This window comes from Nannobrachium achirus (genome assembly GCF_963921795.1).
Source record: "Nannobrachium achirus genome assembly, chromosome: 1".
NCBI classification, from domain to species: Eukaryota; Metazoa; Chordata; class Actinopteri; order Myctophiformes; family Myctophidae; genus Nannobrachium; species Nannobrachium achirus.
In genome coordinates, this window is record NC_137810.1 from 29154565 (window position 1) to 29298743 (window position 144179).

The 144179-nt window shown below is 44.0% G+C and overlaps 2 protein-coding genes across 4 annotated transcripts; both read left to right on the forward strand.

The window, feature by feature from the left end:
- Positions 1 to 764: 764 nt before the first annotated feature.
- lhx9 (LIM homeobox 9) lies at positions 765 to 11242 on the forward strand (the record flags this gene model as incomplete). Of its 2 annotated transcripts, none has more annotated exons than XM_080722352.1 (5): positions 765 to 1245; positions 2640 to 2842; positions 3773 to 4134; positions 7664 to 7863; positions 11186 to 11242. In XM_080722352.1, the coding sequence occupies exons 1-5, from the start codon at positions 1066 to 1068 to the stop codon at positions 11240 to 11242; spliced, it is 1002 nt and encodes a 333-aa protein (XP_080578478.1). In that variant the 5' UTR covers positions 765 to 1065. The 2 variants fall into 2 exon arrangements, with proteins under 2 accessions (XP_080578478.1, XP_080578477.1); XM_080722351.1 differs by lacking the exon at positions 11186 to 11242 and adding an exon at positions 8563 to 8817.
- A 7587-nt stretch (positions 11243 to 18829) lies between these two features.
- nek7 (NIMA-related kinase 7) lies at positions 18830 to 112562 on the forward strand. 2 transcript variants are annotated; one of them, XM_080725976.1, is made up of 10 exons: positions 18830 to 19159; positions 50807 to 50895; positions 63654 to 63794; positions 64945 to 65007; positions 72513 to 72623; positions 78710 to 78818; positions 82019 to 82126; positions 89325 to 89419; positions 108506 to 108619; positions 112431 to 112562. In XM_080725976.1, exons 2-10 carry the CDS (start codon positions 50836 to 50838, stop codon positions 112539 to 112541), a joined length of 912 nt encoding a protein of 303 aa, XP_080582102.1. In that variant the 5' UTR covers positions 18830 to 19159; positions 50807 to 50835; the 3' UTR covers positions 112542 to 112562. The 2 variants fall into 2 exon arrangements, with proteins under 2 accessions (XP_080582102.1, XP_080582103.1); XM_080725977.1 differs by lacking the exon at positions 50807 to 50895.
- Positions 112563 to 144179: the final 31617 nt, after the last annotated feature.

The window sequence follows — 144179 nt, forward strand, 5'->3', positions numbered from 1 at the left end:
ACACACACACACACACACACACACACACACACACACACACACACACACACACACGCAATGACATATTTTAGGCAACCAAAAATAACTAATTTACAAAAACACTTTAAACCAGCCATTTAATTTAAAGTGCAGTAATTTTAATAATATATTTTGTATAATGCAGACTCATGGTCACACTTCAGACTGCCATCAAAATTAATGCTATAATTGCACAAACAAGAATGATACAAATAATTATTTTTGTCACCACATATAGTAGTAGACCTATTATACACATGGGCCTAGTTTGCCATTAACGGAATTAAATCGAATGTTAAAAGTTTTAAGGCAGGTTAAATAATACATATAGGCCTATATGCTTGTCTCCATATTCAAACATTAACTCGTGGCTACTCTCATCAGTTTATGCTAAATATGACTCTACAGCACCACAAACCTCTTGACTATAAATGGAGAATAGTAATGAAAATGTCAATACCAAAAAGTACTCGTCCATGCTCTCGCAGCCAGCACCGGGGGTTTGAGGGAAGAGTGACAGCTCTTTGTTGGTGAATAGGAATCAGTAGCAATGGAGAGAGAGGGAGGAACTCCTCCTACCAAATTATTCAGACTGGGCAGGCTTTTGCTCTCTTCACAAATAGGACACGGCTCTCAAATCCAGGCAGTCCCAACCTGACCTTCAAGCACACGGAACCCCTAACGGGAGATCGAGGGACTTGTCGAAAGAAATCACAAAAACAAAAACTTCTGCCATTTTTGGCATACATTATTTGCGAGTATTATAAATCCACCATCACAACGTCGACCATCGCATCATTTGGACTATACTTTTTCTTTTTCCTTTTTTTCCTTTTTTTTTTTGAGTGGGGGAGAGACATTTATGGAAAGACGGAAAGCTGTTCCTTTCACTAGCCCTGTCCCACCCTGATTCTTCAATCGAGTTGTAGTTTCTTTCTTTTTCCAGTTTTGCACTCTTTGACGGGGAGGAGAGCTGAGCTGAGTGTCTGGCTGTGTGTCCTCCAGAGCCAGTTGGATGCGCTGACAGACCGAGGCGCAGCGCTGTATATGGAAGTTGTGGGCTGCAAGGCAGAGGCAGGCAGTTGCACGTTGCGTCCAGGACCGGGAGCCATGCTTTTCCACGGGATCTCCGGGGATCACATCCAAGGGATCATGGAGGAGATGGAGAGGAGATCGAAAACGGACTCTCGCCTGGCGAAGGGTATGCAGCTAAACGGGAGAGAATCGGTAAGAGCGTGGTCGACTTTTGTGTGCTTTTTTATACATAAACTGACAAATGTCACTGTTTACGCACTGCTTAAACACTGCTAATACATGCTTACAAGTTACAGCTATAGGCTACCAAAAGTTGTTTCGGGTAAGTAGCCTATAACGACTAGAGCAGACACAATTATAGCCTATTACTTCAGTTAAATAGTCCGTCAATGTTAGACAAGTATTTTAAACTGAAATATAACTTATATAAGTAGACCTATGTAGTTCTATTTGGACTTGGACATGCCTCCATTTCTTTCAATTTAAAAGGCAGTTCGTTTTTTCTATAGGCCTACTGAATGACAAACCAAATACCAAACCAAAATTAAGAAGGAATGACATAGCACATACACATTTTGAAACAGCTCATGACCCCATACATAATCCATATCTATATTTTTATTTTGCTGTGGCACACGGCCTATATTTTTTCACACCACAACACGTTAGAATGGTTGCCTCAAACCAAACCATAGTAGGCCTAGTAATTGTAATTATTATAATAGTTATAAGTGTTATGTTATTATTATTATTCATCACTATTATTATTGTATACTATTATTAGGCTATTACAAAGTTGTTATTTTGTTTGTATTGCAGCCATCTTAATGGTAGACCTAATTAGCTATCGGCCACCGAGTTCAAATCTTGGTTACAACGGAACGACGGTTTTCCAGATCACAATTTAGCATCATTTATAATTCATACTCCTAAACACCCTATTAATATATACACTACAGGCCGGATTGTTCTTTAAAGGTCTCTGTGTTGTTACTTTACTTCTGCCAGGAAGGTTTGTGTAGCCTATATATGCAGTCTACCTCGATAGTGTGCGTTTAAAAAATAGGCCTTTATTAAAAGGAGAACTGTTAGGAGTAAAATGTCCTTTAAGTTAATGTAAACCGATTGTCACATATTATTATTATTAAGTGAGATTGTCAGCGGTTTCAGCAGTTCCATAGGCTAATACACTGTTTCCAAACAGTGGGTCGGGACCCATGTGGGTCGTGACGTGGACACGTTTTTATGTGTCCCTTCTTTCTTTTTTTTAATTGTTTTTAATTATTATTGTTCAAACCATTTTCAAAAAACATTACCAAAAAAGCAACATTATTCATGATTTAAAAAAATAGCAATGATAATTATTAATGAATAAATAAACTGAAAATCTAAGAAATTCCATGAATTAGAAAAGATATGTTTAAAAACATAGTTTAAAAACAAAAATAGATCTGCTATTTTCACTATGGATCCCGGGCAAACGTTTCATTTTTCTTTTGGGTCTCGAGCTAAAAAGTTTGGGAACCACTAGGCTAATAAGCCCGCTTGTTTTTCTCTTCTCACATGCACTTCCCATTCCCATGCAGACCATGCCTTCTATGAGCCCGGAGAAGCCTGCTCTGTGTGCCGGCTGCGGGGGGAAGATCTCTGACAGATACTACCTCCTGGCCGTGGACAAACAGTGGCACCTGCGGTGCCTCAAATGCTGTGAATGTAAACTGGCGTTGGAGTCGGAGCTGACGTGTTTTGCCAAGGATGGCAGTATCTACTGCAAGGAGGACTACTACAGGTAAGAAAAAACAAGGTTATTACTATGTATTTCTGTGCGCTTTTAATATGGTGTGTCTATAATATGATAATATGACACGCCATAACACACACACACACACACACACACACACACACACACACACACACACACACACACACACACACACACACACACACACACACACACACACACACACACACACAGTTATTGAGAGGCTGATCATTTACATCAGTTTTAAGCTATAATGGACACACCTTTTGGGTTATGGAGTGCGCAGTGGTTCCCAAACTTTTCAGGTCGTGTCCAAAAAGAGAAATTCATTAATTCATTACAGACGTTTGCCCAGGCCAGTACCCAAACTGGTGAAAACAGTAGATCTACAAGCTCACACAACGCTTCCCGTAGGGCATTATTTTCACCACTACACTACACACAATTTGTTTTTTAATGCATAGCATTTCTTGTGTTTGTTTGTGTGACAATGGACACACACACACACACACACATATATATATATATATATATATATATATAAAATTCATATATATTTATGTATTTATTTATATATGTATTTAATTGGGGATTGGACAATCTTTTTAAATATTAAATGCACAATGCACGTGACCCACAATGGGTCCCGATTCACTATTTGGGAAACAGTGGTATAGAGTTGACCTACTGCTGAGAATGATGTTCTTATTACAACGCATACCTGTACAGTATGAATGATAAACAAAGTAGGCCTACTCCTGTCTGGAACCCTGCGTGTGAAAATATGCCCATATTGTAGCCTAGCTGCATTGGCTCAGCGGGTAGGCTATGCTATGCTGCGTAAAGCCAAACAATTTATGTTGATCGGTTGATCCTAATTATAATTCATGTTAAAACTCGTTTGTGTTGCACCTCAGTCTCTGTGCGGTTTCTTGACGAGTTGTGTCCTTGTTCCAGAAGGTTCTCGGTGCAGAGGTGCGCGCGCTGTCACCTCGGGATATCGGCCTCGGAGATGGTGATGCGCGCGCGGGACTCGGTGTACCACCTGAGCTGCTTCACGTGCACCACGTGCAACAAGACGCTGACCACGGGCGACCACTTCGGCATGAAGGACAGCCTGGTGTACTGCCGGGTGCACTTCGAGACGCTGGTGCAGGGAGACTACCACAACCACCCGCAGCTCAACTACGCGGAGCTGGCGGCCAAGGGCCAAGGCCTCACCCTGCCCTACTTCAACGGCACCGGCACGGCGCAGAAGGGCCGGCCGCGCAAGAGGAAGAGCCCGGCCATGGGGATAGATATAGCCAGCTATAACTCAGGTGAGACACCCTGAGGCCCACGATGGACTGATCCACGACCTGCTGTGTTGTGCACTTGTGTGTTGTCGTGTTGTGTTGTGTTGTGTTGTGTTGTGTTGTGTTGTGTTGTGTTGTGTATTTAGTGCCATCGGGGCTGTTCCTGCTAACCAAAGCACTGCATTTTCATACATATGAAATCAAAGCATTAAAAAATATAGGCCTATATATAGGCCTAGCAAGCCTAATAATAATAATAATGATGATGATGATGATGATGATGATGATGATGATGATTATATAATAATAAAAGTAATTAGACTATAGACTAATAGTAATAATAATTATAGCCCAATAACAACAACAATAATAATACATTAATAGTAATAGATAGTAGTAGCATAATAATTATTATTATTCCCCAGTGTGTTCTTTGTGACCTTTTACTAACAGGCTATTGTCATAGCCAACCAGTCGATCCTCGCTGTCTAGAACATTCGTTAAATAAAGGTGTTGTCGGTGCATGATTTGAGACCCTATACACGTGTATGGAATAGAGTAATTACTATCTATCTTCTATGCAAAACAGCAGTGTAGTAATATTGCCCCAGGCTAATTGATCTGTTAGCTTTTCCGCATATTTTTCCCCCTGCATGAAATTAACACAATTTCTTTCCACTGAACAGTAGCCTAGGCTAGCATATGCTGTCTTGGTGATCGAAATTTGACCCCATTGTCAATCAGCTCATCGACTTTTGTAATTAAGATTAATATAGGTCAAAAAAGGTATGCGGAGTGGACGACCTATGTGCACGTGCAGGGGGTACCGGTAATGTGGGATAATTAAGTAAAACCGCCGCCTCCAAGCGTCTAAGTAAAGCGCTTTCACTTGCCTCCATTTACCTAAATTGGTTGTCATACATTAAGCTACTGGTCATTTTAGGTCTAAAATACGGCATTCAAAGGCTGAATGATATAAACCGGCCCGCCGCCTGCAGCGTCACTTTTGTGTTCGCTTTTCTAGAATTAGTGTGCGGTCGAGAAAGTTTGCCATTGTGTGCCAGGTTTCCCCTGTTCTTCATGAATGGAGAGGAATAAGGATAAGCTGCGTGTTAATTGTTCTCCGTTAATTGAAGGTGACGTTGGAATCCCTGGCTTCCAACCAGTGAATAATACGCATGAAGGTCAGCACAGTTCTCAGCAACAGAGGCGAACGCAATGGGGCCTGCTGCTATAGGCCATGGGCTAGTTCTCAGAAGAGGATGAAAACGCTGTACAAAACCGTTTTTAAATCATTTGTTCTTAAAGAGCCATCGTGGCATGCGTAGGCCTAGCCTAGATTTGTTATTGTGAAAAATAGTTTGTAAATGCTAAAAACGCCTACACTCCTATTTTGAAGGGGGAGGGGGGGGGGGGGGGGGGGTTCTACATTGATTTCACGCAATAGAATATATAGATAACTCTTTAGCTAAGCCTAAACAATCCGATGTAGCCTATATGTCGATGCATTTTGTAAAATATTTTTATTATCAATCATGAACTATTAACTAGGCCTATAGCTTTTCCAAATTATATGTATTCTAACATCAAGATAGTTGAAAAAAAAAAATAATCATAACAGTTTAAATTAATAACTGTTTCACCTTCATGTATTCCTCCAATTGGCTTTGTTCCATAAAGCACCCCTTAATTATATATTTCCAAAACACATGATCTTGACACTATGACACATGCTTTGAATTGTCCAGTATGATTTAAGTGAATATGCTGTTTAATGGTGTTGTATAAGACACAGATAGAATAACGTTGTAATGGATTCCTGCTAAAACGCATGCAGAGTAGGATATGAATGTTTATCTCTTTTCACTAGGCCCAGCTATAGGGTTGTTATTTTAAAACCACCCAGTACAATCTGTGGATCTGGAGACCCCTAGTGGGCGATCTGAATGAGACATAATCTAGCAATGCCTGTGACAAGTGTGACTAATAAAACACCAGTTAGATTAGATTACTTTAATATAAAGGTGTCAGTGGCAAGGTCATTTTCTATACAAAATATATATAATCCATACACAACCAAAACCAACGGAAACCAAGGGACAACGCCTAACTCAATACATGAGCTGAAAATCAAATGTTTTTCTTTTTCTGTAGTCTAAATTTACCATCCACCTGTTGCACTTATAATATGATATTATGGTGACTCATGAAATCTCCAACTCTCAGAATATAAGCTTCTTCATTTTAGTTAACCTTTTTAGTTTCACTGTAATATTTTAATTGTAAAATCTGCCATGGGGGGGACTAAAACTAGGGACTGAAGATGACAACGATATGCATTGTTAGATTCTAGTATTATTTATTACAATTATGCATATAATATGCATATTTACTAGTTTTCTTTTGCATCTGGAATAAATAGAAGAAAATAATTAATTTGTAAGCATTTTTATTAAAACAAAACATTAACCTGCTCATAAATAATAACAATAATAATAATAATAAGCAATAACAGAACAGAACAGGATCTTATAATTAATGGTGTTTTGAATGAGAATTAAGGATTAATATTCATTTATTGATAACTATAATTCAAAATAGTTTTTAACTATCAAGCCATGGCTAAATTGATATACTAGTCTTGTGGAGATTACACTTTGATTTGTTTTCTAGCATCCGCTTTCTGTCTTTTGGAGAAGATACAGATCTTGTTGATTAAGCACACTAAGTACAATACTAGAAATAATTTTTAGCAGCCTATGAAGATTAGTCTTTCAAATGAGACAATGCTATGTATTTTGCATGTTTGTTGTGAAATGCATTTTTGTGTAGCGTTTCAGCATTTTTCAGTGTTTAACATAATTATTCAGAGCAGCACCATTCAATGCCCCATATGCAAGCCGTTAAACAATTGGTATACAATATAATAATATAGGATCTGAGTCATATTCAGTGTACAAAATGTAACAAACAGAAAAAACATTGAAATATTAATGCATCATTTTTGGTTCATTAACAGAAAGTAGGCTATGTATAAAACAAACACGGTTACAGCATCAAATGCATTGTATGAGTGTAGCTTTTTTAATGTTGGCATTTTTCCAATTTCTCAACACAAGATCTGTATTGGCCATTGATTGTGCAATACTGGTAATATAATAGCAACATTTTATAAAATATAATTATTAACCACAATACAATACTATCTATAACTGATCATTTTCAGGGTAGAGAATCAGGTCTAAATCTACCCTCCTCCTTATAACTTAATGGGCTTAAATCTGTTTCTCTATACAAAGTCCTTAGCATTAATTTAACTTTGAGAGTAAAATGTAACTTCGAGAGTAAACTGGACCTACCGGTATATGAATATCATTTTTCATGCTCATAAGTTTTTAACTACACAGTAAGATCCTCAGTGTTTATCCATTTGTAATTCCGAGTTAAAATGACACCAAATATTTGACTGTATAATTGTGTATTTTGCTGTGTTCGTCGGATCATGATCATGCTGTAAACCACCCATGGGGTGCTCTGCCCTCTGCCCTCTCAGGCTGCAATGAGAACGATGGCGACCACTTGGACCGCGAGCAGGCCTACGCTCCATCACAGAAGACCAAGCGCATGCGCACCTCCTTCAAACACCATCAGCTGCGGACCATGAAGTCTTACTTTGCCATCAACCACAACCCCGACGCCAAGGACCTAAAACAACTGGCCCAGAAAACGGGCCTCACCAAGAGAGTCCTACAGGTAAGCAAGAGCTTCATTTCTATAGACTTGATGGTCACGCACCCATATCTGTGTCCCTCCACCCCGCCCCCATCTTCTCACCCGACTCTTATACTCCCCATTCTCAAGTCATCCTTTTTATTTTTGCTTTGTTTTTGGTTTGCTCGGTTGGTCCATTTAGTCATTAGTTTTATAATATCCAGGGTTATTTGTATTTGAACTTTTGAGGAGTTTTTATATTTTGTGTGTGCTAGAGGTTTTGGGAAAGACAGGAGAAAATTAGTTTTTCTTTTCTTTTTTTCTGTATACTGGAGCGTAGACAATTTAGTTTAAATTGCAGTTTATTGTTGATATTATGGGATGGTTTAACGAACAGAGTGCACAATTAATGTAAGTGGGGGAAAAACATATTATTCATATTCATATTCCAACCAATTAAAATCCTCAAAAGGGTAGGATTATTGTTTTAATTGACTATTGAACTACGCTTGTGTAGTGTTCAGGAGCTAAATGGTCCATCGTGATCTGCCCCTTTAGCCCAAAATAATGTGTGAAAATATAGCGGTTTGCATACAGAGCAACTTGATATAATGATAAATGTGATAACTTGATACATAAACCACTGCATTTTCATAGTGAGGAATGATTTGATACTTTCTTTTAAAAAAATTAATCCTACTTAAACACAAAAGTAAAAGCCACACTGGGATTGGTTTGCAGGTTTGGTTCCAAAATGCAAGAGCCAAATTCAGAAGGAACGTTTTGCGACAGGAGAATGGAGGTGTTGATAAGGCTGACGGCACCTCACTCCCTGCACCCTCATCCGACAGTGGGGCCCTGACCCCCCCCTCCAGCGCGGCCACACTAACAGACCTGACAAACCCCTCTATCACTGTAGTGACCTCCGTCACCTCTAGTTTGGACAGCCATGATTCGGGGAGCCCTTCGCAAACTACCTTGACAAACCTTTTCTAACAAGCTATCTCTAGGAGAGACTCATTTTTGTTTGGAATTTTCTTTTGTTTTGTTTATTTTGTGTTTTTTTTTTTTTTTTTTTTTTTTTTTCATTTTTGTTTCTCAATTTGCATTTTATTTTTTTAACTGACACCTTTAAAGCAACTGGAGACAGCTCCTTGGAACAGATTGTCGTACTGCACACATACAAGAACAGCAAGAACACCAACTGCAGCGACCACATTAAAACACAAGGAAATTATGTGTAGCATTTGCAACCGCTTGGCAGAAATGTCTGTAGTTGACTTACAGTATGCAGAGATTGATTTTTTTAGAAAAATTGTAATGGTCAATTGGAGAAAGCTCCAAAACTTGAATCTTATCTGGAAAAGTAGGCTATTTTATTTCATTTGTCTTTATTTGTACATTTCATTTGACTTATAGCACAATTCAAGCCCTGCCTAATTTATGATAATTGGTATACTTTTAAATAATATGAATATTTTGGCCTCATAAATATGTGTATGTATGCACTATGTTCGCACTATCCAATTTAAAGCTAATTGTTTTTATTTCCCTTTTTTGAATAATTTGGAAAATCAACTTGTAGAATGTGCTGTCAAGGTTAACTTGAGAAACAGGCTTTAATCATTTCAGAATGTTTCGGTCTTTAAGACTGAGTTGGATGCATTGGACATTTGAAACATCTCACACACAGCTACAGTACATGTAAAACCCATAAAACCTGCATTTTTAAAAGAGCCCAAACCATTACAACTCATGCCAGGTAGCTGCTGAATCCACAACATAATCTTTTCTGTTCTTAATTCTCACCTCAACTGTGATTACGAGGAACGAGCGAATCCCTCAATCTGTACAGTGGTAACTGTTAACATGTAATGCAGTCACAATTATATTAGAAAATTGTTTGACTATTAGAAATCACCAAGAAAAGATTGGAAAGCAGTTTATGGGCACTGTTGTAATCGATTGTTTTGGCGATAGGGCACCTTTATTAATTTGTCGTCCTCATAGATAAATAATAGTCAAATGGATTAAAAAATACAAGAATTATTGAACATGTCTCTACAGACGTACAGTTAATTCAATTGCACGGTGACAATATACTGCCCTGTGAAAAGTGCATTATTGTTATTATCATGTTGCTCAGGGTAACGATGTGATTTTAAAAGGGAAAGGGAGCGAGGGTGAGAAATGAAGTGGTTGTGACGTTGCAGACTAGATTTGTAGAGCTGACATGAACATTCAAATGACCTCAGATAGGTGGAGCTGTGAGCGGCAGCCAGTGGGAAATCATTATCCGTTTTACTCCTTTTTGGCCATATTTATATACTTTCTTTACGGACATTTGCCACTGAACAGACCAAAACATGTTTCTTCTGGCTGAGAGATAGAGAGGGGAAAGGGACAGAGAGAGAAAATCTTCAATGGGGGTTGATACATTTCATTGTAAGTGTCACAAGTTGTTCTATTGTAGAACAAAGCGGTTCTCTAGATCTACTCGATAAAGTAGATGCCTAACTCAGTTCTACTATGTGCCTTATGCTATAACTTGGAAGAAAGTTTGTGAAATTCAGGATCTCTGTGTTCTTTGTTAACTGATTCACATCCTTTTGACGCCTCACTAGTTTTGTACTGTTTTGCATCTTCTTTCTGAAGATCTTTTTATGGTGTATCCTGTTAAAAGGGGGCAGCGATGTCATAGAAAGCATTTTGTGCACTCTTTCAGATATAGTTGGGTAATCCAAGAATCTTATATATTGATCTTCGTGTTAATAGTTCAGTACAGTAAGTGTTCTATCAAGATTGTCCATGTTTCCCTGTTTCTTGATAAAGATGGTGTACAGAAACTATTTCCCCTTAAATATTTATGGACCAAACGGTTGTTATATATCTTATTAAATTTGTGTGAATAAAAATACTTTGCTTTAAATGCGTTTTATTTTTCATTACACTTGCCATTTTTTGTGTTATTTTCTCTTAAATACTTTTTTTTATCACATCAACAAACAAGAAAGCATTCAGTTTTTGATGACGAATTAAGCGTTGTTCCCCATTTTTGCTTCCATTTTTTATTTCTATTTCCCTATTTTATGATGTTTAGTTTTTTTACGTAATGCCCCATTAGATTTGCATCTGAACCCTGCAGTCAAAAATATGAAATTGCTTTTTAATGCATGAACATGGCTTTAAATTGAAATCAAATGAATGCTGCAAAGCATACATTGATATATTTATATTTCTATATACATATATTTATTATGCATAATATATTGGTAGATCTTAAGTGAAGTAAGATTAAATTGCAGACCCCATAAAGCCAGGTTGCTCTGTAGTTAATATATTGTTACTCTATTATTTCTTTCAGGGAGAACAAATCTTGGGGCATTACAGCCATACATCCCGACGTTTGAAAATTCCCTAAAGTATTAACAGAGGGGGAACTTTGATCGGAATTCCTCACCATTGAAGACAAAGACAATATTAGGATCAGATGATAGTGTATTGAGAAAAAAATACATGCAAAACATGATACAACACAATACAACCAATGAATTCTTTTGTTTGTCCTGAAATGTTTGAATCAATCCATCAAAGGAGGACAACCCAATGCGTGATGTTTCTGAAAAAATAATGATGAAGAAAAAGAGCTTTGACATTGCTCTCTGTGTTGGAATGGCCCATCCCCACAGTGAAAATAAAGTTGAATTGTAACATAGCTGTAAAAACCAGAGAACTCTCCCAGCAGGGGAGAGGATGTGATTAAAAGCCAGCAGGCATTCAACATGACAACACAGTGATACAGCCTGACTAGCATGGATGCACACGCACACACACACACACACACACACACACACACACACACACACACACACACACACACACACACACACACACACACACACACACACACACACACACACACACACACACTAATGTACAGACACACAAGCATGCACATGCACGTCACACACACACTCACGCACACACGCGCTCACAAGCACGCACACGCACGCACACACTATATATGCAACCTTTATTCCTTCACATAATTACAATGCCCAAACTATCCACATTCCCCCAAACCCCCCCCCCCCCCCCCCCCCCAAACACACACACTGTACACAAACATAAATCTCCTCCTCTCTCTCTTTGCCCCCTCTCCCCAATACAGAATCAGCTTGCTATATAAAACTTTTCTTTTGTCACAAGTGTCATTCCATAAACACATCGCCTCCTTAAAACTCGGCAGCAGAATGCCCATCATATCTGAGTGCATTGTAGAGGACTGGAAGAACTGGAGTTTTGCCATCTGGCTGTACCGAGGGGACGGAAACAACAAAACAACAGAACAACAGAACAGATAGAAGAAGATATTGTCATTTTGCATGCGCCTCATCGTCCTGTTAACATTTTCCTTGAGATGTATATTATTTCCTTTGATGCACTGTATGATTCATTGTCGGCAGAAAAATGAAGCGTATGAAAACCATGTTCTTGATGCCCATAATAGTACCTCATGGTGGGAAGAATCAAATGTCATTGCGAGGACATGGTGAGGAACGCTTCAAGCTTATTTGTTCTTTTTCTTGACATTCAGCTATCTGCTGGTGATACAGACAGTGAGGTTATTGGTGTTCTTAGTTGGAGACTGTGTATATTCTTGGAAGTGTTGCTTCCAGTGCATGCTGTAACATTGCTAACCATATGGATAGTACGCCTAAGAATGCTGTGGATGACAAAAGTTCACGGTGATACATCTGGTATTCTTGCTATAAGTGGATTCTACCTTGTTGTCATCTGAACTGGAAGGGAAGGCGATTTTGAGCGATTGCACACATGTGCACGCATTATTATTTCTTTTGTTAAATAAAAAGGAAGAAAACAACATTGAATTAGCCCATTTAACTGAAAAAAATGGTCTGCCATTTCTATCTGCACCACATTTCACAATATGGAATGATATAAATTAAGTAAAACAATGAACATGATGAGATTGCTGTAGTTGGATGTTGGGTGTGTACTGTAAGCATGAATGCAGCATATCTATATACCGGTATACCATGTCAATAAAAGGTGGTGGGGTGTGGGAGAGAGACTGAGAAAGAGAGTGTAAGAGAGAGAGAGAGAGAGTGCGGAGTCACACAAGGACCGACCAAGCAAACAGCCTGGTGTTGAATTCCAACAATGTGGGAAACAGCAAACACTTCAGTCAGTGGAAACCTCAGCCACCGGGGTGCCTCCTCTACGCTGTAACAGCCGGGGCCCATGTTCCATGGTCCTCTCCTCTACGCTGTGGCAGCCGGGGCCCATGTTCCATGGTCCTGACGGCTGGATGGTGGGCGGGTTGACACCACAGAGTTACAGGAAGCAGGGCTGGAGCAGAAACACAAACAAACGCAGCCAGCCCCTTCTCCATTTTAGATCTGGAGGATGAAAATTCTGGACAACATCACTGCCCTGTGTTGACAAGAATTTGAAGGGATTGCAGCCGGTGGCTGGAACGCATCTTATCGTAAACATTTTTTTTATTTTTTATGGGTGTATGCTGTTGGTTTGTGTTTCTGTGTGTGGATGGGATGGGGGTATATGTGTTTGTTAGTGTGCGTGGGCATGTGCGTGTGCGTGTACGTGTGAAAGAAAGAAAGAAAGAAAGAAAGAAAGAAAGAAAGAAAGAAAGAGAGACATAATGCATGTGGGGAAAGAAATGTGTTTATGCAAGTGTGTTTGCACCGTGTGATGATGAACCACCTCATTACCACCAAGGTTGCATCAGCCACCTCCAAACAACCTGTTCCCCTGCTTCATTTAAGACATCTCAGGATATAGAGAGAAAGAGAGAGAGAGAGAGAGAGAGAGAGAGAGAGAGAGAGAGAGAGAGAGAGAGAGAGAGAAACAAAGTGTCATTTGTGACTGCTGATTGTGTAGACTCACTTAACAGCCTTTGTTCTGTTAACTTACAATCATCTCATGAGTGCCAAGATGAAATGAAACCCTGCTGATATCATAGTCACTTGTACCTAATTTACAACCCCAGAAACCAGGCAGCAATACAAATGCATAGCAGGCAATGAGAACGCTGTCTGCATATGCAGGAACCTCAGGTAAGAAGGGTAAACTCTGGCTGACTTTAGTGTCTAATTCCTCGTCTTTCACATAATCCCCCTCTTTGGCATGGGCAATGTCTGTGCAGTAACTGCAAATGATAAGAACTGGATGATTGCTTTGCTTTTATGTCACTCGTGAACTTCTTGAACACTCTCTTTCACTCTCTCCCTCTATCTTAATCTCTCTCTCTGTCTCATGCACAGACACTCAGTCACGGCCGCACGCAAGCTTGCACACAAGCATTGATGCTAACTTAGATATACAGTATATAGGATAAATGTTTCGCAAAGATTCAAGGTTTATTTATCCTCTAACAATCTCAGCAGTGAACATACTCAAGACAGCCAAATATCATGCAAACACGCAGCCCTCTGATGAGTGCATTTTAGGGGCTCAAACTTAACTACTGCCTAATTTATGTTCCATCCTATACTGGTGTTGTGTACCAGAAATAGCCAATCTACAAGCTCACAATGCGTCTCATTCATGAAAGGTTGTGAGCTTGTAGCTCGGCTATTTTAGTTCTGCGACACTGTCATAATACAAAATATAGATCAGGTTTAAAGACAGCTTGTTCTACTGAAAGGTCAAAGCTCAAATTATCTCACAGATTCCTACCCCTAACTAGCAAAAACATCATACTGTATAGGCTGGTGGTGGGGTGGTCACAAGTGGCTGTTAATCACTCTGACATCACACGTGAATGCTTTCACATGTGCCCTGCACATGTATTGTAACACTGCTCTGACAACTGTTGCAATGAAATCAACAGTGTGATCATGTCTCCCATTATACATGTCTTTGTAAATGTGCAACAGATTCTAGATATTGATGCGAGTCAGGAAGCGAAACACGGGCCAAGAATTTTAGGACACTATGAAGCCAAGCTGTATTTATTTGTAAACACGTGCGTGCGTTCTTAAATTTGAATGCAAGACAGAAAATATCCTTGCACACTATTACAACAGACAGACAGACACACACACACACAAAAATGCACAGACATACAGACACACACTCGCACGTGCACACACACACACACACACACACACACACACACACACACACACACACACACACACACACACACACACACACACACACAAATGCACAGACATACAGACACACACTCGCGCGCAGGTGACAGGGCGACAGGGTCAAAACAAAGTATGGGATGATCACTGAGGTGTAGGCCAAACCTGCAGTTTACATGTTGCCCTCACAGTGTCAATTCTATTGTCATCGTATGTGCATGTGTGTGTGTGTGTGTGACTGTGTGTGTTATTATGCCAGTTCCACCTCAGTGCCTTCTTCTCATTGCTAGGCATCTATTCAACCTTTCCTCACACACTGGCTGCTCACACGCACGCACGCACGCACGCACACACACACACACACACACACACACACACACACACACACACACACACACACACACACACACACACACACACACACACACACACACACACAAGGATATGTCAGAAGGGTGACGGTCTCGATGAGACACAACTCAACCCAGTGCCCATTACACACACACACACACACACACACACACACACACACACACACACACACACACACACACACACATACACACGTACACACAATCACATTGTATAGAATGATCTTGGCAGTAATGATATGCCTGGTATGTCCTTCACATTATCACAGACTATCTCTCCTGTGCCTCAATTACACAGTATTCTATCCACAACATAAATCCTTTATTTCTCCTTTGTGTTGTTATTCACTATATACACACAGGTTCACATCTAAACAACCTTGAAAATGCGGTGATCAAGGATGATAATTATGGTTTCCAATCATACTTTGAAGTCGGGAAAAGAAATCCATATTAATTCGAAAAATGAATGTGTGCGAAGACATAAAAGATGCTCCAAGTTTGTCTGGATGTAGCAGCAGATAACATTTAATACATATTTCTGTCCATAATCCATTTCTATTTCTCTGATAGCTCCATTCTGTGAAGTGCGTAAACAGGAGAGGCGTCTGCATTGATACGGTATGCTCTCAGTGTATGACAGGTCATCTTTGTACTACTGGAGTGTAACCTCTGTTCTTGCTAAACCTTCAGGATGCACACAGCTCCTCTCCACTCCATCTGCTTGCCTCTGTGAAGTCTGCTCCCGATCACAGGGGCTTTGACTGCAGCTTCTGTCTCTAACACATTGCAGTCATACACAGTCAAAATCATGAGCGTTCATTTAACTCTGGGAGTGTGCAAATGGACCCAGACGGGTCCATTTGCACACTCCCATAGTTTAAATTAACACTCAGGATTTTACAGCACCCCTAACCCCTGAGCCAGATCGACACCACAGAAGCAAAAGTGTGTGTGTGTGTGTGTGTGTGTGTGTGTGTGTGTGTGTGTGTGTGTGTGTGTGTGTGTGTGTGTGTGTGTGTGTGTGTGTGTGTGTTGGGAGGGGGGAGGGGGGGTACATGAGTGAAAACATCAAGATCTTTCTTTTAAGGTGTTTAATGTGTGTTTTCACCCCCTCGGGTGTAATATTGCATATTTAGATATGAAAAGCCCAGGTAGAGTTTAAACTGAAATGCGCACACTGAAGAAAATAACCCATCACATCAGGCTAAACACTATGGGGGGGAAGAGTGTGAACTAACAATGCTACTGTTTCAGCCTACAGTATACTATAGTATAACATGTGTAGAGTCTGGCTGTCATACTGTATCACTCGCAGTTATAGAGCTTTTTTAATTGTTAATATTGTTGTAAATATCTCATATTGTTTTTATCTCTTGAATGGCTAAACTAGCATGACAATGATTTCAATTGAATGCCTTTCGTGGCTATAGTATTGAAAAGCCATGAAAAAGCCATGGCAATATTATTATAAATGCATGCAAATGTCTTTGTAATTCACTTGTGAGTCTTTCCACTGATATTCACTGTAGAGAGCTAATGGATGATATGTCTTTCTCTTTCAAATATATTGGTGGTGGTGTTGCATGCCTATAGCTGGTAAGCTGTCCATATAGTACATGTAGAGATAAGCTTCTTCCTTCCTCTTGTCTTGGTAGAGGAACCCTTTCCAGCCTAGTCGCCAGACACACCTGAAAGTTTCCAAGGGAACAAAGTAAAATAGAAACCAATTTTTCTTTCATGCTGAAAAAAAGCCTCCAATCAAAAGGAAATCCTCACAGTTAAATAAACAAAATCAGCAAAAGAGAGAGAAAAAAGTTTGCCATTGGTTTAAAGCACCACATCAGTGCAGAGAGCCACTTTTAGAACAATAGAAATTCAACACGATTATTAAACAGTCTTCTACCAAACAGGCATGGAGGCATGCGTGTTGAACTAGAGGATCTCTTGGTGCGGCTCCTCTCGCACACAGATGCATTACTTTTCATCCATCCATCTAATTATTCCCTCAGAAACCTGAAATTTGAAGATACAAAAGACCGTCCCTATCTGTCACTGAGCACCATTGATCTTATTGAAAGAAACTGTGGGTGTAGAGGGAACCCAATATAACTCACGCCATTAAATTCCACACAGCATTATTCACATACAGAATTGACAGATTTCCCTGAGACGTTTCTTTTAATCTTCAACTGTTGTTGAAGAAAAAGGGAGAGAAAAAAACCACACTCCAGGCATCTCTGCCTTTTCCATATTTGCAGTGAGGTTAACAAAAAAAAGGCTATTGAAGTAGGGAGAAAAAAATACTCCCCCACCTAACTTGTTGATTATTAACAATGGGGATGGGGAGACAGATGTGTGTTGCCCGTGGATCAGCAGTGTTTGAATTGTCAGGCTGAAATCAACCATGAAGCTTTTATCAAAGCAGAGTAAGCTGATCAGTTCTGCTTGCTCTCATTGTCCATGCAAGTTGATCTGCAATAGATCTCTCAATAAATCTCACAATAGCTCTCAAGAAGGAAAGTCTTACGAAATTGCCAATTATGTACTGTGTGTGTTATGTGACGCCAGTGTATTGTGCATGCATGATTGAGAATAAAATATTATGTCTGCAACTACTGTATGTGGATTAGTGTGCGTCTCCCTTTCTGTCTCTCTGTCACACTGTATGTGGATTAGTGTGCGTCTCCCTCCCTCATTGCTGCCTGTCATCAAAAGCAGTTTATCATTCAAAATGTATGTTTTACTTGTTGATTCAACCAGACCCTATACTTAACCACAACCAACCACAATCCTAACCTCAAAATCCCTTTCCCTAAAAACTAACCCCTAACCGCTAAATGCCTGATCCTATAATCCAACCTGAATCTTGTCCTTATCATAAACCTATTTCTAATCATCTTTCTTTACAGAATCAATCAATCAATCAACCAATCAACCAATCAATCAATGAATCAATCAATCAATCAATCAACCAATCAATCAATCAATCAATCAATCAATCAATCAATCAATCAAATAAATACCCATGGGCACCAGAATAATGCCCCCATGAGTTTGATTCGTTTCTGATTTTACTATACTTCTACTTGTCCTCACAAAGATATAGTAAAACAACACACACACACACACACACACACACACACACACACACACACACACACACACACACACACACACACACACACACAACACACACACACAGTAAGTGGATACAATGTGAATGTGTCCAACTGCAGCTCTTAAAGTAACACTCATTATATGATTGTGTAATAAAGTACATTTGATCATACTAGTTCATCATGATAATTACAACTAAGTTTACAACTAATACATTGGGGAAGATGACCAGTGCGCTCCCCCCCTTCCTCCCTCTTGATTCTTGAATCCCGCGGTATTTGACAGCTCCCCTCCACTCTTTGACATTTGCCCCTCCTCTCTCCGCTCTGCTCCGGGAATGCTGGGTTGTTTACATTACTGGCACACGGGTCAGGAATGGTGAGGGGCCGAGTGGAGTGAGACTCTCTGCTGAACACGTAGCTACAACTCACCTCCACTCTTCCACACAGACAGAGCAGATCCTCTCTCCCCAAAACTTGTAGTTGCTCGAGGCAACAGTGCCACGCAAGAGAGGCCCCTGAGAGAGAGGGAGAGTCTGCATCGGCGCGACCTTGGAAAGAAAAAGGGAAAGTCAAAGCAAAGACAACCGCCATCGTCATCTCCAGCAGCGGCAGCAGCAGCAGCAGCGGCGGCGGCACCGCAGAGTGAAGAACCACCGTCTCAACGTGAAGAAGGAATAGCTGTTTAGCAACACAGACCCACTTCCTGGTAAGACACGAACCAGCGTTAGCTTTTAATACGGTGAAGTTTTGGTTTAGTGTGAAAATATAGTAAGAGCACACTGGTGGCGTGTTATTATTACGCCTGCCTGTCCCCTTGGTGTTTGACCCGGGGCTTTAAGACGTGTAGAAAGTATAACAACACTAAACTAAAAGTGTACGCGTAGGTTTTCCCTGGCGCCTGGTTGAAAACAAAGTTTCTGCCAAGTTGGCGAGCTAGCTTAGCATGGGTTAGCCTGCCGGGCTAATTTTAAGCTAACTTTTAGCGCTACAGCCAATTTGGCAAAGTTGGTGTCTGTCAGTGTGGAACTTTAATAAGGCAAAAATAATACACAACTACCTTTGCGGCTTTGGTGGTGTTGGTGTAAACCACACACGTTGCCTATAGTGTTAGTAAAGTTGGTGATGCCAAACTTAGACAGAGCATGTGACAGCATGTGATGATGATATTGTTAATACCAATGCAGTGCATGTGTTACTACGCCAGTGCTGCGTCGTTAGCGTTTATTTTATACAGTGACACGAATTGTCTCAGACAAAAATGACGTATTTTGAATTAAAAAAATGTGTCGAGCTCGTTTTTTTGATTTTGTCAAGTGACACTGGTGCAATTAAGTACAGGAGATTTGCCTTTTCACTGCTATGATCACAGTCACCACTAGTGGTGGTGGAAAAAGTATTCAAATGTTTTAGGCTGCTTTGAGTATGTCCCACTGCAATGTAGAAATACCCTCTTACAACTTTGCCTACAAGTAAAAGTCCGTTATTCAATATGTACGTAGTAAAAGCACAACACTATTGGCACCAAATATACGTAATAGTGCCAAAAGTAGAAAGTACTCATTTGTGCAGAATGTCCAATTTCACAAGTTTTCAAAAGTATAAAATGTAAAAAAATAAAAAAATAAATTAAACTAAAACTTTTGAAAATAGCAGATCTACAAGCTCACATTGCTACGCATTGTGAGCTTGTAGATCGTCTATTTTCAAATTGCCAAAATGTATATAGGGCTGAAGTTGTTAATGTATGTTTTGTAATAATAATAAAAATGTAGTACAAAGTAACTAAAGTTTTCAAATAATTGTAGTGGAGTAAAAGTATAATATTTGCCTCTGAGATGTAGTGGAGTTGAAGTAAAAGTACTGAAAATTGGAAATACTCATGTAAAGTACAAATACCTCAGACTTGTGCAGTACTTCAGTAAATGTAGTTACTTTACACCACTTGCAATGAAGTACAAGGCATTTGCCTTTCCACTGCTATACATAATAGCAGTCACCACATTATGATGTTTAAACTTTCTGAACATTGCCGTTAAAACTACAAACTATTTGTTTTATGTCATGCCTACCTGTCACCTGTTTGTGTCAAAGTTTCTCATTGGAAGTTTAGGGTGATCACTGATCAGACCACCTCCACAGCAGATGTGCAGGTTATTTTGTATCAACATACTCTGCCACATATAGATGGATAAAATCACGTTTTATTCATTAAAATAAGTTCCGGATTGCAGCTTTTAAAATGTTCTGTTTTCTTTTCTGAAGTTAGTCTCGTGCGTGCAGAATGTGCATGCCTGTTTGTGTTGTTTTGAGTTGTCTGTGTCATTTTCAGTGCTCATACTGCCCACCACCAATTTAGAAATTTACACCAACTGTTTCTGTTTCCCAACAAGGGTTTGTGTCTGGCAAACAAAACGTCCCTCTGTTGCTTGCTGTGCTGATGATTCATTACAAGGCCTAAGTTTTTGTTTTGTTTTTAAGAGTTTAACTACAGTAGTTTCTGTTCTCATTTTAACATGGAAATGTTGAAATACTAGAAGAAATGGGCTTAGCTTAGTTTTATTGGCCATTCAATAACCGGGAAATGTATTCTTACTCTGGCAATCTCTATTACCTGGAGAAAATTAAGTCTTGAATGACATGCTGATTCAAATGTTTAATGTTATTACTAGTGTATTACTAATTGGAAGCCTAGGGTTTGCTCTTATTATAAAGATAACTAATGTTTGTTCTGATGAAAGAAAAGAACTATAAAATATCTCATCAGGGAAATGGGTGTTTCTGTGGGAAAACAACCGTGACACTGTTGAGACTTTATTGCACAGTTATGATGGCTCATCATTGAGAGGTAATAGAACAACACCTGTCCTAGTCATAGTCATGGTTGGGTCATGGACACAAGAGAAAACAGTGATATTATACCATGTTGCAGTTGCTGTTGCACATCACAGCCAAATAGTGCAAAGAGTGGAAGCTGACGTACCTTGTTGTTGACTTCATTATTACTCATTTCTTTGTTGCCACATTTGATGAACGTCAAAGACAACAGGCCTCACTCTGCCAGATAATGTCATCAGGTGATTGAGATGAACACCGGCTGGCTCTGTGAAGTTGCCTATCAATGAACGTGTCATAAACCTGATCAGCAGCAAACTACTGCCAAATGTGTACTGTACACCAAATATTATATAAAAGTGTCGATCTCTGATGTGATGAGGAAGCTCTCTGCGCCATGCCAATGTGCCATGCTTTTATTTTGAGCAGGTTAGCTGTGGAATGTCTCATTACATTTTATATTTTGCCTTGTTGCATTGTTATATGAAATCAGGATTGGTACGTAGGTTAGATAATCATGGCAATGTTCCTACTCCTTAATTATCCTGCTTCAAGTAGTTAGTGTGGTTGCTATAGACAACCAGATTATTGTTCTTGTCCAGCCTTTTTTCTGTACACTTTTATTTCACCAGAGTAAACCTTTTTTCTGTTAACCTTCCTGTAACACCAAAGGTCCATTGAGTTAGTGAATGTTTTCTGTAACCCCAAAACCCCAGAAGTCCATTGAGTTAACTTGACTTTTTCCTGTCCCAATATAATGTCCAAACAGACCGGATTGGTCATGCTTCACGTGACATCACCTATGACGACTCGTGACTCGCGTCAGTGCAACCTCACTTTCCCAGAATTGGACCTTTGTAGTTTTACTTGATACTGGAGTAAAATAACTACCAACTAAATACTGGAGGGACCCTAGAGGCTGCAAATCTGTTTCACAGAAAAAGGAAGATTTTTGGAGCTGTGTGAAGCACAGGCTCCCTATACGTGGCTGTGTGGGTCTGTGTGTGTGTCTGTCTGTCTGTCTGTGTGTATGTAGCCTGAACTTCCTAAACTTCGGCACGCCACTAGTCCCACAGTTTTGCCACCACACACTCGCGCCATATGTCAAATTGACCGCCCTACTCGGGAATCGTGGGCTATTACTTTTCTAAGAGAAAGGTTCTATAGTTTAATTGATATTAATTTATTAGTGAATTAATTTTCCCCATTGACTTATAATGGGAATCGCAAAAACTCACATTCAATTATTTGTCTCTCGCAAACCATAGGGGCTAGAGTTTCAAGACTTGGAGAGGAGGTTCATAATGATTTCAAGGATTAAATAAAAAATAATTGTGTCATTTGGCCGCATGGTGGCGCCATAACACCCCACTTTACGTTTTGGCCTGTAACTCTTGAACCGTAGGTCGGAAAATTAAAAATATTTTTTCCCTGGATTCCTTGGGTCATGACGCATCTCCCCATATTGGCCACGCCCATTTGCGCCATGATAGATTTTCCGCCATCTTGAATTTTCTCCAAAACACACTTTTTGCTCCTTTTCCTACATATTTTCTTCAAATGTCACAAAAATCGGTACACATGATCCACACACACACACACACACACACACACACACACACACACACACACACACACAGCTCCACTTCACACGGGTGTGATTTTATATTTCAACTACAACTACAGTATATCCATCATGCACTAGTATTAATGCTAGCATTGTACTACAACTATATATTGAACGACTGTTCTAACTTACAATCATGTCAGTCACCGGTATGGAGAGGTTCTGCTGCACCTCTGTTGTGCAAGTTGTGATTTAGCACAGTGGAATTTACCAAATCACTCCATACTGAGAGAGTTTCCTGTTTTAGCCCCGGAGGACGCAACTACACTGGATTAAAGATTAGATGAGACATTTGTCATCCGACCACTTTAATAGTCATCTTGCCCTGGGGTTTTTATGTGGAACAAAAAAAATGTTGACATTTCTCTCCCTCTCCCTCTCACATAGCCTATATTTGATGGATGATGCTTCCTGAGGCAATTTTTGAGCTACATTAAACTGTCTTTTGCACAAGGTCAAAGATCTTTGCCCAGTATTCTGCAGAATGATGCAGGCAAAAATATAGTGTAGACCCTCAACCTAGGCATAGTTATTTTTCATTGTTAATAGTATGCTGGACAAAAATGTAGAATTAGGTATATGCTACGCTTTGCTTTCCAGGATTCGATCTGAGGGAGTTTACAATAAGGTCTTTCGTTTTCATTTGGCAGTGAGAGTGGGTAGTCTTCAGCAGCCTTTACAGTCTAAACAGCCAGGCTGTCAATATTTTTTCATATCCATCTCTGTTTTATCTCATGAAGGGTCACTGATGTTCTAAGGATTCAAATATCCTTGGAGGATGCCTTGCGGCTCACCATGTCACGTGAAAAAGGCTCAATTTCACTCAGGCATTGATCTCTTTTCTCATTGGGCTCTGTCGTGCTCTGAGGGGAAACAGACTACAAAGACATGCAAACGAAAAAATTACTGACCTGTGACCCCTTTTCAAGTGTATGAAGCGCTTTCACTGCCCTGAGGTCAGCCTAAGCCACGACCACACAATATCAGCTGTTTGCTTCACTCTGAAGACTGCTGGGGAGAGGAAAAGGATGTATTATTAGATTATTTACTTATTTTGCTACATTTTTCACTGTTGTGGTCTTGATCTACAGGTACCTTTTTGTGGTCAATTTTATCAGACCACACTGCTCTTATTGTCTGTAATGATTTTTTGCCCTGGTATGTTTAAGTGAAAGGTAGGTGAGAAAACACAAATTTGACACAAATAAGAAACCTTTAAGCTTGAATAATAATGAATGTAATGGACAACATGATGTAGTAGGGCATATTAAGATTGTTTACAGAGGAAACGAGAGCTACTTGTTAGGAGACTAAACTGCTTTTTAAGTCCTTTTTAAAATAGCAAATATTAATGGTTGACTGAGGTTAAGCTCATAACCTCCAATAAGAGAACATTTAATTTTGATGTTGTGAAATACTCATATTCATGTGTGGTATTTCAAGTGCATGGCGCCACTACAGATTAAAGCTCACATTAATACCTACTGTAGGAAAGGTGTTGGGTCTACTATCTAGGACTAGCCTTATATTCTACTGATAGCAGTTATATTACACTGTCTGGTGGTTGAGTGGGCCCTGCACATTAGACTGCATTTCACAAGTTTAGTCAATAGTCTAGATAAAGGGCACGTCGTTAATGCTGTTCTGTGCTTTTGATATTACCGCCTGTGTTGGCAGTTTGGCTGTTGGAAGCTATTTGTGGGCTCGGTCCATTTGCTACACTCTACTATGCCTATAGTATCTAGCTTTTCCCATAGGCCACTGTATGTTATAGGAAAGACTCGGTATACATTACACAGGCCTTACCATCTAAATATCACTGCCAAAGCCAAGTTGGCACATTATGAACTGTGCTGGAAGGATCGCTGCTTTTTATCGGAGATCCCATGGTCCCCTCTCCCAACATCTCTTTTGATTATCTGAATACAAAACTGCAAATCCCCAGAGGATAAGAATTCACTTTCATTGAATAATTACAAGATGCTATATGCCACTGTAAACACCACATCAGTGACAGCGACAGTATGTATTTGTCATGAGATGAGACAAAAGCAGAGTGAATTTGCACTCGGGAACTGTGAATTAGGGGGGGGGGGGCGGCATCTCGTAGCTTGCTGACTGCTATGGGCGTTTGTTCCAACTTCACCACAAATGAGTCTTAATGTTTCACACGGGATTTGCAGCCAAAGAGAGTGGATCTGTGTGAGAGCATCTTGTTTTGAAAGACTCTCTGTCTGAACATTTAACCCACTCCCCTGACGTCCCTTACCCCCCTCACTTTCTTCCTCTCGCTCTCTCCTTCTTTTCCCTTTAATTCTTTCTAACTTGTTCAGATTTTGAGAGACACAAGACCCCCCCGCACACACCTCCCCATGTTTGTGCCCTGAGTCACAGCAGTCTCCTTTGGTCTCTTGGTTTGCCTTGGGGCTTTGAGGCTGTGGTCAAGGCCTGGGGGCCTGAAGAAAGGATGAGGAAGCCATGAGAGGTTTCCCTCATCTCTGCTGCCCAGCGTGCCTCCGAGACCCCTGGCACCCCCCCCCCCCCCCCCCCCATCGCTGCCCCCTCCATGCCACCCAGCCCTCCTGTCCTATCACTGTTCTCTTGTTCCTCCATCACTGTCTCCAGTGAGTCCATCGGATCCCTCTATTTAATTTAAATCAATCTTTTGTCTTCCCTCCTTTCAATACCCAACCTTGCATGTCCTTTGTCGCTCTGTCTAGTCCAGTCCAGTGCAGTCCAGCCCCCCCCCCCCCCCCTCCCACATCTTTCGTCTTCTGTCCTCGGGAGGGGGGGGGGCAGTGGAGGATCCCCTACTGAGCCTCCTCCTCCTCATAACCCACCCTGGCCCACTGTCAATGGGAGGCAGGCAGCCCCGGCTCCCTCGGAGCAGCAGGAAGCAGCAACAGCAGGGGTAGGCCTGTATGGCGCTGCCGGCTGGCTCCGTCAGAAGTCCTGCCAAGCTGGGGCCAAGAGACCTTTGCCAATGTGGTGCGGTAGTGGGGCACTGAATAAAAATATTTTACAGATGTCTGAAGGCAGGCAGTGGGAGCCAGCAGCATATTTAGGCCTGGAGACTGTCTTTAAGTGTGTGTGTGTGTGTGTGTGTGTGTGTGTGTGTGTGTGTGTGTGTGTGTGTGTGTGTGTGTGTGTGTGTGTGTGTGTGTGTGTGTGTGTGTGTGTGTGTGTGTGTGTGTGTGTGTGTGTGTGTGTGTGTGTGTGTGTGTGTGTGTGTCTTTTTTACAGGAGTGTTTGGGGTGAGGAAGGAGTAGGTTTTTTTACACAATGAAAAGAAGCACGGTTTAATTCAGCAGTGGTGAGGAGTCTAGGCATTTATGAGTGCTGGTGGAGGGAGCTGGGCCGGCCTACGCTGGGGTCACCTATACTGCCAGAGGAGTGGTGATAGGTAGGGATGAGGGAGGGGGTGCAGGGGTATGGGTGCTACTGCATGAGCACTGGGCGATGCATACAGCCAGCTCTGGCTTGACAGTTAACAGCGAATACTTAACATTGCATCACGCTGCGGAGGGTCTGCTGTAAACAGCAGTCAACAAGCGGCACAGCCAGCAAACGCCTGGTTGTCGTCGGGGCCTTAGTTGTGAGGCCCTCCTAGAAAACAATGCGCGAGCAGGCAGCACATATTGAAGTTCTGGTTTCAGAAGAACGCAGATGGCATGAGCTTGTGGTGTCGCGGACGGTGTGCAAGAAAGAGAAAACACCAGGATTCCCTGATGAAAGCGTCTCCCGTTCACTTTGAACAGCGAGTCTGTCACAGTTGGTGTGTGCTGCGTGGCTCCGGGTCAAACTGTGGTACGCAACTCCTGGATTTTTGTGCTTTTAAAGTTTTTCATGTTCAGATCGTCTGAGGAAAAAAAAAGAGCGAGGAAGGGGAAAACAAGTCTCATTAATATTAATATTCTAATGTAGGGAGGCAAGAAAGGCCTCTCTGGTTTAGCTCCCTCCCTCCCCTGTTGTGGAGCTAATCATTCTATCCATCTCTCTGACTCACTCCCTCTGACTGTCTTTCTCTGCCTGCAGATTAAGCAACTGGTACTTGAATTTACAGAGAGCTTTTGCGGTAGCTAAGCTATACCTACATTTAAATTCATGTACGGTCAGTGTTTTGGATAAGATTGCTGCCAGCAGATGGCACATCATTTGTAACCTTTGTTTTGCAGCGCAGTCCAAACTGTTAATTGTATCCCTTGCACACACAGTGGTGTTTAAGTTTGGTCGCATTTTTATAGCAGTGACTAAAACGGATCAAATTAATGGAGTTTGGATTTTTGTGCACCCTACTGCTTGTCCAAAGGTGTGACATGATTTCTTTACTTTCTTTCTTTATTTATTTGGACAGGACAGTACCAGTTAATGGACACATTGACATTGCCATGTTGCATAATAAATACAAACATACAAAATTTCAGTGTAAACCAGCCGGAGTTAGCTTAGAGCTAAATTTCATCCGTTGTCCTCACATAAAACAAGAAACAAAACAAGACTAGCAATAACAAGAACAGAACGGTACAGGGCGAACAAAACACAACAAGAATAAGGTGCTTGGCGCAACAGAGTGCCTAGTGTGACAAAGTGCTTAGTGCCAGAAGTAAGCTAAAAACCATATAGGAGAAACTAGCCTGGCAGAGTAATTCGTACCGGCATTAAAAAGTTCTTATTACCAAGGGTGACTTGTCTAGAGGAAAAATTAGCTTGTCAAAGTTAACGGCTAAGTTGACGGCTAAGATCAGATTGGGCACCTAGGCTGCTGATGTAGCCTGACAGCGTGTCGCCGGTTCGACTCCCGATCCCGACGACCTTTCCTGCGTGTCACTCCCCTTCTCCTTCTCCCCATTTCCTGTCAGACTATTGTAATCTATCAATAAAGGCAAAAAGCCCCCCAAAAAAGTATTTATAAAAGCCAAAAGCCAAGCCAGCTCTACCAGAGAGAATATCTGAAAACATCATGTTTCTTTTTGAATATCTTTTTTGCCTTAGAAAGTAGTGGGCATCTGATTTGCTCCCCATCCAAAATCCTTGTATATATGCTGTGGGAAAAAATCGCCAAGAAAGGTAATTAGCTAATCATTTGGGAGTTGACGGTGGTATGCTTTTGTTAATGGCACGTACTCCGGCCTCATCATGGAGGAGAGAAGTATCAAGAAACTACTACACCATTTAAAACGTACTTCTCTGCTGCCCCAGGAGTCACTTGCTAATTGTCGACTCATAGAAGATAATGTTTAATTTATTCCCCCTCGGTCTAACATAAAGGGCATAAAATGCTAACCTGTGTTCTACGAGTAAATAGGATTAGCATAATTTGAAGTTCGTTCGATAGTGCAAATTTGTTTTGGCGACTTGGGGAAATTCTATAAGTCAACGCTGAATTAATTAAGCCGAGGTTAAGTGTCTCTTCAAACATGACACAGCCAGCCCCTTTGACCGTCAGCTCATACGGCCCAGTGTTTTCTTTAGATGGGTAACTGTTTCAGTAGGTTTTCAAGCATCAAACGAAAACCTATGGCATTAATGGTGCTTCCTGCTGCCTTTAATTACGCTGCTGGATTGCTCCTCATCTACAAAACACCCGCTGCTCTCTGTACTATAAAACATTTAAAAAGAATAGGCTCTTTTTTCAGTAGCACTGACTCTGTGCCTCTGGGGAGGGGTATACAGTAGATGAGAGAAGACAGATGAAGCTTATGCTGTGCGGGGTGAGTAGAGGAGTGATAGAAGAGTGAGAGGTAAGATAGAAGAGTGAGAGAGGAGAGAAGAACAAATGTGATGAGATATGAAGAGAAAGGGCAGGAGGAGACATTTGGACTGTACTGAACAGATCACTGTACTGAACAGATCACTATGGACTACTGAACAGATCACTATGGCAGGGGTTTTCAAAGTGGGTGACGGGGCACCCTGGGGTGCCGTGACAGCAGTCCAGGGGTGCCGCGAGATAATTTGATAATAGTTGGAATTTATTTGGACACTTATATTATATATTTAGTATCATGTTAAACTTCAAATACAATGTTATTTTCAGTCAGTTCTAACCAAAATGTCTATTATCTCAACGTTTTCCTTGCAACATAATCGCTAAAATATGCTATAAATATGAGGTGCTGGGAGTGAAAATTATGAATATAATGTAGGGGTGCCTCGGATGAAAGATACATTTCTAGGGGTGCCTTGAGGCCCAAAGGTTTGGGAACCCCTGCAGTATGGACTACTGATATGGACTACTGAACAGATCACTATGGACTACTGAACAGATCACTGTACTGAACATATCACTTTATTTATTTAGACCGTACAACACCGATCACTTTATTTATTTAGAACGTACAACACCGATCACTTTGGCCCTGGTTATGGCAACATGCAGCAGAGCAGTAGATGTGAATTGTGTGCCGTGGTGTGTTAACCTGTTTTTCTTTTTTTATCCCGGTCAATGAAGTATCGGGTTAATTAAATGGTTAACTAGAAGGTTGTGAGGTGTGAGGTCAATTGTGTTTCGTCAGTTGTCCTTTTTTCCACTGTATCGCCCGAGGGTGCGTCCTCTCACCTCTTTTATTTGGCCTCCTGTACACTAACGAGTGCCAGAACCAATATGAGAGGCATCATATTATCAAGTTCGCTGGCAATTCTGTCATCTTGTCTCTTCTCAACAGTCATGTCCTTGATCGTGGCCCTGTAGTGATGGAATAAGTATGAAAAGTGTCCTTGGATATCAATACCCAAAACTAAGGAGATGGTAATAGATATAAGGAAGAATCCCTCCTGTGGCGATTAATGACTAGGCTTTGGAGGTTGTACGGCAGTACAAATAACATGACACTGTAATCGACCACACACTGACCTTCAAGCCTCACGTTCAGCTCAGTTCAGTTCAACTTTATTGTCTGATTGTCTTATAATACAATGGATCTTCTTATCTGTCTCTGTCTGCATACAATACAGGATAACATTACATATTAATTATACAATAACAATGTATGTCAGCTGTTCAGTAACCTGACTGCCCATGGAAAGAAACTTTACTAAAGATGATTATCTGAGGGCATTATTTAGGGCATACATTGTTAAATATGTGCACAATATGCCTGGGGAGGGGTGTGCTCTAAAAGGGACTAAAAACATTTACTTAAATTGTGAGGTTCATGCTGACCTGGGAACGTCTACATTCTAGTGTTGTCACGATACTGGATTTTCAACTTCGATACGATATTTTGAAAAATTTCGATACTCGATACCATTTTCGATACCACGCAACCACAGAGAATTTAGTGCAAATTTTTTTTTTTTATTTAAAGAAAAATACACAAATAGAAAAATGAACTATCAACTGTCTGGAAGAAATAACTACACTTTCTTTCACAGTAATATTTTTCTTTCACAGTAACAGTGAGTGCATGGCATGCATTGCACTTGTAAAGTAAATATTGAGGTAGTGTGCATATTCAAAAGCCTCAGATTGTCACACTGTAAAGGCACTTTTTTACTGCCCTTGGAAAATAAAAAAGTGCAAAAATAAAGCTACTCAGAGCTTTCAGGACCTGCATTTTCAACAAACAAAAACAGTGCAAAAAATACTGTAACACTCAAGAGCTTCCAGCTTCCATAGGTCAGTGGTGCATGAAAAGAAGGGACTGCCCATAAGACTGTCTAGGATTTCTGTTTTTATTTCATTGTAGAGGGCAGGGATTTCTGTGTCCATGAAATAATTACGTGAGGGAAGGGAATATCTGTGATTTAACTGTTTGAGAAGCTGTCGGAATCCAGGTTTCTCAACAGTATAAATAGGGACCTGATCCATGCAAATGTAGGTTGCTACAGCTCTGTCCAGCCTCTTGGCTTCACGTGAGTTGTCATCATACTTGGTCTGTTGTTCTATGGCATCTGTTATTTTAGGCTGTGACTGTGTTGGTCTGGCTGCAGCATGTTGAGCTTCAGTCTGCTCAGCTTCTCTCTGGTGCTAAAAGAGAGAGAATATATTTTTTAGTCTTTTTATAAACATTTTTTCTCTTTGAATTAGGCCTTTAAAATTACTATTATCTTATCAATTAATCGAGAAATTGAGAAATAAACCAAAGTATACATAAAAGTAAAGTAGTGAAGCACAACAGCATTATTTTCTGACCATAGTCATTTTAGTATTAAAGTATTAAAGCATTAAAAAGTCCTCAAATTGTCACTTTAAACAAAACTTTGTTGGTTTGTTTACTGTTGAGACCCCTGGGGGTCCCAACCCACAGGTTGATAACCACTTGGCTCTGGTACGGACCTAACGCTGTAACCATGTCAACGGCATCAGCTTGGTTTCTAATCACATATTAACCCATGCATCCGGTCTAAAGCCCGCCTACTCAAAGTAGTTCCACTCCCTCCCAAACACATGCAAACTAAGAATCTTTTCCGTATCCTCTCCAGACCGGATATGCATAATGCAACAGCTATTGTTGGTTAGCTTAAAGCAATAGCTATTGCTAACAGGACAACAATGCACTCGTCAACAGGTTTACTGGGCTCGCGGGCCGAGTTTAATGCCAAGTTATACTGTTACCAACCTCGGATGTCTGTCCTTGACTCCTTGAGATGCTTCGCCAGGTGTTGGCTCCTTTGCACGGAACGTTTCTGTAGCATCTCCTGCAGATTGGCTTGGAGCTGTCCTTTGCCCTTCCGTGATCATCCGATTCAAAACCAAAGTATTTCCACACTTCACTCCTGGCGTTTTGTTTTTCGACCAACGTGGGTCGTTGTGGTTGTTGCGCAGATGCCATCTTGTGCTTTTAGCAGCGAGTAGTAGCGACGATACGAAGCAGTATGTCCCGCGGCGGCAACATTACACGTGAAAAAGTGCAGTGTGTACTAGTAGAGGGGAGGGGCCGAGGGGCTGCCTGCTGCCTGCAGCACGTTGTGTGTGTGAGTGTGTGTGTAGTACTGGGCTGGCGCATGTGTGTCTGTCTGCTCCTCTGAAGTCAACCAACGAGAGCCGTACCGAACTGTAAAACGTAATATCGATACTACCGGTACTACGGAAAAGCCGTATTGTACCGAATGGATTTTTTTAGTATCGATATTTATCGATATACCGATATTTTTGACAACACTACTACATTCAGAACAGTACAGTGCTCTTACTCCTGGAATGAACAAGACCTTGAAACTAGATACTGTGTTTATCCCTGATGTTTTTGTATTTTATATTTCTGTTCCATGTGTCCTGTTTATATTTAAAGACCCTGCAAAGGAAATTCAATGATGCATTTTAAAATGCCATGGCTGAAAACCTATAACAATTCTGGGAATTATGTTTTGCTGAATTGTGGAGTTAGACCGCGAGTTATGAATTTTGGGATGGCTGGCTGAAATCATCACGTATTTGATAATGCACAGCACTGGTGTCATACTGTAACTATACTCTGATCATAACGTAGTGCTGTCATCACAGCTCAGCCCCTAATAATACCTCTGGATGAGGGGCGAGAAAAGGAGGGGTGAGGATCGGGATGGGGTGGATGAGAATGGGACGAAGAGGCAGAGAGAAGGGAGGGCATGACCGCGTGGGCCTCCAAGTGAGGTAGGGGTATGGCAGATTAGTCGAAGGAGGAGGAGTTGTCATGTGAGAAGGAGGAGTTGACTTTGGTTACCATGGCAATTGATCAAGGTGTTACCTGAGGAGTGAACCAGGAATAGAGAATGGAGCAATGAGAGTAGAGTGAGGGGAAAGCATGGTGAAACTTAAAAATGAGCTTATTGTCGTCCTCCTGAACATACGTTGCGCTAACTCCATTAATTAACTCCCGATCTTTCTTTCTGAATTCACTCCAAAACTATATCCATGTCCATATAATAGGTTTTAGCCGTATATATTTTTTGGTGCTGGCTCACGCCATTGTAAGAAAATTGCAGAGTGGAGTGTGGTGTTTTGGATTTGTTTTTGGTGGAGGGCAGAACAGTGGAGCTGTATGGATGTCATGGTGAAGCGGGCAGAACAGTGGAGCTGTATGGATGTCATGGTGAAGCGGGGTTGACGTTGCTCCTGAGCTGAAAAGGGAAATCCCTCTAGGCATGGTGGGGAGAGGAGAGGACAGGAGGTAAGGAAGTGGAGGGGTGTGGTGAAGAGGGCAAGACTGGCGAGATGTGCAAAATCCCTTTGGGGCAGTGTTGCCTCCGATTGTCGGCTACGCATGCACACACGCACACACACTGTAGGACTGCCAGGAAACGCACTCATGTAAAGAAGGATGAGCGCCTGAGGATAAAAAATAAGTACACTGCTTGACCGCTACTCCTATGTGTGTGAGAGTCTGTGTGTTTCAAAGAAGAAGGTCGCACAGCTCATAGTCACGATGCAATAACTTCTTGAATTATTTAAGGCACCAACGTTCTTCTGACAAAGTATGTCGTCCTGTGTGTGTGTGTGTGTGTGTGTGTGTGTGTGTGTGTGTGTGTGTGTGTGTGTGTGTGTGTGTGTGTGTGCGTGTGCGTGCGCAGTGAGCGGTGCTTTTTATTAGTTCATTCCATTAAGCGTCCCGCAATGCTTGGCCAATTGCAAGCTTTGCAAGGCCAGATCAAGGAGCGGTTAGCACCACTCAAAAACACAGATTGATATAAGAGGACAAACCAATACCTGACAACTAGAAAGGGGTGCATCACAGCGCTTATCTCCACTAGGGCTGTCTTCGACACAGGATTTATGAAGTCGATTCGAGTCGCGGGGGTTAATCCGACGCGTCGACGAATCGTTTTATAGTCTACTTTGTGTAAAAAAAAAAGAAGAAAAAGTGTTGCTTTAAACGTCAACATAATAGAATAATACATTAAGAGATGAATTGAATACACAGTGTTTTCGGTGATATCGGTGCGCGAGCACAAATGTTATCTGCATAATTGTGTACAACCATAGAGTTATAACACACCGTTAAAACAAATAAAACATCTCCGCTGTTTCAACTCTGCCCCGTCTCTCTGCACTGTCTGCAGCGTGCAGTAGAGATGAGACATTCGCGAACGATTCCGCTCTCTTGAACGGCTCTTTTAAATGAACGATGGGATCCAGTCCGCAGTCGCGGGACACAGAGCACTGACAGAGTAATGAGTCGGTGTCGAGAACGGATTCATTTCAGAAACGGATCATAAATAGCTGGAGGCACAGCTCCCAGCTAGAGCCCTCAGTGTGGACATGTCATGGACGCAAACACAGCGAAACACAATCATTCATCATGGATTACAACACTGGAACAATTCAGAAGCACTTTAATTAGAAAATGTAACTTGTAGCCTACACTTGTGTATGTTAATTTGACTTTAGAAGATTGTTTACTACTTCGTGGACGCGCGTTTGTGCTGTGGCAGGTTATTTAATATGGGATTTTGACAGCGTGCTTCCTCCTCTTGAATGTTTTAACGAAGCGGCGGTTCTGAACCGTTCTGGCCGTTCCGTCTCACTTTCAACCCGACGCTGGTGCGAGACAGACAATAAATAACTGTTCGCCAATTGCTACTTCTCATTGGAAGTACATGACACCACACCATTCCAGCAGTGCACCGCAGTACTGGCAGTAGTAGGCTATAACTGGTGATATAAAAAAATATATATTTTCGCTTCGACTCAAACAATTGGCGTCGATTCCCGGGGCTTAAAACGACGCGTCGATTCGTCGATTTTTAGAAGACACCCCTAATCTCCACTAGGATGGGTGTTTGTCATGCCATCAGGACCAGAGTAAGCTGTTTGAGGAAACTATTATTATTATATTATAATAACAACATACAGTTTAACATATCGCACACATTTGTGTTGTTGTGACCCCCTTTGTGAGTCCTCCTTAGATTGCTTTTGCAGTTACACTCTAAAGAGGACTCTAAACATGTGATTTTAATTTCGAATTTTGTAAGAAATAGGCCCCTACCACTAAATGTGGAAGGCAATTACGGGTAAATGGAAAGATCCCTTTCCTGCAACAAACGGTGACATTTATAAGCATTTTGGCATCTTCTATGGGTATCCGTGAAATAACTTTTGTCTCCACAAAGTTTTTAGGGCCCTCAATAATACGTGGTTGATTGGATGATACATTCATGAGTTCTATGTTCTATGTAAAAAGAGAGAGCCAATTTGATTGCAATTTGTAAATGTATATTTAACCTATAATATTTGTACATATCTGCCAATAGGATAAAAAAAAGTTGAAGAGCTTATCTCCTCTAGGCCGGATGGCAGAAGGACGCGGGTGGTTTTTAAATGGCTATGGGCGTAAAAAAAAAAACCTGAAGCCTGCAACAGTGTGGTTGGGGCACAGTTGCAGCATGAAGGAGCACAGCTCGGAGTTGGTCAACAAACGAAGATGAACAGAAAATCTAAAGCAGGAGATTAGCAAAGCAATGCATGTCAGATAATGTCAGACCTACATGTGTTCATAATCATATGAATGAACACATTTATTTATCAGCTAAATACAGAGGAGAACGTAATTACGTTATTACTGACAGGTAGGCTCTATGCAAATATTTTGAATAGCCTACTGTCAAGCAATAAGCCATGTCTAGCCCACCGTGTCGCTGTCCGTGGTGCTGTAATGGCTCTCTCTCTTTCTCTCTCCTCCTCTCTCTGATTCTGTGTTTCTATTTGTAATATTTTGGGGTCCCAATAGAAATATTGTAGGATGCGGGCTAGACTGTAATATTGTCGGATTTTGCAGGACTAAACTGTACTTGCACGGGTCGCACGTGCACAACCCACGTACCCGCGCGCTACCCACGTAACGGTGTACACTGACAGGCTTACAGAAGAGAGAAATGTGTACACACGATAACACACGTGCATCACACCGTGGACCCACAGTGAATGTGCCGTCCCCTCTGAGCTAATCTAAAAGCATGTAGCCTGTTTGTTTACTTATTGACACAAAGGAGCGATGCAGGGGCATCCCTGATTGCTGACAAATTGCTGACAATCCAGCGCTTTTATGTGCTGCGCTTCAGAAAGCAGCTTATACTTTATTAGAAGTATCTGTAAGTTGAGAAACGATCCAGCTGCACCACGGAGAGGAAGATAAACTATTTCTCCCTGTCTGTGAGGGACGGGAGTCTGTGACTCACACTGTGTGAATGAGAAGAGGCCGGGCCTGACCGGCTGTGTGTGTGTGTGGCTACAGATCCCATGGCCTGGAGGACCGGACCGTAACCCTGACTACAGCAAAAACTTGGATGTAGAGTTGAACAGAAGTGTGAAGGAAAAGGCTAATAAACAGCTTGAATTTGGTCAAAATCTAAATTGGGCTTCTTGAATAATGCTAATGGTCAATGAATGACATGTGAGAGTTGGGATCAGTTGCTGAAGCGAGTCAATAGACCAGTAAGACGCCTAAGGGCGAAAAGCGACCTCGCCCTTGAGCCATGTCTTGGCCATCTGGCCAGTGTGGCAGAGTCACAGTGATGACACAGTGATGTGGACATTAGGGATCTCCATATATGGGCATAAAAGGAATTTGTTCCCCTGGCATCACAGGGATCTCCATATATATGTAGGCATAAAAGCCACAGTCACAGTGATGTGGACACCAGGGATCTCCATATATGGGCATAAAAGGGACAGAGGCACAGTGATGTGGACATTAGGGATCTCCATATATGGGCATAAAAGGAATTTGTTCCCCTGGCATCACAGGGATCTCCATATATATGTAGGCATAAAAGGCACAGAGTCACAGTGATGTGGACATCAGGGATCTCCATATATAGGCATAAAAAGGAATGTGGTTCCCCTGGCATCGCAGGGATCTCCATATATGGCAATAAAAGGGATTTGGTTCCCCTGACATCACAGTGCTGTCAGAGATATGGGATTTTCATGTTCGATTTCGATATCGATAAGTTGTGATCAAAGAGGCCGACAACCGATATCATGAACCGATATGCATTTTAAGTAAAAAGAGAAAAAAATGTATCCCCCAATTTGAAATAGTGGTTAATTAATTTATATATTTTTCCCATCCTAAATGTCTAGACTAGAGGCTCACATCTAGTCGCCACATACTAGAATAGCGTTAAAAACGTATTCCGCAGCAGGAAATCGTTGAAAATCAGTAACCAAGATGCAAAAAATAAAAAAATAATAAAAATAATATATCAACATTTTTTTCAACTTTTTTTTCCGATAACGATATTTTGCGATATTAACACTTATGTTGCTATGATTTTTTCTCTTCATGTAATTGCGCAATTGTGTAAAAAGTGCACGCCCATGCCTAGATGATGCACCACGTGTGTGCAGGCTGTTCACAGCTTTCAAACAAAAGAATCCGCTTGGAAATCCGTTCAGGCATTCATGATTTATCAGCCATTATGTTTTCTTCAGATGTAAACAAACATGGCTGCCATGTTTGAAAGAATGGGTTGGTATGGGGGTTAAACATGCAATTTCGCGATCGCGATCATGCCTAATACATTTCTGGAGGTCCAAAAAAAAAAAATGATAGATTTTTTTTTTTTCAAAAACGGCCCAAACTCGGGAAACTCGGGGTTGGCACAGCGGTAGTACCTTTTCAAACTCGGGAAACTCGGGGTTGGCACCAGATGTGTTAATAAATGTTATGAATATCGACTTCGATTATCGCCGGTTTCGATAATCGGTCGAACCCTAGTGCAGGTGTTGTGCCCTGAAATAAAGTAGGTGATCTACAAGCTCACAATGCATTGCAGCGTGATACGTTGTGAGGTTGTACATCTGCTACTTTTATCAGGCATAACAGCACGCATGCACGCACGCACGCACGCACACACATACACACACAAGCACTACATTTGACCTCAGATTGTCTACAGTGTCTCTGGATATGGTTAGGTCTGTGCGTATGTGTGCGCGCGGTGCGTGTGTGTCAGGCAGCAGGGCCCACCACAGAAGCCACAGCAGACTGAGACAGAACCAGCGCCAGACCCAAGCTTGATTTCTGTGGAGCCATTTTCCCATGGGCCCACCATGAGTGTGTGCTCATGTTTTTACAGTATATATCCACAGGCTTATTTATACATCATCTTGCATCCATATCAGTTTGTGCGCATGAGTCTGCTTGTTTCTGCATCTATTACATTATATCCCGGGCTGCCTTTTGGTCACATTCTTTCTCTCCCCCTCCACCCCCCCAAAGGATCTCTTGAGTGACAGGGTTGTGGTAAAAGGTGCTTTTCAGGTCACGGCCATGTACGTTTCCATTACTAGCCGTGGAGCTGGTAAAGGGTTGTGGTCCTCTGCCCAGGCCTGGTGAACCCCAGACATCAGCCCTCAGCTCCACACGTTAGCACTCAGCTATGTAACGAGACATGCCTGGGAACTGCTCCTCTCACATTACTAATGATTTGGACATCTTGCTCTTGTCATTTCCTCTTAGACAAACTCCGATGCTGATGCAGGGTAGCTGCTTCAAACTATCCAGGGAGGGAAGGAGAGAGAGAGAGAGAGAAGTGGGGGCTCATACTGTATACTGTATGAGAGAGACCATCGTTTTTTGCGGAGGGGAAAATAAGCTGCACGTGCCAGATGTTCTTTTTTGTTTTTGTTTTTTTGCAGTAGTAGCAGTCTCCTAGATTCATCATGCTCTTATAGAAAATGAAAATATCAAATAACAGTGCTTATCCTCTCCACACATCATGGTTAAGGAGATGTGGTTGAACTACTGTCATTGCTTTCCCAGGGCCCATTGATAGCCTGTAACAGATTTGGTTCAAACTGGAATAAACACATGTTGCTTTTCCATTGCAAACTCCGTCAGTCCACCTAATATAACTGCCATTTCATTTAATTCCATAATGTTGAACTACTTGGTTCACGCATGTGCAGTACACAGAAAAGAACATAAAGTAGGTCAGAAATTACATTAACTCATTTGCTGCTATGGCCGAAAATCCCGAAAAAATCCCGTTGTACCGCCCTGCCATGCCCGTAGAACCCGGAAATTTCCTGTTTTTGAACAAAATAAATAAAAAAAATTACCCCAAAAAATGTAGTCGGCATGATAGCAATCGCGAAATTGCATGTTTAACCCCCATAGCAACCCCATCTTTCAAACATGGCAGCCATCTTTGTTTACATTTTAGGAAAACATAATGGCTGCTATCTCATGAATGCCTGAACGGATTTCCATTCGGATTTCTTTGTTTGAAAGCTGTGAGCAATGTGGACACACGTGGTGCATTATCTAGGCATGGGTGTGCATGATCCGTGCACTATGAATTACATGGAAGTCTATGGAGACAGGGGCATATGAGAGTACGAAGGTATTGTTAAATGGCAGCAAATGAGTTAATAATGATTTTAACATTGTTGAGTCTTGGAACTAGCTTCAATGGATGACTATGTCCACTCACTGTATCTCTTTTAATGACATGATGAAATGTTATGATGTTAAATATCATCCTCATTAACCCTTTAAGTGCCTATCCCGAACATGTTCGGGATATTCGGGATCAAAAACAATTTTTTATTTGCTATTTTACTTGCCCCGAGCTGCTTGGAGCAACGTGGGTGGTCCCGGCTCGCCCAGCGCTCACCAACGAGAGACGCTAGATGCTCCGACGATTTATTCCATTGAAAATGGTTTAAAATAAAGTTTAGACCCCCCCCAATGTTCACCCAATGTTCATTGTAGGCGGCGCGACGTATTCCAGGGTGCCTATCCCGAACATGTCCGGGATATTTAATAAAATTAATTATTTTATCGGAGGCCTCAATGAAGCCCCGGTCTAGACGTCCATCCTTGGCCGGGACTTAGACTCGGCCATCCACGGGCCGTATTCGCGCTAACGGCCAAATCGCGCCGCCCACTCCAATAATAAATCACATCTTTAGACAGGATTTTCTCCGGATTGTGTCCCCAGACCCAAAGAGAACGTTTTTTGCGGCTGAAATAGCTTTAGATCGGGCTTCTAAAGGGGTTAGCATTTTGGCTACGTGTCAGCTAGCTGCCTCCTCTCGACACCCATAGCCATTGACTGGAGTGAAAACACAAGGCAGTTGGAGGAGGGTCGACAAAAGCTATAAAGAAGGTCTATGGAGATTTTTCTGGCACTCTAGCACCCCTTGTGGCCGGATGGCACTGTATGAGTTAATGATTAACCACTTTGGATTACCGTATTACCATTATACTTCTCAACCCTAATGTGTGTACAATGTGGGGATGTTAATTGCCTATTGGAACCGAGGGTATTCGTCTGATGCATTTGCCATAGTAACAAATCAGCAGTCTTAGTTTCATTCACTGTATTATTTAGTTGGCTTAGTTACAAGTTTTAAGACGGATAGTAATCACCAGCAAATGTCATGTGTGCTAAGAATTTGAAAAACGTTAGATCGAGAGCTGGGAAATTTAGAGACATTCAAGAAAGACAATTGTTGATCAGAATGCAAAAAAAAGGCGCCTCTCCAGCTCTGTACAAAAACATAGGCAACTTAGCCCCAGCTCCTTGGTACAGAATGTCACATTTGATATCCTGCTGCCAGAGGTGATGAAGCTAATTTGGTGGTCAGTCGGTGACATGGCTAACGACAAAACCCTCATTGGTCCTGGAGCAGTGAAGGCTGTGCTGTGTCGTGGCATTGTGGTGGACCATGAATCCAGACATAGGGCATTAATATACCCCAAAGCCCTAGGCTGTCTTTTGCTGCGGTGTGCTAGTCTGTGCAGACACTTTGTAGTTAAAACGGTTGCAGCTATTTGACCTGCTTTGGGTGAGCTCTACCTGATGGTAACCTTGAGTCACCTCAAATTTGGCGGGTTCACATGTTGCCCTTATTATGTGTTTATTTTGTCTTTTATCACGGCATAGTGTGTGTCTGTGTGACATTGTTGAGGGCTGTGCCACCAGAACAGCAAGACACTTGTGGGTCTTTCTTCACTGTGTTGTGGTCAAGGTGGGGATGCCGCCAAACTGCCATACCGTCGGTAACAAAATACATACTGGTGTGACTGGGCCTTTATAGTTTCAGAAGGTTCATGTTTGTGCATGCTGTGATTTGTGCTGAACTCACTCACTCACTATTTTTTGAATATTACACATTCAGTTTATATTATAACTGAGATGTGACAGTGGCTGGGAATGTAGCCCTGGGCCACAAGAAGGCTAAGGCCCAGACCACCAGGGTCCCTGTCCTTAAATGCCCAGGGGCTTCTCTCCTTCATACAACATGCTGACCCACACACAAGATGCCCGGCTTCCAACTGAGAACACTGCGGGACTCTGCAGAGCTGCAGCTCTCGTTTCCACATACTTTTCCTTCACATGATGCTGTCTGGCTATTCACAGTCAGCGATTTTGTCAATACCCCCTTGTTTATTTTCAGTGATTGACAGTGTGTGTTGGTGTGTTTCTTTGTGTGTGTGTGTGAGTGAGGAGGGCAATGAGAAAAACACACGTGCCTTTCTTTTTCTTTTGTCAGCTGGCATTATATCTGCCCCTCACTCCTCTTTTATCATTGAAATTGGAGTTTACCTTTTACAAGCCCGAATGTAACGTTTTTCTATCTTGGTTTTGTTTTTCAAGTGATTATTAGCATCCTCTCGGGCCAGCCGCCTATGGCTCGATGAAACGAGCACATCAAACGGCCGTGTGCCCGTGCGCTAGCGAAGCGGCGCTGCCACGCTGGCTCGCTGCCTTCTGCTGTAAGGCACCTGCTAGAGTGACAGGTCTGCAACAAAGGACACACACCACCCACCCGGCACAAGAGAGCCATCAGTGCTGGTGGAGTGGGAAGGACAATGGAGCAAAGAGGTGACCAGGGCCTTTACCCGCACGCCAGCTCGCCTTGACAACAACAAGAGAGCACACAAGGCGGGGAAGAGGAGATTGTCTGACACCTGCATGTGCTTGAGTTGTCTTGGTCAATGGCAGACATTTGTACTCTAAATAAAAGCTGGAAATTGGAAAGGAAACTTAGAGTAGAACACACACACACGCACGCACACACACGCGCGCACACACTCACACACACATACACCCACACACACAGTACAGAGATGAAAACAGAGGGCAGTTCATCGTTGTTAATGGGATGGCTGGTTCATTTAGGGTCTGATGATAGAGTGCAGATCTACATTGCACTAGCTATTGGAGATGTAATGTACACAGACACCGACACAGACACACACACACACACACACACACAGGCTAGTATATGTGGACAGTGGAAGGGGAATAAATCAACTTAGGCCTCACATGCAGCCTGGGCCATTTGTGCTGTGCTATTTACTTCTGCAGTGAAATAATCATTAGCCTATAAAATGTGAAAGTGAAAAATGTAAAGACAACCTATAAATAGTCGGAGAGCAGGAATATGGATCACTGGCCTCGCCGAGTCCCTGAAGACCTTGGTGCTTTGCTTTGTCTTAATTCTCTTCTCATCTCCCATGCTCTTTCTTGTTGGGAGAGTTTAGTGAAGGCATAATACACACAGCACACACACACGCATACACCACACACAGCTCGGAAATTGCGTTCGAAAGTGGGTCTAAAAACGGTCTGATTTATTTTATTAGAGTCATTATATTTATGTTGCGATGAGAACAGTAACAACTTTAAAATGTTAGTTTCTCAAAATCCCTCATGCTGTTTTGTCTGCCTGATTTCTTTTCTGCGTTTCTGCCTTTATTAATAGATTTGTAAGTTAAGATAGACGGGAAACGGGGAGAGAGACTGGGAGCGAGACGCAGTAAAGGTCGTCGGGAACGGGACTCGAACCAGTGTCACGCTGTCTGGCTACTTAAGAGCCACTAGCGTAGCGGTTGGGGAAAATAATTTGTATTTTTCTAAGGTGTATTAACACCGGACAGATCAATAAAAAAAGTTCATAGCTTGAATCATGGGTTAGCTGTTGATTATATGGACAAGCAGCTGGCATGTGAGCACGCGCTCTGAACAGCCCATCAGCGCACACTGCTGTGGTTGAATTGACATTATGCAGCTCAATGTTTACAGTCCATCGCACATTTTACACACAAAGTCAACAATTAATTTAGGCCGGTAGATCATTTATTTCCCAGCCCTTACATACAGAAACACACGTAGACTAGTGGAATTGCACAGATTTCCTTTTTGATCATTTATATTTATATGTAATGCTCATGCTTTTTGTTTCTGAAAAAGATATTTTATGTTTGACTCTCAAACTCAAGCTTTTTGCATTGTCCTGTCCTCTCATTTGAAAGAGGAAATCCTCATTAAAGCTGATCAGGTACATCGGTGCCATTGACAACACGCATTCTGAATTCGGCCTAGTCATTAGTCCAGGCCATGTATTGTTAGTTGTAGAATAATGAGTCGTGTTTGAAGTCGATGTTGTTTGGTTTCACCCTCTCTGATTGGCCAGAAAGTGTGGTAATCCCACTCTGAGCTGATTAAAATAAGTCTGCAGTAGATTAAGCCAGCGTAAAAAAAAGTCTGAAGAAGTGTGACTTCTTCAACTTCTTCTCCATCATCTTCTCCCAGTAATTTTTTTTCTAGGTTGTGAGACAATAAAGTTTCCTCTTCACATTTCCTATTCCATCTAACTCTTAGACCCTCTCTGACTCAAAGACCTCAAAGAGTGTGTCGTGCGCCAGCCTCTCTGAGGTGTAATTGGTCCTCTTCCGTTCTCTCTTTTTTTTTCTCTCTCATTCTCGGCTCACGGTCCAACGAACACACACACACACACACACACACACACACACACACACACACACACACACACACACACACACACACACACACACACACACACACACACACACACACACACACTCACACACTCACAAGCTGACACATTCGGCCTAATGATTTTGAATAGTGATTAAAATGACTCAGAGAGTGCGCCCGCTTCTGTGGTATCCGGACCCCTCCATCATTAGCGCCCTCTCTCTCTCTCTCGCCGTCTGACTAGGCCTGGGGTGGGCTTTCATGAGCGCAGACTCAAAGCTTTTTCTGCAGTTCTTGTAATCATGGACAGCGCCTCTTCTAGGACTTTGTCGCCGTTTCTCGTCTTCCGGGCGGCTCTAAGGTGCCTTTGATTCCCTCACATCCCCACACTAAGGCCATATCGTGTCACATTTTTTTCCGCTCTCCCTTACAAAAACCCAGTCCTGCGCCACTCTTCTTTTCAACTCCTCTACCCCTTTCTCTCTGTTCTTTCGTTTCCAGGCCTGCCTGCGCTTGAGGAAGCGCAGGCTCATCAGCCTCGCGTTCATATTTATTGTCCTTGGCTTTACAGCTGATTTAGCAGGTCCCATCTTTTGCGACTACTTAACTCCTGCAGCACCCTTCCCCTTTGCTTCTCCATTCATCTCCCGTTTCACTCCCCCCCCCACACACCCCAGTTTGCCTTGATCCAGATTTTTTTTTTAATCTTCTCCTGCCCCCTTTGTTTTTCTTCTTCTCCTGTTTTAAATGAATAATGCAGGGAGGGAGGAAGCGTGGATGAAAGAGGAGCTAAAGCCAGTTGCCGACCTCCGTGGCGCACAGCTCCGTTCTGTTTCTCTCACAGGACCAGTACGTCAGGCTAACGAGCTTCACTTTGCACCTTGCTCTCTCTATCTCTCGCTCGGTTCTGCCCAGGTTTGCCTCAGCCTCTTATCTGCCCCATTTTGCCACACATCATTCTAGGTATGCTACATTGCTACTGTTCCCCCGTACCCATTGGACTTCAGTCTGTCCCCACATTGTTGTCTACTCAGCCCCTGTGCTGAGTTGCTCCACTTTGCAAGGCAGTTCTCCACCATGGTTCTCTTCTAATCTTCTCATGCCCGGCATAGTTTCTGCTCTACTTTATAGCAGCTCTTCTTTCTTGTGTTGACTCCTCTTAAGCCTAGTTTACACTTTGCTGTATGATCTATGATGGTGTTGCTTGCCAAAAAATAACAGATTTTCAAGCTACCAACGCGATGCATCCTTTTTGCGCTTTTCACTTGAAAAAGTTAACTGTCTAGCAAAGGTAAAGGGAGGTCTATGGTTTGTTTTGAACTGGACATGGATACATTTGGACATAAACAGATGTGTTCTTGAAGTGGTAAGGCAAAGACATATTTTGCTACCATTCCTTTCGCTTGCCATGTCTTCTGTGTATAATGTAATTAGCTAACTTTGTGACTTGGCCTGCTGTGTGATTGCTGGGCTGGTGCCCCAGATCAGATGGAACGCAGTCATAGACAGAAAGCCTTGTGTATTTAAATTGAGTGGTGGTTGGTCTAGCCAAATGTTGTTTATTTTTACTTTAATCAACAGGAAAGAAGTCATCAATATGTCAAAGAGATAAGATTCTTACAGCCCTACTAACTATTATCCAAATCCTTATTTTTTTTCCAAATTATCTCCTATAAATAAGTCCTTCATAGGACCAGCTACAGGCTAGGCTTAGTTACTGAGTGCCCATGTACAGTATATACATCATGTCTTACTTTCTATTGAATCTCTGTCTACAGCCCTCTGAAAACCAGGCTGCTAGCTTGCACCCAATCCCTTGAGCTGTGTGGCTGGCCAGCAGTGTATTTCTAGCTCTCTCTGGTCAAAACTGTGAACTGGCCTTTGCCATCCACGCATCTATGAATAGTCAGGGATTTGGCTTTTAGCTGCTGCTGCTGCCCCACTGCCACCAGTGGCCAAGCCAGTCAGCTCAGCCAAGTAGGCAGCCAAGCAGCTGCCTCCTTCACACGACAGAAAGGAAGGCATCCCGGCTGGCATCTGGAGTTTGTGCCTGCTGAACGTTGCGGAAGGAAAAAATGTATCCGTGTGACGCGAATAGGGGAAGCCACAGTGAGAGTTCTGGAACAGGAAAATGAGAGTCAAATAACAGAAAACAATGCCAGAAAGAGAGGAGAGGATAGCAGGGAGGAAAGAAGGAGATATGGAAGTGAGTGACTTATTAACAAGTGCCAGGAAGACCACCCAACAAAAGATTTGACACTTGACAATAAGATATATTTTTAAGCCCAGCCATATTTGTTTGGCCGAAAAGTTTTTTCGGGCATGGTGGCACAGTCGGTAACGCTGTTGCCTCACAGCTAGAAGGTCCTGGGTTCGATTCCCGCTGGGGACGCTGTGGGTGCTGGGGGCGTGTTCTCTCCTCCGCGTCATCAGTGGGGGGCGCCTGATGGAGGGGAAAGGAACTGGTTGGAATAATGTGTTCCTTCCACGCGCTACATCCGGCCAGGGAAACTCCCCCCTCTCAGGTGAAAAGAAGGGGCTTAGACTACACATGCATGGAAGGAAGCATGAGGCAGTCCGTTGCTCTCCCCAGGTTGGCAGAGGGAGTGTAGCACCCAGGATTACATTAGAGTGAAAAATGGGTTGCAAAATCGTGGGATAAAAATTATAAGTATCTAAAGAAATGTGTCTTTTCACTGTTAGGAAATATGACATTTGTACTTTACCTATGTATTAGAACTTGGTGTGAGATAGTGTGCTATAAGAGTATGCAGTCTTTACCCTGCGCGCCTCGTTTACTCCTCCTGATTGAGTTAGCTTCGTTAATTGTCCTGAGTTCCCCTGGTGCCATGTTGATGTAATGTGGCAGTCTTAATTGATCTCGTTAACATGGGGTGTGGGAGGTGGCAGAACGACAGGGAGCCCAGATGCCCCCTGGGTATTTTGACACGCAGGCAGTCAGAGACATAGCGGGTCAGCGAGAGGAGTTAAGGATGCCAGCCCCAATCTAACAACGCAGGAGGCTGAAGTGTAAAGAATCAGAAAATCTAAATGTCACCATAGCCAGCCAGCCTCTGGCTCCAGACCTGTGAAATGGGCCCCATTTACACCTGGCCTTAAATTCCCCTACAGATGTGTCCAGAGTTTGTCTTAACAGAGATCTGAGCCTTAGATATTGGTCTACCTACCTACACAAGGTTATGGATCAGAATTTACTCAGCAAGGAGTCTTTTTATACAAGTCAAATGGTATATTTTAAAGATTTGAGACAGAACTCAACTCTAGAAGTGCAGTTAACGTTTCTGTCCAGCTTGTACTGTATCTGAATCAGCTCTGACATCACGCTGACATCACGCTCTGACATCACTGTAATGTCAGGGGAACCACACTAATAGAATCTCTTTTATGCCCGTATATGGAGATCCCTGATGTCATCAATATTAAGCCCATATCTGTGAATGCCATATACATGTCAGTCTAACCAGTGTGGCTGGTTCTACAGACAGGGATCTCCCTATATGGGCATAAAAGGAATTGTATGTATGATGTCAGACGTCATAGACATCATGGGACTTTCACATAACAAGTCTCAAACTTTTGCAAACGGATAGATTTTTGCCTATGTTCTTAGCTACTTCCCCTGCCGTTACTGTACTTGCACAACGTACAGTTGTATGAAACAACTTATTTTTTTGTAGAACTGCCGATCCAACCAATATTCCCATATCTCCATATACATGGATCTCCATATATGGGTATCAGGGATCTCCATATATGGGTAACTGATCCGATATATATTAATAAAGGATAAAATAAAATAAAAGTCCATATATGGGCATTCCCAGATGATGCCCTGTTAGGGGAACCACACTAACAGAATCCATATATGGTCAAGACAGATGGGCGAGGTCACGTTTCGCCCTTAGGCCTCTTATTTGTGAATAAAGTTTCTCCATTGACTTTAATTAAAAATTCTACTTTTCCCAAATATGGAGATGACTGACATCATAGATGTCTGACATCATAGACCACATGAGACTGGCACAGTATGTCCATATATGGGCATTCTGAGATATGGGAATTCCAAGATATGGGCTTAATGATGGATCTCCATATACAGTATAAAAGGGACAAGGAATAGGGACAAGGACTGGCAGATACAGAGATATTTATAGTGTGACTCGCCTCAAGGCAACCACACTTGCAATTTCCAATTGCATCTTTCTAGTTTGTAATGTGTTTTCCTAAATACCTCCCTTCTCAATTGTACAGACTGCAGTACTGTCCTTGAAATGAAGGACATACTGTAAACACATAATGTCTAAAAACGTTATTTTAAATCTTAAATGACAACAGGTATGTCATTTCCAAAAGGCAGTGAAAACCACAGATTATTTTTCCATGGGAGGTTATTTAAGTTGAAAGGTGAGATTAATCCAGGATGGGAAATTTAACAAATGTTTTCATTTAAAAGAAAATAATTGGAAATTCTCTAGGCTATTTTTCTGCCTCCAGTGTTGGGTACTTTTAAATCCTCCTAATTTGTTCGCCCCTTTATATTATGAAAGCCTGCAAACTTATTTAAAACAAGCTCTTAAATGTAGATCTCAGGAAATAACATTCCCAATATAGTCTACGCAATCCCTGGAGAGGGTATTATTCAAACAGTTATTTTAATGATCTTCAAAGCCTTGCACGCGGGCCAGCTAGAAAAGCCAAACAAATCTAAAATAAACATGAATGAAGCAGCAAAAATGCTCCGGCACAAACATGCATGCACAAATGCACATACACACATGCACCTACACATGCAAATAAACTATCCAACCCTTCTCAATGCACACACACACGCGCACAGAGCCATGCAGATATCTCTGTTTAATTAGCATTATTAACCTTTAGTGAATCGGTCTGATGACATCAGCAGGGAGACAGCTCCTGGATACCATGCCTCTCTGCATTGTGGCGGGGGGATTTTTAATTGGCAAGGGAGACGCTCTCACTCAGTCTGTTCCATCAGAGGCGACAGAGACAAGACAGACAATAACACACGGATGACAGACAGACGGATACACAGACCGACTGCAGTCACTCTGCTGAAACACATGCAAATGACCCACCGTGAAGTGTTTTGCTTCCCCGCTCCAAAGGGAGCGGGGAAGTTTTGTGTGCGTGCGTGCCCGTCCGTGCGCGCCCCACACATGGATGCCATCCATGCATGTATTCATGTGAGTGAGACAGATTATTGCTTGACGAGGCATTACAGATAGTGACAGAATCATTAGAATTCCAATCCCGGGTTTTCCGATCCTGCAGACCAGCCATATAGTCTGGCCCCGGTCCTTTCTTCCCCCCACACCCCCCCCCCCCTCCTCCTGAGGTGTGAACACGAGCTTCTAGTCTGTATTTTTTCCCTTCCTGACTCTGTCAACAGCATCTGCTCATTATAGCTTTCCTGCATTAAGCTGTTTCCATTTCCTCCACTGGCCTATACAGTTGTGTGTGTGCGTGTGTGTGTTTGCACACTTGCAGCCACATCTGTGTGTGTCTGCCTCATTCTGTATGTTGAATATATATGCATCCTCTCCCGTCCACACCTTACATGTTTTTTTTTACCGATGACACATGGCTATTGTTATGCATGCACTGCAGCCTGACTAAATTATGAGTAGGAAAAAGGTGTTGAGTGTTCAGCTTGTAGAAGGTTCCTCCTATGCATTCTATACCAACCACGCATACACTGGTTTGGAAGTGGATTCCTGTAAACAGGAACACGTTTATCCAAAACTGAAACCTTGAGGTAATTTCAAATGCTAATAAATTGTTTGCATCTTTCTTCTTTTTTCCAATATTTTTGGAGCTGTGTGGAACACAAGCTCCCTATACGTGGCCGTGTGTGTGTCCGTCCGTGTCTGTCTGTCTGTCTGTCTGTCTGTCTGTCTGTCTGTCTGTATGTAGCCTCAAAGTTTGGCACGCTACTCCTCCCACAGTTTTTGCACCACACACTCGCGCCATATGTCAAATCGACCGGCTTACTCGGGAATCGTGTGCTAGTAACTTGCTAAGAGAAAGGTTCTATAGTTTAATTGATATTAATTTATTAGTGAATTAATTTTCCCCATTGACTTATAATGGGAATTGCAAAAACTCACATTCAAGTATTTTTCTCTCGTAAACCATAGGAGCTACAGTTTCAAACCTCGGAGAGGAGGTTCATAATGATTTTAAGAATGAATCCAAAAATAATTACATCACTCGGCCTCATGGTGGCGCTATAACGGCCCACTTTGCGTTTTGCCCCGTAACTCTTGAACCGTAGGATTCCTGGATTCCTTGGGTCAAGACGCATCTCCCCATATAGGCCACGCCCATTTGCGCCAGGATAGATTTTCCGCCATCTTGAATTTTCTCCAAAACACACTTTTTGCACCTTTTCCTACATATTTTCTTCAAATGTCACAAAAATCGGTACACATGATCCTGGGTGACCAGAGAGGTGCTACACACACACACACACACACACACACACACACACACACACACACACACACACACACACACACACACAGCTCCACTTCGAACAGAGGTTCGATTTTTTATGATGCATTCAGGTAACATTTGACATTACAGCTCTGCCTGCTTTAAGCGGGATGAATTGTAAATCCAAGCAAATCCCTGTTGGAATATCTTATGCACATAGCTTTTCTCTAGGCTACATGCCAGAACATGCAAATATACAATGCTATGGCATACCCCCTTTCTCCACACTCTTGCCCTCCTTGCCTCATAACCTATATTTCGTTAAAAAAAAAGACAACTTAAGAGCCTGTATAACCAGTTGCTCCCCTGAAAGGATTCCTGGAAGGATTCCAAGGAAATATAAAGAGCAGTATTATCGCTGCTCATTCAGTTTACCATCGCTGTCTGCTGATAACTGTACCACAGTGCAACTTGAGAGGAACAAGGAAAAAGACTATCAAATCCTCCGTCACGATAAGGGATCTGGTTACAGTGATACTGGACACCGGCCAACCAGTGACTGCCACAAGAGCCAGTTCATTTTCCTAGCTGCTCCACGCAAACTGTTGTAAGGGAATTGGAATTTGTGCCTTTTTGTGACACTAGTGTGGGCTATATTCAGAGACTTCGAGTGTTTATAAAACTTCAACTGAAGGCTGACCAGAGGTTTTCTCTGTGTGTGTGCGCGCGTGTGTGTGTGTGCGCGTTCCTCAGGGGTGTGAAGGATCCAGTCCCCTAACACCATGGATATGGATGCACAACCGCAAGGACAACAAGCAGCGGTACCAGTTTTTCAACCCCAGGTATTACAGCACTGAACACATTCATTAATACCCACACAGATGCCTAACTAAGAGGCCCCCCAGACGAGATGCGATTTTGCATCAGATCAGAACTCGGAGCCGGGGGTTGATCGGTGTTCATTTAAAAAAAATAATATCTGAGACCATTACAAATGAGCCAGATATCCTGGATGACCACCCCTAGCGATCTCGTGCCAGAGTTGAGTGGGGAAAAAGTTTTATTTTATTTTTTTCTGGCAGTTGATTGAATAAAGAAACAAGGCTCCAGCCTCGGTTCTCAAACTATGTGTCCCGACCCAACGTGGGGTCGCGGAAGGTGCCATGGGCTCGCACATTGACGACCATACTACTGTGTATAACGTCTATTTGCCCTTCAACTATAAAATATATATTGTTTTTTATGAGACACGCATTGTAATTAGGCTATGCTCCCAAATCCATTTTATTACCTTCTGTTTGCATATGCAATGAGTCCTGCAGTGCTGCCAATCTGTTGAAGGTGAAAATCATGGAGGTTTTTTAGCGAGGTGAAACACCATCAAAAGCCACCTCGAAGATGCAGGTTGGAACTCACTTATATGGAGCTCAAATTAATCATCATTACATCATTGTGCGAAACTAGGTCAGATAAATAATAAACGCATCAGTTCCAGGTGGTGGTCCGCTCTCAAAAGTGGCCAAGCTTCTCATCATTGAGAATGCTTGCAGGTGTGCATGTTCAATATAGGAAATTGCCCATTACATCAAAGTGAGCCTTTCTCCGCACTCAATAGGCCAAGTTCATTGCCAAGCTCACAATGCACTGTGCCATGGCTGCGTCTACAGAGAACAGATCTGTTATTTTGGGAACATAACCATGCTGCGCATTTTGATGACCAAATAATCCTGTGTGCACTGTAATATTACGTGGGAATGATATACCTTTTTGAACAATAGCCTAAATTGCGTGGTGTTAATGAGTTGTGGTCATACAACACCAAACAAAACAAGAAAAAAGACCGCACGTAGTAAAAAAGAAAAAAAAATCCCAAGGAATGTATGTCTCTCTGACTTTGAGTATGATGACATTATATGAATAATAATGTGGCATATAGCATCAACCAGCATTTTAACGGCAACCAGCCAGACATTAAACAGACATGAGCTTAATCAGCTAATAGCAATTATGAATGTCCAAACGCGTTGTGGGCATGCAGTCGCAGAAAAAAAAAAAGTTTAACCTCTCACTTTTTTTTTACTGTCCCACCACCTCATCCAAGCATATAGAATAGGGACAGGCCTAGGCTCCTCAATATCATTTAGTCCTCTTTGAGGACCAATGAACAAACTGACAGCACGAGAGGCGCAATGATGTGCCCGCAGCCCGCGCGTAAAAGTAAAAAAAAAAAAAAAAGGAATACAATGGAATGTCTCTAACTTTGAGTATTACATTATCTATCTATAAATGCGAGAAGTCTCTGCGTGTCTGTCTGTCTGTCTGTCTGCGTGTATGTAATCCGCGTATCTCGAGAACCGTTCATCCCACCGGCTTCAGATTCGGCACGCGCGTTCTCCGCCGCGGCGCGGAGTGCAGTGCCCGGCCTCGACCCGACCCGACGCGCGTTTTTTCCGAAACGGCGCGAAACGTTCGGAATCTCCTTATGCGGAGCTGATTGTTGATTGTTGACATCAGGCTGTTCCGGAGGAAATCGGCGCAAGCGCTGACTCATTGTGACATCAGCTGATTGTTGATTGTTGACATCAGGCTGTTACGGAGGAAATCGGCGCAAGCGCTGACTCATTGTGACATCATTTCATAAAAGGCTCTGACATCGCGTACGCAACATGAGTCAACACAAAATGCCATGGTTATGTATCTCCATATATGGGCATATGGGCAGATCTCCATATGGGCTACAAATATGGGCATATGGGCACTGCTGACTCATATGGGCATAAAGGGGACACAGATATATGGGCATAAATGGACGTATCGGCACAAGGGCTGACTCATACAGAGATCTCCATATATGGGCATATGGGCAGATCTCCATATGGGCTACATATATGGGCATATGGGCAGGGCATATGGGCAATCTGACATCACTTCTGCTGACTCACGGCGCAAAACGTTCGGAGGCTGTTCCGGAGGAAATCGACCCGACGCGCGTTTTTTCCGAAACGGCGCAAAACGTTCGGAATCTCCTTATGCGGAGCTGATTGTTGACATCAGGCTGTTCCGGAGGAAATCGGCGCAAGCGCTGACTCATTGTGACATCATTTCATAAAAGGCTCTGACATCGCGTACGCAACATGAGTCAACACAAAATGCCATGGTTATGTATCTCCATATATGGGCATATGGGCAGATCTCCATATGGGCTACACAGATATATGGGCATAAATGGACGTATCGGCACAAGGGCTGACTCATACAGAGATCTCCATATATGGGCATATGGGCAGATCTCCATATGGGCTACATATATGGGCATATGGGCAGGGCATATGGGCAATCTGACATCACTTCTGCTGACTCAAAGACAAACAGTTAAACAGATGGTCTACATATATGGGCATATGGGCATTCTGACATCACTTCTGCCGACTCAAAGACAAACAGGCAAACAGATGGTCGCTGACTCATTGTGACATAAAATGGACGCAATTTCCGTATATGGGCATAAAGGGGACACAGATACAGAGATCTCCATATATGGGCATATGGGCAGATCTCCATATATGGGCAAGAACCGTTCGTCCCACGGGCACGCGCGTTCTCCATATATGGGCATAAAATGAATGCCCCCATATATGGGCATAAAATGGATTGCAGACAGACAGATACAGATATCTCCATATATTATGGACATAAATGGACAGAGGCAAACAGATGGTCAAAGATCTCCATATATGGGCATAAAATGGACGCAGACAGACAGATACAGATATCTCCATATATGGGCATAAATGGACACAGGCAAACAGATGTTCAAAACGGGTCCTATGACAACAGGTATAATGAGGTTTGCATTAAAGGGGGAACCGGCACTGTGTCTGCAACACAGTTGGAGGCACAGACAGATACTCCATATATGGGCATAAAATGGACGCAGATAGACAGATATCTCCATATATGGGCATAAAATGGACCCAGAACTATAACTGCAGTGATCTCCATATATGGACATAAAATGGACAGCGACATACAGACAGACAGATACAGATAACTCCATATATGGGCATAAATGGACACAGGCAGACAGATGGTCAAAACGGGTCCTATGAAAACAGGTATAATGGGGTTTGCATTAAAGGGCGGGGCATTCATTCCCTATTTACATTGTTCCGAGTTGGCCAGGTCGCCGACTAGACGCTGGGCCGCCCAAAGGGCGGCCCAGCTTCTAGTATGAATAATGTGGCATAGTAGCATCAACCACCATTTTAACCAGCAACCAGCCAGACATTACACAGACATGAGCATAGGCTACTATGTCTATATAGCAAGATATGAAGAGCAGAAGAGAACTTCAATTCCGATGTGACTCTGCGTTGGGCGTGCAGTCGGAGAAAAGATGATTTGACAGCCAACTCCAAGATGATAGCCCAATCAATTATCTTTTATAAATATAAAAAATATATATTATATATCCCCATGTGTTGTCGTGGGGAAAGGCTTTCGTGAGGTGATAGAATAGGCCTACACTGCATGCCTTGTCGCCAAATGACTGCGCAGAAGAAAAAAATCAAACCTCGGTTCGAAGTGGAGCGGTGAATCTGAGCAGCTATACCCTGTGTGTGTGTGTGTGTGAGTCGCTTTGTATTAAAAGCGTCTGCTAAATGCCTAAACTGTAAACTGTAAACTGTGCCTGTGAGTGAGTGGTGAGTGTGCCTGGCCTGCACAAAACAGCGCCCCTCCTTTAACTAGTGTGTTGTGTGTGGCCACTCAAGGTATTGCCAGGCTACGGACACGGCCAGCCAGCCAGCCAGCCACCCAGCCACCCAGCCACCCACATACCCACGGACATACCTGTCTATTGGGAGCGCTTTCACCGCTCCAAAAAGGAAAAAAAAGAACGCTATAGGCTATAACGTTTTTGAACAAGTGATTACAACATTTTAGGGAGAAAGTAGGCTAAAGTAAAAAGTAAGTAGGCTAATAATAATAATAAAAGTGTAGGCTATTCTATTGTGAGGTGACAGAATAGCCTACACTCTGCGCAGCATAAAAAAAAAGGGAGGAGGATCTGGCTTCATATAATCTGAAGCAATCCTGTGTGCTCATTCAGACGACAATAATTGTAAAGGATTCCTACCCGATGACCGAGAATATCAAGCTTTTTTGATATTCTCGGGAGAGCCCCCGACGAGTCCCGAGATCATAAAAAGCTAATTAACATAATCCGATCGTGTCGGGGTACCGTTCAAACCCAAGACCGAGTCCGGGGCCGACCGAACGATTTTCCCGGGGGATCATCCCGACAATCGGCCCCGGGGAATCGGCCCCGGGCTCGGCCCAGTGTGCACGGGCCTTAAAGCCCCCTGCCCTCTTGCAATGAAAGCTGTGAACCAATGGCAATGTTCCACATTTGAAAAATTTGGGATCATGAACTGGTGTTGATTTGTTTTTAATATAAAATGATGTTCTATACGTTTCCCTACTCTTGACCTAGTATATTCGCATGATACGTACAGCAGAGATGTAGCTGCAATAGGAAGGGATGCTTTAAATCCTGTGACCTGTAAACACGTCAGCATTTCATGAAACTGGGACTTGGACTCTGAAACAAAGGAACTACAATCTGCCACCTTGTACATTATACGTAATATCCTGTATTGCCCAGTTTTGTCTGCTATTAGACGCCTTTTGCGAGTATTAAGTACTGTATCCATAACAGCTGAATGATTATCCTTTTATCCAGCATGGATTGTATGTGGGAATGGATCTGCACGCACGCAGACCCTTTCCCCTTGAGCGGTGGTCAGCCGCTACTCCAGAGTGACTTTGTCCGTGGGTGGCTATGTTAGTCCATAGCATGAGCTGCTGCCATACCGCTGGTGACCACCAGTAGGGCCTGCACACACACACATGAACACGTGCAACCCTGAAATGTACTGCTACACACACACACACGGCCACACACATACACCACTGCTCTTTTCAAACTTGGGTTTGATTTTTATGATATCTCTCATTTTCCTTGCTGCGTCGTTTATACCTGCCATCACCTCTACAGGTTGCAAGTTCAGGCAGATCACCAACCTTCATTTCAGTTACTAACCCCTCTACTGCGGTCAAAAAATTGCCATCCGGGCCACAGTAACTCATATATAGCTGAGAGAGAGATGAAGCAGGGACCCTCAGATTCTACTGAAAATAGCCGATCTACAAGCTCACAGCTGCGAGGCGTTGTGACATTGTAGATCTGCTATTTTTGGCTTAAGTTCTCAGAATATGGACATAGGGCTGGGTACGGTAACCGCCGTACCGCGGCCTACCGCGGTGTCAGTTTCCTTACCGTGGTAAGAAAATAAAAATACGTTTTTAGTTGATTTTTTTATCCCCCCCAAAAAACATATAGGCTGTACAGAGCATGCGAGCGGAGTGGGGCTATTTTTTATTGGGAACGAGCGAAGACTAAAACCGAAAATGAAACTAGCGCTAGACGCTAGTTTCTGTCAACTGACAGATGGGATTGTTGACTTAGAAAATCTTGAGTACTTTTTCGACCACGTCGCTGACTCCAATTTCAGGAGTGTGTGTGCCCCGTCGGCGGTCAACCTTTTTTGTCAAGTCTGGTTACTAAAACTTGTCTACTATATGTTTCTATCACCACTCAATCAGTACACGATCACTACCCGTCTCATCTAGTTTGTTCACAAACAGCGTGCAGTGTCTGAGAAGCCCCAGTAGCCTACGTTACTATAGTAACCTGACACTGCACAGATCTACAAGCTCAGAACGCGTGCGGACGCAACGTGTTGTGAGCTTGTAGATCTGCTACTTTCGAAGCCAGACCCGCTGCTGTGCTGTACGGGAAAGTGTATAACTCTGGCTTATAGGACTGTGGAGCAGCAAATTTTGGGCGGATGATAGGAATATTTTGGCTTATCGCAAACCCTAATTAATAGATACAGGGGTGTGGTAATTACCACAATACCGTCGGTAATGGGAAGACGATAACAACGATAACAAAATGACGATACCGCTCCAGGCCTATATGGACACTAGGGTTCAAGTGGTTAATATAAAAAAGGATAAAAAAAGTTTCTATTACACAAGGATTTGAAGGACCCCCTGTAGTAACTCTGAGGACCCCATAGAGGTCCCGGACCCCCTGTTGAAGACCCCTGATTTAGATACTTAAGTATCAAGGGGTGTTGAATTTATAATTAATGCTGTCCCTATCTTCTCCTTCAGATCACTCTGTACTAACCATTCAACTGGACTTTTCCCATGTGTGTTCATGTAATGTGAATTGTGTATATATATCCATTATGCATTATTAGTTATTGTGTATGGTCAAGTTATGCTGAACCTTTAGCAGGGAGAAGCATGTAGCATTGTAGCCCGAGTGTGCGACTGGCAGCAGAGAGTGAATGCAAAATTTGTATTCATTTCTTTTCCTATTGATCCAAGCTCTGGAGGCTTGCATTGCCTGACCTCCCAGTGTGCCCCCGTTGGTTCGATACAATCCAGGTCGTTCTGTGCAAAATCTGGTCACCGTTGGATTTTAATTCCAGCCGCCAACATCAGGCCCATCGATTTCCTTCCACAAGGATGTTTCTTTCCTTCCATAAAGTATTGAATGGACTTTTAACAAAGAGGATCATCCATACGCCCCAGGAGTGTGTGTGGAAAACATTTTTTTTCTTCTTTTTTTAGAGAGGGAGATGGAGAGACTCTAAAAATAGGCCTGTGTTTTCAATTGTTGTTTTTCTCGTCTATGCAAGGGCACTGCAATATTAACATTGGAATTGCCAAGGGGGTTAATTTACTCTAAGATTTGTAATTGTGAAATTAAAGATAATTGGGCTGCACACAAAGGAAAGTCGGATAAAGGCTTTAATGATTAATTTGAGTTTTTAGCAGCATACACATACTCCCCCACACACACTGTATTTTCCACACTCCGTATTTCCCAATGATTTCCCAACAATTGATGATGCGCTGTTGCTATAGTTTAATAGCATAGTGTTTTTCAATCTGTTTTTGTCTTTACTACAATTTTCATCACAATTCTCTTCTTCGTTCATCCATTTCATCGTTGTTCTTCAGTGAGGCACAGGCCTGTACTTTTTTGCGTGCACGGATATTGGCAGTAAAATGAACTTGGTATGCTACACCACGTTTGTTGCACTTTCATAAAGCACGTCTGAACTGATTTCATATTTAGTGGAAGATGGGGAGAGAGCGCTGGTAAGAGTATGCAGATAGCTGTCTAACCAGCAAGCCAGATGGGTGTCTTTCAACAAGTCCTGAATATGTTTCACACTTTCTCCCAGGGTTCAGTCTATTCTGCAGCAAAGAGAGTGAGGGAATGGGGGGAAAATAATCCAACACCACTTTCTTTCCTGGGGAGAAAAAAAAAGAAATTTGAATTGTATATGTGATGAAGGATATTCAGTATCACTTGCGATATATCTTATAGCTTGGTCCCGGAAGTATGATGCATATGCATTAGGTAAACGCGATGAGCTGGTAAGATGTGCATTTTTTATGTTGCATTTGCTCTTTGAGTGAGTGGGATGGTGGTAAGAAGCCCCCTCAGATCAGATTTTTGAGCGTCACTGCAGATTTTGACAGACGGGATCCATCTGTGAGCGCAGAGACAAGGTGGTGGTGAGGTTGTGCAGCAGATTGAAGGGTGCTTTATATGTAGTTGTGTACCAGTGTTGCACACCTGAAATAGCAGATCTATAAGCTGCTCACATGCTGTGAGCTTGTAGATTGCCTATTTTCAGTGTGTGCGACACCGGTGCGCAACTATAGTGGGTATAACGGGGCTTTGAGAAGCAGGAGAAGCACCTTTGGGGTGAAGGCTGGCTGGCTGGCTGGTGATGAATATTGTATGGTGCTGAGCTGGGGGGGATAGTGAGGGTGGGAGAGGGCCCCTCTCCCTGGTTCATATGTCCCCTCCTCTCTCTAGAGGTGTGTGTGTGTGTGTGTGTGTGTGTGTGTGTGTGTGTGTGTGTGTGTGTGTGTGTGTGTGTGTGTGTGTGTGTGTGTGTGTGTGTGTGTGTGTGTGTGTGTGTGTGTGTGTGTGTGTGTGTGTGTGTGTGTGTGTGTGTGTGTGTGTGTGAGAGAGAGAGACGGCACCTCTCTCTGCCGCCGCTGGCCTTTCTCTGGCAGCCGCTGGCACTGCTGGGCTGTCATATCACACCTCCTCCCCTCTTCTGCTTGTCTTCCTCTCTTTTTCTTTCTCTCTCTCTCTCTCTGTCTCTCTTTCTCTCTGTCTCTCTCTCTCTCTGTGTCTCCTGCGTTCCCTCCTTCCTCTCTCCATGTGTCTGTCAGTGGTGTTTGGCGATGGTGTCATTATTGGCCAGCCCATATCACACTTCCTCCGATGTGCTGTCTGTCTGACTGCCCTCCCTCTTCCCTCCCCCTACCCTCCCCCCTTTCGCTCTCTCCCACTGCCAGTGAGTTGCCCATGGCGATTGTGCGTCACCTTTATACCAAGACACGCTGTCCCTCACAGTCGTTACCCACAATGCCTTGCCTGGCTGCCACTTAATCTCCATCCCCTGCAGCTCGTCCCATCACCAACCGGAATGATGTGAACAAAAAAGAAATAAAATACTGTAGCCATAGCTGGATACTTGGATAGTCATAACGTACCACAGGATACAGCCTACAAATTCAATTATGGAAAGGTAAATGAAACCTACAGTACATCATAACACTTTTACACCTTGGAGGAGGGAGGTGCTGACTGCTTTCTCCACGCCTTTTTGTGGTATAGACTGTTTACAGCTGCCCTCAATGTTCCAGCCTTTGTGTTTGTCACCGTTGCCCTGGGAATCTACAGTACATGCACACCGTAAAATCCTGGGTATCAAAAAATGCCCACGTGATTTCTTTGTCCATTATTATCAGCTCAGGTTGTTTTCAGTGCCTCCTTAACAACAATAGACTGTTTAAACATCTCAGCCTATTTAGAGTAGTTATGTTGTTATGTAGTTGTAGGATAGGCCTTCGGTATCTATTGCTTTGACATGTCATATCACCCCTCATTGTTGTTACACACGTTTGATAATCACAGACTGAATGCTGCTTTCATGGTGGAACTTGACAGGAAGCTGACCACTGTGAACGTCCTGTGTGAAGGTCATGATACACTCATACAACAAGGTTGTGACATACAGTGAAAGAATGGAGAACTAGACGGAGCAGAAGGAGAAATAGATGGATGAGTGGACATGAAGCGGAACACAGCTGTGGTTTCTAGTTATGACATTTTACCGGAAATCTAGAACGTCTTGCCATAATTCAGTGTCGCAGGAGAGTAGACACACACACAGTCCCATTGTGTCCAAAATTGTGTGATAGCCGGTGTAGAGACAGAAAGCCAAGTATCTCTGAAAAAACTGTTGGAGAAGGCCTTTTCCTTATATGCTATGGGCTTTTACACGTCATGGCAAAACTATGATTTATATATTTTGCATGTTTTAAATCTTCCCTGTTCTACTTGGTGACACAGTAAAATGTATCCATTTGCAACTGTTGAGAGTATACAAAATGTAACCAAATGGACCCATACACGCCCAGAATTAACTTAGTGTTCAGAAATACCGGTGTAGAGACATGAGTGAATACATCTTAGCCAGGCACCTTTTGTGCCATGTTCCACCATGTTCCACCCACTGTATCGGACCATTTAATCTGAATGGTGAACCAGGCCACACAGTCACACTCTTAAGGGCACAGAATAGTCACCTCTCCTCCCAGTTTGTTTCAGCCAATGACCTCTTCGTCATTCAGGGTCACTCCTCTGTGACTTCCCCTCCCGTGTGTGTCTCTGACCCTATTTGTGTGTGTGTGTGTCTGGGGTGGGCCCTCACGTTTCAGCTGGAAGCTCCCGACTGTGTGACAGCCGTGCACGGTGAATGAGACTGCCTGTCAGTCAGCCGCGGCCCTCCTGCCCTTTGAAGGCCAGGCCAGGGGGTGAAGAGGTGCCGCAAATGGCCTGTGAAGTTTACATACACTGCCCACTGCTAAACAGATTAGCTCTAATGAAGTGTCTAATGCCGGGTGCCCGCCGGCTGACATAATCCTGCCTGGCAGCCCGGCCCCGCGGCTGCCAAAAAAGTCGCCCCCCCTCCGGCCCCTCTCAACCGCCCTCGCACGGCCCCTGCCGCCACCCAGGGCGACTCCACGCAGGGAGGTGCCCGCCGTTAATCACGCCGGACAGTGTGCGATCTGACATGCAAATGTAGGTCATTGCATATGTAAATGTGTGATTACGGGGCCGGCATGCCAGGACACATTAGCGAGACCGCGCTCTCAGCAGGCGGTTGTCACAGCGCTTTAGAGGCTCATGCTAACATTTGTCAAGCTACCATGCAGCGAGTGAAAGCAATGCCCCCTCTTCCTCCTCATGCCTCTCTCTTTCCTTTCTCACTCTGTCTCTCTGCTATTCTAAACATTATTGTGACTCTTGCATCCTAAACAAACATGTTAGTGACCAGTTGACCACAAAGAAACAAAACAAATCAATTCTCAATATTGCACACCTTTAGTTTCAATCACCAACGCCTGTGTAGATTTCCACAAAACTCAATTCCCATGATGAATTTGCCAGCTAAATCCTTCATTCTTATTATTTCTTATTAATATTGTTGTTATGTTATTGTTGTTATTATTGTTATCATGATGCCGTGCATGTGTGCAGTGGAAGCCATTACTAGTGCAGTACAGTGGGAGTTGTGGAGCGTTGCTGTGATGCTGAACAATGGGAAGTGGAACAGTATGTCATGCTCGCTGTCAGAGCTGATGATGACGGCCGCATCATGCTGGAAAAAAAAGATGCACACACCTCCGCCGTGTTAATTGGACGGGGCATCTCGTTGGCTCGCGCCTCTCCTCCTGGCTGTCAACTTAAAAAAACAAAAACAATGAAATGCTTAAATTGGTTGGCCCCATGCTCTGCACACCAACCCCCATCCCCACAGCCCTCCAACACACAGGCCTGCTCTGAGTCCCGCTTCCCTTTACTGTGTGTGTGTGTGTGTGTGTGTGTGTGTGTGTGTGTGTGTGTGTGTGTGTGTGTGTGTGTGTGTGTGTGTGTGTGTGTGTGTGTGTGTGTGTGTGTGTGTGTGTGTGTGTGTGTGTGTGTGTGTGTGTGTGTGTGTGTGTGTGTGTGTGTGCACCACACATTTGTATGTACTGCATGCGAATGCCTTTACCTACATGCTACACGATGCAGTCTTTATATTAGTGCTGTCAGTATATCAGCATGTTAGATGTGCCAGTGTTGGCAATGTGGTGTGTAACAAACAACATTTTATGGCAATTAGTGATGATTTCACAGCTGACCACAGATGTTGGTTAAAGCAGATGGCGTTTCGTGTTTCCTTCTCTAGAGGTGTAGGTGTACAGGACATTTTAGTGGGTGCATTATACTAAGAACTATACAGTATATAGATTTCTATTCCCTTTTCGAACAAACTTTTTCACTGAGGTTTTTGTTGTAGTGGTGCAGTGGTCCGGTTCCCTCTGTGCACCAGCTGGGGGAAATCCTCCGTCTCTGTCCTTATTGTTTGTGTGTTTTCACGCTGACTCTGTCAAACGGTGTAACACAAAGTGAAACGGCTGGATTTGATATCATCTCCCTTTCCCCCTCCTCCTGTTCCTCTTGTTTCCCTCCATCCTGAGTTGTTTGTCCACAAGCCGCTCCCTTGGCCGTGTCGGGCAGCCGCGCTGGTGTGACATGTGGCATTCTGATATCTGTCACCTTCTGCTTGCCCCCCTGCCACCATGCCAACGCCCACCGAAAGTTTACACTACAAAGAAGGCTAGAAAGGTCATGTGGCCCCGCGTGTTATGTTTTTTTATTCATTAATTTTTTCACACGTCCAAGGGGCTTGTTACGGTTTTGCTTGTCATTTATTTGTTTATTTCCTCTTTCAACCGTGCTGGATGCTGCTCATTGCAGACAGAGGAAAATGGAGGGGAGAACCAGAGGCAAGTGAGAGCCTGTCGCCAGGCTGTCACTGATGGGTCTTGGCAGACAAAGGAAAGAGGACAATTTATGCTGGAGTATAATGAACCTAATGACCCAACTGAGATGAATTGGCTCCATTACAAGAAAGAATACCTTGTTAGATCAGACTGCAAGTTTGACTTATTCTGTTATGAAGTTGTACTCGTACCTTGCTTGTTAATGTTTTGCATCATTGAGTGTTCATAGTTAAATTTGCGATTCCCCCAGGTGTCTTTCCTTGACCCATTCCTTTTTTTCCATTGTTGTACCTCGCTGGAAACCTTTCATAGCCTTCAATTAAACTTTATTTGTCACATTGCAAGTTTACAGTTGTAAAAAGGCAGTTTTTTAACAAGCTAATGCTATCAATTTCATTTAGATGAATAATAATTAGAATGGAGGGGGGGAAACATGTCAGCTAAATGTCAAGTCACTAAAAAGTGCATAGTGCAACATCTCTCCACGCCTTTCATCACTCATCCTTTCTTCCTTCCTGAGCTAATGCAGCAAAGACATGACTTACTTTTTTATTGTCCCTTCCTGTAACATATACTTTGTGTATGTGTCTCATTTCAGAAGCCACTGCAGCCAGACATGGGCCACAACTCCCTGGCTAACTTCCAGATTGAGAAGAAGATCGGTCGTGGACAGTTCAGTGAAGTGTACCGGGCCAGATACCTGCTAGACAACACATCAGTGGCCCTCAAGAAAGTCCAGGTGAGATAAAGCTGAAATGAAGACACAGAATCGCCTCCAGTGCCCATGCTGTCGACAAAGAGTTTAGTTTTAGTTTTATGTTCAATATAGAAGAATTATAATTTTAACTGAAATGAATGCACATTTGCACAGAATTCTGTTATGTCTTCCACTCCTAAATCAATAGCCTATAGTAAACTAAACTACCCCCCCCCCCCCCCCCCCCCACACACACACACACACACACACACACACACACACACACACACACACGTGCGCGCACGCACATACTCCCACCCACCCGCACGCACATACACACACCCTCTAGCTTCCAGCTGGCAAAGAGAGGCATGCAGGAATGTTGCAGTGCACTGCTGTAGGCTGGTTAGCATTCCACACACACCAGAACCCCCCCCCCTCCCCCCCATCACACTGATACACTCTAATATGCACATATGCTAAAATTCAACAGTAACACAACCATAAACACACATACTGTACACAGGCACCAGCGCACAGTCACGTATTCTGTTTGGTTGTGCTCTACCGTGTCACTGTCATTGGCTGCTGCTTCGTTACTGTTAACGGTCCATCTGATGGAGAGCAGCCAGTGCCAACTACAACCCCCCCCACCACCACACACACACACACACACACACTCTCCACAAAACACACACACACACACACCACACACACACACACACACACACACACACACACACACACACACACACACACACACACACACACACATACACATACTGTATGTACTTGTAATGTGTGATAGATCCAGCTGCTATATGCTACAGTATGTCATATGCTCAATCCTTCTGTCTATATTCAGGACACACACACACACACACACCACAAGGAGTGTGTAGCACTCAGTAAAACATCACCCAGTGACTGTGACGCCACACTCGTACAGTGCATAGCAGTCTCAAAAGCCATGTTCTCTCTTTTCTCCCCATGTTTAGTGTTTTTGTTTCTCTTCTCCATCTCCATCCCTTGAATTTGCCATAACAGCTCTCTCTCTGTGTCTCCCCGTTTGTCTTTCCGTCTCTCTCTCATATCTCTCTCTCTCTCTCTCTCTCTCTCTCTCTCTCTCTCTCTCTCTCTCTCTCTCTCTCTCTCTCTCTCACACTCTCTCTTCCTTTTGATCTCTTGATAGATATTCGACTTGATGGATGCCAAAGCTCGGCAAGATTGCATCAAAGAGATAGATCTCCTTAAGGTAAAGGACCAGGGGAGTGGAGACGGCATCATGCGCTGTGCTCTGTTCTCTTAAGGTGCCTCAGCTGAGACCTTCCACCACAGGAAAACAATTGATCTGCGCCAGACGGATCTGATCTGTGTGTGTGTGTTCAGTGTGTACGGATTGTCTCCTCGTGTGTGTGTGTGTGTGTGTGTGTGTGTGTGTGTGTGTGTGTGTGTGTGTGTGTGTGTGTGTGTGTGTGTGTGTGTGTGTGTGTGTGTGTGTGTGTGTGTGTGTGTGTGTGTGTGTGTGTGTGTGTGTGTGTGTGTGTGTGTGTGTGTGTGTGTGTGTGTGTGTGTGTGTGTGTGTGCGTGCGCGCGCTTGTGTGTGCGTGTGTGTACACGTGCAAGAGTGAGTGTACCTTTGTGTTTTTATGTGTTTGAGCATCTGTGCATTTGCGTTTGTGTACCTGCTTGTGTGTGCGCGCGCACGTGTGTGTGTGTGTGTGCAACATCACTAGCTCCAGTGTGTCGTACCTCCAGGCTCACATTGACTCTTTTTTTAATGCTCAAACTATTGTTATTTTTCATCTCTCTATAATGTTTCAAAGGGGGGCCAACAGTGCATCAGCATGAAAATTTAGTAGTCTCCCTCATGTGCCTTTTGATGTTCTATCTCGCTCTTTCCCTCCCTTCTGTTTTTCCACCCTTCTTCTTTTCTGTGTCTTTTTTTTCCCCTGTTTCTTTTTTTTTTTTTGTTTCTAAATGAAGCGTTTTGGTTTATCAAACCACGTGCGACGTGAGTCATTTGTGCGGCTCTCAAACGCTAATGAACAAACTAATGACAGCCTCAATTATTCCTGCTGTCTGCAAGATCCCACACCAGTGTCACACTGCCATGTTTGAGTGTGTGCATGTGTATATACTGTATATATACAGTATATGCATGTGCACATACTCCTGGTTCACATACCTGTATCCTTGCTGTCGGCAGATCTTTTATATTTTTCATAAATCAATGAATTTGGAATTTTATGCTTCGGCTTAGGGCAGTGTCCCGCAAAAGTAGTGAAAATAGCTGATTGACAAGTTTGTAGATCAGCTATTTTCGATGAAAAATATAAATACAAAATAAATAAAAACTATTTGGGGAAATGTTAAAAACAATCCACACGCCCAAAATAGGCCATCAGGTTGGCCAAGTCTAACATTGAGTTTAATAAATAACCCCCCCCTCTCCCCCCAAAAAAAAATAAAATAAAAATAATACACACTCTATGAAACCTTGAATTCACAGAGATTTCTTTTTGTTTTTGCATTCCTACGCCAATAATTTGATAAGGTTGCCAGATTTCGGTAGGAGACTCCTACTGAAGAGACTCAAATTATTGGCTTCGGAAAGCTACAAAACCAAAATAAATCTCCATGAATTCAAGGCTTACATTAGGGTGTGTAATTGATAGAAAATAAGAGCTTGTAACTGCATTGGAACACAGTTTTTTTCCCCATTTCCTGAGAAGGAAACGGTTTTGGACACACTGTAAGAGTTTTCCACCCGACAGTGACAATACTTGTATCTATGTATCATTTATACACACCTTCCCTGTGTATGTGAGCTGGAGGCGTTTTGCACACATACTGTATAGATCTCGTTTTCTCTCAAGTTCTCTTTCACCACTACACCACAACCAATTAGTTGTTGCTACTATGACACTTCATTGAAACTCCTACGGCTGATGGGGGGAGGCGAGGTGGGTTGCAGGAATACACCCTGCATGTGAAGAGCTATACTATAACAACACAGGGACCAACAACAGCGTTGATTCATGTGAATCTGGGATTTCACGCGGCCAGTCAATGGCGGCAGTCATCCATGACATATATGACATCTTTCTCCATATTTGGGCAAGGTTCCACCCGATCCGACCGCCATTCACTTCCTTAAAGACAGCTTCACTCTGAAAGGATGCCTTTTTGTTTGCCACGTTCTGAGTGGCAAATACAATGATCATTGTGTGACAGCATACGCAAAGAGCTGTTGGCAGGACTCTTACCAACGGTCAGAAGTTAGGTGCCACCTGAAGGCTCACTCACTCGTTATCTTACTGTCACTTAATGACATGAACCCTAGGGTTTCTATTTTGGGCCTGTCATAATGGGCGAACATTCTCAAAAAAATAACAGTTCTAGAAGATCGGCTATTTTCAGCAAAGGGATTTGGCGTAGAGGGAAAAAAGGATGGGGCCGAGCACCGAACCCTGGGAGACCCCAGTCAACGAGGTATAAGTGGTTAAAACCATGTCATGTATGTGGCTTTCTGTTGCACGCTCTCCCTCACTCCCTCCCACTCCTTCCCTCATACCACCTTTCACTTTTCCGTGTGTCTCGTTCCTACTGCTCCCTCCTCTGCCTGTTCTTATCTCCCCCTGTTGCCATGTCATTCCATCGGCGCGCTCTCTCTGTCTCCCTCCCTCTTGCCCTGTCTCCCCCAGAGCATTTTGTGCCTCCCTTTTTGTCTTTTAAGCAATGTCTTCTGGCTGAATGCTAGCGAAATGTTGGTGGTTATTCGGCGGTCCCGCCCCGCCTCGGCCAGCCTTAAAAAACAAAGGGCTGAGTGTGAAAGAGACAGTCCCTCTGCCTCATCCCCCACTAGACAGGCCAACAGGAGACACAGCCAAATCAGAATAATGAGAGGCACGCTGGCATGGCCCGACTGGCATGACACATATACGCAGGCACGCACTCACACTCGCGCGCTCACACACACACACTCGCGCTCTCACACACACACACACACACACACACACACACACACACACACACACACACACACACACACACACACACACACACACACACACACACACACACACACACACACACACAGCCCAGCCCTTCAACAGTCTGCCTATTTGTTTATTTGTCTGTCTGTCTACGTCTCAGACTCAGTCTGCCCATTCGTCTGTGCTCGACTGTTCTGGCACGATGATTTCTTAGCGAGAGAAGCCCACTTCTTCCATTCCATCCCTTTTTGTGTGAATCCACAATGAGAGAAATGCTGGCACAGAAATAGCCTATTTATTCTGTGCTAATCTGAAGCATGCAAAATCTTTGGAATCCCCTAACTGTTCATCCCCTCTTACCGTTTGTGATCGCTATCAGGCCAGCCTTGTACTCCGGAAGCTAATGATTCCCTCTAATCACTGTTGAGATGCTCTGTGTGTGTGTGTGTGTGTGTGGGTGTGGGTGTGTGTGGGTGGGTGGGCACGCACATGCACTATGCACGCACATGCGCCTGGGCTCTGCTTGAGATTAGATTACACCAGTGGTTTTCTGACAAGATAGAGAACTGGCACAACCCAACCTCATTTAACCAGACTGGCATCTCTCTCTCTCTCTCTCTCTCTCACTCACTCACTCACACACACACACACACACACACACACACACACACACACACACACACACACACACACACACACACACACACACACACACACACACACACACACACACACACACACACACACACACACACACACACACACACACACCATTTAAAATAAAATTAAGATTGATAAAAAAGGTGAAGTTCACGCTAAAGCTTGACCAAAGTTTCCTACGGCCGCATTTTTCCTTGCACAAAATGAGGCCGTACTTTAATCTTGATCATATGCACACAGTTCAGTCGCACATGTATCATGCATTAATTTGGCACCACTTTATTTAAATTTAACGAAATAAAGCTGTCTTGCGGTCTCTGCCGGCCAAAGGCGTGGCCGAGACTGCTTTGTCCGTGTGTCTGTCCATGTGTCCATCTGTGAACCGCTAATCTCCGCCACCGATCGCTGTGAAACTGAACGCACACACTCCCTGGATGCCAGAGCAGAACCTCTGCCCCAGATGTTACACATCGGCCTGCTATAGCGCCACCAGGAGGCCGATTTTAGCAAAACAAATATTTTGCTATTACTCCTACAGATTTTGTTCAAACATCATGCAAATCTGTACACATTCACTCATGTGATCAAGACACCTTCACTCACATTCCCACTAGGCCAAGGAAGAAATGCCACCCTAAACTTTTTAAATCTGCCTCATGTTGGCACTATAAAAGGCTGATTTGCGTTTTTCTTTTTTTACCTATAACTGGACCGATCGGCGTGAAACTTTGCATGCACACTACCTAGTGACACCATCTCCTTGGCTCCTCGTTCTGTCCTGCACTTTTTGCAAGCAGATATGGACAGCGTTTTGTTGAAGCAGCACAAAAATGTATCAAGGCGCCCACCTCAAAATTCTCTATGCAGGAAAAACCTTGAATGAGGCTGGGCAATAGTGACAATAACTTCTAGGAGTGTAGTCATGATAGCTGCAGGGCTTTATCCTGTAAAATATGATGTAATAATTACGTATATTAACATTGCTGTAAATGCTATGAAATTGTGAGAGTGTAGCTGTGGTTATACTTCCATTTACAACTTTAGTGATGGGAACTCGTCTGTGTCTGCATTTGGATGTCCACTACTGACTCTTCAGTGTGACGTACTTGTTTAGATCTGTCACTGTTATGTTTCCACAATAGACACAAAAAGAAATGTTATCCAGTAATCGAAATACAACCAAAACTGTGATTAGATTTTCTCGTTTTCTATGAAAAAAACAACAACCAAGGCATTCTTGAATTCACCTCACACCGGTGTGTCTAATACGTATAATGTTACGTTACGTTTAATGTACACTAAACATATAGCACACAGTAGGGATGGGACGATATGAAAATTTCATATCACGATTATTGTGACAAAAGAAATCGCGATTTACGATATTATCACGATAATCAAAATCCATTATCCTGGGGCGGAACATTTGCCAAAAAATAGCAGATCTACAAGCTCACAGCACGTTGCAACGCGACTGTATCAAGTACGTTTATTATAAGTACTTTTACCAATTATAGAGGGTTTAAATGCCCGGCAAATAAAAGGTAAATCATTCCCAGTGCATGATGGAGGCTAATATGACGATAAATGAAATCTCCACGATAGTGTTTTTTATCACGATAAACGATAATATCGCTTATCGTCCCATCCCCAGCACACAGGTTGGAAGAAATCCTGTGCATGAATCATAGCAATGATTGAAGGTATTAATGAAATGGACTGTGACACACGGACACGATATGCTGCCATTCTGCAGCCATCATTTGCGTGCGACATCTTGCGTGACTGTGAACGTCACCCATACTTCCCCCTGGATTGCGGGCCTGGGTTCTAGCGCTGGAAAAAGGGGGCAGAAAAAAAGAGAGGGGGGGGGGGGGGAAGACTTGTCATTCTGGCTCTGCTCCCTCGTGCGATGCCACACAGAACTGCCACCCTGAGCCAAAAATACATCTGGCACGAGAGGCGCGCGCGGGGGGGGTACAGAAGGAGTGGAGAGTGTACTGTAGCGCGCACTATACCACACACTCCTCTCCTCTCAGCATCATCCAGAGCATGAACATTTCTTTAATCATAGCAGAGAATGAGGAAGAGGCGTGTCGCAATGCATGCTCGACCCCCCCCAACACACACACACAAAACACGTCTGTTCGCATAATGACCCCCCCTCACCCCCACTCCACGCCATGCCGCACATCTCCATCTCTCCATCTCTATCCTTTGCTGGTATCTCTCTCTCTCTCTCTCTCTCTCTCTCTCTCTCTCTCTCTCACGCTCTCGCTCCAGCTCACTTTCCCTCTCTCTATCTCTTGCCTTTTGCTCTCTTTTTTTCAATCTGTTGTCATTCTCCGCTTCTCCGTCACGTCACCCCCCCCCTTCATTCTCCTCTCACTTCTTTCCATGTCTGTGTCACTGTGTCACTGTGTTTGTTCCCTTGTACCCCCCCCCAACATCTCGTCCTCCTGCTCCAGATGGATTGAGGCTTTTTGTTTACTTCATGGAATGCGGTTCCTGCCTTATTGACCAACCAACAGGAAGAAATCTCACCCAGAGATGAGCCCGGGACGCTTGTTTTTCCTCCTGCCAGCCGTGTCAGCCTGTCAGATGTGTGTGTGTGTGTGTGTATGTGTGTGTGTGTGTTTGTACATGTGCTCATGTGTCAGACATGGGCTGTTGTCATCACAGACGGAGAGGCTGTTGTGACATGTCGCCTGGCTTTGTCACAGTCGTGGACAAAACCGTCTCATTAGGGACCTTGCTTTTACTATCAAACATGGGATGTGGCTATTTTGCTTTGTTGGGTTGTGTTTTGTTTTAATTGGCGTAGCCGGTGAAAATAAATCAGTGTAAAATGTCGGCTGGTGCCTTCGAACAACCAAGTACGTGACATAAATTCGGGGCTGCTGGAATCCAATTCTGATATGAGGTGCTTTAATGGACCTGTGCAGAAGTTGTCATTATTTGGAAAATGTCACGGTGAAGCTTTGTGTGAATAAGCAGGGGTGACGCCACGCAGGTAAACATTGGACAGGTGCACAAACGGATTTAACCTTCGAGAACAAGATGGAATTCTGGTCAAATGATAACATAACTATTTTAATAATACTTTTAGTTAACCTTCACTCGCTGAACGTTTGAAAAGAATCTCTAGGGACATACAGTACATGGGTTTGTTCCAAAGCACACTGATGTGACATAGGCTTATGCTATTTCCACCGCTGAACTAAATGAGGCTGTCTAAATGCCAAGCCCAGGCTACGTCTCTGGTGTGCCATTACACACGCACGCACGCACGCACGCGCGCGTACACACTAGGGATGGGACGATATGAAACTTTCAAATCACGATTATTGTGACAAAAGAAATCGCGATTTACGATATTATCACGATAATCAAAATCCATTATCCTGGGGAGGAACATTTGCCAAAAAATAGCAGATCTACAAGCTCACAACGCGTCACAACGTGACACGTTGTGAGCTTGTAGATCGGCAAAAACATTTGATAGAGTGAAAAAAATACTCTATCGAGTATGTACATTATAAGTACCTTTTACCAATTATAGAGTGCTACCGGATATGCAGCTCGGCAAATAAAAGGTGAATTGATCCCAGTGCATGACGGAGAACGATATCACGATAAATTAAATCTCCACGATACGATTATTGAGTGTTTTTTTATCACGATAAACGATATATTGTGTATCGTCTCATCCCTAACACACACACGCACACACACACACACACACACACACACACACACACACACACACACACACACACACACACACACACACACACAGAGCAGTAGTACATTATAGTGTACCAAGACGTCCTATACAGCCTCTCCAGTTTCTTTGAGGGTTCATAATGTCTTCTAGCTGTGGCATTGTTGACCCTGGCTGTAAATTTTGGAGGGTTATTCTTTGAGCCTTAAGGGTCCACCTTTTACACTTGGGGTTAAACTAACACTCCAGATGTTACTGTTGTGTGTAGGGATCCTTCTCAATATTTAAACAGTCACTGACACCTCTCCTCTCTCTCTTTATCTCTCCCCTTCTCTGTCTGTCTCTGTCCATTTCTCTTTTTCCCCCACCTCTCAACAGCAACTGAACCACCCCAATGTGATAAAGTACCATGCATCTTTTATTGAGGAGAATGAGCTCAACATAGTACTGGAGCTAGCTGATGCAGGGGACCTCTCACGCATGATCAAGGTAAGAGAGTTGCCTTTACACAGTGGTTCCAAGCAACCCTTCTACACACAATCCCACACACACTGAAATGACCTGCTGGAGGAACTGGTGACATGTTGAACTAACACAACCGAAGCAGAAGAGCCAAACTATTTAAATATGTGACATATCGGCCAAACCAAGTTATACCAAGCCCCCAGAACCACCGTATTGAAGCAGCCTTAGCCTAGTGGTCAAACCTGTGAGTGCATTACTGCGCGTGCGTATGCTAACTGCTGAAGCTACTGTTTACCCCACAGATATAAAAGCTAGATACCTCCTCTGCCGCTGCAGTTCATTGGCGCGACTGGTCTAACAGGACTGGCGGAACTGTGGAACGTTGTGGATTCGTGGAAGGCACTCTGCCCCCTGCAGTGGGAAAGAGGGAGTCCAGCGCCAGTCCTACATCTGATTGGCCTACCGAGCATCCCATTCTGTCACGCCCAAGGAAGCGTCCTTCAGAATTCAGGAAGCTTGCCAGTCCTCTTTGACCAACGCCCCCTGTCGGAGGAGGCGTCTTCTACATTTATATGTCTATGGTTTACCCTAGTGCTCAGTGCCTCGACCAATCAAAAATTTGGCCTATAGACGCAGGCCAACCGATCAGCATGCAATGTGCAGTTACTTCCGTCAGTCTTCCGGGTGCTTCAAACGCCACTGAGCAACTTGCATTGAAATGAATAGCTGGGGGCAGGGCTGTCCGTCCTCTATTTTATATTTCCACAACTTTCCAACATCCCATCGCGCATTGCGCAGAAGGTGTGCGGCAGCTTCCGGCGCCGCTGCCGAGTCTGATCTACAAGCTCACAACGGTTGCATTTCCGACACAACGTGAGCTTGTATGTCTGCTGTTCTCCGGAAGTGTCCCACAGATAATGCTACAGTTAATTCTCGCGGAAACAGGTGGATAACTCTATGAGTTATACTCTATGAGTTAGACTCTGTTGCACTTCATTGTCGCGCACCAAACCCGGTAGATTTATAGTGCGACACGTGAGCTTATAGATCGATTGCGCGGCACAACGATAAACCAATAACTCTGGTGAGTCAGTTTTGTAATCCTGTTAATGCTCTACACTGTCAGTCACTGTTTTTTAGTCTTTTTATTTTTTAGAAAGACGATCACAAAACACGGTTAAAAAATAGCTGGCATACCAGCTACTAGCCAAGGCTGTCCAGGCATTAAGGTAGAGTATATGCCACCCCACAACATTTCAGCAATGGGCATGGTTTTTCCCAGCACATAATAAATAGTGGGTATGTTGTTATGAAGGCATCTGACGGTCTACATATATCGTCGTTTTTGTAGGTTGACTATGCTTAGATGCCCATTTTAGATGTATTTTTTTATTATGTGTTTTTTATTGATGTCTCTAATGAAAGCTGCTGTAACACCTTAATTTCCCTTCTGGAATTAATAAATTACCTACCTACCTACATGTAGCTATGCAGGAATATTGCCAGGAGGCCACTTGCCTCTCAAGAAGCCTCCATTTGTACAGTCATCTGTTCCAAGGAATCTAAAGTGATACGGTGATGCAACAGGCTGCATTGCGAAAGACTCCTCAACTCGCTGAGCCTTGCTGTTTCTGGTGGTCGACCATGTCTGAACGCTTTGTAGCGAGGGAGGATTCTGCTTGTGAGGATGCTGTCACTGAGTTTGAAACTGAAGAAGCGAACACATGGTTGTTATAAAGTGGTAACGATTTCCTCTCCATCAACATCCCCTACCTCGGCCTGCTACACAACACTTCTGTCTCTGTGCATTTCTGTAAGTTGGACCAGCACCCCCCCCCTCCCCCCCAGGCTATTCACTGGCTGCCAGTATAGCAAATTAGCAGCGTGCATGTAAAAAGCCTGGTATCTCCCATGCATAAATGATGGCCTTGTGCGTTGTATCAGCAATGCTCGACAAGCCGTTCACAGTCATCCTCGGCAGCTCGACGTCCACACACTTCAACAACATGGCAAATTAGGAGAGGCGAGGATTAGTGGTACAAGAGATTCAAAGTGGCAGGCTTTTGCGCGTGTGCTCTCTCTCGCTTTCTCTCTCTCACACACACACACACACACACACACACACACTTGCATGCACACAAACATGGACAAACACAGTCACACACATGCAGTCACACACGTGCACTTTCACCGCGATACAACATGGCAGGCTTAAGAGGCATGATAACGAACCGCCGCGCCTCACCGCTATGAAGCCGTGCTGCAAGAGGATGCCGGGAATGTTCAGACTGTGTCAGCTCCTTATGGCTGTTGACAACGCACAAGCTCTTGCCCGCCCGCGTGCACACACAACGCAGTGGCTGCACGCAACTAGCTGCTCTGCACGGTGCGTCTCCTGTACAGTTCTAAATGATTTGTTTTTCTAATTAAGCGTTGGCAGTCCGTAGGTACGCGCCAGGGCTCAGCCCTCCCTCTCCTTCTAGGGCCACATTATGAAGTAAGTCGCTGTCATACAGTGAGCCATATGTAAAACTCAACACCACCTGATACATGAGTTTTAGCATTTCTTATTCTTTTTGATTGCACCGTCCTCCAATCTGCCCCCCTTCTCTATTTCGTATTCTCTCTCGCTATCTCTCTCTCTCTCTCTCTCTCTCTCTCTCTCTCTCTCTCTCTCTCTCTCTCTCTCTCTGACCATCTCAGAATTCATATCAAATCAAATGGAGCTTGATTTGCATGCACTTGCAGAATATTGCATGTGTAGTGTTTGCTGTTAAAGGCATGGAGGAGAGGTTGCTGCTGCTGCTGGTGGGTGTCTATGCCCCCCCCCCCCCCCCCATTGACATCAAACGGTCCTCTGATATGGAAATGTGAGGGCAAGGGGAAGAATAGCTCCTCACTGATGCTTTGTTTGGATGTGGGCCAAGGTCCCTCTCTCTGCTCTCTCTGTCTTTCTCAGTTTCACCCTCTCCGATTCTTCTATCTCTTTTTCTGTATTTCTCTTACACCCCATCTTTCTCCTTCTGAGATTCAAGACCCAGAGTTATTGAGTGGTCAACTTGGTACAACTGTGTGTACCAGTTATACCAACTGGCAAGCTTCTCAGTAGAATATGACATTATGACTATGTTTTCGCCCCTGTCCGTCCATTTGTGTGTGACGTGTGTGCGTGCGTCGGTCCATCCAGTTTGTTACCAGCTAATCTCCGGGGGCGTTGACCCGGTCGCTGCCAAACTGTGCACACACACTCCCTAGATGCCAATTCAGAACCTCTGCCCCACATTTTTCACATGGGCCTGTTCTAGCGCCACCAGGAGGCCAAATTTTGCTAAACGAAATTTTGTCCAAAAATCATGAAATTGGTAGACAGTATCTCTACAGTCATGTGATCGACATGGATTTGTCCGATTTTCCATATTCCATCCTGATTGGCTAAAAGTGGCTTCCAAAGTTTGCAGGATTGGTCAGTTTTGATTAAAATGCCTGAATCATGAACGCAGTTTGTGATTTTGGTGAAATTGGCCTGTTATAGCGCCACCAGCGGGTCAACTTTTGCATAACACATTTTTGGAACAAAATGCCTCAAATCATACCGTTAAGTTCATGTAATAACACTGCTTGTCTGCATTGTAGTACGATTACCATTTTACGTCAGTATCGTCAAAGAAAGCACTGCCTGCAATCTTGACATTTATTACTATTATAGCCATTGTTTTTTGGCTTGAAGCGAGCCCACAATTGTTTCGAAGGAACAATATTTTCTAGTTCTTGTTTGTTATCACACAATCTATGCCGGTTAAGCAAACCAAAATGTGTAAAACTGCAGTCACATTGAGGTGGCCGGGGCAGGTTTATTGCGACCATAGGGAGCAGTTAGTATCAAAACCTCCGCCTCATGTCAGTCAGTCAGTCAATCTGTCAGTCAGTCAGTCAGTCACGCCTCATGTCACACTCCATATATGGCCATTGATCAATATTAAGCCCATATCTGGGAATGCCCATATATGGACATATATTGTATCCATCTCATGTGGTCTATGACGTCAGACATCTATGTCAGTCACCTCCATCACGTCTGTTTGTCTGTGCGCCTCTGTCTGTCTCTGTGCGGTGCCACATTTGATTTCTGCCAGTCAAACAACCAAACCACTTCCACCACCCATCTGTCTGTGTCTGTTGCCATATTGTGCAAGTGAAACAACCAACCACGTCTGCATCCCATATGTGTGTGTCTCTCTGTGGGTGTGTCTCTGTGTGCATGCGTTGCCAGAATAGTTTAACTCATGTTTCTTAACTGTGACATATTAAGAAGCTCTGTTTCAGCGCAAGGGCGAGGTCGCTTCTCGCCCTTAGGTTGTCTTACTAGTATTCGATAAGAATGAATAGATTAATAAGAATATAGACCGGCTTGCTCCACAAGTTGGTAAAAAGAATATAGTTCGGTATCTGTAGAAATAGGACCACATAAGAAGCCAGACTGGACCCTAGTACACACCAAAATCCTCAAAAATGGACCCAAATACTGTAGGGTGATGTGTACACTCTCACTCACTTGGACTATACGAAGCCACTGATGTTACCTCGCGGTAATGCCTACATTTTGTGTTCCGTACTTTTCGTCTATGTCAGTGGTTCTCAACATTTTCAGGCCTTGACCCCCAAAATAATCATATTTGAACTGGGAACCCCCCACCCTGACGAGCACTTGGAATTGTAGGAGTTGGCATTACATTTCGTTTGACTCGATCTATTCCATTCTGAAAACAGCCGATCTACATGCTCACAACACCTTGCGTTACGAGGCGTTATGAGCATGTAGATCTGCTATTTTCACAAATTCTGCCTCTAATATTTGACCATTTGACCAATGTTTGACCAGAAGTTACTAAAAAGGTCTTAAAAGTCCTTAAATTGTCACTTTAGAAATGTACAGATACCATGTATACACTTTGTACTATGTTGGTCGGTTTACTGTTGAGTGAAAAAAAACAAAAAACATCTGGGAACCCCCGCAAATAATTTGGGGACCCACCTGGGGGTAGCGACCCACAGGTTGAGAACCACTGGTCTAGTATGTCTTGGTACACAGGGATGAGGCAGCGTTTCGTCAACTTCCTTGTTGTTGTCCTTGGTCCATCATCGATAGCTACAAGTAGCCTACACGCCCTGTCATCACTGGCTTCTCAGAGAGTGACCACAGTCCCCATGATTAACTCAGTCCTGCCCTCCCCTCACCCCCCACCATAAAGATGACTGGGGCTGTTGTGCCACTGAAAAGCTTCACCTAACAAAAGAGCTGTATGCCAGATTGAGAGGGTTATGGAAGGAACCACAAATTTCTTCACTTCCCAGCAGCTCCCGAGGATGCGTGCATGTGCTTTCCATTGCAGGACACAGTGAAAATGAGATGGTGGGGGGTGGGGGGTGGTAGGGGTGCTTGGTTTAGGCTATGAAGAGAGAGAGAGCGCGGAGGGTCTGGCTTCCATTACCAGTGGAGTCATAGTGCTGCGGAGGGGGGCGGGGGATGGATGTTACACACACACACACACACACACACACACACACACACACACACACACACACACACACAACATGAAATCCTTGTACCCCACTGTAACTGGCTTTTGCCGCATTTATATTCTGTTGTACAAGTGTTTCGTGTGCCGTAAATGGACTACGTAGAAGCTCAAGCTGTGGGCTTGTAGATCTGTGGCACGGTACACTGTTTTGTACGACCAAATCCACCCGTCCTAAACAATTTGCCCTCCTGGCCCCCAAACTGTGGAATAAATTCCCTGTCACACTATATTGTTGTTAATGTACTGACATATTATCTTGCTTATTATAGTGATATTTTTTACCTGCTTATTGTAAGTCGCTTTGGATTAAAAGCGTCTGACCAAGTAATTGCAACTCCAGATTAAGGATTTAGTCCTGGTTCTTTCCATTTATGCTTAGGTTACGCTAACATTGTCTTGTGTGTGTGTGTGTGTGTGTGTGTGTGTGTGTGTGTGTGTGTGTGTGTGTGTGTGTGTGTGTGTGTGTGTGTGTGTGTGTGTGTGTGTGTGTGTGTGTGTGCGTGTGTGCGTGTGTGTGTGTGTTTAATGTAGCACTTTAAGAAGCAGAGGAGGCTGATCCCAGAGAGAACGGTGTGGAAGTACTTTGTCCAGCTCTGCAGTGCCCTGGAACACATGCACTCCCGGAGAGTCATGCATAGAGGTACGCACGCACACATGCACGCACACTCTCACAGACGCAAGCACTAGCTAAATATTGTCACTGTCTGGCCATATTCTATTTTTTATATGCTATAATTATCCTTGCCTCTAATATCTCTTAAATCCATCCATGTTTTACATTAATAAATATTGCCAGCATGGACATTTTACTCTTTTCACGCTTCCTGTGTGGCGTTGCTGTACTCCTGAGAGGATTCATTTGGAAAATAAAGAAGCGGTTCAGCTAGAAACACACACGCAGGTTCAGCTGTATAAGAAACATGCACGCACGCACACACACACACACACACACACACACACACACACACACACACACACACACACACACACACACACACACGCTCTTCATCACACATGCAAATAACATTCACATATCATTTATGTGTGTTATAAATTACAATACTGATGCAATTCAAATTAAACAAATGCACCCAGAGGTGCAAACACTGTGTCTGCACCAGCGTCAGTCACCAGGCAGCACAGTCTTGTTCTGCTTCTGTCCTTCCTGAGATGTGACCTTGACATTATAACTTTTTTACCCAAAAGTCATTCGTCCCTTCAGGGCAGCCTGTTCTTCTCAAGTTCCTGAGTCCACAAAGCTGAATAGAAATCCGCCTATCATTTCCTTAATTTGTTTACAGACAGACAGACACACACCTAGCTGGCCACAGCCAGACAGACAGGAGCAGATACAATACCTGTCAAAATGTAAAACTTAAATCCAGTTCAACCCTAGCATCCCTATTCCGGGGCAAACATTCTGTAAACATTAGCAGATCTCCAACTTCCCAATCTGTCGCAGCATGACGTGTTGTGTTGTCTAGCTTGTAAATCTAGCTATTTTCGGCAAAGATGTTTAGTGTCAAGCTAAAACAGGAGGCCTAGTATAGAGCCCTGGGGGACTCCGGTCAACTAAGTGTAGGGTTTAAGGTTACTTAAGGTTACGGTTACCTTTCCATAACCTTGGTTCTCTGATGATGGGATTGAGGTACACTGAAACCAGATTGAAATAGAACACTGTGGCTTCAGAATGAAGCACTTTCAAAAGCGATTCATGTATGTTGTGTTTTTTTAGGAAATGAAATGAACATTTTCAGAAATTTGGAAAATAACTGTTCTAGATCGGCTACTGCCATTACTTTAGCTTAAATCCCTTCTATGAAAAAGTAGAGCATTAAATGAAAAAAAAAAAAAGAATTATACAAAAAGTTGAAATTTGTAGATTCAGGGTTTGTGGCTGACGGCGACGTTATGTCTTGTAGTGTGAACCTCTATGTTTCATTGGATGGCCTGACAGGCGGGTGTTGAGCGGCACATAGAACAGAGAGCACAGTGTTTATGGGCTCACATGCTTCCAATAAGGCCCCAGTCTTATCAAACCTGCTGCTGAACCCTCACATACCTGCACACAGTCAAATCCTCCGTGTTAATTTATCCATTCATTACCCTGAGAGTGCAAACCAAATGGTCCCGTCGCCCGTTCTCCGAATTAAAGGAACACTCAGGATTTGACTGTGCAGGTGGTGGTCAGCTCGGCCGGACCGATGCTTTGATTAGGTCGCCCAGACGCTAATGAACCCTGAGCTTTGGGCGACTTTAATGACCACTTAGCCAAGGCTGCCTGCACGGTACACTCTCAGAGTTACAAATGGATACATTAACACGGACGACTTTACTGTGTATTCAAAAAGCCACTTGTTATTATACGGGAGCAGTAAATTTCAACGGCTGTTGCAGGTCACATTAACATGACTTTAAAGAGAACGCGACAGGAAAAAAAAGAAGAGAAAACACGCCTTCTTAGACTTACTACGCCCCTCCCTGGGCAAAAAAGTAAAGTTAAAGGGATATTACACTTTCAAAGTCATTTTATCGTCTAATCAGGCTTTTATGAACACCCTGAACAGTTTTTAATTTGCTTGATTCAATATTTAGATATTTGATGTAAATGTTACCAGGCCCGACACGCCCAGGCCCTCTCCACATACACACCCATTGTAACTTCAAACTCCATTTTAACCATGATAGATTCATTAAAAACACCCGTTGTTTTTTCTGTTGACTCATACTACCCTCCTAATACGTGAGCAGGCCGTGTTTTTTCGATAACTTTTTTCATTAATTTTTAATAATTATTTGGGAAAATGAAAAATATTTAATACAAAAATGGATTATTAAAAATAAATGAAAAAAGTTATCGAAAAAACACGGCCTGCTCACGTATTAGGAGGGTAGTTTGAGTCAACAGAAAAAACAACGGGTGTTTTTAATGAATCTATCATGGTTAAAATGGAGTTTGAAGTTACAATGGGTGTGTATGTGGAGAGGGCCTGGGCGTGTCGGGCCTGGTAACATTTACATCAAATATCTAAATATTGAATCAAGCAAATTAAAAACTGTTCAGGGTGTTCATAAAAGCCTGATTAGACGATAAAATGACTTTGAAAGTGTAATATCCCTTTAATGAAATAAATCTAAATCAGTCCCTATGGTTGAGTACACTGAGGTCATGTCTGAAATGGTACTGTACATGAGGAAGAGGGGGATCAACAACAGTTTTAAGTGGTCTAACATTATGTCATCCACCAACCATTCAAGTTAGCTGACATGTTGCCGTGGCCAAGTGCACACGAGAGACCTGAACCTGAGCAGTTTTGTCTGCCATTGTCATCTTTGGACATAAAACGATGGAAACAAACATCCTCAAGCACCAGAAGATTCTAGCTTGGCTAATACATCATTGATTAACGGATTGCACATTTGAAACATTTAGCACAGAATATGCCTATGATGATGCATGAAGTAAAGCAAAGTTTGCTCCAAGCAGCAGGGGGGGTGGGGCACATTGATTGACACACTGACTCAGAGCCCTCATAGGATTTTTGTTTAAGATGATTCAATATACCGTATATATATATCACAGGCAGCAAGCATTGCTCCCGCGTGTCTATTTTTGACAGATAAAATTAGCTGTTTAAAATGATCTCTTTGGCATTTGCATTAACGTTTACATTAACACATGTACTTAACACATATTCTGCTGGAGAGGCAATTAAACATTCATCGGATTTGATTTCACAAAGATGTTGTAAGCACTTAGCCCTCTCCTCTCCTCTCCTCTCCTCTCCTCTCCTCTCCTCTCCTCTCCTCTCCTCTCCTCTCCTCTCCTCTCCTCTCCAGATATCAAGCCAGCCAATGTGTTCATCACAGCCACGGGTGTGGTGAAACTGGGAGATTTGGGATTGGGACGATTCTTCAGCTCCAAAACCACCGCAGCTCACTCACTAGGTAAATCACAGCAGTCTAGACATGTGTGTGTGTGCACAAGTGCGCACACAGACGCACGCGGTCCATGTGGGCATGTGGGTGCACACGTGCAGAAGTAGACACAAACACACACACACACACACACACAGAGGCCCCCAGTAATGTCCCAGAGCTGGATGTGTTTCATTAGGGCCCGGCGAGGCCAGAACCATGTGTCACGTTGTGGTGCTGCAGGGCCACGGGCCCATGCGGGCCCGGCCCTTTCATTGGCCAGTTAGCCACTTCCTGTTGCCTTGGCCTTTGACCCCGACACAGATGATGTCTGGGTATGGGCGGACTGATGATGTCCTTCCTTATTGGCCTGCCCGACACACACGGCTCTGATTGTGACCCTGTGCCATAAAACTCTCTGGCCAGCCAACGGAACACACCACACTTATTGTTGGGTGTCTGTAGACGTTTGTATGCACGTGTCGGCAGACACATGTAAGATGTAAAATCTTGTAACACCTTTTTTTCCCCTCCAGTCGAGGTCTCCAGTTGAGACCTTATAGGCTTGATTTATACTTGTTGTGCGATGGTTTCCCCCGTGCTGAAAATAGATGATCTTCAAGCTCACAGCTTGTGCATTTACTATTTTGGGTATAAATCAGGTTTTAGCTTATCAATCAATGAGCATAATCCTGGATACGCTTCCTTTTCAATGAACCAGTTTAAGTACATTTTACAGAACCCTTTAATCATGCAAAAGCAGACAAGCCCTCTCGTACACAGTCAGGCACACAACTTTAAAATAGAAACAGCATTTTGGTAATCACTGATGTTAAAAGGAATGGAGTCGTGTCACTACAAACTCAAGGGAAGCATATTTATTTACTGTCGGTGGCAGTCGTTAATGACCTAAACCTCCACCTGGGTCGACTGGCTACAACTCGCCTCATTTCACAGAACCTGGGGTTTAACATAAACACACGCGCGCACACACACACACACGCACGCACGCACACACGCACTAACACACACGTATGTGCACATGCTCCTCACTTCCGAGTGGGCCTGGTGTTTAAAACACATGCCGAAGTCTTAACAGTTTGTTAATAGCCTGTCCTTACCTTCCTTTATCACTACGCTGTACTGTAAACGTCTCTTTGTGTAAGTGTTCGGGTTGCAAATGTATTCACCCATGAATACATTTGCCTTTGTGTTGTTCATGTAGTTCCGTATCCATCTGACAAATTCTTGTTTACTGTTATAGTGTTGAATCTCATTACATAACATACTGAGGGAGTTTAATGTACGTTTAAAGTAAGTTTTTGGCACAGTAAGGCAAGAAAATGCAATTTTACTTGTAGCCTTTAGCACATTTCAGTTACAAGGCAAATCAGCATGCTTTACCCAGAACATCAAGCAAAGGAAACGCAATTATACAATGACATTAGGATGCATGAAAGCAAATAAGTAAAATTACAGATACAATTAGAGTGCAGAAGAGAAAGAAAAGAGAAAAGTAACTCAATCAAAGGCAGCGGCTAACAGAAAGGCCTTTTGTTTTAAGAAATAAGAGTGGCAGCAGACCTGCAGTTTTCCTGGAGTTTGTTTCAGATATGTGATGGATAAAAACGAAATGCTGCTTCACCAGTACTTATACAAATTCCTATTTATGGCCTTTTGCTGTAAAATGCAACTTAATTGTTGATTAGTTTGAATATAGAAAGCAGCAACAATAATAACAACGTTACAGTTACTTTACTTTATAATAACTGTTTATGATAACTTTTCATTCAAACTAACGTGTGGCTTTTAAAAATATCCAAACACGTCATTACCAACTCTGTTCCCTTTCACACCGTTATTAAGTCAGTGCTCCCAACAGCGTGCTGCTCACAGCCTCTGTATACAGCACGAGGGGAGCCTGTGGAAGGAAGGTGTGAATCATGACATTAGGTGAAACAGAAGCTGCTGTGGAGCGTGCCGCGGCCCACAGTGCCAAACAGAGCAAGGTGGAACAGCCTTGTGATTGCTCATTAAACGTTGAGTCCATAGCACCCTCTTTAGGCTGACAAAAGAATAGGCAGCTCCGTGGGTCAATGTGTCCATCCATCCCACACAGCCTCCTGGCTATCCACCAGGCTATGCAAATGCAATATGCTGCAATCTCAACTAGGCTGCAAAAAAGAAAGAAAGCCTTTTCAGACATTTAAAAAAATAACTTATTTTCTGGTCTTGTGCTTGGTGTTTGAGGAGATTTAGAAGGCCATTAGTCATGTAAATCTTCAATGCACATGTACCAATCTTTTCACCTAGTATCACTAGATACTATGCAGTAAATACAAAAATACCGTAGTATATATTCTTTTCCATTTGCTTTTTTTTATTCCAATATTGTTCACATAATCTCATCACAATCTCCCAACACACACACACACACACACACACACACACACACACACACACACACACACACACACACACACACACACTGTGTTCCCGCATGTGTTCGTTCCTGGGCTAAAGTTGTCCATGCGTTCTACTATTTCTCTCTCTGCCTCTCTCTCCCATCTCGCTCTCTGCCTCCCCTCTCCTTCACATCCCTTGATCTCTGCATCAACGTCCAGCTCGCTCTTCTTCTTCTGCCACTTTTCTCCATTTCCATCCTTTCTCTGCCTTCTCTGTCCTCTTCCCTTCTTCCAACATCTTTGTCCCTCCCCCCCCCCCCCCCCCCCCTCTCTCTCTCTCTCTCTCTCTCTCTCTCTCTCTCTCCTCTCTGTCTCAGCATTGTGTGTGTGTGTGTGTGTGTGTGTGTGTGTGTGTGTGTGTGTGTGTGTGTGTGTGTGTGTGTGTGTGTGTGTGTGTGTGTGTGTGTGTGTGTGTGTGTGTGTGTGTGTGTGTGTGTGTGTGTGTGTGTGTGTGTGTGTGTGTGTGTGTGTGTGTGTGTGCGCGTGCGAGAGAGAAATGGCAAGAGCGTAAGTGTGCGCGAGTGAAACAGAAAGAGAACGAGGGGTGGGGATGGGAGAAAGTGAGAGAGCGAATGAGACAAAGACGGAGCGAGGGAGTGAAAAAGAAGGTGACGAAACGACAGCGAGCAAACGAATGGAGACCAAGGGATGGAGAGACACGGGGACAGGATGAGAGTGACACAAGAACAGAGCGAGGAAGTGAAAAGCTTGGAGGGGAGGAGTGGAGTGAGAGGAGAAGAACGTGTCAGAGTGACACTGAGAAATGGAGAGAGAGAGAGAGAGAATGGGGGAGTGAGAAATGGCACAGAGGGAGAGAGAAATGGCACAGAGAGAGAGGGAGAGAAGGAGGGAGTGTATGTCTGTAATGAGCCCAGCCAGCCACCCTGGCGAACAGCACAGCAGAGCAGTGTGGTGGAGCCTAGACGGAGGTCCAGGCACACAGACTGTCAACTCCCAGCCTTTCAACTCAGCAGCTCTGCGCACACACACACACACACACACACACACACACACACACACACACACACACACACACACACACACACACACACAGATTATGCGAGAGCCATAAACACACACACTCCTCTCGCAGGCTTGCATGAACGTACACCAGTGTACCGTACGTACATGCATATACAGGCACACCTGCACATACACACACACACGCACAGCCACATCCATGCATAGCACGCCAGCACAGAGGCATATGCTAATGTCGGGCCGCACGCATGCCAAACACGCATAAATACGCGAGGACACATGCTTGCGCGCACAACATGACAGCTCAAATAACCTCTAAAGCAGTGTTTCTCAATGTGGGGTCCAAGGACCCCCAGGGAACCTTGAGGGGCGTTCTTTCTGGACAAATGTTGCTAATTGTCCCAAAAGTGACTGCAAAAGATTGGCATGTCCTGAGGGAGAGATGGATTCTGTTTATTAGTTAATTTTCTGTTCCTCCAGTCTTCCTCTACTATTGCTGACTGAGCCTCTCCCATCGACAATCTCGTCTAAAGGTATTTGTTAGGACACCACAGAGTGACTCCTTCTTTAATGTCCTCCATCTGTAGGTCCAAATAGATTAACTGGGCTTCTCTCTGGCTATTGGTCCCTATGGATCATTTTCAACAATCTAGTACAGCTGCCATGCCACCTGCACCATGCTTTATGACATATATTTTGTTGCAATATATATGCAATATAACAACCTTACATGGTCAGTTTAATACAAATGTTTTTTTCTTTAGACATAATATTATTATGAGGTTTCTAAACATGTATTTCTCTTATAGTAGAGCAGTCATGTATTCCTTGTACTAGAGCAATTCTTTATAACTTGTTCCAGAGAAATCCTTTATAACGTGTCCTCGAGCTGTCATTTACAACATGTTTTAGAGCAGTCGTTTATAACTTGTACTAGAGCTGTCATTTACAACTTGTAAAAGGGCAGTCATTTATAGCTTTTCTAGAGCAGTCATGTATAACCTGTGCTGCAGTCACTTAAAATGTGTACTACTAGCAGTCATTTATAACATGTACTAAAGTTGTCATTTATTACATGTACTAGAGCAGTCATTTATAACTTGTACTAGAGCTGTCATTTAGCCTGGTTCCAGCCCATAGACCCACCCACTCTCTGAGTGGACTGTTTCTCTGGTCTGGAATTGTGTTCATAATAAGTGATTTCTGAAGCCGAAATGACGGCTCCTCCAGTTAGCGCAGGGGGTGGGTTTAACAAATAATCAATCCGTGCCGTCAAAGTCCCTCCCCTCCAGAAATCGCTCAAACAGGGCACAATGAGTCTGAAATCAGGCTAGCTGTCATTTACAATTTGACTAGAGCAGTCATTTAAAATGTGTACTGTCCATCAGTCATTTATTACTTGTATTGGAGCAGTCATTTATTACTTGTACTAGAGCAACTCGAAGTCATTTCAGAAATATACAGGCTGTGCCAGCAAGGCTCTCTTTATGGCAACTCATGATGTTCTTCCAGTAACAGCATCATGGTCTCCTTTACCCCTGCCTAGGAGGAATTGCACCGTTGTCACAGCCATTCATAATAATGGAAATCAATCCCAACATGACTTTCAATTTATACTTGCATGAATAAGTTATGTGCCCTTAATTTAACATGTTGAAGAAGCCTTCTGTTTTTCATTTTATTTTGTATGCAACTATTATAAGTTGAGTTAGATTCTTTTTTTAATCAACTAATAATGTTTTTTTAAAGGGATCTTGTTCAGACCACACCAAGAGACCCCCCCCCCCCCCCCCACACACACACACTACTAAACTGATGACCAATTAACGAAGCCATCTTTCCCTAGTCCCCCCCCCCTCTCTCTCTCTCTCTCTCACACTCTCTCTCTCCCTCTCTCTCCCTCTCTCTCTCTCTCCTTGTTTCTGTCTGCCTGTGCAGAAGCTAACGTATTATTTTTAGAATTATAGGTAACACTTCATTATTCAGGACCACACATTTTAAGACGAAGGCGTTTTCTCAGCCCAATTAATTCTGCACCAAAATAAGAAAGTGCCAGCTTTCATTTCTGCTCTCAAGGACTTGATGCTGTAATAGCCTCCTCTGTAATAGTTTTATTAAATGTAATTATAATTATTGTTTCCGTTTCCTCCAACATGTTAATTCACCAAGAGGCTGTTTGATGTTTGATGTGTGTGAGTGTGTGTGTGTGTGTGTGTTAGGGATGGGACGATATGAAAATGTCATATCATTATTATTATGAAAAAAGAAATTGCGATTTACGATATTATCGCGATAAGCAAAATCTATTATCCTGGGGCGGAACAAAAAATAGCCGCTATGCTAATGCTATTTTTTGGCAAAGACATTTGATAGAGTGAAAAAAAAGACTGTATCAAGTACGTATATTATGAATACCTTTTACCAAAGGGTTTTAAGTGATACTGGATATGCAGCTCGGCAAATAAAAGGTGAATTGATCCCAGTGCATGACAGAGGACAATATCACGATAAATTAAATCTCCACGATACGATTAGTGTTTTTTATCACGATAATATTGTGTGTGTGTGTGTGTGTGTGTGTGTGTGTGTGTGTGTGTGTGTGTGTGTGTGTGTGTGTGTGTGTGTGTGTGTGTGTGTGTGTGTGTGTGTGTGTGTGTGTGTGTGTGTGTGTGTGTGTGTGTGTGTGTGCGCGCATGTTCTTTTTTCCTAGCACTGCTAGTATACCTCTGCTGAGGTGTCTCTCCACCTGAGAGCTGTTCCCCTCCCACCCAGCTCACTTCAGCTGTTTGTAGGCGGTGTAAAGCTAAACCTAAAGCAGTTGGCCTCAGCATCAGCCTGCTTATTGTGCCTGACTGTCTCCCACAGCATGTTCTTTGCTCAGTCAAAATCAACATCTCTTCAACCCTCTCTTCTTCCCATATACAGTATATATCTTATACAGTCAGGAGAGTCGGGCAGAGAAGTTAAACAAAACCAAAATAAACCATGAATCATCCCTCTTGTAGTGCTGCTGTGTCTTCGAGCTTTGTCTACCTACAGCCTTTTGCTTCTGGGGTCAATGCAGAATAAGGGAATAAAGATAAAGGAAAAACACAAACTTTTATCTAACATAGAACGTGGCTAAGGCATATATATATATATACACAGATAATTGAATAGTAAAGTTTAGTATTGTGCTGTGGGTCCATCTGAGTGGAGGTTCTCATGGCTGTTTTGCTGACCCGCGGGTCCATCTGAGCGAAGGTCTCATGCTCTGGAGTCCTGCCAGTCACCATGGCAGTTTGTGGATTCTTGAGTTTCAAAACCAGAACCAGAGGCAGGCTCTGCTTTTAAAACTGCGCCGCCTCTCCCCGGGGCGCGCTCTGCAACTACTGTTTCAGATCATTACACGGAGCCAGTAATCAAAGCTGATTTATGTATGTGTATGTGTGTGCATACTGTGATTCATGAATTCTGTGCAGTACATACAGTATGCATGCATGTACAGTATGTGCTGTATGTTTTCGGTACGGGTATGGTTTGTCGTGTGGGCGTTGAACTCTTTTCCAGGAGTGAGTTAGCCAGGTAAAGAATAAGATGACCGTACCTGTATGTTCTTCTAATCAACAGAGTACACACACTCAATAACTTTATGGTCAAGGTCAATAAAGTCCTGAGCAGTCCAGGGAAAAGCACAAGTTGCTGATACAAAAGACTAATGTCCTCCTCTGTCTCGTTTCCTCTTGTCTTCTTCCCTCTGTCTCCACACTCCTTCTTTCTTCTACCCTCCTTCTCTGTTCCAGTGGGCACACCTTATTACATGTCACCAGAGAGGATACATGAAAACGGATACAACTTCAAATCTGACATCTGGTCGCTAGGATGCCTGCTTTACGAGGTAAACTACATGAAAGAGCACATCCGCTGTCACCTTGCAGTAGGTGGCGGACGGACGGACGCGCGCACACACACACACACACACACACACACACACACACACACACACACACACACACACACACACACACACACACACACACACACACACACACCATCCTCTTCCATATTGTCCCATTCCCGGGTGCAGACTAGGTATACATGCTAATAAACAGCTTAAGATTCTCAAAGCTAATATTGAATCATTCCCTTTAGAGGTCTTCGGACCTGCCCGAGATCCGAAATTACCCGCGATCCGAACCGAACCGAGCCGGGTAACGGGGCCGTTTTCGAGCTTTTACCGCGGGGCGGGCCGGGGCCGTCTGCCCCGGTTCCCCGGGTATCTCCTGTTACCCGAGTGGAGCCGAGACAGGCCGAGATTGAAGTGAAAGTGAACGCAACAACTGCACCAAATAGATAACGCCACACGATGGCACTAAAGATGCAGCATGTAATCTGTTGCATTGGTTGTGAGAACTGAGAAGTAGAACTCACTCAGTCACAACAACACTGACTGTATCAGTTGGATTGTTATTATTATCAAAGATATTAACGTAACGTTTTGGTTAACGGTTTACAATGGAGTTGTCATTGCGTGTTGTCATGCTCTGCAGAGCAAAATGGACACTCAAAGCAGAAAGATATAATGAACAACACATGCGACAGAAAACGATAGCATTAGCATTGGCTAGGCAAAGAAGAAGGAATAAAAACATGGATTTATTTGTATTTACAAACTGTCCGCATTGACTTACTGGTCTGGGAAAAGATCATCTTTTGGCGAGAGCGAGAGGCACAGCGCCGCTGACAGCAACAGCAGCACCGTGGCGACGTTAGGTAAGAAATATGTCTGATACAACTCTTAATATAATAACGTTGGCATTCTTTCATTTCGGGGCGACAGGTTCGGGTCTCGGATCTCTCGTTCTGCTCGGGTATCGGATCCAATTTTTCTAATAACAGGCGGGGCCGTTCGGATCGGATCCATCACGTCTCGGGGCTGATCGGGTAACGGTTCTCAAATTCCAAATGATAGACGGGGCCATATGGGTCCGGGTCCATTTCCCCCGGGTCCTTTTGGGTTCGGGTAGTTCAAATTGGACCCGTGAAGACCTCTAAAAATTTCCCTTATCTCAATGTCAGTAAGCTTTAAAGTGGATTATCTCCTAATTTCTGGTACAGTTTCCACTGTCTACCAAGACCATAGTGAGCACATAACTATATCCTGTGTAGTTACAGTATATGTATCATGCCCAAGCATGACATAATCACCATTCACTATTGGGTTTACATCCTGAGATCCCAGAGACTGTCCTCTGATTTGTCATCACGATGTTCTCCTGACAACCAACCAACAACCAATCAAAACACGCCATGGCCGTCTTTCCGGGTTATGGGACTACAATTACAGATTGTATAGCCTGGTGCCCCAACTATGTGAAGACTTGCCAAAAATGCTAATAAACGGCTTATATTGGGGAAATAAAAAATCTGTCTTGTCAGGCCTTGCCTATGCCAGTGTTTAATGCCCATGTGCACATTTGAACGCACCGAGGAGAGAAATATTTGCAGACAGACAATATGCAAGACTGTAATACTATATACATGTATTGTAACGGAACAATAATACATCAACATACATTGCCTTTACAGCGTGCAAAGAAACTATCAATAATAATGCCAACTCAAAGCTATATCTCCTCTTCCCCCTCCTCCTCCTCCTATACTGCTGCTTGGACAAGAGTTTTATTACTCCTATGATGAGCTGAACCTCTATAGACCCGTGTGGGGGGGACCTGTTGTGTGTTGGAGAGCTTGCGGGTGAAGGGGAACCGACGTGTCCATATGTTTTTGATAAGGACCAGCCAGCGATACTGACTAGTTTGATTAGCTGGGAAAGAGAGAGAGCCCAGGGAGCCTCTGCCATGTAGCGACCACACTGACAGGAGGGGATCCAGACTGACAGACAGACAGACAGACAGACGGAAGGAAAGCAGAGGGGGGGCGGCTAAGAAACGAGAATGGGGACCGAGAGAGAGAGAGAGTATATGCAGGGATAGTTGGTGTGATGTTTCGCCTTGAAAATGCATTTGCCCGGGTCTCTCTCACACATGCACACACCCACACACACATGCATACAACTACGAAGCGAAGAAACAGACATACTGTTAGCCGGGAAAGCACCCACATTCTCCAATTCCCCTGTGTGGCTGATCATTTGGGGTGCATTTCAACACACCTGTGACTACTACACTACACCTACCAAACCGCCTCAGGCAGAGAGACAGAGAGACAGAGGCAGAGCGTGAGAGAGGCAGAGAGCGAGAGAGGCAGAGAGAGAGAGAGAGTCAGCAGGAGAAAGCTTGACTTCCAGGTCATGGTTGCTTGGAGACCACTCGTCTTCAGGTTAATTGCCACCCCCCACAATGCACCAGGGCAGCACTGGGCTGTGGTTGGCTGAAGGCAGAGGGGGTACTGAGGGGTCACAACCGTTTGTGTAAGTGTATCTTCATGACAGTGAGTGTTGGAGTGAGGACATACTGTACGAGTACACTAGTGTACTATACACCACACTGTCCACATTGCTCCTGTTGTTTCTTTCAACAGTTACCATGTACAAGACATCAGCAGAGCACTGTTGAATTCCTTTCAGTTTGGCTCTATTTCTCCTGGTTTGGTTGGTCTCAGATCCAAAGCTGGGCTATTAAAGTGTCATCACTGACTCTATTTAAGAAGAGATAAGATAAGCCATTCCTTTATTGATCCCCAGAAGGAAATGCAGGTGTCATAGCAGCAACAGCAGTAACAGTGAAACATAGGCGTGGTACTGGTAAGAACCCAGCTAAGATAGAAATAAAGATCAAATACAAAAATTGTTATGAATGAGCTTAGATTCTGGCATCAGTTATCAGGACTGGGTCTCTGAATGAGTGAACATACTGTATGTACAGGGGTTTTCCCCCCTTTAGTGCCAGGGAAACAAATACATCTTCATTATAATAAACAACTCAAAATCTACAGCTTGGTAGGCTGCAGATAACAAATACACCAACATAGCCAGCGCAAAATGGATCTTTATCAACAACAGATAAATATCGGCTTTTGCCATCACTTAATGTCAGCTTTATTTGCCGATACCGATATTGACCGAAAACTGCAAATATCGTCCGATACCGATATCTGGCCGATAGCGATGGGGCATCCCTAGTACAGTCTATCGATAAATATAAATCTTCATTGAATAAATGAATGAATTTATTCTTATACATCTATTTGAATACATACATACACACATACTGTATACACATTCAATCAACAGTGAGTATACGGATGGATGTGTACAGTCTACCAACAGTGAATATGAGAAGAAATATATGTACACAGTACAGTCTGTTAACAAACTTTCAACAGTGAGTATCTGGATGAATATACTGGGTATCTACAGTGAGGCACCAATATATTGGCTGTATTTCGGATTCAGCATTTTTTTTGTTGACTGCCATCGATATACTGGTAATTGACATTCACTGATGGCAGTAGCCGATGTTTATCTGTATATTGTGACTGGTTATGTTGGTGCGTTGGTTATCTGCAATTTGAAGATTTTGAACAGTTATGGTTTATAGTGAAGATTTCCCTAGCACAAAAGGGGGAATGTATCGGCTATCAGCCAAATTGTTATTTTAAACATTGTATCTGTGCATCTCTAATATTATATTATATATACCATCAACAGTTAATAGACATCTGTCAGATGTCTGCTATGCACATCCTAGTAGACTGTAGAGCATGTGCAAGTGCACCGGAGTCCTGCGGGAGTCACTAGTCAAAAGTCAATAGTCCCTAACAGAGTGCACGTCTTACATTTTTACATGAAGGTCAAGCATGCATCAATAATCACGGTCTCATTGTGTTTTCTCTAATCCTCTTCAGTTCAACAAAGTGCATCCATGTTGTCATGTACCGAGAGTTAGCAAGTTAGAGGTGAAGGACAAGTTTAAAGGGACAAGCAATGAAGAGAGAGAGAGGGAGGTGAATTATTTCAAAATGAAACTGCTACTGTAAAAACAAAAACAAACACTGAGCTGCTTTGAGAGAGAGGAAGGGAAAGTAAAAAAGAGAGGTGCAGAGGGAGCCACACATGGAACAGAACGGAAAGGAAAGGGAAGGAAAAAAAAGAAATGTGGAGTTGTGGGACCGCTTGGTGTTGGAGAAGTGGATGAAAGACAGACGGAGATAGATGATGGATAAGGTTTTAAACAGAACGATGGAGAATCGCAAGAAGAGGACACAGCCTGTCCTGAGAGAGAGACCTAGTGGGGAAGGAGGGGAGCAGAGTGGTAGAGCTGAAAGGAGAAAAACAACAAATAGCAGGAGCAGCGATATGGATTGATAGTGGAGAGAGGGGTGGGGGGCAGGACCTATGTCAGAGGGGGTATAAGAGAGAGAAATCCGGCCATCGGGTCAAGGTGAGCCCTGTAAAGGAGCCTGTGGAGATAAAGATTTTACAAGCATATTGTTAGGAAAGGAGCTCTCTACGCCCCATGCATATTCTCTTTGAAGAAACGGCCCGTGTTTTCCACTCCTCTTTTCCTCTGCATGAGGGCTCCTCGTTGCATTCAGTGTCAGGAGATCCACCTCCTCTCCTCTCTCAGCAGCCTCTCTCTTCCCCTATGTACACCTCTCCTCTCCTCCCCTCCACACTCCCCTCTTCTGTCTTCTCTTTCCTCCGTTAACCTTCAGGCATGAAGAATTCACACAGAAACACAGGGCCAATCCCTGTGGTAGCCATTGATTCCATTCTGAGCATGTTAGGCGGGGGTGTGTGTGCGAGTGTGTGCGCGGACTTATGCATGGAGGCATTCTCCTGTGGCCATAGCGTGTCCATATGAACGTGCAAGTTTTCCACACACAGGTTTATAGGTGCGTTGGCACCCCTATGTATCTACGACGTGCTACTGAGGGATCTCCTTCATATTCCTGCCGGCATGAAACGGTAGGTTCCGTACGGAACCATTGTTTACTTAGATATGGAAGGATGACCTCCCACTTGGGTAATGACGCCCCCTGGCGATCATTCAGAGAAACTACTTCAGCTCCCGTACTAACGTAGGTAGGAAGGGCCTGTCACTCAAACCGGAGTGACCCGCCTCCAGGCTATATAAGCCCCCGGAGGCGGAAGTAACATCCTCTTAATACCACTCTCTGCCACATTCAGTGAAACAGAGGGGCATTACGTGGGAGGTCATCCTTCCATATCTAAGTAAACAATGGTTCCGTACGGAACCTACCGTTTACTGTCAATATTCCAGGATGACCTCCCACTTGGGATTCTTAAACTCCCCTCTAAGCCACAACCTACTCTCATACCCCCACACACCCCTCATACGGGTGAGCACAGCCCAAACGGGCGTGACCCATCACCCAGAAGGTCCCAGGCCCACCGGACCTGGGTGTGAAGGCATGAGAAAATAAAGAGAGACCCTGACAGACCGAAGTCCGCCTCATTCAACTAAATGAAAAGGACAAGTCCGCCTTATAAGTAAGACACACTATATAAGGAAAACACAGGGTCCCCCCAAAATACCCCAGGTGGCTACATGCCCACCTGTGGGAGGGGAAGATCCGACTCCTCTATGACGTAGAGGAGGCAACTGCACCCAGAACCGAATGCGCTAGCGAAGAGGATTCGATATCCAGGTGATAGTAGGCTGCAAAGGTAGAAGGCGAAGACCAATTCGCCGAAACACAAATCTCCTGAACGGAGACTCCCTTTGCCAGTGCCCACGAAGTAGCCACACCCCTAGTGCTATGGGCTTTAAGTGCCACCGGCACTTCCACACCCGCACTAGAGTAAGCCAGCCTAATAGCATCCACAATCCACCTCGAAAGAGTGGGTCTAGACACCGGCTTTCTGACAAGAACATTGCCCATTTCTACAAAGAGCTGAGAAGAAGCTCTAGAACCAGCAGTCCTGTCACAGTAGGCCTTCAATGCCCTGACAGGACAAAGGCAATTCAGCCGTTCATCCTCCACCGAGACAAACGGAGGAGGATGAAAAGCCAGAAGAACAACAGGCTCCTTAGGAACCACCATGTTCTTAGGAACAAACTTAAGATGAGGCTTGAGCAACACCTTGAGATCATTGTTCATAAACTGCATGCACTCCGCAGACACCGAGAGAGCTTGCAGGTCACCAACTCTTTTAGCCGTGGTCAAAGCCAGCAAAAGAGCCGTCTTGAAACTCAAAAGTTTCAAAGGCATCCCTACAAGCGGCTCAAAGGGAGCCCGACATAGGCCCCCTAGAACCACCTGCAGATCCCAAACTGGGAACAAAGACCTAGTCACCGGCCTCAAACGTTCAACTCCTTGCATGAACTTGATGACCTCCGGGACTTTAGAAGGTGCCTTGCCCGCCACCCCCAGGTGACAGGCATTAATAGCCGCCAAATACCCCCTAAGGGTAGAAAATGCTAGACCACTTCTCAAGCGGTTCTGCATAAATTCCAGAATTTCCTGGGCTGACGCCACATGAGCCACCACAGGTGGAACACGCGACTCACACCAGTCCTCAAAGGCATTCCACCTTCCATCATAAGACGCCCTCGTAGAGGGCGCCTTAGCACTCTGAATGGTATCAACCACTTCAGAAGAAAAACCGGCTGCCAGCAGGTTTAACCTTTCACGTGCCAAACCCACAGGTCTAGGACCTGCAGGCCTTGGTGGAAGATCTCCCCCCTGGCCTGACTCAACAGGTCCCTGCACTGAGGCAGCTGCCAACCCGGTTCGCAAAGGAGAGGGGCGATCGCCGATCTCCACGTGCCCTTGTAGGGAGCCACCAGGAGCATCTCCAGACCGAACCTCCTGACTCTCTCCAGAGTGGGTCGGATTAAGTCGAAGGGGGGAAACGCGTACAGTAGACCTCTCGGCCACGTGTGCGCTAAGGCGTCCAACCCCAAGGGGGGACTGCCCTTCACCGCGAAGAACAACGGACACTTCGTATTCTCCGCTGACGCAAACAGGTCCGCCACTGGCTGACCAAACTTGCGAAAAATCTGGCTCACCACCCTGGGGTGGAGAGACCAATCCTCGTAGCGAGGACCTCCCCTGGACAGGAGATCTGCTCCGCTGTTGAGGAGACCTGGGACGTGTGAGGCCCTGATCGACTTGAGGCGCGACAAGCACCAAACCGTCAATTCTCGAGCCAGACGGTCCAGTGGCAACGACGACAGGCCCCCCTGTTTGTTGACATAAAACATGGCCGTCGTATTGTCTGTCCTGACCAGGACGTGACAATGCAAAATCCAAGGCTCGAAATGCTTGAGCGCCAGGAGTATAGCCATCAACTCCAAATAGTTGATGTGACGACCCCTCATCTCCAGAGGCCAAAGCCCCTGCGCTGTGCGCCCCTCGAAAGTGGCTCCCCATCCACTGAGACTGGCGTCTGTCGTGATCGACTTGTGGGAAACCACCTCGCCAATCGAGACTCCGCTGGTGAGGAACCCCTCCACCAGCCACGGAGACAGGGCGATCGCGCAGGAAGGGGAAACCGTAACCTTCTTGTACTTCAAGGAGGGCGGGATCCCGAGGGATAACATCCATCTTTGAAAAGGTCTCATATGAAACCTGCCCAAACGCAACAGATGTACTGCGGAAGCCATCATTCCCGTCAGTACCATGCAACTCCTGTAAGTGACCTCCTGGCCCACTTGAAAGGAGTCGAGACATTCCCGAAACCTGTCCACCCTCACCTCTGAGAGACGGGCCGACATGTCGGATGAGTCCAGAAGGACCCCAATGAATGTAAGGCGACTTGCTGGAGTCAGCATGCTCTTGCCGTGGTTGACTATGAAACCTAAGGCCTTCAGGTGAGCCAAAACCACTTGTGTGTGACGCGCCACTTCGTGGGCGGAGCTCGCTGAAATCATCCAATCGTCGATGTACGTCGCCAACCTGACGCCCTGCTGTCTCAGCGGGGCGATGGCTGCTTCGGTCACTTTCACGAAAACCCTCGGGCTCAGTGACAGACCGAAAGGGAGTACTGTATACTCGTACAGGCGACCCTCGAAGGCGAACCGAAGGAATTTCCTGTGTGGGGGATAAATCTGGACGTGCTGATAAGCATCCTTCAGATCCACTGAACAGTGGAAATCCCCTTGCCTGACCGACCGTAACATGGTGGGTACTGTTAGCATCCTGAAAACGTATTTCTTCAGGTACACGTTTAGTGCCTTTAGGTCCAGGATGGGACGTAGCCCCCCCCCCTTTTTGGGCACCAGGAAATAACGGCTCCAAAATCCCATGCGGGATTGGGTCCTGTCCAGCTCCACTATAGCACCCTTGCTTAGCAATGAGCTGATCTCTTCTCTCAAAAGACTTGCTTTTAAACCACGTGCTCTGGTATGAATAACCCTGCTCGAAAGCGGGGGTATATCTGCGAACTGTAACCTGTAACCCCTGGTTATCGTTCGAAATACCCAATGGCTCGGGTTGCATAACTTCCACTGGCGCGCACAGCGTGCTAGCGTGTTTTGAGCGAGAGAAACCCCACCACTGTGCTTCCGTGACGGCGGAGCTTTTTGGCGGCCGGACCGGAAGTGGGGAACCTGCGTATCCGTATCCGGAACGACCGGATGCGGAGCGCAAGGGTTCAATAGGCCGCATGGCGGAAACACCTTCTGGTTGTACCGCTTGACTAGCGGAGCTATTTTGCGGCGGGACCGGAAGTGGGGAACCTGCGTATCCGTATCCGGGACACCCGGATGCGGAGCGCAGGGGTTCAATAGGCCGCAAGGTGGGAACACCTTCCGATTGTACCGCTTGACTAGCGGAGCTCTTTTGCGGCCGGACCGGAAGCGGGGAGCTAGCGAATCCGTATCCGGTGAAACCGGAAGCGTTCGGTTTTGGCTCGATAGAGCGACAGGAAGAGCAAAGCGATTCGACTGATAAACAGACTCGCCTACAACTAAAGCATTCTCCCCTGACAGGAGAGGAACTTTTACGTTTAATACCTGCTCTAAGGCCTTTATGCTTGTCCCTTGACCCGGGCTCATAGTAGGCCGACAGAATTTCTGACTCAAGGTTAAATTCATAGCATCGCTCACGCGAGGGAAAATCCACTCGCGCGCATGAGGAACCATATAATTGTTTGACGTTAACATTACTGGTTGCTGATAAAACCTCTGACTGATTAAAGAGTCCTGACGGGACTCCATCATTCTTACAGGAGGCATGCATAAAGGATTCATATTGTCGACGCGAGGGATATCCCACTCGCGCGCTTGAGGAACCACATAATTGTTTGACATTAACATTACTGGTTTCTGATAAAACCTGTGATTGATTATCGAGTCCTGACAGGACTTCATCATTACTACAGGAGGCATGCACGATGGGGTCGTCTGTGCTAGTGCGAGAGAGTTGGACAGAGACAGACTTTGTTCTTTCAACATGTTTATTGTCGACACAGGAGGCATCAAAATTAACATTTTCATTTCCCCGACACGGGGTACCGAAAAACGCCCTCGTTTGGGGGGAGGGGGACCGAGAGACACCTCGGACCCCCGTCCCAGCACAATTCCCCTCTTCAGAGTGTCATTTGCGCTGTCCCCTACCGCGGCCACCGCGGTATGAAGACTGCTGCCTGCCATCCTTGGACGGGCGGCGCGGCTGAGCGCGCTCGGGAACCACAGCCTTGCTGCGGGGCCTGTCAGGCGCCCTGGCTGCAGAGGCACCCCTGGAGGAAGACGAGTGCTTCTTAAAAGAAGCAGAGCGGCCCCTTTCCTTGGCGCGGGAGGAGCGGGACGTCCTCCTAGCTTGCTGCGGTTCATCCTGTGGCACTGTGGTGGACTCGACGATGTCCTTAGCCGCCTTGAAGAAGGTAACTCTACCCTGCAGCAGCTCCAAGCCCCCACCCATGAGGGTGGTGGGACTGTTCTCCATGTTTATGAGAGACTTGTACATCTCCCCGCGAGGACCTAGAGGCTTCTCGCCCACGTCCCTCTTAGGCTCGAGGTCGACATAGTCGAGCCAGCGGGCTCTCTCAGACTGGAGGTTGTAGTCCATGGACCTGCCCATCCACTTAACCGCATGCCAATTGACCTTCAGCATGATGTCAAATAGAGTGTTCAGTTCAGCTGTGTGCTCCCCCGTGGGCAGACCTTTGACCAGGTCCTTGGTGGAAGCGAGCAAGAGCTGGATCAGATTTAGGTCCTTAGCGGCCAGAGCAGCGGACCGGTAGGCGTTACGAGCCCTGTCCGACTGTAGCTTGTCCTCCAGGACAGTGAACCCCGGCGGGTTGGTGCCGACGGGGCCAACAAACGGCCCGTTTTTAGCCGTGCCTACATCTTTGTACTGGGGTCTGACAGAACTCAGAAAAGATTGTGCCAACAGGTGGTCCAGGTTAGGGCAGGTGGACATGCCTGCCTCCGCACCGCCCACCAAATCCAACACAGAAAAAGGCAGCTTCCTGGGGTCTTTATGTGTCTTCCATGAGGAATGGAGGGCCTTGGTGAAACCTTTCACCAGCGGCAGCCTGGAGAGGACATACGGGGCGGGAACCGAAGGCTCCTGCCCGGGCATTTCATCATCATCCTCGGCCTCTTCAGAGGGGAGAGGAGGTGGCAACTCCTCTCCAACTCTGGCCAGAGCTCTCATGTAGACTGTGAGATGATCCAGCATTTCTGCTGCAGAATCGACGTCCTCTGCTCCCGCTTCACTCGCTTGACTGGCGGGTGGAGGGGCAGTGGTGCCTGAGGAGGCCTGGGAGCTCCCTGCGGCGTCCAGTTGACGTGCTGGAGCCGCAGGGGCATTACCTTTCACAGTGACCGTGAGTCGAGAACCCTCGTCATCGACGGAGTCCTCCTCCTCCTCGGCCGTGTATCCAGAGTATTCAGAACCAGAACCCTCGCTCTGACAGGAGCTCAGGTCCGACTCTCGCCTGAAGGTCTGGACTGTTTTGGTGATGCTCACGTCGAGGGGGACGTCCCCGACGGTCACATCCAAGCGTTTCTTTTTTGGGCACCGCGCCCGAAGGGGAAAAGGCTACCGGAGATTTCGTCTGGATGTTAGCCTTCTTGGTCGCCTTCTTAGCGGCGACTTCACCAGACCCGCCAGCTCCAGTGACAGTGGAGCTAGCTGCGGTCGGTTGCGCGGCAGGCGGTGTCTCATGTAGCACGGCGCCATCTTGACTTGGAATGGCGCGCTGGTTGCCAAGCGGATCTCCGGAAGGCAGCGCCGCACCTTGACCAACGGTGCGGTCCGCCTGGGGAAGGAAAGACTGGGCTGTGGGGTTGAGAGCAGTGGACCCACCTGGTGGAGCGCAGGCCCCGAGGCCTGCCCTGGCTAGGTAGAACCGGTGTATCAGTACATCGCGGTCGTAGGCCACGCAGCAGTCACAGAAAGGTCCTGCTCTCCCCTGAGGACTCAGTGCAGAGAAGGCGTGTGCAACGCCCATGCAGCCGACACAGAGATGGTGAAGATCCTGTCCGTCGATGAGTCCTGGACAGCCTGGACATTGCCTCGGCAGGAAGGCCAGAGGATCCATGGCGAAGCACTGTAGATAGAGTTAACCAGAAGCAGACGAGCTAACAAGCTAACGGCTAAGGCTAGGCCACGCTTGATTCGGGCAGGGCCTGAACAAGCGGTAAGCAGTGTAGCTAACGTTAACAATAGCAGACGAGCTAACAAGCTAACGGCTAATGCTATGCCACGCTTGCTTCGGCGGAGGCCTGAACAAGCAGTAATAATCCTTTGTTATAAAAGGAAATAACCGTCGATTTAGGACGGAACAAGAATAAGTATTCTTAAGTACGGGTTAATTCAACACTCGCCAGTGGGCGACTCCAATGCCACCGCTTTAGGCTAATGCGCGAAGAATAATAATACAAGGCTGAGTTTCAACTTATCTGAATGTGATATCGCAGAGAGTGAAAAGAGGATGTTACTTCCGCCTCCGGGGGCTTATATAGCCTGGAGGCGGGTCACTCCGGTTTGAGTGACAGGCCCTTCCTACCTACGTTAGTACGGGAGCTGAAGTAGTTTCTCTGAATGATCGCCAGGGGGCGTCATTACCCAAGTGGGAGGTCATCCTGGAATATTGACAGTAAACGGGCCCCGTTTTGAGAGAGCCTGAATATTTCATTGTCGTGCCCAAGGGTCAGTCATTGGGTCCGAGGAGCCAGACGAGCCAACCGTCAATACCCGGCCATTGTATCCACGTGTGTCCTCTTATCATATTCCATTTGATTCTCCTCCCAGCCCAACCCCCCTTACTGTATGTCCAACCTCATTACATCACCTGACTCCTCCCGTCCCCCTCCCTCCAACAGCAGCAGCAGTAGCAACGCCACAGTAGCGGGAATTCCGTGGTTGCTGGGGTCATGGGCCACGCTGACCATGGGCTGGGTGGGGGTGGTATGGGGGGGTGCAGCAGTGAGAGCTGCCACACTGGTGGGTGCTGATCGATGAGGCCACGGTCTCACCACAGCTTCTTCTGCCCCTGCCCTCACTTGGACCCGCCTCACGTTAGCATTATTGATGTTTGTGTGTGCGCCACACACCCCATAGAGATAGCAGATTTTACTCAAAGGAAACCACTTCTTGCACACACTTGCACTGCGGTATGTACGTTCATGTGTATGTATTAGTAATGAGAGGTCCCTGAAGGATGAACCCATTCTGATTTTGGTGACCCTGTGACCTTTCCTCTAATGCCACCCTCAGGCCAAAAGCTTCACTTGCACCCAAAGTATATCAAAATGAAATGGGTGGCTTGCCACTGGCTGGGTGCTTTCATGCTCCCCAGAGGTTGAACCGTAACATTTTGATTGACCCCATGAACTTTCCTTGAGTGCCACCCTAAGGCCAAACTTTGCACACAAGATTTATCAGGGCAGATTACCATGAAACGGGCCAATCGAACACTTTGGTCAATCTAAAAAAATCACACCCACTGTGAATTGAGTGGTGGTCGTGCTTGCATAACGTCTTCAGACTAGGATTTAAGTCTAGGATGTACAGGCTATGCTACACACACACACAATACTATGGCAAAACGCTGAGGAAAAAGTGGCTACAGACAGCGGTTTACCACAGCTCAAAAACATCTACCTGGTGTGATAGGATTAGCACAGCCTTGGCTTATAGATACTTGTTTTTACAGCTTGGCAAAGCTGTCATACAGACGTTGCAACTCATCCTCACTTTCTCCTTTACGTTCTCATTTTCTCCCTATTGGCTAAAGGCCAGCCAATGAGGTTTTCACCATTGGCTTCCCATACTCTAGAACAGTGAAGCTGCCTTCGCCGACTGGTGGTCAAATCTGGCATTGCAAGACTTTTGCATTTAAAATGTGACTGCGTGTGCTTCTATTGTATGAAACCTAGTGTGCCTGATTGAAATACAGACAAGACACACTTGTTTTCTTTATATTGGTAGCCAATGGCCTCGTCTACAGGCGTGGCGGTTTAGGCACCTTGGCTACAATGTAGCCTGACAGCGCTTTGTTGGTTTGAGTTTCGTTCCCAACAAACGTTCCCATCCCCATCTCTCTCCCTGTGTCCTGTCTATTTCTACTGTGAAACTATAAATAAAGGCCAAAAAAGACCCCAAAATATCTTTATATTGGTAGTAGTTAAGCTGTAGTGCGCCTGCTCGGAATACACAAAAAGGACACAGACAGACACAGATTTACTTGTTTACTTTAGCTGTAAATGACTTTTCATTTCAGTCTTTTATTTGAAAGGGTTATTAGAGGCATGAAGCATCTCAGAAAAAACCCAGGCTGGAATGTGGCTTCATCCTGCATTCAGGCCCAACCATCCACCTCTGACTGGCTCTTGGCTCAACCCCAACCCCCTCTGTGCCAACCCCTGGGCCCCCCTCCACCCCACCACCTCTGCTCTTGCCTCATTCCAGTCTCTCCCCAAGTTGTTTTGCTGTTGGTTTTTACGAGGCCCAAAATGCTGGGTTCTCAGCAGCTGCCTTTGCATGTGTTGAGTTCAGCCCCTGTAGCTAGCTCCCTCTCTGTTTGAAGAAGGCCAGGGTTAACACAGATGGCCTGCTGTTCGTACCTGGAGCGGTTGTCCTGAAGCCCCGGCAGTTGGCATGGCATAGCGGTTTTATCAATGCTGCCATAATGTATGCTAACCCCTAGTAAAACTTGCAGACTAGGCTAACCCCACCATGTATGTATCCACTGGTATTTGTATCCCCTCCACACATTTCCTGCTGCTCCTCGTCTGACCCCCATCATCATCCCTTTGCCATCCTTCTCTTCCCATCCCTCCCTTCCGCCAACCCTCCCTTCCTGACCTCAGCGGATGCTGTCTTCCCAGTTATTTAGTTTTACCACAAACGTGAAAACACGACAGTGAAGTCAGCATTGGACCTTTTATGAGCACATGTTTCAGATGTCCAACAGGGGTTCAGAGCTCTTCCGGTGCATTTGCTCGACATTCCAAAATAGAGGACATCCGAGGAGGAACGTTTTTATTATCAATGCGGTACGAGCAAATAGTTGGCAGAAGTTAGGAGTTTGAAGCACTGCCATTAGTGGAAGGGATTAAACGTGGGGTTATTTTGGTTCCAGCGAGGCTTGATGAGCAGCGGTAGACCCCAATTCGAATCTACACTACTCTCAGAATGTGTTTTAGCTGCCATACAGCAGTGAAGACTATTTTATTGAATCGCCTGTTTTCATCAGTTTTTCTATCCAAGTTACACTCCTCAGAACAATCTGCTGCTTTTCAACGGTCTGTCCATCAGTTCTTTCTTTTTTTCTTTTCGTCGTCCTGTCATTTCGGTGTGTATTTTTAATCCTGCTCCCTGTGCCGCGACCATTTGCCTTGATACTGTAGATAAACAAATAAAGTGAAGTTGAAAGGACATACAGTATATCATCGCAAACCTCATTAAGGACAGGTTAGCAGATGAGAAAATTATCACATGTACATTACATTACGTTTGCCAAGTGTTTGATTATGTGCGAGCGTGTAAATGTACATACTCTATATTCGTTCGTGGATTCCTGCACATCGTGCAACAGCGTGGGCCCTTTTGCACCCAGGATGTCATGGCTCCAGGGCTAAGGTGGCCGAGGGACACGAGCCTCTCGTGGCTTACTTTTTAATTGGCATTCAGTGGGAGGAAGCCAGAGAGAGAGAGAGAGAGAGAGAGAGAGAGAGAGAGAGAGAGAGAGAGAGAGAGAGAGAGGAGTTGGTGTTAATTAAAGAGGAAGGCCGCTGCAAACCTTTACATAGACTGGGATTGCAGCCTTACATGCTTGGGATGGGGAGTGCATAACCTGGCTGCCTGAGGAAGAGGCCAGCTACAGAAAGAGAGACACTGTGTGTATGTGTGCATGCACAGGCGTGATGTGAGCATGCGTGTGCATATTGTGTGTGTGTGTGTGTGTGTGTGTGGGGGGGGGGGGGGGGGGGGGGGAGAGACAAAGAGAGAAAGTGTGCGTGCGTGTGTGCACGCGCATGTTTGTGTGTGTTCTGCCACCAGCAGCCCAAGCCCCTTAGACAGACAGCAGGCATGCGTGTGCAGTGGATGTCTCTCGAATACCAATGAACCGAGACACACAACACACACACACACACACACACACACACACACACACACCATCATCATCACACACGCGTACACACACACACACAACCACACACCAGGGCCCCAGAGGTCAGAGAGTGAGTCAATCATCTTGCCCGTTGTGACGACGCAGAGTCTGAAAGACGCAGATTCTGTGTTTGTGTGGGTGTGCTTGCTTGCAAGTGTGTCTGCTTATATCTGTGTGTGTGTGTGTGTGTGTGTGTGTGTGTGTGTGTGTGTGTGTGTGTGTGTGTGTGTGTGTGTGTGTGTGTGTGTGTGTGTGTGTGTGTGTGTGTGTGTGTGTGTGTGTGTGTGTGTGTGTGTGTGTGTGTGTGTGTGTGTGTGTGTGTGTGTGTGTGTGTGTGTGTGTGTGTGTGGAGAGAGAGAGAGCAGGGGGCCGGCAGCTGTCAGGGGCCAGGAGCAGCAGGCACTAATGAAGCAGATGAATAGTGCAAAAACTCCCAAATACAAACAGGACAGTTGACATTTTTCATCTGTCAGAGCAGAAGATGCATGAAAATACAATGGGGCCTTTTTTTAACCCTTTACCTGCTGTAGCCTGGCTGCTTGTATTCTTATACTCTCTCTCTCTCTCTCTCTCTCTCTCTCTCTCTCTCTTCCTGGTTATGCGTAAGCCCATCCCTCTTGTCACACATCAGGATAGTTATTTAGATAGTATTTATAGTTTGTTTGACTATACTATAACTGACCTTTTGCTGTGTAATTGTGGCGTCGTCAGGGTGGTTTCACACATGGTCCATTTAACGGGGGACTCATGGGAGGAATAGTCAGCATTTCTTTGCCGTCTGCATGTAAACACGGACGCAAACTGAAAGCGCTGCTCAAGAATTCGACATTCATGTAGTTTTCTTCCATATTGTCTTCCAGCATGTGAACTGTGTCATGTGTGGGCTTTTGCTCTGGAATGTGTTTGGTTTATGAACTGCGAAGTCATCCAGAGAAATCAGCTGGAAACATCTGGATAAAATACATGTAGAGAGCACAATACAGACTATAGTACTTGTCCAACTTTATTCCCTCCATCCATCAATCCATCCATCTTTCCATCTATCCAGATAAACTTTTTTGATGCGTTACTCCTCCTGGTTTTGGTGGCACGCACTTGGGCCATACATTACATGTATGTCAAATGACCAGCTTCATTGGGACACATAGGGGTGCATTTTGCTAAGAGATACATATAGTTTAATTTATATACATTTATTTGTGAATTAATTTTCTCCATTGACTTTAATTAAAATTTTTACTTTTCCCAAATATGGAGATGACTGACATCATAGACCACATGTGACTGACACAGTATTCTCCATATATGGACATTAATTTATTACTGAATTACATTATTAATGAATACATTTTCCCATTGACTTGAATGGGGAACATTCTAATGGTAAGACGGAATTCATTTGCAAATGTGACTCGCATCACGGCAACCACACTTGCAATTTCCAATTGCATCTTTCTAGTTTGTTATGAGATGATGGGTTTTCTAGAAACACACTGTTGGGTTTGAATAGGCTTAATAGTCTGTAAATTAGCAGTTGTTTTTAACAGAAAAGAGCTGGTATAAAGTGTATGGATAGGCATTCAGATACTATGACTTGGTCGGATCGGCGGTGCGACATAGTCATCTTATCTCTATATCTTTCTATCTCTCTTTTTTTGCTGTTGTTACAGCAAAATAGCAATCTTGACTTCGGAAATAGCCATTACCCAAGAATTGCATCATTAGAATTGTGGGAATACTGATAAAGTTCAAAATAGATAGACATACACGGGAGTCTGTCAATGTGAATTGTATTGTGAATATTGTTGTTTTGAATTAGATTTTATCAGTTGTTTACTAGTACTTATCCCTTTGTGTATCTGCATGTCTTTTTGCACGTGCATGTTGTTTGTTCTTTTAGCACAGAAGAATTAAATCTTAAACCTTGTCATGCTTACACGAGACACCATTAGATATGAAAAGACGTCATTACTGACACACATGCGCACACAAACACCCCCACCTCCAATCACTGTCACCCCCTACAGTGTCAGTCTCGGCAGTAGCTATTGAAACAGAGAGAGAGGTGTCCAGAAAGAGAAAGAGATCCCACTGTGCATATGTGTATGGATGTCTGTTGTACATGCATTATGTGTGTGAGATTGAGAGAGAGTGATGGGGAAATATGTCCAGAAGAGAGATGGCCCTGCTGAGATTCCACTGCCGTCTTCCTCACTCCCCTCTGGAAGCAGTGACAGAGACTCTGTCAACTCTGCCCAATAAGAAACAAGACCCTTCTCTTGTCTCTGCATCATCAACCTCTGACATGTTTATACCATGAAGAGAATGGAGGAAAATCCCCTCTGGGTTCGGATATGCCAGGCAATTTACGGCCAATGTACTGTAGATGGCTTATGGTTATTGCATAGGGAGTTCTATCTTGGTCACGGCAGTCAGGAGCAAAGTGAGCCACAAGGTCAAAAATCTGTAAAAAAAAATTTTACATTTTCTGGGTAGTGAGATTTTACTTGTTTAGATTCAAATGAGTCTCAACAGAGATTTTGTGACTGTTTCACCCGTTCATGTATTGCTGGAGAAGCCCGGCTTGCTATTGTGTTGGAATGGGACATTCACACTTTTGGGTCTAAATGCCTAGGGGCTGGGACAACAACTACATAACCGCAATACCACGGCTATGTGATGCATACCAAAGAGTTGAGCTCATTACCACATTTCTTTTTTCCTCCCCTGGTTGTATGGTCATGGTCAAAGTGTACAGCCCTGCAGGTTCAGGATGATTTATACTGGTTGCGCTCGGGTGTCGTGCCCCAAAAATGTCTGATCTACAAAGTCTGCTTTGTCCAACACCCGCACACAACTAAGAATGAATCAGGCTTTAGTGTCCAGCAGGTCATTAGAGTAGCATTATCTGGTTCTGTGGTTCTAGAAAAGCTTAGACCTAACTGCTGAGGCTGGAGTGCTAATGTTAAAGCCTCAGGCACACATGAGTAGAACAAGTGTTCAAAAAGCATTAGCATAAGACTAACATAGTGTACAGTGTAGAGACTAATGAAGGTCTTATGGGCTGTGCAAGCTGACAAAAATACTAATCAATAGGACGGGAGTCTCAGTTGTAGAGTAGTGCGTTGGGTAATAATAAAGATAATAAATAGTATTCAGGAGAGGAGACTCTCCTCTCCTGAATCCTTCTCCTTCTCATCACTAACTTGCTGTACGCTATAGCAGTGCAGAGCAGCACAAGTGTCCGGCTGAGAGAAACTTTCCGGGATGTTTTCTGTTTCGATTCAGTGGATTTGCAAACCACCATAACAGCCATCCATCATAACAAAACACATAACTGTCTGCGGAAGGGTGGGGGGGACTATAAATCTTATTGACAGCCTCACTCTCTGTCTCTGTATCTCTCTTTTTCTCTATCTCACTCAGATGGCAGCCCTTCAGAGTCCATTCTACGGGGACAAGATGAACCTCTACTCACTGTGTAAGAAGATTGAACAGTGCGACTATCCCCCTCTACCCTCAGACCACTACTCGGAGGAGGTATGTACAGTACAGTACCGCCCTTGCTGTTTGGGGCATGGTTGGTGACAATCTTCAAAAATGGCAAAGAAATAGTCTACAGGCGCACAATGTTGCAGTTTGCACAATGTTGCAGTTTGATGCATTGTGAGCTTGTAGATCGGCTTGTAGATGTTTTTGAAATTGGGCTCAATGTGGTTAAAATGAATTTCAGTCCTTCAACTTGCCAAAGGCTCAAGTCAGACAGCCTCAAAATAAGAATACCAAGATGGTAGCACTTGGGAGATTTGTCAAATGCACTGTATCCAATTTCCCTACTCTTCTACTCACTACGTTTTTATTTATTATTATTATTATTATTATTTTACTTAGATTGTTGACCAATGTTGTAACATTTTCATAAATGCCCCAATTAACTGTGAAGACTGATGATCTTCAAGTGATAACTTTGTCCAGTACACGTCCTCTGTTTTGCCTACTACTGTATGCTCATGCACATTATTTGTGTCGACCGAGTCAACTGCAGTAGATGCCCTAAACTCCAGTACCCAGTAATGTCAGTATATGATATTACTCTATGCTCACTGCCGTGATCAAAAGACACAATGTGATTGCACAACCGTCTGAGAAATTAAATGCACAATATCAAAAGCATCTGGCCATGCTGTGGAGTGGGGGCACAACTAAATGGGCAGGGGTGTCATGTTTCCATTCGTAAATGTTAAATCATGCACTATAATTCTGCTCAGACAAAGCCGCACTCAGACATGTAACATAGAAGGGCTGTGGTCACAGATAACCATATTGCTGATTGCCTGTGTGTGTGTTTGTGTGTGTACGTGTGTGTTTGTGCGCGTGCACATTGATTTGTTTTAGTTTTTTTTTTTTTTTTTTTTTGCTGGGGTGCCCTTTCCAAAATCTTTTCTTCTAACCTTTCAGTTTTATCCCCACCAAAATTATACAAATGCAAATATACACAGATGCAAGGGAAGGGACAAACTCCTACACCTTGGAGACACACACACACACACACACACACACACACACACACACACACACACACACACACACACACACACACACACACAATCTATGTGGTCATTATATTTGTTCAGTATGGAACCTGAGCTTTTGTTGATGGGAGCTTATCCACTTTGTAAGTTATTGTACTTGCTTGATGGATAAAAAAGGCACCGGGGAGACGTCCCCTTAGGTCTCTGAGCTGTTTAAGTTGGGAGGAGGGGGCGACCAACCCATTACAGTGTCTCTTTATCTCCCTGCCTTCCATTGTGCTGCTGCCAGGGTGTCTGCATTACAACAGGTCCACAGTGGCCGGGTTTCAGCACTGCATCCTCACTCATGTCTCCATAGCCAAATAACGAAACCCTGCGGAGAGCAGCCTTCATTACAGACTGCTATCCACTTCATTAGGAGGACGTTGATCCAGGCTAATTGGTAGTTGTCTCAGTCTGGACCACGCGGCTGTGTTTGAATGTGGACGCGTGTTTTTTTTCTTCTGTGTGTGTGCAAAATGCACGAGTGTACAGTATGTTTGTCACCAGAGCTCAAGCCTACCTCCACCACACACACATACATACACACATACACACACAAGCGTGCTCCCAACAAACACACACTCCTCCGAGCTTCTGCAATGCCCCACACGTCACCCCCATCCAGGAGAGAGGGAGACAAAGCGAGAGAGACAGAGAGAGAGAGAGTTTGTGTGCGCGTGTGTGCGAACGAGAGAGAGAGAGAGAGAGAGAGAGAGAGAGAGAGAGAGAGCGGGTAGGGTAGGGTTCGGAGGAAGCGAGGCGACGGCAGAGAGATGGAGATGAGGGGGGGAGCCTGCAGCGCCTGTCTGGATGTAAACAATGCTCCTGAAGGATAGGCAGCACACTGTCAGCTGCTCATCTTTGTTGTGTCATTTAACCATCTCCGTCTACACCACCCGCTCCCCCCTCCTCCTCCTCCTCCCCCCTCCACCTGACACCCCAACACCCCCCACTCCCCACCCTCCCCCTCCGCTTCTCACACACCCCTCCACGCAAAGAAGCGTATGAATATTTTACATATCTGCATCTCTTTGCCGTGCCCCCCCCCCCACCACACACACACACACACACACACACACACACACACACACACGCCGTTGCTGTCGGGCAGAAACCTCGTATCTCCTTATTCCAACTTTTTACGGTTTTATTTTTTGTGAATTAATGCCTTTGTTTGTCTTATTACAGTGTCGCACAAGAGTAGCAAAAATAGCCGATCGACCAGCTCAGCTTGTTGATCGGAAAGTGACAAGAGTTATTAAGTCTGTCTGTGGGTTTGATACATATTTCCGAAACGTATTTACAAGCACTTGTTACTAAATAATAACTCTGTTGGATCCATTTGAAGTGGAACACAGCTTCTGTTTCTCATTCTGTGAAAAGCAACGGTTTTGGACATACAAGGTTTCCACCCTACAGCAAACGATATGCAAAGACACACACACTGTGCGTGCGGGGCTAATGCTCAGACAGTCTGAATTTGCATCTTTCTCTCTCTCTCTCTGTATTTCACTCTCTCGCTCGCTACCGCGCCACACGCGGCTGACAAGAACTCGTCCGAGCCAGTGCCACGCAACAGCGGCCAGGAAGTCAGCAGGCGGTTACCATAGCGACCTCGCGTAGATGTTTTTCTTTTCTTTTTTCTTTCTTTCTTTCGTTCCTTCCATTCTTTTCATTTTTTTTTAATGATGGCGGTGGCTGTTCCGCCTCCGAGCCCGTCTATCTGCTCCAATCATCCGCTTCGCTCGGCTTCAAGTGTAAATGCCGTCTCAGAAATGGAGGCACCACACACACACACACACACACACACACACACACACACACACACACACACAGTTTAATGTCGACGCGTGTGTGTGTGTGTCCATGTGGGGGCGTGGCTGTAGAAAGTAAATTGGTCGGACCCATGGTTTTCAAAGTGGGGTCCGGGGACCCCCAGCGGTCCTTGATTGGGCCCCTGGGGGTCCCAAGAGAAATTATTGATAGTTAGTAGAACTAAAATGAACCCTTACAGGTCTCTTACCTCTGAGAGTGTACGAATGGAACCAAATGGACCCTTAACTCTCAGAGTTATGGGGGCCTGTGGCCTGATGCATACCAAACTTGTTGTTAGCCTGTTACTGACGTCTGGTTATCACGGTTGTCTGACTGGTTCTTCAGTTGTGTAAATTGTTATAAAAGTCAATCACAGGATGGGCTCTTTAACCCATTTAGGCCTAGAATTATTGACTGCTTTAACTATTGAAAAATAGCAGATATACAAGCTCACAGCGCGGCACCGAGTGCCGCGCTGCGAGCTTGTAGATCTGCTATTTTTGAAAAATCGTGGAAATTAGAATTTTGACCCGATTCTATAAGTGTCTTTTGAATCCTTCTAAGACTTTTTTATAAACCCATGTTTCTATGTCAGAAATCTGGCTAGCCATCGTCAAAGAAAACGTCCTTTTCACTTAAATGGATCTCAGTTAGTCTGTTCTTGAGAGACTACTATGTCAGTGGTTCTCAAACCTTTTCATGTGAAGGTACGCCCAAACTGATATGTATTTGGCCACGGACCCAGTTCCAGGGACCCCCCCAGAAGCAAATATTTGAGTTACAAACGTTCGCTTGTACATACATTATATTCAAAGATTTGCACACATTTTCAGGACTTTTTCTAAAATAGCAGATCTACAAGCTCGCAGCGCGGCACTCCGCGCTGTGAGCTTGTATATCTGCTATTTTTCACTGGTTGAAGCATTCAATAATTCCATTTCTCTCTCTCTCTCTCTCTCCAGCTGAGGAACTTGGTAGATATGTGCATCAATCCAGACCCAGAGAAGAGACCGGACATCACCTACGTGTATGACATCGCCAAACACATGCAGAGCCTGACGCAGGCCAGCTAAGCTCCACAGCTAGAGACACAACACACACACACACACACACACACACACACACACACACACACACACACACACACACACACACACACACACACACACACACACACACACACACACACGCGCGCTCCAGCCGGCACAACTCCTCACTTTCTCCGTCCTGGCTTGTAATGCTGGACTCGTACACGTCTATCGGCTCTACTATGCAGTAACTTCTTCCTCCAGAGTTCAACTGGGATGATATACTGTAGTACACATACAGTACTTAATATATTTTGTTTTGTTTGTTTGTTTCGTGTCCAAGATAGTTGGTACTGTTATCAGTTCCGCATGTCTCCAAGTCCCTCCCAGGCCTTTATTGCAACCCCAGGAGAGAAAGTATAGAATGAATAAATCTAACACTTTTTTTTTCTGATGGTAATCACGTTATGGAACTGAATATTAGTCTCGAATATTTAACATGTTAAATGATGTGCCTTTCTGGTTGTCGTCCTCCATATCCCCTACAGTTCCTCCACAGCAGTGTTTACATGTCCTTACCCCTGTGATTCTCAACCTTTTTAATTACAAGGACCCGTTTGATTCGCATTAGACCATGAATGCCCAATTGCCCATTTGGATACTATTTTTATCTCTGGGACCCCAATTTTTCACTGTAAAAATTATATTTTTACTCTTAGTGAAATTTGTAAAACTCTCGAGTTACAGACTGGTACGGGTCCATTTGGTTTCTAAATATCAGTCATTTACCTGGGGACCCCCTGGAACCCCCTCAAGGACCACGTGTTAAGAACCAATGCCCTACCCTTCACACACGACCGATGTAACATGCAAGGTTGAAATTAGCGAGACAAACTAACCGAGTCGAGTATTAAAGTGTCACCTCGAGCAACACTTTGTTAACATTGAGTTTATTGTTATTTCTTAACAAATAGTCCACAAATTAAGTTGTTGTGTATAATGACAAGCACGTCCTTTTGAAACGGCAGTTCTCTGTGAGTCTCATGAGACCTACTTTCATGAAAGAAGAAAATAATGGCTTGGCACAAAAAGGGGCCCTGGAAACATTCAGATCAACACCACATCGGATTTAGCAGGGGGTTTTTTTTCACACAAGGATGGTATATTTGACAGAAGCAACAAAAGTGGTTTTGATGGTATTTTGAAGCATCGCTGTGTTGCACTTTTTCGTTTATTACCCTGGTTACTGAGAGGTTGGCAGGGTGGTCATGTCTAATGAATGTATTAAGAGAGGAAGGGTCAACTAGAAGGTAGACTAGAAAGATATTAGAGAGGAGAGGAAGGGCAAATACTGTACCTGTGCCACGCTTTTGAATGTAATTCATTTAGAAATGCAGTCGTACGTTTAAAAATTCCAGCATGTCTTCTGTTTTTTAGTTTTTTTTTTTTCATTGATGGCCGCTGTATCCAAGAAAGGAGCGGTAAAGACCCCAACGGTAACCTTCATTGGTTAATGTTTACCTCTGTTGTTAAAGCAAGTTTAACCCTTGCCTTTACAGTCAAACCTGTAGTTTTAGCGCTTGTTACCTGCGTAAAGCTGCCTGTATTTGATCACCGGCAAAATCACTTTGTTAGGCTGAGCCGTTGTTTTCCTATGGAAAGTGGAGGCGTTGAACCTCGCAGCGGCGCTACCTTGGGCATGGTGCACTGTTTGGAATTTACACCTTGCTGATCGCAAATCACAATTAACGAGATAACAGTATGTGACATAGCCGGAAGCGAGATGAACAAAAAACATCTCGAACATAAAATAGTCTGTGTACAATGGTGAAAATAATAATAGCCATGCACGCATTGGATATTAAATCTGGCAGGGTTTCACAACTTCCCATGGCCTCTCAAACAGCACCATGCCAATTCACCATGTTAATCTACCATGTTCATCCAATAATACCACTTTAAAAACTTGGCAGGAAAAATACTGCATGCATGCTGAAGTGTCAGTACTCAGAAATCAGCCAGGACTACCTGGTATTACCTTATTTGAAACACATTAAATAAATCCAAGCGTTTTACAAATACCCTGTTCTTACCGCTATTCTCTGCACTTGTTGATGGCTGCAACTGTGTGTGTGTTTTCTGGACTGTGCAGAATGCTGATTATGTGTAGCCAGCATAATTTTGTCTGTCAAAAGAGCTGTAGAAGAAAAACTAAATTAAAAACAGAAACACCTGATACATGTACATTCAATCGTGGTCCAGTGGGATGCATTTTTGACCCTCCGGAAAGATAGTTTACATAGACATAGAGTGTTCAGTGGTAGGGCTAGTTGTTGAGCTGTGTAGGTTTGTAATGTGTGTGTGTGTTCAGTATGTGAGTGGATAAATAACAAATATAATGGCAGCGTACAAATGGAGAGCAAAACCATCCCTTGTGGTGTCGTCCATATCATGGGAAAACTACAAAGTGCCTACTTTGTTCTTGATAGAAATACCAAGGCAAGAGTAATAGACATAGAAATTATATACGTATATATACTGTATATATATATGTATGTAATGTTATGTAAAGTATATAAAAGACTGTGTTGCATTATAGAAAATAAAAAGCTCAATTGGGACTCAATTTGTTTTGCTGTACATAGCAGGAAAAGTTAATATACAACTTTAATCTAATAATGTAGATCAAAATGGGTTTTTATTGACCCACATATAGTTTTTGTTGTTTGTTTAGCTTAGTTTTGGAAGGAGGGTGGAGCGGTGATGTTTTACAGTGGATCTTGGTTTACAGAATGACAGCCTTGCCACTCGGAAGGTATACTGGTAAACGCTGATCAACATCGCTTTGTTTCAGCGTCCGACTGTCCGCTCATGAACTTGAACATTATGAAATAGTCTGTTAATTACTCGTCGAAGATATCCTATGCATTTGTCCTATGTTTTTATAAACAACTCATTAAAATGTGTTATACACAAGTCCTTTGGTTTCTAGTGTAGCATGAAAATGTAGTATGTTATTATTTTTGGTTGACAGACTGTTTTGATGGCGTTAAGAGCCGTTTGTCTGAGACTTTCAAGTATAGTGTTTGCAGTTTTTTTTTCCTTTTGTTTGCAATTGCACATCTTGTTCTAGAGTTCTGTTCCCTTGCATTGTTTTTCTGTCCAGCCACAGTTAAACTCTTGTGGTTTTTCTTTTCTTCATTTCAGTGATGATTTTACAAGTATGTTTTACCAACAGAAGCCCACAGTGCTTAACATCCTGCTTTTTAAGCCTGCCCTCTACTCACTATAACCAAAAGGTTCTGTATACTGTTGAACCAAAAGATGTCATTCACTTGCAATTATAGGAAACAATTTATATTGACACCTTTTGTTATTTTACTTACTTCTTTTTTTTTTTTTGCTCTGCAGAACCCCTTAACAAAATAAAAATAAAAAAGACTCCCAAATTTCCCAAACAGAACTCTGTTGATTATGGCTCTCTGATGAGCCAAAGTGTCTGTAGTGCAGTATTGTTTTCTTTGGGAATTATGTCACTTTAGTGTTGACTATCAACGTCCTGTTGTCATAATACACACTGACACCCTCTAACAGTGGCCCAGCACCATGGCCAGCTGTAAGGCAAACTTTGCTGGGATCACATACCAGATGTAAAATGGTATTTGTTTTGTCTGAAGACATGGGATAGCATAGCAACATGCGGAAATATGTTTACTCACTCCTTTGTAATGTGTTTTAAAAGTTTAAAAGCCAAATGCCTTTGTTTTTGCTTTGCCTTCACCCCCGCTGTTAGTAAAGCATACATAGTACACTGCCGGTCTCCGTTGCCTTCAAACAGGCGTGTACAACGTATGCCTCAAAGAATATGTTTTTGTTTTTCTGTTGTTAACACAGAGCAGTGGGTTCATGGCGGGAAGGGGAGATTCACGTTTTTCTCATCCTCGTTATGGGACTGTGGAAACACACACACACACACACACACACACACACACACACACACACACACACACACACACACACACACACACACACATATACACACACACACACACACACACACACACACACAGTGCAAGGCCACTCGTTGGTTAAGGCCTCTTTTTAGCTGGAAGTTCTCTTCTAGCTTTGTGTAAGCCTAGCCCAGTGGTTCTCAACCTGTGGGTCGGGACCCCCAGGGGGGTCCCAAAAGTATTTTGGGGGTCCCCAGGTGATTAACTTAATGTGTACCATTGTTTTCTCACTCAACAGTAAACAAACCAATATAAAGTTTAAGTGTATAGAGGGTATATGCACATTTCTAAAGTGACAATTTAAGGACTTTTTAATACCTCTTTGGGCAGAAATTGTGAAAATAGCGGATCTACATGCTCACAACGCCTCGCAACGCGAGGCGTTGTGAGCATGTAGATCTACTATTGTCACAATAGAATCATGTTATACAAAATGTAATGCCTCAGCTCTTAGTGCTCGTCAGGGTGGGAGGGGTCCCCAGTTAAAATATGATTATTTTGGGGGTCCCGGCCTGAAAAGGTTGAGAACCACTGGCCTAGCCTATCCTACACAGTACAGTACTCTCCTAGGGCTCAGCTCTTTACCGTGAGTCCAACCGGGGTCGTAGAGTGTACAGTTCTACTGGCCCTCTGAAGTCCTTATTGAAGAGTTTGGGATTGCGAAGAGTAACGAAAAGGCAATTACTATTTATTGCCTTGGTATTTTTTTTCTTTTTCGTCTTGTTTCCTGTTTTATTATTTTTTTATTTCGATTTGTGAACATTTCATATCATCTTTCAAGACCCTCATCACTCATGCTTTGTATGCTAACTGAATGCAATAAAGCCTTTGAATTTGTTTTGGAATTTTGTGTGAATACTTGTTTTTACACCCTTTTTAAGGTGATATGTCACACGTCAAACACTACTCAGTCGGGGCAGGGTTTGTGATGTTACCCCTACAGGGAATGACTTTGAAACACATTTATAGGTGATTTATTTCTCCAATAACCACTTAACATCTCAAAGGCAAAAAGGCTAATACTTCACTCTATAGTTCTATGTTCTATTTTAAGTTCAGAATCAAGACGCTTCACTTTCCATAAATGTGTCGGCGTCCAGATTGCAACAAACTATACACAGGCCTACAGTTGAAATTAATAGCTGTACTACTGTGTATCCCGTACGACTTATGACTGTAATTAACGAACGCAAATTAAGAGTAAGTGACAAGATTGTAGGAAGCTTCATTAGTGTGTTTGAGGTCATTAGCCCAATGTTTATGTGTCTCCTTCATCCTTGCTCCCCCTGGGATTCACCAACTCCACCCCCATTCCATTCTGTAGTCTCCCCCACCACCACCCATCACCCCCGGGTCCTTTACCCCTGTCCGAGTCCCTCTTGGCCGGGGTGCTGTATGTTGGGAGTGGGGGCTCTCTGGCTCTCTTCCCATAATGAACTCCGTGGGGACTGCAGTTCAATTTCATCATGGCAAAAAAAAAAGCCGGCAGACACGGTGAAAACAAACAAAAGTAAATATCTGGAATTAATACTCTTGAGTTGTTTGGAGTTTTTCTTTTTTCTTCTCTCCAGCATGCAAGCAACTTCACCCCCCCCCCCCCACACACACACACACACACACACACACCCCACCTTCACAATATAAAGATATTTACATGTATTATACTGCTAGCAAAGCTTGCTGTTATGTTGGTATGGGGGGGAAAAGTTAAAACTACAGAAAACTGCTCTCACCACTTGTGCATTACAATATTTCTATTATTTTTTTACGGAGACACAAGTCCATCTAGTGGTAAAAAAGTACCACTGCAGATATCAGAGTATTGTTTGAACTGAACTGACAGATGGCAATGTTGTTAAATGAAATCGACTGGCCAATCATATGAATGCACACTATTTAGTTTAGAGGGAAATTTGGGGAAAATAAAAAGTAGAAAACATCTGTTTTTGCCATAGAAATAATTTCACTTGCTCTCGTATTACTGTTTTTGGCAGCTAACCTACAGGCCAAACCTTTAGCTTAAAAAATGTGTAGAATTACAGGACAGGGGTATATTCACAATGTACAAAATCAATGTATGGCAACAACAGCTATTTTTTAGGCTGTAGCTCACGCAACACATCTTCACTGTTTTAAAGTTATAATTTGTTTTGTTTGTTTGTTTAATGAACCAATACTCTGGAAAGAATTGTCAAGTCCAACATGTGTGGCTGCCGTGAGCATCTTTCATTGATTCAGTTTTCCACTACTTTTGCCAGACCTTGTAGTGGAATTTGAGTATCTCAAGTGATGAACTTCTTAAGTTCTTTAAAGATTTGGGTTTCAAAGACACTGCAATTTTGTATACATTGTTATTCCTTTAGTGTGTGTGTGTGTGTGTGTGTGTGTGTGTGTGTGTGTGTGTGTGTGTGTGTGTGTGTGTGTGTGTGTGTGTGTGTGTGTGTGTGTGTGTGTGTGTGTGTGTGTGTGTGTGTGTGTGTGTGTGTGTGTGTGTGTGTGTGTGTGTGTGTGTGGCCTAATTTATACTTCGTAACGTTTCGCTGTAGCACACCAAAAATATCAGATCTTGTAGAGATCGGCTGCACAAAACGATGTGCAACCAATAAATCAGGTTTTAGAGAGAAAGAGAGAGAGAGCAAGAGGGAGGAGTTGAGAAATGTATTGCAGCTTCATCATTTGTCCCAGGTGATCATTATATGTTTTAAGGCAGAAATGTAGGGGCCGTTCTGGAGGACATGGAATTGCGGAGGATTGCTTTATTTATTTATTTCTCGTTTTTTTGTTTGTTTTGTTTTTAGAAGCCTGAAATATCAATATTTTTTTGCACATTTGAAATTGCTCGTGGCGCATGCTTGGCAATGGCAGCCCGAGCTTCAAACATATTAGTTTGCTGGGAGAAAAGAACCACTGGGGACACACTCTCGCAACGCATCCAGCAACCGCTGCGAGTGAGTCCTGTTTATCATTTGAAAGCTGTTATTGTTTGAACTTGAGTAGCTTTAAACGGGTTAAACTCAGATTTAGAATGAAACGGTTATCTGCGGGCCTCCCTAGGCATTCAGGTTAGAATATTTGTCAGCGGCTGGTCCCCAGGGACAGCGTGGTGGAGGTACAGGTAAAGAAGAGAGCTCTCTCTCTCTCAGCCATCTATCAGTTGGTACCTATACCCAGCAGGCCACAGCTGGCGTCACTCATCAGCACTGCTCCTGTCACACAAACATGTGGAGACATCTACGCTCACGCACGCACACCAAACTCTGCACACAAAGTGTATGTACACACACACACACTGTTTTAATGAGTGACTTTTGCTCCGCATGCCCTTAATCTGCAACCATCAGACCAGCACAGGGGAGGCACAGTAAAGTACAAGCAGCCTGCGGTGAGCAGAGCCAAAATAAAAAGCCAAGTGGCTCACTAAAACCGTCAGGGGCACGAAAAGGCATGCACCGCTTCTCCCTTCTCCGTTGCAGGAGCCTTGTGGAAGCTTTATAAAACGCCGCCCAGCAAAACGGAACTCGGAAGCATCGGCTCGGCCTTCCGGAACGGGCGTTTTCACAAACTGTAAACTATTGGAAACAAATGCTGTGTTAAAAGTGTTCAAAAGAAACTTGATCCTCAGCGAGAGGCTTTACAGGTGGCTGGGGGTGTGTCTGCTCTAGACACCCCTTCCCAACACACACACACACACACTTAGGCATGCAGGCGCACGCGCGCGCATACACACACACACACACACACACACACACACACACACACACACACACACACACACACACACACACACACACACACACACACACACACACACACACACACACCACTGCTAGTTTTGCTTCCTGTGAGACTTTACTCAGACATTACTCCTCCCCATTCTTTTGACCTGACTGCAGCCAGTAAATAGAGAAAGGATGTTAGCTTTGAATTATGTGTGATTGTGTGCATGATGATCGTACTGCGATCAGTGTTTGAATCCAGTTTAACCACATGCACCCTAGCCCTCCCTATTCTGGGGTGAACATTCAGTGAGAATAGCAGATCTGTTGCGACGAGTTGTGAAGGTTGTAGCCATTTTTCAACAATGATATTTATTATAAGAAGAAAGGACCCAGTAAATGCAGAAATTGGCTTTGGATTATGTGCATGGGAGTACTGGAATAAGCATTTTAATCTAGTTTTAAGTCATTCCAAATGAAAAACACAGAAAGTTAACCACATATTGCATATATGGAGATCCCTGATGTCAGCAATATTAAGCCCATATCTGTGAATATATACAGTATGTCAGTCTAACCTATAGACTATACATGTCAGTCTAACCAGTGTAGCTGGTTCTAGAGACAGGGATCTCCATATATGGGCATAAAAGCGATTGTATGTATGATGTCATACATGGAGTCAGACTCCAACTTTTGCACACGGATAGCTCCAGATTTTTGCCTATGTTTTTAGCTGCTTCCTCTGCCGTTATGTACTTTCACTTGTATGAAACAACATTCTTTTTGTAGAACCGCCGATCCAACCAATATGCCCATATCTCCCTATACATTGATCTCCATATATGGGTATCAGGGATCTCCATATGGGTAACTGGTCCGATATATAAATACATCAAATAAATAAATCAAATTAAAGTCCTTATATGGGCATTCCCAGATGATGCCCTGTTAGGGGAACCACACAAATCCATATGGCCAAGGCAGATGGCGCGACCTCGCCCTTTAGGGAGTGGTCGCTTTTCGCCTTTAGGCGTCTTACTGGTACTAGTTGACATAGGACCACAATGGAAACAAGTCCCCAGGACTTTTTTGTGTTATCCTTTTAGCCTTAATGTGCAACTGTACCTCGTGCTGTTTACATTTCTGACTAATAAAGAAAAAATCAAAAAGAAAAAACAAAACATAGTCATCCAGAACTCTATATATACTAGGCCCCCTCCTATTTCTCCTCTACACCAAATATCTTTGCTGAAATTAGCCAAACTACGAGCTCATAATGCATTGCAATGCGATGTTTTGTGAACTTGTAGATCTGCTAGTTGTGCCAAATGTTTGCCCCAGAATAGGGCTAGGGTTCTTGTGATTAAAGTCATTTCCAAATCAAAAGCCACAGAAAGTTAAGAAGATGCTGGTCCCAAAGTCTACCAGTTCATAATGACATACTGTACAGTACACTGTAGGCCACTAAGGGTGCATGTAATGTACTGTATGGCAATACATAATGATAGCAGACGTTTAGGCTAAGTATCACTTGATCAGGATTTATACAAATGTATGTGTTTCTCCACTGTATAAATTATACAGCTGCTTTAATAACAGCTATTGATAAAAGCCATTTGCTGCTCTAATTTAATTAGCGTCTGCAAAGCAAGTTAATTTCCGTAACGTTCATGTGATAACCCCTAATGGTTTTTCTTTGAGCACAAATCAAATATTTAGATTGCACTCTTAACATCCACAAATTAAATACAAAAACATTACTTTATGTTTTGCTGATGATGAGACAAACTCATCATCTCGTGTCCATGGAAACAACATCCGTGAGATTTATTTTTTCCCTTTTTGGGGAGGGGGTGATAAACATCAGGCAGTTTTATGTCCTCCTAAGCTTCCTATATTTCAAGCGTATGTTAGACTTCCGAAAGGATTTCCCTCACTGTCACGAGCACATGTGCCGGGCCCTAGTAAAATAAGTGCTCTGGCCATAAACTTGCCAATGAGCTGTCCCCAAATAACCACATCTGTCAGCTCAACTTAAACAGGCCCTAAAGAGTCACTTTTAAAGATGAAGGGAGCTGCTAGGCAGACGGGGATGGCTATACATAGACACATTCAGAGAGAGAGCTTATCTCTGCTTTCGTCCTGAGAAAATAGACAGGGACATGATGAGATAGAATCCGACCTGGAGGATTAATTGAGGCTGTTTAATACTGTATTCTGATTTGATGTACTGTGTATATTTGACTGAGATGCCACCGGGAGTAGTCATGTTAGTGATGTAGCAATTTGGCGCACAAAGTTAATTCTCCAAAAAATGTTTTTATCACTATATCTACAGTACAAAATACTCTTCTGCTACATTATCGAACACAGAACTTCCTCTCGTAATTGGAATTGATTTGCTCTTTATTACAGGCCGGGTCAAACTGCTCTGTTGTGAGAGAGCATCATGGACCTGGGCATCATTGACAGAATGCTCAGTGTTTATTTGTCGCTGTCTCCAAATGTGTGATGGCGCTAAAACCTGGACCTGAGTATCCTTTGTACCAGCATGGAGCCTTCACTCATATGTGGCCTCGCCTCTCGCTTCATAACGTCCAAACCCATGACGAAGGGGGACAAATAAACTGATCCCAGATCTCTAATTTGGGCCGTGCAGTTTGCATCTCAAGAGTGATTTAAACACAGCTGCCAGTGGAACAGAGGCATTCCTATGTCAAACTGAGGCCCCGTACACAGGGGAGAAGAGCTCTGTGTGTGTGGTGGTGGGGTGTAGGTAGGTACCTGGCCATGCTGTTTCCTTGTTCCCACGGTCTCCTATTTGCCACTGCTCCCCAATCCCCTTTACACAAGTCTGCCACCTCCTGGCCATTGTGCCAAGTCATCCTCCAAAACTATGAAATGTCCCCTCACTCGGTTTTCTCTTTTTCTTTTTGAGCGGTGGTAGCCGCTCCTGTGATTCGCTTTCAAGATGTTACTGGCCGTGTATGTCTGTCGCCGGCCGTGTATGTCTGTCGCCGGCCATACCTCTCCTGACCACACACACAGACCACACACACACACACACACGTTAAAGGAGGGGCGCTATTGAGCAGGGCAGGCAGACAACACACTCTCTCCCTCTCCCTCTCCCTCTCTCTCTCTCTCTCTCTCTCTCTCTCTCTCTCTCTCTCTCTCTCTCTCTCTCTCTCACACACACACACACACACACACACACACACACACACACACACACACACACACACACACACACACACACACACACACACACACACACACACAGCGCAACGGTGGGGGCTTGAGTGTGGGGAACACGCACCACTGAGGCAGACAACACACTCTCTCTCTCTCTCTCTCTCTCACGCGTTGGTCAGGGACCGCGTTGGTCAGGGACGTGCAGAGAATGTTAAGAGAGGCAGGGGCTGACATTTCTAAAAGGGCCCTTTGGTGGACAATTCTCTCTTAAAAGGGCAGGGGCTCAAGCCCCGTTTGATGTCTGTGTGCACGTGCCTGACGACTGGCGTTGGTAAAAGCAAGAGCAGTATCATCGCATCGTCTATGCGAAGCGTGGAACAACCACGATGTGAAACGAGCAATTATAATCACACCAATGGATTATGTTTTCGTTTGAACCAAATTAGGTAGTCTACAGAGGGACGGAGGGAGTTTTACCGTGAACGTGGCTGCGTGCAGGCAGACTCAGTCGTGAGAGAAGAAATCCATGCTTTACACAGTGTTTTCGGTGGAGAAGTCTCGTAAACAGTCTGCCTTCCCGTCCCTACTAAATGAGTCGCCCGTTTCAGCTTGACTCGTTATCATTCTGAATCAATTAAAGTTACATTGTGTGAAACGTGAGCACGTTTAACTCAAGAGGCAAAGCACTGTCTGCTAGGCGGAGGACGGTCAGTGTAGGGAAAGTTCAGTAGCTGGAGGTTTATTCTTCGCTGTATGTCGGTGTCGCTAAACAATCACCCTTTTAATTAATCTACAAGCCCACAACCTATTGGATCAGTGACGCATTGTGGACTTGTAGATCAGCCCACTTTTGCAGCGGCGAATGGAGACTTCTGCCTCGCGAGACCAGCCACATTTTAACGTTACACGCGAGAAGTGCTGCAGATTTGTTGTTTTAATTAAATATAAATTAATTCGAAGCTCTAGGGGTTGGTGGGTAAACCACCGCTCAGTTCACACGGGTGTGATTTTTTAAGTTTTGATGGAGGGAAGAAGTAGCCGTTTGGGGGAAGGAAAACATAGGAGGGAGCGTTTCTGTGGGCATACCTTCATGTTTGTATTTAGCCGAAACAAGCGGCTTAAAAATGAGCATGAGGTTTTAACGTTAACCTTTGTCTGTCTATTAAACATAAGGAGTGTCGGCGCGAGCGGGCTGCACCTGAGCGATGGGGGAAGATCCAGACAGGCCTTTCATGGGGGGGCGATCCCCATCCCCAACCCCCGCCCGATACCATAAAAAACTTTGGATGGGTGTGAAATGCCGTCTGCTCTGGATATAATCAATAGCCGAGGCAGGATCCAGTTCAGTGCGGCCTTTCATATTCCAATCCCTGTTCCGCTGTGATCAATAGGAGTGTGCTGAAATCAAAGCCGCCGATCTTTACCATTGTCTGTTCAACGTTAGCAGACAAAGAGTGAGGGGTCTTTGATCGTCCTGTCTACAGGGCCCACAGCTAAACACACACCCCATCCTCCCTCTCCCACCCACCACCCTCCAGGTGTGTGCATGTGGGTGCTGAACAATGTGTATAGGCTACTGTATCACTCACATGCACACAAACGAATACACGCTTGAACCAGACGTCAATTAATGCCAATGTAAAGTCTTGACTTATACTTGGTTGCACGCCAGTGTTGCACGCTGAACATAGCTGATCTACAAGCTCACAACGCATTGCATTGTGACGTATTGTGATCAGACTTTTCCAGTGTGGGTATAAATCAGGCATAAGGAGGACAGGGCCCAGTGTTGCATTGGCAAGAGGATATGCAATAGATGGAGCTGTGTTGTGTGTGCTGTGCTGTGTGTTGTTCAGTACTGTTGTTCTGCTATAATTGTACGACTGATGTTGGTTGTCACAGCATGGAGGAAGCAGCGAAGCAGCAGGATGCTCTGACTGGAGGCAGACATCTTGTTTACTGTCCCTAAACCACACAAATCCCCGCTGGTGCCTCCTGTGTCAGAGGGTAAAGATCTGCTAATACTGCTCGGGGTGAGCGCGCACACACAAACACACATGCAAGCAAGCAGCATGCTTATAAAGTCAGGCACACACACACATACACACACACACACACACACACACACACACACACACACACACACACACACACACACACACACAGACTTCTGAGCACAGATAGGCCTCAAACACTTATAATGACTGCACATGAACACAGTAATCTTATCATAGTACACGTCACGCATACACACACACACTGCACTCACTGTGTGAAGACGAGCAGGGTGCCGATTAAAACCACAACTCTCTCCATGTCAGCGCATAAGCATGTTTTTGCAGGACAGATTGAAGGCATGGCGTACCTGCTAACACACACTCCCTCTGACACAACGCTCATTCTCAGGTGCGGAGGAGGGAGGGAGGCAGGCAGGCAAACGGAAGCAACGTGCACCACCGTACATGCACAGAAACTCTTGTGCCGTAAATAAACCACATGACACGCCTTTTAACCCAGACTCTTAAGCACCATTGATACTAGCCCAAATTATATAGATCTATGATTTTGACTCTTTATAATAGCCTGAATTATATAGATCTGCAAGCTCACAACGTTTCGCAGATGTGAGCTTGGAAGCCTTGGATCTACAAGATCTGCTCTTTTTTGCACGCCTCTGTCTTGTGACAGAGCATAAATCAGGCATTAATTAACACCTGTGTTCCCGTTCCATCACCTCTCCAGCTTCTCCTCCTGTTATCAAGCACCTTCTGTTTGCCTGCCAGCTTCTTCCTCCACTTAGCGTTCGCTAACCCTACTTGCCACGTGTGTAATCTGTGTATGTTTGTGTTTGCGCAGTTGTGTATGTACTGTACTTGTTGGCCTGTGTACCGATGTGTGTGTTATCGGGGTGCACATTTCAAGATTCAAAATAGTTTTTATATTATACAAGCCTAAGAGAGTAAAGTTCTTACCCACACATGGGTGTTTGAGAAGAAAATTGAGGGTGGGAAAAGGCATATTTTTTTATATGCATTATACAATACAAATATATTGTACAGTGTTAGCTTTCACGTTTTTTTCTGTTCTTTTAAATATTTTAGAACCTACTGTTTGAAAAGACTGCCTTTTTAGTTTTTTGGTTAGAAATCTCAGGAATGCTAATGTTTGTTAAGTCAGAGGCTAACCCTTTTAATTCATGTATTTTTATATATCTCATGCAGCACGGACCCAGATGTGATAAACACAGGGAAGTTAGTCAGACTCCTCAAAATTAATAGACAACATGAACTTTATAATGTCCTTCTATCACATTGTTGTTCCAACAGCAGAGGGGACATTCTGTGCACCTCCAATGAGAATCATATGCATTTATGCAAATGAAGGAACATGAGGGAAGAAGTGTTTCTTGAATTTGTTTAAAGGCCAACATTAGCATATAGCGGCGACGGACAGACACAGAGCCCTGACTCCCATTCAAAAGCCCTCTGGTCTGCCATTGAGTTCAGTGCACACACCCTTATCTCTGTGTCAGTCAATCACAAATCACCCCTCAAATGAACCCATTGCTACACACCAAGCGACCCCCATATCGACTGTGACCATTAGGTATAGCTTCTCAGCCACCGATCCTGTGCACGTTGACATTGGAGGGAGTGAGGTGGGGTTTGAACTTGGAAGGAGAGCAAGTTTCTCTCTCTCTCTCTCTCTCTCTCTCTCTCTCTCTCTCTCTCTCTCTCTCTCTCTCTCTCTCTCTCTCTCTCTCTCTCTCTCTCTCTCTCTCTGTGCACCTAACCTTTAAGCCGGGTGTCCCCCGTGACTCTAGATTCCTGATTAGTTTACACTTTACTCCCAAATCAGCATAATAAAGCGTGTGATGAGGCTGAAGAGATCTAAAAGCCTGTGCTTGTTTACCCCAGCGCAGCACCAGCAACTTCTCTGCTTGTGTGTGTGTCTGACCCCGAGGCACCAAGTCACTTGATGCATGCGTCTTGCATCTCTCTCTCTCTCTCTCTCTCTCTCTCTCTCCCTCTCTCTCCCTATCACTGTCTCTCTCTCAAACACACACACACACACCCACACCACCACACATGCACACCACCCCCCGTAGAAATCCTAGTCGTACTGCCGGATCTCAGTGGAGGCCGGGAATTCACAGCCCCTTTAGGCTAGTCCTGGGGTGAATTTACTCCACAACACACATACGCATGCACAGCTACGGATACAGGCGCACAACCAAGCATAAACACACATACGCACATACACACACACACACACACACACACAGACAGACAGAGTGCATCTTAATGAGAGATGGAGGCGACAGCAGAATGAATCCTACCCACCAAGGACTGACCTGCGGTTCAGGGGCGGCAGCCTGCGCAGCAGGGGAGCCCCACTCCCTGCGCTGATCAGAGGGCTGCACCACCGGGGCCGCTGGCGCTGACGGCGCTGGGAAAAACCAACTGATTAAACGCCCTACTGTCGCCTCAGCTCAGCGACTATATGGAAAGAAAGCGTCTCTACCTTTTATATTTTTTCTTCCACTCACTGTTTGTTTGTCTGTCTCCTTTGTTTTCTTTGTCCTCTGCTGAGACAGCGGTGCCGGTGGATTGGAGCTGTGGTGCGCGTGGGATTTGTGCGTAATTAGCTGCACGCTCAACCCAGGCGAGCGCCCGGAAAGTTGCATTTTAAACTTTTTTGAACTGCGCTTCTTTTTCCGCTGTGTTTCACTGACACTCTGCTTCACTTCGAAGATCAAACCCTTTCTTCCTGGTAAAAATATATTTTATTTGAGTCTTTGGAATATTTTGGACAGCAAAACAGCACTGCAAACTCGCAAATCCCTTTAACAAGATGTGCAAACTTCAAACTGCGAGACTGTAGCTCGAAGAAGTCCTGACAAATAGGGATTATGAGGAAAATATTGACATCTGTTAACAGTGACTGGACCGCTATATTAAATCCCTATATGAAATACATTATTCTGTTGAATATGAATGAATGAAACATGAATTTTAACTAATGTGACAGCAGAGTATTTCAGTACAGAAGTTGAGAGGTCAGACATACAGTATATCATTGTGATTGCCTAGCCCTATTTAAAAACATTATTTTAAACAAAATCTTCATATACTGTATCTAATAACTATGAAGAAACTGCCCATCATAAAGGATTAATGACATTTCACTTACCGCAACTTCAAAACTAGCTATCAAGGGCACAATTTTCTGACAGTTGGGCGAATATTACTTGATAATCATCCAGCTTTGTGGAGGCTCCGGCAGCCATCCAACAAAGGATAGCAGTTGAAAGTTAGAGATATTCAGCTGAAAGGCCTGCTAAACATCAGCACTAGATGAGAGCCAGCCCGTTGTAGCTCCAGTATGGTAGATCATAAAGCACTGGGTCAGAGGGCTGAGGGGATACTGGCCTGGCCTACCAAACATAGCTCCCTTGCAGAAGCCAACTCGCTGTTTTCTGGCCCACCGAAGAGGAATCCTCTCTCTGCCTCTGCCCCTTACGAGGCGTGGCTGTAGCATTGTCGAATGCAGAGACAGTCTGGCACAGACAAAAGGTTATAAGACTCTGCCCATTATCTGTGCCCTCTGGCTTAGTTTTTTGGAGTCATCCAAGGATAGCCAGTACCGCTGCCAGCCCAGGGCCAGGCTTTTGATGGATGCCAGTTCTACCATCCTCACGTACCAACATGATGCCTTTTTCTTTCTCGTTTTCACTTTTTTTTGCTGGTTCTAACATACGCATATTGATTTAACAATAAATAATTGTTATAAATTTACCTTGAAAGAAGTCAAAATTATGGAAAAGGGTCTTGCGAGAACTTGCACTCTGAAGTCATGTGTGCAGCATTCAGCCAACTGCCCTCCACCCTGATTTTCGCCCTTGACTGCCAAGGTTTGGCCGAAGGCTGCTCTGGCCAGTATAGACGGATCACGTAAGGGCTGGAAGAACGACAGGACGGGGGCAAACTAAGAAGGGAGCACACCACAATGCCCTTGAATGACAGACAAGAGGTCTAACAAAAGCCTGACCATAGCCAAGCTCTCATCCGGAGCCAAGTCAGCTTTTCATTTGTCTTTCTAGTTCGTTCTATTTTTATTAATTTTTTTTACCATTTGAAAGTTGGCCTTATTTGAGAGAGAGAGAGAGAGAGAGAGAGAGAGAGAGAGAGAGAGAGAGAGAGAGAGAGAGAGAGAGAAACAGAGAGATTGAGTGGTGAGTGAGAGTCATGGCTGAGCATTTACTGTATTGGCGGTGGAAGGAAAGGAACCTTAAGGAAAAGGAAAGGAACAAAGGGAAAAGCGGGCAGGGCAGGCCCAGCAGGGTAGGGGAACGATGGCTGGCAGCACAAAGGATGGTCTTCTGTGTGTGTGTGTGTGTGTGTGTGTGTGTGTGTGTGTGTGTGTGTGTGTGTGTGTGTGTGTGTGTGTGTGTGTGTGTGTGTGTGTGTGTGTGTGTGTGTGTGTGTGTGTGTGTGTGTGTGTGTGTGTGTGTGTGTGTGTGTGTGTGTGTGTGTGTGTACAGTATGTGTACGTGCGCGCGTGTGCATGGGTGTGTACGTGCGTGTGTGTTTTTTCTTCTCAGCTCCATTAATATCCAAGCACCAGCCTGCATATATCCTCATTAATTATTCATGACACGGCCGGGAAAGAATGCAAACAGTGAGGAAGGAAGGCAAGCAAGGGCCAGAGATAGACCTGATCAATTCTGGTTTAAGTGACACTGAGTGACAGAGTAGGGGAGGGGGAGCCATGGCTCGCTGTTCCAACGAGTGCTGTGCCATGGCCAAAGGTCTATGCTGATCCCCCGCTAACGACCAGCATGATGTATCGCAAATGCATGGATGGACCACTCCAGAGGCTAGCTGCCACACTGGCTAGCACAGAGCACCAGAGTCCCAGCTAATGCTTTCACTGCATGGGACTCCACACCACCTAGGTGTTATTCATATAACCCGTACTGTCTGTAACCTACTGTACGCTGGACACAACTCGGTCCCATTAATCTCCACACTGCTGAGTGCTGACCCAGGCCAAATAGTAGACATTGTCTGATTCAATTCATTCATTCATTTAAATAAAAATCACACTCGTGTGAACTGAGCGGTGGTGTGTGTGTGTGTGTGTGTGTGTGTGTGTGTGTGTGTGTGTGTGTGTGCGTGCGCAACAGCGCCCCTCCCTTAACATGTGTGGTCAGAAAAGGTTTCTGCAGGCTACAGACAGACAGACAGACACGGAGACAGACAGACAGACAGACAGACCCACACACACGGCCACGTATAGGAGCGTTGTGACCACCGCTCAAAAAGAAGACGACACGGCCTGACAAGAAATAACATCACATTATAAACAGCACACAGAACACACAAGGGTGTGTGGGGTGCCCCCCCCCCCCCCCCCCCACACACACACACACTGCTCATCTCAACTAATGGGGCCAACAATCCTGACCCCAATACATATTAGCTAATTATGAAAAGGTTTTGTCTGGAACTGTATCCATTACCTCCCACCCATTCCATACCATGTCTAATTAACATGTTACTGTTACTCCAATGCGTAGAACATCTGTCCACTCTTCCCCATCTCAGATCAGATATGTTGTTGGTATAGGTTTCATGCCATTAACTCTGATCTTGCACTTTGGATGGAAGTCGCTGTGGATAAGAGCGCCTGCTAAATGCCTAAATTGTCAATTGTATGTGTTGCAGAGGGCAAGCATACTCTTTCAGCTTAGGTGCCCATTAGTACATGTGAGAGTCTCTCCAAGGTATTGGAGGACTGTCATCAATCCATGTATGCATAAAGTAAGACTCTTAAAAGGAGTCTTCCTTTGATGGTTTGGTATTTACAACGTTACCCAAGGACATAGTGAAGTTGATCTAGGGGTATTTCTTATCCTGAGCAGTTTGGCAATCTCTTCTTGAGTAGATGTCCAAAAGGATCCCATTTTTGGGCAGGTCCTGAAAGAATTATATTGTGTCCTCTTTTACACTTATAACATAGGTGAGAGAACAAATGGAAATATTTACTCCTTTTACTGGAGAGACATATAATGTATATTAGGGCTGTCACGATTATGACATTTTACGTGACCGTTCATTTTCTTTCAAATAATTGCGATTAACGATTTAAAGGTATATTCAGTGATTGTATTTCATTCAAATAAAAAATATAATTGGTACATTTTCCATTCTTCTTCCACCATGGCCCGTGTTACGAGCATAGCTAGATTCGGTTTTCAGAGGTGGCCAGCCAGTCTTCGACCAATCAGGGTAGAGTATGGCCGTAGTTATGTTATTATGTTTAGTTATGATGGTCAAAATAAAGCTTTTGAGAAGCACAGTCGCTCTGAATTAAGAACGTCTGCTAAATGCCTAGATTGTAAACTACTGAACTCATTAAATGCCACAGTCTCGTAGTAAATCAGTATCATACATATCCTGAAGCTGGAGACGTAGGCCTAGCGATATTCAGTGATTGGGTCAAATGATCAAAACAAACATTATAATAGTGTAAAAAATCGATAAAAAACTATTTCCACTAACATTTCCACGCTGTAAGGCCAGTAGGGGACAAGTTGACCCCCGGCCACTTTCATTATCACTGAATACACCTTTAATTGTGTTTTTGTCGTTGACAATTAGATTTCTGTTTGGCTTTTAGGCTTTGAAGTTGCACATGGCAGATACGACACATAACCTAGAGAAATTACTGACATATTTGACAACTTTATACTTAAAAAAGAACATTGATAGTGGAAATTTGTGAGCTTGTAGATCGGCTATTTCCACTATTTTTTTAAATGTTGAACATATATAAACATTTTTCAACATGTTAACGATTATGACGATTATCACAAAATATTTCAATTATGTCAAATAATTGCGATTAGACCAGGGGTCTTCAACGTTTTCAGGCTGGGGACCCCCAAACTGATGGGGAGATGGAGCAGGGACCCCCTACCACCTCGTAGGGTGGGGGGGTCGGGGCTACGACATATTTTTTTTATTTTAAACATGTAAAAGTTACAGCGAGCAGGGTGGGCCGTACCACTACCATTTCTAAACATACTACTTATTAACTGAGAACCAAAGTCAATAATATCAACAATCTGTCAATTGCATAGTAATCATACATGTATTCAAGCTATTCAAAATGGATAGAATCATGATTTATTTTTTAACATGTAAAAAAAAAAAAAAGAAAAGATTTTTTTTTTTTAAATCTTTTTTTTTTTTTCTTTTTTAAGCAATAATTTCGCGGACCCCCTGCAGTACCTCCGCGGACCCCCTAGGGGTCGCGGACCCCCTGTTGAAGACCCCTGGATTAGACGATGACAGCCCTAATGTATGTATTGTGTATAAGACTTTTTTGAGCATGTTATCTTTTTTTGCATTGACTAGTATTATTATACTGTACCAAACCCCTTTATCTATTTGAGTCGAAATTTGCTTCCCAAGATCCTTTAGGATTGTTGGTAGAGATTTCTTCAACATGAAATACACTGTATTCTCATAAATGAAACGAGTATTCAATTGCGATCTTTTCTACTGGATTGGCACGCAGGGTCAAGCTAGCCTTATTCAGGGATGGAGTTGGTCTACATGTACCGTAGCTACCTGATTTATGATTAATGGAAGAACTGAGCTTGTTGAAGTTTCAATTCAAATTGAAATAGTTTTTTTTTAAACTCCATCATGGTACAGTACATGTACTGTATGTATCTTGAAATGCAGTTTTTCCATACTTTAAAACCTGTCAAATCAAGCCTTTGATTTGACAGGTTTTAAAGTATGGAAAAACTGCATTGCACTGTGTTGGGCCAACACAGTGCATGTTGAATTGTCAAAACATCCGAACATGATTTGAAACCATATTTGTTCAATACATTGTCCTTGAATTTAGCCTGTATACCACCTCTGAGTGTCCATGACTACTTGACGGCAGTATACTATTTAGTAAACATTTACCCATAGACTCAGGATTGTATAGGATGCATTTATCGTCCATTTTTTAGGTAATTATGATGGTTGTTTCTTGCTCTCGTGTCCAGGGTAAAGCAGAATGGTGCGACTAAACAAAGACATCATCACTGAATTTGGCACATAGTCAAATCAGCACATTTTATAGTAACACCTGTGCCCCGTAGGAAATCATGTAACCTACAGTAACTGAGAGATTAGCGTTTTTCTGAACACAAAGAAGGAAAGAAAATAGTTTTCACCACTTATTCACATTACAATAGAACTGAATCCACAAGGAGAATGTAAAGTGAGTGTGACTGTAAGCACTTGAGAATATGTTATCTCATGGGGCATTTGGTGAATGTGTGTGTGTGTGTGTGTGTGTGTGTGTGTGTGTGTGTGTGTGTGTGTGTGTGTGTGTGTGTGTGTGTGTGTGTGTGTGTGTGTGTGTGTGTGTGTGTGTGTGTGTGTGTGTGTGTGTGTGTGTGTGTGTGTTGCCTCCTGCAGCTTCAGAAATGGTAATGCTCTTAACCCCAGCGCAGGGAGACTTAACTGTACAGTTTGTATTGACTTTGTGAACATTTACCATTGAGGATTCTATTTCAACTGAGGTCTGCACATGGAGAGGGAAGTCCCTAGGCACCATGTTGCACGCACGCACGCACGCACCACGCACGCACGCATGCACGTAAGCGCGCGCACACACACACACACACACACACACACACACACACACACACACACACACACACACACACACACACACACACACACACACACACACACTGGCTCCACATGTGATATTCTGCAGTGATACCATCTCAACTAGATTTTAACCCCTCTCTGCTAGAGCCATAGAGAGACAAACGCTCTCAACATAACAAACACAATGTGCTGTGTACTCTGTGGCCGTGTGTGCGTTCGCGCACACACATGTGCGCGTTTGTATGTGCGTGCGTGCACATTTCCAATTGTTTTCTCAGAGGCTTAGGCCTTGAATATCTACCCCACAGGGGAATATCAATGTGCCAATCAGCTCTCCTCATTGCAAATCCACTTAAACACTTCTGTCCTCGTTCTTATGCCTTGAAATCCATTCTCTCCTCAGTGTTTGGCTCATTTTTGTCATTTGATGTTGTTAAAACGTTAGTATTTCTCACTATTTAAATCTCTCTTTAACCTTCCTTTGCTCTTGCGCAGTGACAGTGTTTTTTCCCCCCCAGTCCTCAGCCATTCATCGCTTGTGACCTGCACTAAAATGCCACCCATGCTCTCCGAGGATTGATTCTACGCAGCCACATCCTACTGTACCCCCCCCCCCCCCCCCCCCATATCATTTATACATGTGAGCATTAGGACTTGTCACAACCCCTCAGTCATGGCCCTTTACCAGGCCGGGCCATAGATTCTCATTAAACGGCTGAGTCGCCGGTCCATGACACTTTGGCAATCACACATGTCCACTCTGACCATTTATCCAATTCACCAGGACAGATAGTGGAGCTGATGCTTCTATTGTTTGTCTCTGGGTCCATTAGGGTGGGATTTTCCTGGCGTACTGTCATATACAGCACATTCTAAGGCAGCATATTTGTATTGTTTTTTTTTTTATTGTTTGTTTATTGTTTATTAGGATCCTCATTAGCTTTTGCCATGACAAAAGCTAGTCTTCCTGGGGTCCGACACAAACATTTGAACAAAAACATTAATTAGGCTACATGTATTCAACTTTACAATCACTATAATAAAAAAGAAAGAAAAATAAATAAATAAAATAAAAATAGTAAATAAAATAATAACAGTAGCACAATTAATCCAAAATCATTTCCAACACATTAAACGTTGTGCCTCTGGGGATCAGTACAGGCTTGTTTGCATTAGGTGTTCTTTTAACTTTCTCTTAAAGGTGAATTTTGTGTCTGTATTAGTTATGCAATTAGGCAATGTGTTCCATCCTATTACAGCTCTATAGATACTAGTAGTATTTGAGAAGATACAGTGTACAGTACACTTCCACACAATAAAATCCAGATTTATCTCTGAGTTTTTACCATTTGGTTTCCTTTGTACCCACTCAGAGTTACAAATGGTAAATGAACACTGATTTACCCATACATACTGTACATACACTCTCACACATTGACACATAGCATACTTTCAAACAGGCCTTATATCGTCTTTGTCGGGTGGAAACCTTGTATGTCCAAAACCGTTAGTTTTGTATTTATCATTTTTAAAATGATAGTGAAAATAGCCGATCTACTGCCGATCTACTGTACAAGCACACAACGCCTCGCACCGCGAGGCGTTGTGTGCTTGTAGATCAGCTATTTTCACTAGTTCTGTGCGACAGTCTTGTTTGATGAAGCAGGGCTTTGCTTCATGAAAAGAGCATACAAATTTGAAACTTGGAGATCCGAGGTTTCCACCCAACAGTGACGATATATACAGTGCACACCCATCCCCGTCCTCGGCTCAAATAATTCACATCGTCTCCCATCACTGCAGCTCTGCTCACTGTAACCTTCATCTAAAGTTAGCCGGCCTAATCACCCGGGCCAGTGGTCAAGGGAGAGAGAGAGCGGAGAGCGCTGTGTGGTCACTAGATAAGAGGCGCTGCGTGCTCGCAGACACAGGCCCACTTCCTCGTTAGTGCCGGGTCAGTGAACTGACGTCCAGATTTCTAAACGGACACTCAGAACCCCCCACCAGAACTGGATGTGCATTTGACTACTTCTTCTTGTGTGTTCTGTTGCCCTGCTGTCTCTGTGGACTTTCTCTCCCGGCATAAAGGCCCGCCGTTTACTGCAGTTTAACCAAGTTATTCCTCCGCGACTCCAGAAGAACACCGGCATATCAGCAGTACAAGTATAATGAGCGCGCGTTGTTGAAATTAGCATGGATATTAGCATGGATATTCACTGGTGTATTACAGTCTCTCTTCTGACATGGCTTGTTCTTGTTCTACAGTGCGTTGTCTGCAATTGATCGTTTGTTGTGTTTCCTTTGGCATCCCTGTATTGTTGCAAGGTTAACATGAGAGTGGAGCTTTTACAAGGTGTTGTTTATTCTTTCTGGTGGTTGCAGCTGTGTCGTGATATTAAACGAGGTAAATGAAACGCATACAGTATTCAGTAGGCCGGGATAGAGGAGGTGTTGCATACTCCCAGCCCTTTGACCCCAGCACACACACACGCACACGCACACACACACACACACACACACACACACACACACACACACACACACACACACACACACACACACACACACACACTACAGACTACACTGAGTTGCTGCTGGAATGACTGGCAGCTTGTGGGTCCTCAGAGACATAAAGCGTGGTGTGCGTGCGTGCGTGCGCTCTACAGGCCCAGTCTGGCAGTAAAAAGCAAGATCTCATGGGAGGCCTGGATGTTGGGATAGGAAGAGAAGAATACAAGAGTGGAGGAAGAGAACAGACGTGTGTGCGCGTGCGACACTGTGTGTGTTATGGAGAAGAGCGATGGAGTGCACGGATATGTCCCTCTGTGTATGTATTCATTTAAAAATGGATGCATTCTACCTCTCTCACACTGCATCCGGTATTTGTTTGGCATACGGGGGTCTCGCATGCATACAGGCATATAGCATATGTATGGAGGTCAGTTTGAGTTTGATTTATACATTCTGTTCTTTACAGCTTACGGTATTTACTGTGTGTGTATAATCTATATACTCTATACAGAAAGTATATACATACACACAATATCACTATATATATATATATATATATATATATATATATATAGTGATATTGTACATCAACATTTAATGGTGGGTGGGTGGGTGGGGGGGGGGGGGGGGCGTACATTTCTTCATCTCCTTGAATGCACCAGATCTGTCACTACGGGTGGCGGCGGGGGAGAATGTCACGGAGGTATGTCTTTCTTCAACGTATCCATCCACATGGTATTTTAATTGGCTTTTCTCTTCTCCGCAGCAAGAGGGGAGCAGAGGTGGAAGGAGGGATGAATCATGGAAGGACTGAGGGATGGGAGGGGGAGGGGGGGGGACCGTGGCGTGCTGCTCTGGGTTTCCATCTTCGCCTCCACAGCTATGTTGTCTCATCATCGTGCCTCTCACAATAACCACACACACAGAGTCTCACACACACACGAGCGCACACACACGCGTACACATAATTTATGCTCATGCACTGTGATCGGCCCTCAGTGGTATTGTGTTGTTCTGTTTGTATTGAACTCTATTGAACAGCCCAGCGACCGGCCGGCGTTCCTAGTGTTGTATCACTGTTGCCTCATAGTAACGTTGCAATGAATGCAGGCTGCAGCCCAAGCCAGACCGTCTCCCAGTGACTGTCAGGCACACTCCCTGATTGAGCCTGATAAATAAGACAGGGCCTGTTTTCTGAATAGTTGTGTGTCTGCATCTTTGTGTGTGTGTGTGTGTGTGTGTGTGTGTGTGTGTGTGTGTGTGTGTGTGTGTGTGTGTGTGTGTGTGTGTTTGTTTGTTTGTGTGACCATGTGTGCATGTACATGCATGTGTGCTTGTGTGCGTGCGTGTGCGTGCGTGCGTGTGTGTGTGTGTGTGTGTGTGTGCGCGTGTGCGTGTGTGTGTGCGTGTGCGTGTGTGCGTGTGCGTGTGTGTGTGTGTGTGTGTGTGTGTGTGTGTGTGTGTGTGTGTGTGTGTGGATGTTCAGGCCTGGAGGGCAAGCGCTCTAGGCTGCTCTCGTTAAGAACCTGTCAGTCATTGGCAGAGAGGAGCCAAAAGGAGTCCATAACCCAACGTTCTGCGTGCGGGTGTGTGTGCGGGCGGGCGGGCGTGCACGTGCGTGTGTGTGTGTGTGTGCGTAAATGGTCTCAGCCACTTGGCTATTGGCAAAACAAGCACGGAGAGAGATGTGTCAGAACAGAGATGGTTATGGTTGAACATGAACCCACACTGCCCCCCAGTGGTTTTGCGTTGCAACAAACCATCTCTAAGCTGGACTGTGGAGGTCTGGAGGAGGTGCTGCCCTGCCCACAAAGGCAGAGGTGAGCACATAGCAGCAGCAGCATGCTTGCCGCTGTTAAGACTAACATAAACAGACAGAGAAAGTGTGGAAGTGTACTAATTTCCACAGAAACAAGAAAAAGATGCAAGCCTCTGAAAGCTATGCTGAATCATGCTGAAAAGGAAAATGTTAAGAAACCGGCAGTTGCATTTGCTAGAAGGGGAGTAGCCTTACAGGACACCATGCTTGTGTGAGGCTCTAGACCAGTGGTTCTCAAACTTTCAAATGTCAAGGTCTCCTCTTAACTCTAACAGTGTACAAATGGAACTGTTCATTTGGTTCCATTTGTACACTGTCAGAGTTATAGACCTGTATGGGTCCATTTAGAACCCCCTAAAGGAACCCACAGAGTCCCTGGAATCAACTTTGAGAACCACTGCTCTAGACAGTCAATCTGGGAACCCATCGTCAAATGAAAAACAGCGCCCTCTCTGTTTTGTTCCGTAGCACTTCATCTGTTCTTGAGAGATTACTAGACAGTAAACAGGAAGAAAAAGGGGGAAGTATGAAGGAGTTTGTTCTGACTTCTGACTGTAATGTCCAACACTCCTCTGCTCTTCTGGTAAAACTGCTGCCTTCCACTCAGCAGAGAACAGCAGCTAACACACACATACTAGTTTAAGATGAACTGCCTGGCAAAAGGAAATGTGGGGCAGCAGAGGTGCACTGATATACATGAGACTGTAGATAACAAAGATATGATGTGGTATATGGGATGGGGAATAGAAGACTTTCTGTTTGGTGTATGCTGTACACCTTGAGAATTAGCGTCTGCATTTCCAACAATGGAATAGAAATCAATGACTGTGATACTTTTGCATTGACGTAATATGAAACGAAGAATGGAAACAGTAACTCCTCCTCAGGTGATTGAGAATGTCATTGCACAACACGAGCAGACTAAAGATACTTAAATTTCAGTGGTGCAAAAACCAAACGGCACTGGTCTACACACATGAGTCATCCATCTTTTATCATAATATGAATATTATTCTCAAGTGGGCAAGTGCATGCGTTGCACCAAGACTTTGATGCAAGTCTAACATGCAATATTTCTCTCAGCTCAAGTTAAACCCTTGACATGTTAACCCTTAGCTAGTACAAACCAAGTAGCATCGATCTTCTACTTTCTTGTGTGGGCCTACCAACAGCTTGAGGAAGAGGCCTTATAGACTAGTCCTGTTGCTATTGCTAAAGTGCATCGTTTTGGCTTTGATGATTCATGACACATTGATAATATTACACATCTTGACTTTAATCACATCATATAGTTCCTTTCCTTATATGTTTGTTCCACAACCTCTTTTCTTTGGAAAAAGAATGGCGTTTGAGAGACATGCAGTTGTTGACTTGTTGGCTGAACTGCAGGCTCATAAAGTTTGAAAGCCTTAAGTGGGTAACCCACATACAAAGTGCCGGTGCACCATGCAAAGAGCAGAGGAAGAACTGCATGCTTCAGGGTGCAGCATTTCACCAACACATGTGTTGCTAGCAATCCATTTTTATCTCACCTCCCTGTGGTCACAGCTGCGACTGCATAGAGGAACTAAAAGAGCGTCAGTGACCTCCTTCCCTTATGCGCAATTTACACGCCAACTTACAAAGGTGTTGCACATCAAAACATAGCATATCTACTAGCATCCGCAAAGCGTTGTGAGATTTTAGATCATTTCCAGAATTACCATTACAGCTGGTTTCTGAACCGCATAATCCCTAGCATCCTTATTCTGGGACCAACATGTGGTGAAAATAGGAGATCTAAACTCAAGGCATTGTTTGTAGATCAGCTATTTTCGGCAAAGATATTTGGTGGAGAGGGGGAAATGGATGGGGCCTAGACAGTTGCTTTTGGCAAGCCACACCGTCGTACTGTGGAGTATAAATTAGGCTTATATGAGAGGCGTGGAGGCAGGTTCAACATCAGAGACGAGAGCAGAGGAAGCAGCATGACACTGTTTTTTCAAGAATAGAACTCTATTAAGACTACTCAGAATTAGAGAAGTGTGGAAATTCTTAGTGGTTTTGTTTTGTGACACATTTTCTCACCCAGCCCACGCTCCCATCTCACCCCCATATATATAAAGGTCCAGATCTTAAATTAAACGGCAACAACATGGTTTATGGTTTACACGTTTATGTGTCAGTGATGTCAACCATTTTCACCATGTAGCCTTTTGGCAGTCATTATGTGGAAGTATACTGTACTGTACCAGCTGTTAGAAGTTACATTTTATGTTTCCATTATAAAGACAATGGTTAATTGGACATATTCCTCATCTATAATAAGAAGAACATTGGTTTGCAAGAAGCAGTTTAGTACCATCTTGTGGGCTGAGGAGATTTTTCCAACAAAGGTGGTTTCTGTCTGTCCACTATAACAGCACTTGACATTTAATAATAATAATAATAATAAAACTTTATTTGTATAGCACCTTTCATGACATGAAATGCAGCTCAAAGCGCTTTACAGAGCAGAAGATGAAGCACAAGTGCTTAACAGATAAAAAATAAAAATAAAAAATAAATAATTAATTACAATGATTACAATAAAGCAGAAAAATAAAAACATAAAACATTGAAGAACAATTTCAGAACAGTGCGGACGTCAATTAAACTGCACATTTGAATCATATATCACTATTACCTAGAGCCCAACCAATATATTGGTTTGACTGTTACAATATGTCGTCCATAAATTGCCTTTTTGGATTTTATCAGTACCGGCAATTACAGTATGTAGCTTAGCTGATGTTTTAAAAATGTTTTAAAAAATATCAGATTTTATGCATTGTGAGCTTGAAGATTTGCTATTTTTGATGTGTTCACTATTACTGTACCTGCACTGAGAACCAAACCAGAGTTAAAAGTCTTGCAGATAATGAGATTGTGTCACATTACAGTCTTAGATTAGATTAAAACGGTGATGTAATATGATGACATAATGCATTGTTTTCCTTAACAGTGAACACATGTACTCTTTTACTATTGGAACTACTGAACCAAATTACTTCAATTTCATCGCCTCATTCCTGACAGATATGACAGCTTGAGAAAAGAGTTTGATAGCCTAAATGTATTCTTATGACACTAATAATTCATGGAGATGTAAGTGAGATGCTGTCTGCCTACAAGTCACTTCCCTGATTTGCATCCAGATAACACAGTGAGTCAACGAGGCAGTGGAAATACCCAGTATGATGAGTTTCACTGATCTAAAAGGACATCCCAAATTACATGAGATTAGAATATCATTATTATTATTGGGCATATTGTGTATATGGAACGTAGTGTGTGTTCCAGGCACCCATGTCCAACAATATGAACTATCTTCAAGAGCAGTCCCTAAAAATAACATGTTGAATAATTGTATTATGAACAATTATTTTGTTATTAACTAGTTATTGCCATGAAACTTGCTCGAAAGCATTCAAGCTCCCTGGCTGGATTAACCATTTGTGTGACCCCATGACCTTTCCGCTAGCCTCACCCACAAGCCAAAACCTCTCTTTTCATTTTCATCCCCACTAGCGAGAGCAAGGTGTACAATGGATGCAATGTCAGTCGGTTCAATCCACTTTGGCCTGGTCGGGTGTAAGGAGCAGCACAGCCTGTAGGGGCAGCATAGACTTGGTCTTGTTTACTGTGTTGCTATGCTTAAAATGTACAATATTACATAGACTATTTCATTATCAGTGGTGTAAAGTAACTAAGTACATTTACTTAAGTACTGTATTTAAGTACAGTTTTGAGATACTTCTACTTTACTGGAGTATTTCCAATTGTCAGTACTTTTACTTCTACTCTCAGAGACAAATATTGTTTTACTCCACTACAATTATTATAATATTACAAAATTACATTATCCGATTTAGCCATATTTTAGGTATAGGCTATTTGAAAATATCCAATCTACTTCTAGATCTGCTATTTTCAAACATTTTTACTTTTACTTGTGGTACTTTAAGCACATTTTGATGTCAATACTTTTGTACTTTTACTCAAGTACATTTTGATTTCCGGACTTTACTTTTAATTGCGGTATTGATACTAAAAAGTACTTTTTCCACCACTGATCATGATATATTGTTGTATAATATATGTACAGTATGATTGCAGTAACTTCCACCCAGAAAGGCAAGGTTGGCCTCAGCTCCTCATCGCATCAGGTCAACAGCTCATGCAGATAATACATCAGCTTTTCCAGCCAGTGTCCTCTCTCTTCTCTTTCCTCTTCTATCCCCCTTTTCTTCTCTACTGTATACAAACAGAAGTGAAACATTTTGGGGCTGCTAGACAAAAAAAAAAGTGTGCTGATCAAACATCGATGCTGGATGGAGAGATCTAAGATCTATGTCTTTCATTGTAAGAAATTTAAATTTCGGAGCCAATAGCCGGCCACATGTTTTCTGTCTTCTGGAAAGGAAAAAAAGGAGCAAGTAAGAATGAGCGAGAGCATGACACTGTAAATACTGTTTCTGATTCTGATGAGAAAGAGGGTGATAATACAGTAAAAAGATATGACAGTGCAGCCAGTTTAATGGAAAGAAAGGGGAAATGAAAAGTTACTGTCTCATGTCTACTGTGACACTGTGGGAGAAGTCACACTGTAAACATCTACAGCACATCCTCCCTGAATGAAGTCCACTTCATATTTGACAAACTTTTCATATCATGGTAGATGCAGTGTGTTGAATTCCAGAATTGTATCTCAAAAACAGAATTTTAATTATTGTGAAGACTGAACCAAAGCAACACTCGGAGACAGTATGTTGAAAGCCTTAAATGGGCATTTATTCAGTATTGGCACTGAGAGCTCAGTTAAATAAATAAATAAACACAGGTTCTTCCAAATCCGGGGTTTGCATCCATGCGTTGTGCGTTTAATTCCATGCACCGTTTTCATTCGACTTCAGCAGTTTGCCTATAACAGAATCTACTCCATTAATAATTCGCTTAAACACTGCTCTACCTCTGTCCCACTGTCTCTCCCCGTTGAGGTGCTCACCTGACAGGCGGTTAGCTACAGTAACCACTACATAGTATGTGTATACTGTGTGTATCCAAATGTTGTGCATTTATAGAGCCTATAAACATTGGTTTTCTCACTTATGGAGCAATCGGTCTTTGTAAAAATGTAAATCTCACCCAGCGTGGATGAGCGGAGCAGGCTGTTCAACAGCACCATTGGGTGACTGCAGCTGATGTTGCTGTATTCATACGGATATACATATGTTTAAGACAGACACACACAGTCATATGTTGGAGCGGCAGGCACCACTCAAAAATAAACTCATTGTTAAACTCTGTCTGTGTAGCTCTAGCTCAGTTGGTAGCCTTGCATGAAAATAGCTGATCTACAACCTCACAATTGAGCTTGTAGATCTACTAAAAGATTTGTATGCATTTTGAACTTGTGAAATGGGACATTCTGCATAATGAGTACTTTCTACTTGTGTAGAAAATGTGAGTACTTTTTCCGACACTGCTCGTGAGCAAGCAAGTCTAGTCTAGTCTAGTTATCATTAAAACCACATTATCTTCGTTATGCAGGATAACTTACAAATATGCATTTAATTTCTGAAACAGCTAGTTACAGTACATTTTGCATAGTTATGGTAGTTTAGGCCTAGTGATTATGTAGCGATAAAACTCAACTGTATCCTACTACAGTATCAAAGTAATATAGCGTGAAGAGGAATTATTTTCATAATAATATG

What these genes read in the sequence shown, in the direction of transcription:
- nek7 (XM_080725976.1), top strand. Translation starts at nt 50,836, where the DNA reads ATGGATATGGATGCACAACCGCAAGGACAACAAGCAGCGGTACCAGTT. An exon ending in AAGAGATAGATCTCCTTAAG is followed by an intron (nt 65,008 to 72,512) that starts GTAAAGGACCAG and finishes ACCTCTCAACAG; the next exon opens with CAACTGAACCACCCCAATGT. An exon ending in CAGACCACTACTCGGAGGAG is followed by an intron (nt 108,620 to 112,430) that starts GTATGTACAGTA and finishes CTCTCTCTCCAG; the next exon opens with CTGAGGAACTTGGTAGATAT.